General features: G+C 44.6%; 1 long non-coding RNA gene across 3 annotated transcripts; it reads right to left on the reverse strand.

Moving 5' to 3' along the window:
• Positions 1-25,361: 25,361 nt before the first annotated feature.
• On the reverse strand, positions 25,362-105,195 carry LOC144327311 (uncharacterized). 3 transcript variants are annotated; one of them, XR_013392378.1, is made up of 4 exons: positions 105,106-105,195; positions 83,941-84,049; positions 80,669-80,717; positions 77,412-78,436 (listed from the first exon to the last, which is right to left on the reverse strand). It is a non-coding gene; the product is annotated as an uncharacterized LOC144327311 (long non-coding RNA). The 3 variants fall into 3 exon arrangements; XR_013392382.1 differs by lacking the exons at positions 77,412-78,436; positions 80,669-80,717 and adding an exon at positions 25,362-26,719; XR_013392386.1 differs by lacking the exons at positions 77,412-78,436; positions 80,669-80,717 and adding an exon at positions 34,596-34,777.
• Between the last annotated feature and the right edge of the window lie 38,984 nt (positions 105,196-144,179).

Consider the following 144,179-nt stretch of genomic DNA (forward strand, 5'->3'; position numbering starts at 1 on the left):
TCCCGTAGGTACGAATGCGTGCAAAGGTCCCACATTCAATTACTGGCATCTTCCCACATGAGAAGACTCCTGTCCGAAGCCCCGAAGGGCTGCTACAGATCAATGGACACAGCTGAGCAAGATAGACTAATGGCAGCTTGTTCTGTTGCTCCATCAGAAATCTTCAGAAGTCTTTTTATCATCTAGTCCAGCATTCTGATCTCACAGTGGCCAGCCAGAAGCCTGTGGGAAACCAGCAAACATCACAACAGTACTCTCCCCTGCTGTGGTTTCCAGCAACTGGTATTCAGAAGAATGTATTATCTCTGATTGTGGAAGTTCCGCCCAAATGGCCAGTTGGGGAGATATTGCAGACCTACTTTGTCCTGTGAACTGGAGGTTCCCTACCAATGTTTTCAGAAGAACATATCATTTATCCCAATGCAATGTTTGCAAAACCTTTTGCTCCACAATGAGAAGCAAAAGCCAATGAAAGGGAAAGAAATGGAGTCAAAGAGCAAAGGGAGCTTGTGCCAGGTGAGAAAAGACAAGAGGAAACCAGCAGGAGGGTTTTGCTTCCATATTACATGCTCATCACACCTTTGACTTGAGTATTACTGAACTGAACTTACCACAGGCAACCATAGCAATAGGTTGTGCATACAGTTAGCCTAATATAAGCACGGAGTGTACTTTGAGGCTTCTTTAATGAAGGCAATTTGTCGAATGTGCAAAACATTATTAAAATGGTTTTGAGTTCAGATATTCATTTATTTTTTTAAAAAAATGTTCCATAAAGAAAAGAGGAGCAAGAGAAGGAAAGACATTATATCAATTAACAGACTTGGTTCAAAAGGCCAGAGGCTGGGGGAAAGGGAGAAATTTGCAAAATCATTTTTTGACATGGCGGTGACGTACCGAGGCCACCACAAACTGACATTGCCAAGCATAGCAGCCTGCCATCACGGCTCAACACATTCTTCTTCAATCCAGATTTCAAAACATTTTCCAGGATGTGATGAACAGTGATCATGGGGAACACATTGTTGGGCATTCATCACACTGAGAAATGAAAACTTTGCCATACGCACACACAAAAATGCCACATGGTAATTGTCATCGTCGTTGGCATGGACCCAAGTGGTCCCAGAGGCTAGGGATCAGAAGCCTCATGGTTGGGCATTGACTGTGGTCCTCCAGAATTCTCTATCTCAGCATTGGGTCTCTGCATCTGCAGATCACACCCCTTAACAGCACTGCTCCAGGCTGTCTCTGACTTCCCTTACCTGCCTAGAATGTGTCACTGAACTGCCATAATGCCTCTTGGGGTGCATTCCAACATGGGGAATATTGTGCTATCTTTCCTGATTACAATGCTAGTGCTTCTGACTCATTTTCTAATGTTCCTCTCACACTCCAGTACCTGTTGTGTTGTTGATCGAATATATCAGCACGTCATGCATGCCCTCCAACATGTCCAGGGCCCGAACCAGGATGTGTGTGTTTCGGGCTGAGCTCCTGGGCGAGTCGCTTGACCCGTGTGCCACTGTAACCCCTGAAAAAGTTGTTGTTTTGGGGGTGAGATCATGGCGCCCAAAATGGCTGCCATGCTCTCACGTGAAAAAACAGGATGTCACAGTTTTCCCGGGACAGTTGAGGGACATGTGTCACATCGCCCCCTGGGCTGGTTGTAAGTAAGAAGGCAGGCAGGCACAGCCTGGCTGAGAGTAGACAGAATCTTTTGGGACAGTATCCCATTTGTCCTAATGGACCAGCCCCTGTTGATTTCAATCTACCTCCTTCCAACTAAACAGTTGCACGTGTGTTTAAAAATTGAAGCTTTTGGTAAAAGGACAAGAGCGGCCTTCAAGGACTCATAAACACATATTTTGCAAGGAGCTACTTACCTGGTCATAACTTTATTTTTTTCTTCAAAAAAATTAATCCCCAAGATTTTCTTGGAGGAAATCTAATTCTGGATAAGGCCTAGTCACTTACCAGATGAAGCTGATTTTGACTAAACGATTATCTTATGTATGATATAAGACCCTTCTAGTCTGCATTTGAGCAAGTTCATAAGCTTTCAATTATATCCCCGGGTGAATAATATAAATCTTTCTCCTGAGCAAGTTCAGTGAAGAATGTATTTTTTAAAAAAAGGATTTTGCAAACAAGGAAACTCATCACTTCAAGATTACCCTATGTCATTAGAAATATCAACTGTTTTCATTCATTATTAAGCCGAATGTACGAACAATTTGTAACAAAGAGAGAAGAAAGTAGACGGAGAGAGAAGCTGGGGATGATTTGTTTATATTAGAAGAATCTGTCTCTTGTGCTTTCCTTTATGCATGGAAAGAATGAAAATTATTTTCACCATTTATATGCAATTATGCAGGCAGTGGTCTTTCCTCTCTCTTAAGCACTAAAATAGTGTTAATGATTTCTAAATGCTATATTAGGCCTACACTATTATCAGCCCAATGGTAATTTGAAGTGGTGGGGGAACACCCCAAACCTGCATTATGCAAAATATATCAAGTGTTTTAAAATAAATCTTCTCTGTAACATACCACAGGGAATGCTGAATCCCAGGTGGGTTAATAACATGTGAATGTGCAAGAGTTTGAGTGAACAATTATTAGAATGGAGCGCTTGGATTTTAAGGATACAAGCTGTGGACAGTGTTATGAGCTCAAAAAGCAAATGGAAAACAAAGTCCTCTGGAGCTATTGTACTGTACTCTACTGTGCTGCTGCAAATCGTGTCTTTCTGCAAACTAACTTTTCCAGACAGTGAATATATTGCAGGTTTACAACAGTGCAATGGGTGTGGGACACATATATGCAAATGTTTGGAAACAGACACTGGGAACAGCAAATGGCGGCTGCTGCTGGGAAGGTGCTGTGCTGGATGAACTGAACCCATCGTAATTCGCAAGTCGCTCGATGAATTGCAAATTCAACAATATACGTAAACTCAGAGGAAAGTTTTCTATTGTTGCAAGGTTTCAAAGTGTCTTTGAATTTTTGCACATGTGCACCACAAAAGCACATCATGAGAAGGTAGTGTGTGTTCTTTTCGGCCCGTGAACCAAAAACAGAGTGGTGTGTCTGTGTGTGTGTGTGTGAGAGAGAGAGCACTGGTGATGTTCCTTGAGGAATGAAGATTCTCTTTAGCCATTATCACTCACATGTCTCCAGTCATTGAGGGGGGGGCACTAAAGAAGTGACTACTGACTCTGCCCCTCTGTGACATTCCTCATAACCCATCTTGCAGCCTCCTATGTGTTCAAGAGGCATTTCTGCAACAGGGAGACAGCTTTACTCATCCAGGCTTGCTGCATAATGTGCAGCCATGCTAAATAGCACAGGAAGCCAAGATGAGCACTGTTGGCTTCCACTGAAGATTTTCAGGCATCCCACAGAGAGGACTGTAAAGACAGGTTGTGTCAGGAATGCAGTGGAGGCAGAGGGGCCAATGATTATGCCCTCCCCTCAAGCGATTGGAATCACATATGTCCTTATTTTCCAGGGACAGCCCTGGCTTTGCAGAAGCCACCCCAGTTTCCAATTTGATCACAGAATGTCCCACTTTTCCTCACGACGTCCCTATTTTCACCGGAGAAATGTTGGAGAGCATGGAGTTATGCAACCCCTGAGCCAAGGAGATAAGTAATGATGCAACCTTTACAAGACAACTGAAGGCAGCCCTGTGTATGGATGTTTTTTTTAAAAAACAGTTCAACTTTTATTATGTTTTTATATATTTTGGAAGTTGCCCAGAGTGGCTGGGGCAACCCAGTCCTATGGGAGGGATATAAAATCATCATCATCATGGAATAGGATGTCCCTATTTTCAGTGGAGAAATATTGGAAAGTATGTTATCACCTGACAGGGAATGAATAGATATGGTTTTGTTGTGAAGAAAAGTGCAATATTCTCCCAGCATGACTAGGGTAACAAGGAAACAACTGCAGGAATTCTAAGGTAGATTCAAGACAGACAAGAAGTACTTTTTCACAGAGAACAAACTAAGAAATTCACTGCTAGAATTTGTGTTTATGGCCACCAACGAGGGCTGCTTTAAAATGGGTTGAGAAAAATTCATGGAGATAAGGCAATCAACTAGTTGTGACGACTGCAATACTACTTCCAGGATCAGAGTCAGTGTGCCTCTGAATATCAGTCAATGGGGAACAACGTGAGGAAGGAGCTAATGCATTTTTGGCCTGCTTGGCGGCTTCCGATGGGCATCTGGCTGGAGACTTTTGGGTCTTCTTAGGTTGTTGTTGTTGTTATTGTTTAGTCGTTTAGTCGTGTCTGACTCTTCGTGACCCCATGGACCAGAGCATGCCAGGCACTCCTGTCTTCCACTGCCTCCCACAGTTTGGTCAGACTCATGTTTGTAGCTTCGAGAACACTGTCCAACCATCTCGTCCTCTGTCGTCCCCTTCTCCTTGTGCCCTCCATCTTTCCCAACATCAGGGTCTTTTCCATGGAGTCTTCTCTTCTCATGAGGTGGCCAAAGCATTGGAGCCTCAGCTTCAGGATCTGTCCTTCCAGTGAGCACTCAGGGCTGATTTCCTTAAGAATGGACTTCTTAGGTTAAGGGTCCCTTAAGTAGAAGCACGGCATGTCAACAAAGTGATTCAAGGTTTCAACTTCCAGTTTGTGGCCTGAGAGCAGAATGTGGAAGATGCTCATATCCAACTGGACACTTTCAGGATCTTGCCATAAACTATAACGGCAAATATATTTTGACAAGGAAGGAGGAAGGAAGAGCCTTTGATGAACGGAGGTAAATTAATATGCTCGCAGCTCCCTTTTGCACTGTGGTACCAGCCTCGCAAAGAAAAGAGCAAGTGAGTTGAACGAGGCCCTGTTAAATTCCCCCACTAATCTGATGAGAAGAGGGAGAGACAGACAGCGAGAGTTCACTTGGCTAATTTTCTAGCCAGAAGCTACAACAATGTTTCTATTAGGAGATATGAAAAGAGACAAAGAGATATAATAACTATAGATTGGCATTGCTGGCCAGAAGACGAGCTCACTCTGCTTCAGGGTGGGAGGCCAAGCTCCTAAGGGGGAATTTTGTGTTTTAATACATTCTTTTTTGGGCTATTTCTATCTGCACATTAGATTAACACTGAATGAAAATAAAGGTTTTTTAAAAAAAGAAAGAAAGAAAACCATGGAAAATTGTCTGTTCAGTTAGCTTGCATAAAAGTGAGACAAAAATGCATTGACCTTGCATTGTCCTCCCCTCTGAGGATGTGTGAAATTCAAAATCATATTATTCGGCTCACAGAGACAGGTTTCTTCCTTTTCCCCTTTTCATCTATTGTTTATTTTGCATCTATTCTAAGGGGAATATGAGCATCTGATGATCTGGGATACAAAACTCTTGGACCTTTTACATTTTTTATAATATTTCGCATGTACTCCTTAAACCAGTTGTTCTCTGCCTCTGCATTGAGTGGGCACACTAGGAAAGGATTCACTCAGACAATTAAAGACTCCCATGAAGTTGGAGGACTTTGTAGGTCAGCCTTCCCCAAACTGCTTCCCTTCAGATGTTGTTATACTACCGCTGCCATCAGCCCCATCCAGCATGGCCATTGTTTGGGGACAGTGAGAGTTGTACTCCAAAACGAATTGAGGACAGCAGGTTGGGGAAGCCTGTGGTAAACAATTACCAACAAAGAATACAGCTGAATAAGACCATTAGTCCTTCTGCTACAGTGTGGCCATCTAGGCACTTCCAGGAAGCCCACAAGAAGTTGGTAGACCTTCTCCAGCAACCAGTATTTGCCTAGGAGCTATTGACAGACCTTTCCTTCCATTACAGTGGTACCTCGGGTTAAGTACTTAATTCGTTCCAGAGGTCCGTTCTTAACCTGAAACTGTTCTTAACCTGAAGCACCACTTTAGCTAATGGGACCTCCTACTGCCGCCGCGTCACCGCTGCACGATTTCTGTTCTCATCCTGAAGCAAAGTTCTAAACCTGAAGCACTATTTCTGGGTTAGCAGAGTCTGTAACCTGAAGCGTATGTAACCCGAGGTACCACTGTAATAATGATGATGATGATGATGATGAAGATGATGATGATGTCTAATATGGCTATTGTGCTTAAGTGATTTTTTTCACAGAGAGGGCAGCTCCTTGTCATGGGCACAGGGGATCCTATGCTGTAAGCCGCCTTGAGTATTGTTTTTTTAACTGTGGAAAGGTGGCATACAAATAAAAAATGATGATGATGATGATGATCCTAGGTACGCCTCTGACAGGGAGGAGCTGAGCCTTCCCGGGATCTATGGGATCCTGAGATGGTCCCAGTCCCTGCATCATTGCTAGACTGGTGCAGAGATTGTCATGCCCCTCCTGTGTGTGACTGGGCTGCGGATGAGTCCTTGGCACTACCACTTCTTAAAACCCTCTGGTCAGTGCCTGGGTTTTGAATTGTCCTCCAATGCTGCAATCCCAAAACACTTTCTAGAGATTAACCCCCCATTGAATACAATGGACCTTACTTCTACGTAAACTTGCATAGGATTATGTGCTTGTATTCTGGAAGAGATTTTTTTACACCCACCCACAGTCTTAGCTGGGTTCACTGAGAGTTGGAAAGACCAGATGCTAGGGGCCACTAGGGGCGCATCGGAAGATGGCTGACAATAACATCTCTCCGACCCACAGGGGGTAATTAGGAGGCTGTGATGGGAGTAAATAGCCCCCCTACCCCCCAGGATTATGGGGGGGGGGCTGCCCGTGCCTGCTGTGCCCTATACCACCCCCGAATTTGAGGGGATGGGGGCACTAGGCAAAATGCCCCCCTGTGGATCTTGGTGCTCCTGGACGCCGTCCCTGATCCACGCCGCTAGCTGCAAGAACTTCAAAAGGAAGAAGCGAATGCACATATTTCAAGGAAGGAGGGGGAGTAAAGACTGCTAACTGAAGAGTTCTCTGATATGCAAGACGAGTCGGAAGAATAAGAATCAATCATGAGAAGACAGCTAAGACTCGGTATGGCAAAGGGACTGATGGGGGAGGGGAAAAAACCTTTCTTTCTTTCCTCTATGTGATAAAACAAGAACCCCCCCCCCCTCACAAGTCAGAAATGCCGCTTTAATGACTTAAGCTGTGGATTTACGTCTGTGTGGAGATAATCTTTCTAACCAAAGCATGTTTTAAGAAGAGCGTGGAAAGTTTAAGAGCTCTGGAATGACGCAGTTAAAAATATCGTCGCCATATTGGTAAGCTCTGTCGGAGGACTTGAGTCTGGGAGGAGGAAAAGAGCTGTTTTTATACTGTGGGTGAGACTCTTCAGTGGGACTCAAAAACGACAGATCCTGAGATTAATGATGGAAAGAGCGATGTTATTTATGAAAGTGATGATATATGGAAACCATCACGATATGAGGATTGGTCGAACGGAAAAATCCACACAGGATATAATTGGTGTTTATCTGCTTAAGGAGATTATCAGAAGAGATCATAAAGAAAAAGAAAAATGTACAAATAAAATGAGATGTGGAAACAGCAAGATAAGACTGGATAGAATTATGAACTTTATTTGGACTGATTTGGATATGAACGCAGTAGCAAGAAGATGATCGGAATCCCCATTCGAAACTTGAAATATGGGTCCCGTCAACAAAAATTTAAAATTCGGCTTTGTAATTCGGAATTTATGTGATGTGATTTGATTTGATTTGATTGGTCGGTTAATAAAAAATATTTTTTTAAAAAGGAAAGACCAGATGCTGAAAAATCAAGAATATTTCTTGGGGAGAATTAAGTATTCCTTATCACTGCCAATTAGGGACGCGGGTGGCGCTGTGGGTAAAAGCCTCAGCGCCTAGGGCTTGCCGATCAAAAGGTTGGCGGTTCGAATCCCCGGGGCGGGGTGCGCTCCCGTCGTTCGGTCCCAGCGCCTGCCAACCTAGCAGTTCGAAAGCACCCCTGGGTGCAAGTAGATAAATAGGGACCGCTTACTGGCGGGAAGGTAAACGGCGTTTCCGTGTGCTGCGCTGGCTCGCCAGATGCAGCTTTGTCACGCTGGCCACGTGACCCGGAAGTGTCTCCGGACAGCGCTGGCCCCTGGCCTCTTAAGTGAGATGGGCGCACAACCCCAGAGTCTGGCAAGACTGGCCCGTACGGGCAGGGGTACCTTTACCTTTTATCACTGCCAATTATTACCTGCATGTGACCCGCATCCCACCCCACATCCTGCATTACTGTGTCACAAAGGAAGCCTGGGCTTGAGAACCCCAAGTTTCCCTTATATCTTCTCCTTCTGTCCTTAAAATATGTTTTCCCCCCCTTCCCTCACGCCCCACCTGCCACAAATATTTCCCTTCCATTAATTCACTCGGAGCAGGGATCAAACATGGCTTGAGTGTCTGATTGGACTCAACACTCGAATTCCTCACAAAGCACAAGTTGTGTGGAGGACAGCATTGTCACATTTCACAACCATGTTAACTTCAATATCATGTCTTCTCCCCCCCTCACCACAATTTCTCTCTCTCTCTCTCTCTCTCTCTCTCTCTCTCTCTCTCTCTCTCCACACTGAAAGAGAGACTTATTTCCCATCCTGCCTCTCCAGAGCACTTGCCTCGATCAAAACAACAGTGCCTGAAGCAACTCCTTTCATAACCTTGGTTTATCAGGACAGCTATGCTGGCACTCATACATGAGGGAACACATTTTGAGGAAAGGGCATGCAACTGGAATGAACTAGGCAGAACTGGAAGCCGTTCAGGAAAAAACTTGTTTTCTGGAGGTAGCCACACTTGATTCCAAGACAAAAGTTGCCCTCTTCGCTCAAGGAAATGTCTCACCTTTTGTGAGACCATCGGTGCAAATCCATGGCTGTTTCTACAAGTCCAAATGAGTGTTTCAGAGGCCCTAGGTTCTGTATTTTGGCTTGGATTCCAGCTTTGTGTGCCACACCAAGAAAGTACTGTGTTTCTTTTGGCTTTGGCTGTTTCCACAGTTATGAAAATTAGATCATTATACCTACCTGAGAGGAAGGAAACGAGGCCAAATACTCAATGTTGCACTCTTGTTAGTGTCAGAATCGCAGAGCAATTTCACACATTGTGTGTGGAGGGTGGGATAGGATGAAACACAATTAAATGATGCTTCGTGCTTTCGCCAGGCCAGTGTAACATTAGACAAGGAAATCACATGGTGGAGAAAGCTTATTCCCCATACAAAATCCCCTTCAAACCTTATGCAAGCTATGCAGAAATTAAAAGCTGCACTCTCCTGTCTTTAGACTCACAGAGTTGGGAGCTCAAAGATGCTATAGTTTAGCCCCCTAAGCAATGTAGAAAATGCTAAAGCATCACAGATAACATGGACATCCCAGCATCCCATCTCTAACAAAAGAGAGTCTTCCCTTCTGCCATTGTCAATATCAAACAACTCATACTATGTTCCTGATGTTTAGCTGAAATCCCCTTTCTTGCAATTTGACCATTGGGTCAGGCCCTACTCTCTGGAATATCAGAAGAGACAGTTTCTCTGTCATCTACATTGCAGCTGATCAAGTATTTGAAGATGAATATCATATCACCTTTTGATAATCCCTTCGCCAGCATATCCAACTTCTTCATGGGACTTGTTAGAAGAAGAGTTTGGATTTGATATCCCGCCTTTCACTCCCTTTAAGGAGTCTCAAAGCGGCTAACATTCTCCTTTCCCTTCCTCCCCCACAACAAACACTCTGTGAGGTGAGTGGGGCTGAGAGACTTCAAAGAAGTGTGACTGGCCCAAGGTCACCCAGCAGCTGCAAGTGGAGGAGCGGAGACGCGAACCTGGTTCACCAGATTACGAGACTACTGCTCTCAACCACTACACCACACTGGCTCTCTTGTTATCTAAGTCCCTCAGCATCTTCCAAAATAGAGTGGTACCATTCCTTCTCATGATGTGGACATTACTTCTGTTGATGCAGCCTAGAATTGCTCTGTTTTTGAGTTTTCATTTTGTAAATTGCCCTGTAATAATAATTGCATTAGCCTGTTCAGACATTGCATTGCACTGCTGTCTCATGCTTAGCTTGTGGTCTACAAAGACCCTTAGATCCTTTTCATACAGTACAGCTTTCAAGTTAGGTGTCACCCCATGCATCTGCATCTGACTTTGCCTACCAAATGGAAAACTTTGCCAAAATCTCTTCTGAAATTTGTTCAGTTAGTTTTGACCCAGTTCTGCATTCTGTCAAGATCACCTTGAATCCTGTTCCTTGTCTTCTAAAGTACCCCACCCAGTTTGGTGTCATCGGCAAATGTGATGAGCATCCCCTCTGCTCCTTTTGTCCAAATCATTTACAAAGATGTGGAACAACAATGGGCCCAGGAGAGACCCCTGCAGCTCTCCACTTGTCACTGCTCTCCATGCTGATGTGGAGCCATTAATGAACACTCTTTAGGTATGGCTCATTAACCAACTGCAGATCCAAATATCAGGTGCATCGTCTTGCCCACAAGTTTACCACCTTGTCAACAAGATAATTGTGTGGGACTGTCTCAGCGCTCCAGCTTGCGCCATGTAGTGCCATGTGGTGATGATGGGAAGGGAGATCTAGCCAAAACAGGACTGTCCCCCTCTGTTTGCCCATGCTTCTCATCAGACTCTTGCCGCCGCCAGGGGAATGAGTTGTTTACTTCCAACTGCTTTCCACTAACAAGCCTAAAACTTACTTTGTGTCTCATTGAGAACCTGCAATACAGCCAGCGGCAGAGTCTGCCTGCCTCATCCCACTTAGCTGCCCTACAGCTGGGCAGGAGGCAGTGGGTAGACTGTTTGGGGAGAGGGGAGAGACGTGTGGCTTGGGCACGCTGCAGGCCCTGCGGTGAGTGCCGCCTGGCATTTTGTCACCCCCCCAGTGGTGACACCCGGGGCAACCCTCTCCCACCACACCCCCCTTCCTCCGCCACTGAATACAACACAGAACTTGACACTTGGACACTGGTGGCATATGAAAAGATACCACAAAAGTTTTAAGAAACAAGATTAAAAGTTTACAAAAAGGATAAAACAGTAGTTCTTAGTGGGGGGTGAAATGTTTTCATGTAAGAATGGCTACAGAGAGAGAGAGAGAGAGAGAGAGAGAGAGAGAGAGAGAGAGAGCGAGCGCATAAGGACACAATAAGAACAAGCTGGATCAGGCCTATGGCAGATCTAGTCTAGCATCCTGTTCTCACTTTGACCAACCACAGATGCCTGTGGAAAACCTTCAAGCAAGACCTGAGTCCAAGGGCACTTTCTCCTGCTGCCATTTCCAGCAACTGGTGATCATAACAGCACATCTACTGCCTCACCTGCAGATGTAAAGGAGAAATAGAGTTGTGGGTCATTAGCACATTGCTGACAAAGTAATCAAGAACTCTGGATGACCCCATGCAGTGGTTTCAGGTAGATGTTAAACAGTGTGGGGGATAAAATCAGACCCTGAGGAACCCCACTTTGAAAACTCAATAGGTGCCCTCTGGAAACAACTGTCCAAGGAGGAACAACCACAAACCACCAGAAGGATATCATGGTTGCTGGTATCAAGAGCTGCTGAGACTGAGGTTGAGGTGAATTGACAGGGACACATTTCCCTTGTCTTTCTCCTGACAGAAGTCATCATACAGGGTGACCAAAGCAGTTTCTGTGCCAAAACTAGGCCTAAACCCCAGCTGAAATGGATCTAGAAAATCAGGTTCCTCCAAGAGTGATTGCATAACACTCACAGAGAGAAACTGATTTGAGCTTGGAACATACGAAGCTGAGTCAGACCATTGGTCCATCTAGGGCCACATTCAGACCATACCGGTGCAGTACTCAGATGCCACTTTTAAAAGTCATGGCTTTGCCCCGAGAATTGTGGGAGCTGTAGTTTGTTAAGGGTGCTGAGAGTTTTCAGGAGCCCCCCTATTCCCCTCCCAGAGTCCATTCCTCTTCCAAGGGAACTCTGGGAATTGTAACTCTGTGAAGGGACTAGGGGTCTCCTAACAACCCTCAGCACCTTTAACAAACTACAGCTCCCATGATTGTTTGGGGGAGGCAATGGTAAGGTTACCAGATTTTTTTCAATAAATCCGGGGACGCTTTTCAACTTCCTACTAAATAGATGGATTTTGTCAGGGGACTGATTTGTAAATCTGGGGACTGTCCCCGGGAAACAGGGACGTCTGGTAACCTTAGGCTATGGTATCCTCATGTTTTAAATGTGTGTCCTGGATGTGCTCTAGCTCAGCACTGTCTGTTATTCTACTTCTGACAGTTGTGGGGGATATAGTCCTTCTTTTCAGTTTCTTGTGGACTGCATTTGGCATCCCTTTCTCCCACCTTCCTTTGGGGTAGGAAGTCTGCAGAGCTCAGCTAGCATAGGCATGACATTTCCACCCGTTTATCCCAACAGAATCGCTGGTCCTCTGTGCTCTATTAAAATAACACCAATTAAATGTTCAAAACTGCTTGGGCATGAATGTTACTCTGGGTCACTTGAAGAGGCATGTCGTCGCGTCCGGCTTACTGTCAGCCACGAGAGCAGGAGAAGTGAAGAGTTGCAAGTTACAACAGAAGCAAAAACGAAGTCCCTTTCCTTTCTTCCTCTTCTCCCCTCTCCACTTTTAACTTTCTGCTTTATTTTACTCCCCCCCCCTTCTTGAAATGCAAACGCATTTGCTTGAGCTTTTGAGATCTTTTTGGCTGGAAACGGGGACAGGGAAAAGGAAACTTACCTCTTTAATTGCTAGCCTATTGTTGGTAGAATTTATAAATTGTGATATTGTTACCTCAGGGCTTGCTGACAGACTGCATCGGTACTCTTCAGTCTGGCTCTAATCCCAGCCTCGATTCCACCCCCCTCCAAAAAAAAACTCCTTTTGAATTCTGGAATGCAGACCAGTGGGGTGGGGTGAGGGTTTTCATTCAATAAGCTAACTTGTCTGAACCCAGATTACTGTACTGTGTATAACTACTGAAAAAAGAAAGAATTGACATCAATCTCCATCTGCTTTCAAGCGACATTATAAAATATCATAAAGTGGGGGTGGGGGGTGGAGGAAGGTTCCTCCACAGAAGCAAAGGCCGGTCTGTGGTTATAATTTTCCTCCAAAAAACCCCCAAAAATTCCTGAGCTGAAGCTGTGATGGACTTGCTCGAACGTCGAGAAAGGATCTTCGAAAACACTGTCTTTTTGGATGGATAAGCCTTTGCGGACTATGGGCAAACACATTAGCCACCTTATGGGGGAAAGTATTTGTTCTGTCTGGACACTTACAAATAAGAGCCCAAATCATACAAATCAAGTTGCTTCAGGTCACAGTGGAGACATTGGCATTTTCCACAAGGGATGGTGGGAGTTGTAGTATAACCTCCATAAGAGCATGAAAAGAGCCTGCTAGATCATGGGTAGGCAAAGTAAGGCCTGGGGGCCGGATCCAGTCCAATCGCCTTCTAAATCCAGCCAGCAGACGGTCTGGGAATCAGCATGTTTTTACATGAGTAGAATGTGTGCTTTTATTTAAAATGCATCTCTGGGTTATTTGTGGGGCATAGGAATTCATTCATTCATTCATTCCCCACCCCCCCAAATATAGTCCGGCCCACCACATGGTCTGAGGGACGGTGGACCGGCCCCCTGCTGAAAAAGTTTGCTGGCTCCTGTGCTAGATCATCCATTCCTGCATCCTCTTCCCACAGTGGCCAACCAGATGCTTACAGCCCACAAGTGAAACATGGGGGGCAGCAGCACTCTCCCCATTTGTGATTCCCAGTATTCCCAGGCATGCTGCCTCCAACAACAGAGGAGGAACATAACCATTGATATTCTTGCCCTCCATGAATTTGTCCAATCCTCTTTTAAAGCCATCCAAGTTCATGGCCACCCCTGTCTCTTGTGGGAGCAAGTTCCATAGGGTCACTAACTTTATTCTGTCTGTCCTAAATTACCCAACTTTCAGCTTCAGTGGATGTCCCTGATCTCAAGTAGGAAAAAAGATCCTGTATTGTCTTCCTCAAGTTTCAAGAATGTTGGGAGAAAGGAGGAGATGACCACTGGTCTTCTCATCTTGGATGCAGAAGCCACCACTAACTGCTATTGCATTCTGGCCCTTGAAGATAAACTTTTCCCCCATTAGGTTTTTTGGAGGCCTGTTGGATGGTGGTGTGCAGGATCATTCCCCTTCAAGTGTTCTTCCAGCTATCAGCCCCTCCCCCTGTAAATGGCAAAGTGACAGCTCATGACCACAAACTTGACATGAGCCAACAGTGTGACGCGGCAGCTAAAAAAGCCAATGCAATTCTGGGCTGCATCTAGATCAAGGGAAGTAATAGTGCCACTGTATTCTGCTCTGGTCAGACCTCACCTGGAGTACTGTGTCCAGTTCTGGGCACCACAGTTCAAGAAGGACCCTGACAAACTGGAACGTGTCCAGAGGAGGGCAACCAAAATGGTCAAAGGCCTGGAAACGATGCCTTATGAGGAACGGCTAAGGGAGCTGGGCATGTTTAGCCTGGAGAAGAGGAGGTTAAGGGGTGATATGATAGCCATGTTCAAATATATAAAAGGATGTCATATAGAGGAGGGAGAAAGGTTGTTTTCTGCTGCTCCAGAGAAGCGGACACGGAGCAATGGATCCAAACTACAAGAAAGAAGATTCCACCTAAACATTAGGAAGAACTTCCTGACCGTAAGAGCTGTTCGACAGTGGAATTTGCTGCCAAGGAGTGTGGTGGAGTCTCCTTATTTGGAGGTCTTTAAGCAGAGGCTTGACAACCATATGTCAGGAGTGCTCTGATGGTGTTTCCTGCTTGGCAGGGGGTTGGACTCGATGGCCCTTGTGGTCTATTCCAACTCTATGATTCTATGATTCTATGAAAAGAGTTCCCCGGTGCATGTGCAGAGGGCATTTCCTCATTACTGATAAAAATTTAGGTGTGTCCCCCATATCCATAATTGGAAGGTAGAATTCCTAAGCCAGAAGAGATTGGTAACCAAAAGGACTGCAACTCCTTTATTTATAAATTAAGTGCTGGAGTCCGTCAGAGATGCCCAACTTGGCCTAAAGTGCCCTGATAATTTATGATATAAATTATTGAACGTGTGTGTGTTTTATTTAAAGCAGATTAAAATGAACAATTGCAGCAACATTGAAAATCAGTAGAAAACACTAGTGGAATAATGCAGAGTAAATTAACTCTGTGATGTAAATGAATGTACTCATTTAAACAGAGCAGATCTTGATCAAATAGAACAGATCTGCACAAGTCAGTCCCCAAGAGAAAAAAGAGAGTCCCCAGCTATGTAATAAATAGGGGCTTCAGAAGCTGTTTGTACCTAGTGTGTGGTTTCCCGTTTGCTTTCATGGTGGCACGTATTCTGAACTGCAGCTCACGGAAAGTTGGGTGACTCGAAATTCCCTAGGCTGTCGTGAAACTGAAAAGTACCCATATCCCTATAATGCAGTTATCTGGTAGAATTGTACCAACCTCCCACTAAGAAAATTAGCTCTTTAATCATTTGAATCCAAGTAAAGAACTGCTATATCCTAAAGGCATGGAAGTTCTGCACTTCTGAAAGCGCAGAATATTTTCACAAACACAGTTAGAGGCATGGGGCTGTCAGGGAGAACTCTCCTCGTTAATTTTCTGTAATTAAAGAACAATCCAGGTAGGAGCCTAAGCTGTGTTTGTGCAATGCTGTTCTCTAGGTATCAAAGGGATCTGCCTTCCGCTCCTCTCATTGTAAGGCATAAAAATTGCGAGTTCAAAAAGAAAGGGCCAACGTGGGAGGCAGCATTTACGAGCTATAAGTTCAACCGGATTGGCGGACAGTACCAGTGCTACGGGTTGCCTTCATTGGTAAGAGAGATCACCATGTCCCACTGGTCAGCTACTGCCTGCCTTAAGCCAGGCAGCCCCATGTCAATATCCACAGCAGTGACCAGAGGTGGAACAACTACTGGGAGGTGCGCAGAGGGGCATAAAACCACCATGTTGAATCTGCAGCAGCAGAACTGGACACCTTCATCTGCCCCAACTACAACACACAGGTTATTCACAAAATAACCCTCTCTAACCAGGATTCCTGACTGCGCAAAGAGTCATGGGTGCTCAGCGGTAGGCATGCATAGAGAGGCCTCTTTAAAAACTTCTGCAAAGTGAATGGAGGTTTGGAGGGAGGGTTGGGCAGGCAGGTACTATCCCATTCCCTGAATATACAGTATAACAACAACAACAACAACAATTTATTATCTATACCCCGCCCATCTGGCTGGGTCCCCCCAGCCACTCTGGGCGGCTTCCAACAAAGCACTAAAATACAATAACCTATTAAACATTAAACAGGGCTGCCTTTAGATGTCTTCTAAAAGATTGGTAGTTATTTTTCCCTTTGACAACTGGTGGCAGGGCGTTCCACAGGGCAGGCACCACTACCAAGAAGGCCCTCTGCCTGGTTCCCTGTAAATTGGCTTCTCGCAACGACGGAACCACAAGAAGGCCCTCGGCGCTGGACCTCAGTGTCCGGGCAGAACGATGGAGGTAGAAGAAGAAGAAGAAGAAGAAGAGTTTGGATGTGATATCCTGCTTTATCACTACCCAAAGGAGTGTCAAAGCAGCTAACATTCTCCATTCCCTTCCTCCCCCACAAAAAAAAAACTCTGTGAGGTGAGAGGGGCTGAGAGACTTCAGAGAAGTGTGACTAGCCCAAGGTCACCCAGAAGCTGCATGTGGAGGAGCAGGGAATCAAACCTGGTTCACCAGATTACGAGTCTACAGCTCTTAACCACTACACCACACTGGCTCTCCAAGGTTCTATTGCATTCCCTGAACACATGAATGGGAGGCTTTGGGGAGGAATTCAGCATAGCATTATGGCAATCATTCCAACACCACCAGCTTTTCAGCTCACCAGACAGAACAATTCCCCCCTCTCCTCTCCCCGCATGCTGTTTTGGGAGTCCTCCTACCCTCCCCTATCCAATCGTGGGAAGCATGCAAGGGGAGGAAAGGAGTGGAAGCTAGCAGAGCCAGTGTGGTGTAGTGGTTAAGAGCGGTAGTCTGCTAATCTGGGGAACCGGGTTCGCGTCTCCACTCCTCCACTTGCAGCTGCTGGGTGACCTTGGGCCAGTCACGCTTCCTTGAAGTCTCTCAGCCCCACTCACCTCACAGAGTGTTTGTTGTGGGGGAGGAAGGGAAAGGAGAATGTTAGCCGCTTTGAGACTCCTTAAAGGGAGTGAAAGGCGGGATATCAAATCCAAACTCTTCTTCTTCTTCTTCTGATGCTCTAGCAGGAATCCTTGCACAGACTTCCACTAGTAGGACTAATTAGTTGAGTCTTGCCCTTTGTCATTTTACTACTTGGACATTATAGGGGAGAAACAGACAACAGAGCTGCAACAAAACTGGACAGAGACCCTGAGCGTCTAAGTGGCCTCTGCCTGTGGCTGAAGTTCTTCTCCATGTGCTGCCTTCTTCTGAACTTAGGTGGGTGACTCATGGAGAACACAGGAATCTTTTCTGCGGTGGCACCTAAGGGAAGGCTCATAGCTCAGGGTTAACATGCAGCAATTTGCATGCAGAAGATACTAGGTTCAATTCTAGGCACCTCCCAGAAGGCCAGGAAAAACTCCTGTCTGAGATCCAGCCATTGTTGGTCAGTGGAGCTAGATAGAACATTGCAATACAAAGCAACTTCCATATCTGCTCACTCTTCCCATGAATATGCTTGCCTAGTGCCTGTTTTGTTACCTTTTGAGTGATCTCTATTCCATTCATTCAGGTTTTTAATTTTAATCAATGGGATTTGAACCGGAGACATCTTAGTTTGTAACTTATGCTCTTCTTAGCAACTGCTCTGTGTGAGGAACAAGGGAAAGCAATGTCCTGAAATCTTCATGGTGCTACGCTGATAGTCGTCCAAGTTCAAACAAATGACAGTGTCTCCCCGCACAATGATTGATGGGGCATTTGGGGGGTGAGCTTCTCCGAGTTGCAGTGTATGCTTGGATTTCCCTCCAACAACCTGAGTCAAATGTCTCCCTCATTCCTAGTTAGAATCTGCTGACCGAGGCCATAAATTAGACATGCAAAAATGAGCTGTAAAAGGGAAGAGGCTTGCAAGTCCTTAAGTGACCCCCCAAACTCCCCTAAATGCCTCCCAGATGATTCCACAGTCAAATCATCTCCACATCATCCCTCTTCCAATAGCACCCCAATTACAAGTACGATTCCAAAGGGAGTCTTCATTGTCCTGATTGAGTGGTATGAAATCCATAAAATGGCAATTGTCTTCTTTTGATGGGTCCCTCACAAGTTGATGTGGTGATGGATGTCATCACAGGCTACTACTTTTAGCAGTTTGCTCCCCAACTTAAGATTGCACTTCCTTGGAGTAATGCTCAAGGACTTAAACTTTATGTCTGCGTTGCACCTACGAGCTGGACTAATAACTCCTTAATATGGTCTCTTTTATTTCATCTGTAATGAGTCACTCATTTCCCATGCTTCAAATGTCTCTGTCCATCAGAAGCAGTCTCATTATTCTGGGTCCTGTCCCTGGTAAATCATGCTCTTTTTTTTTTTTTTGTATTTTTGGAAAATATTTTTGGGGTGGTGTAGAGGGTGCTGGGAGCTATAGATGAGACTCTTCAACACCTAATTATAACTGTTCAATGATAAGTGAAGTCAGTTGCGCTGTGAGCATTAAAACCACCTATTAAACATTCCTATGTTTTATAATGATGTTTTAAAAATGTAAGCTACCTTGAATCCCAACTTGGGGGAAAGTGGGATATAAATACAGTGGTACCTCTAGTTGCGGACTCCATCCATTTCAGGGTGCCATTCGCACCCTGAAAAGTCCACAACTAGAGCGCCTCTTCCGTGCATGTGCACAGTGCGATCGAGCGCTTCTGCGCATGCACAAAGCGCACAAATCGCTTTTGCGCATTCATGAAGCATGCAGATCACTTCTGCGCATGTGCGCGTGGTGAACCCGGGAGTAAACACTTCTGGGTTTGCGGCATTCATAAGCTGAAAGTCTGTAACAAGAGCGGAACGCAACTAGAGGTACCACTGTATACTTAATTTTTGTTTTTAAAAAAGTTTCTTTTAATAAAGGAGATTGTTAGATCGGTTTACTAACACTTTTTTTTTTTTTTTTTTGCTTTAGAAGGCAGAATAGACCAAATGAGTGCAGATTGCAGTAAGCACAGAATAACCCTCCATGTGCAATAGTGTACACCTTCCAAGTGTCCCTCTTTTCTGGGGACAGTCCCGGATTTACAGAATTTGTCCCAGTTTCTGATCTGATCCTGGAATGTCCCACTTTTCCTTAGGACGTCCCTATTTTCATCAGAGAAATGTTGGAGGGTATGGAGTTATGTGACCCCTGAGCCAAGGAGATAAGTAACTATACAACCTTTAGAAGACATCTAAACTTGCAGCTCTATGCATAGGCTTCCATGACTGAACATTCCAAGTATAAGGCTATAAAGGAAGAATTCTAACCCAGCACCTGAGGCGAACCTCAAAATAGTGCCCTCTCCCTGCCAGTGAAGAAGTGAGGAGTGAAGATCTACACCAGAAACAAGGGGAGACCAAAGATCTACACTGGGATCTTCTGCCCCTGTAGATCAGAAGCCACCTTACCTTGACTCATGGGTGATGAGCTGGCCATGCAACATGGCTCTCAATAGCCTCCCACATTGGGGTGAATACAAAGAGTAATTCTTTTTGCCAAAAGGCCATGCCTTAATGCCTTCAGAAGCTGAAAAGAATCCACACATGTTATTCCTGTACTTAATTTCCTGACCGAATTCACTCTCCCTTTCCTATGGGTCCCTCCACCACCATGCCCAAACTATGCTGTTGTTATTATGGTGATTATTTCATCATCATCATTTTCTTCTTCCAAAATCAGAACCCATTTTGGTGGGGGGGGGGAGAGAAAATCAAAATCTGGGTTTAGTTAAACTTCCTCCACTGCTTCTGGCACTTGTCCTAAAAAAATAATAATAATAATAAAGAATTGAATACGGGGTGGAAATGCTAATTAGCCCCTGTCACAATTCCTGCTGCTGATGAAAGAATTCGCCGTATGCAAATCAGGCTGCAGCTACCCTGAGCGTGTCAGGCCTTGCCTCCCCTGATAGAAATTGACAATTCCCGGGTTAAAAGGTAAAAGATGATCTCTCCCCTTTCTTTTTCACAACACTGTTTTCTTTCCGCTCGGACCAGCCTAAGGTTCGCGTCTTAATAAAAGAAATGAGAGAGGCAGGCGGATTCTTCTCTATTAATCACACACACTTTGCTCTGCAGCCTAGTCCCTACACTGAGGCTAAAATGGGGATTAGTGGCTTTCAGACATACATACAACTTGTACTGGGCGAGTGTCTTTTCAAATGCATTTTAAAGGGGAAAAGAGGAAGGGCTGTTTATTCAAAACAATTGTGCCAGCTGCTGTAAAATATATGAAAAGGAACAATGAATGGTTGATTCAGATATTGTGGGCTACTCTGAGCCTACGCATATGAGTGCAATGCATCTATATCTATATATCTGTATAATATTTATTAAATTTATATACCATCCGAGGATCACAGGGTGGTTTACAGTATAAAAACGCAAAAATACATAACATAATAACAACATAGCACTTGGGTAACAACAACAGCACAGCATAAATGTCCACAAAATTTATTTTCCTCCCCTTCCCCCTTTTATTTAATTTTAAACCAAACCATCCTTACTAACCGTCGTTTCTAGCTTTATCCTCCACAAATGCGTTTAACCCACTAGTAAAGCTGCCACTTCATCCCGTGGCATCAAATTCACAATTTAACTACCTGCTATTTAAAGAAGTAGGGACATGGGTGGCGCTGTGGGTTAAACCACAGAGCCTAGGACTTGCTGATCAGAAGGTCGGCGGTTCAAATCCCTGTAACGGGGTGAGTTCCTGTTGCTCAGTCCCTGCTCCTGCCAACCTAGCAGTTCGAAAGCACGTCAAAGTGCAAGTAGATAAATAGGTACCACTCCAGCGGGAAGGTAAACAGCATTTCGGTGTGCTGCTCTGGTTTCCCAGAAGCGGCTCAGGCATGCTGGCCACATGACCCGGAAGCTGTATGCTGGCTCCCTCGGCCAATAAAGCGAGATGAGTGCCGCAACCCCAGAGTCGGCCACGACTAGACCTAATGGTCAGGGGTCCCTTTACCTTTATGTAAAGAAGTACTTTCTTTGGTCTGTCCCAAATCTTCCAATATTCACTTTCACTGGAAGGGTTAGAAAAGGATGGAGGAGGAACCTGCCAGGTCATGAAAAAAGTGTCCTAGCCTGTGCTGTGATTTTGTTTTTTCCTCAACTGAGAGAGAACTAGCAGCAAATTACCGTAAGAGATGCCAACTTGAATAGACTATTGTGTGGGAGAGGACAGGTAAGTCCTGCCCCACATAATTGATCACAAGATGCGCTGCAAGCACACCATTTGAATGGCAATGTACATCAACTTTGGGCGCCCAGTCTCCTCAAATATTTTATTGGGGTGGGGACAAAGGGACTAGGAGTTGGATTCCATGATCACCAGTGAACTTAGCAGAATCAGGGCTGAAGGGCTGAGCAAGAAGGCACTCGGGGACAGAGGAGAACTGTAGCAGCTGGAGATGGTTTTTGGAGTTCCTTGCTGGCTAGGAGCCAGTGTGGTGTAGTGGTTCAGAGCGGTGGACTCGTAATCTGGGGAACCGGGTTCGCTTCCCCACTTTTCCACATGCAGCTGCTGGCCTTGGGCCAGTCACACTTCTTTGAAGTCTCTCAGCCCCACTCACCTCACAGAGTGTTTGTTGTGGGGAGGAAGGGAAAGGAGAATGTTAGCCACTTTGAGACTCCTTCAGGTAGTGATAAAGCAGGATATCAAATCCAAACTCTTCTTCTAGGACAAGCACAGGCCAAAGTTTGATGAGGCAGCTGGAAAAGTTATAATTTTCAGGATCATCCAATGGCCCTGGCACAGGTCACTGAGTTAATATTTACAACAGTGTCTGGGCCATTGGGTTGCCTTGTTAGTTATTGTATGGCACAGAACAGCTATTGACTCCTATGGAGGAACCAACACCAAAACAAGTTGTAAGCAAGGGAGCAAAGCTCATTTGGTTTGTGAGTGTGGGTGTCTGGTGGGATGCACAGTTGGAAAATCTTTTTTTAACCCCCCCCCTCCAAAAAACAACAACACCTGGCCAATCCAGCATGGCCAATAATGAAGGGAGTTGGAGTCCTACAACATCTGGAGCATGTATGGTCAACATGGGATCCTCCAGATGTTTTTACACTCCCCACCATCCCTGATGATTGACCCTACTGACTGATAGGCATTGCAGTGCAGAAGTTCTGGAGGGTCATCACATTGGCTCCCCGGATTAGAGCCACCTGGAAGAGCTCCTGCTCTGTGCAGATAAATCATGTGGCCTATCTATTCCCATTTCTGGTTGACTCCCCCCCCCCCCCCCGTCTGCATTCTTGCTCCCCCTTCTGGATTAGTTCACAATTTAAGACTAATCTGAAGAGTCAAAAGTGCGTATGGAAAATATGTTATAATAATTACTGCACACAAGCTATAAGAGGCACAAAGTGTTCATAAAAGATCAAGATAGATGAATTTTCTTAATAAGTGGCTAAAACAGCCTCAGAATTTCCGGAGCTATTTTGCTGCTCAAGGGTTTCCAATGCAACGCTCTGATGATAGAAGAACCACTTCTATCAAATATTAAGCTACTGTAAATTTACTATAATTGAATAATTTGCCTCTTAGCTTTGGTTCACTAAAACTGTAGCAAGGTTCTCATCACTAAGTGATCGTTCTGCAGTCTGTTTCAATATATGTCATGTCAGACAAGGCTCATATATAGTACCATTTAAGATTTAGTAATTCCAAAGCCAAGGGACCTTGTAAAAGATCTGGATGATTGACCATAAAGTATGCACGTATTTAGTCATATTAAATTACGATTAGAGCTGTGAGCTTCAGATTTAAATACAAAATTGATAAATCTTTCCTACTTTAGAAAAGTACAATCTCATGCAACTCAGACTCATGCAAAATGAGAAGGGATTCATAGGAAAAAAGAGTGAGCAAACGCCATACAATTTCTGTAGATTTTATAGATTTGTTTGGCTAGGTTTGCTCCCACTCTGGGAAGGCTCTGAAATGCAGAGCTTTAGAATGGGATACTTTACACAATGAACTTGATCAAGCCTAGCCATATAGCATCCAGGATAACACACGGTGAGATGAAATATTTGAGCCAGTATATATTCCTTGATTTGACCCAACAGCTAAAAAGAGAGCCCATGGCAGCAGGTATCGCATCTAAGAGTGATCTCTATGCATATTAAGCCCCTCTATAAGCCCCTCCCTGTCCCATCAAGGAATTGCTAGAAAGTAAGGATTGCTAGAATTACCGTATAACTCGATGAGGGGTAAACTACGTTGCCCAGGACTATTTTTTTTTTTGGGGGGGGGGGGGGGAGATAGGCTTTGAATGGGCTTTAAAAGTAGAGTCAGTACGCAACCATAGAACAGTAGAATCGCAGAGGACCAACAGAAGCTTGAACATTCATGCACTTCTGCCACATGCACAAATTCGCATGTGACACTGTCATGTCCCAGTACTGGCATGAGGAGGAGTGGTTCAGATGATAAACCAGGCACTCCACTTGTTGGGGAGCCTTCATCACCCTTTCTGCACTGCTTCCATTTGAACTATCCTTGGGAGTCTGAAGACGTTCCCCTGACCCACCAGCATGGAGTACCATGTGACTACAGAACAGGTAATAGGTCCTCTAAAATACTGAAAACAGAAGTTCCAGATAGATGGAATCGTGGGAAGGTCAAGCCCTGCCAGTCTTTTTAAGGGTTCAGTGGGCTAAACATCTGCTGAGACAACATATTCCAAAACTCAGTAAACGGAGCCCACTGAGAGCGTCCCAGGACTTTGGAAAGCTCTTGAATGACAGGTGTAGCCATGGCCAATGCACAATGCATGCAACCCACCATTTTTTTCTTAGGAAAGAGCCTCATACCAATTGTCTGCATGCATGGCCTTACTGGAAATTATACTGCAGATGTGTAGGAAGAATGCAAGCAACTGTTTTTACTATTCACATTTAAGAGGACAAAAGGGAAATCCAGCATCACATTACAACTGGCTTCTTAAAACAGAAAGGGCAAAGCACAAATGAGGAAGGCTAATTTTGAGTATTTTCTAACATTAGAGGAAACATCCAACTCATCATATTCTACCTACCTTCTAAAAGCCACCATAATACCTTCAGATGTGTTTCTCCATTGACCCAGCTAATTGGAATTGAATATTAACTTTCAATGTTGCCTGTAAACCACTTTGAGCATCTTCTTTTGGTTAGAAATGTAGGTATGAATCCAGCTTGGCTCTGCATCTCTGGTGGACATCTCAATACTAGCATAGCTTGGGGTCCAACCCAAAGCAAGACACGAGTACCTACAAAGGCTCTTCCACAGCCTTTACCAACGTGGTACCTTCCATATGTCGTTGGACTACAACCCTCATTATTCCTGACCATTGGCCATGCTGGTTGGGGCTGATGGACACTTGAGTACAAAACCTTTGAGGGGAACCATTTTGGGGAAGGCTGATTGACTGCATCGTTGAAGGCAGATTCCAATGAGTCTCCAATTGGTTCCAATGAAAAATCCACCAAGACTGGAACCACAGATTCACTGCTGAATTGCAGTAATTCCATCAGACTGTGGAAGGGAGAGACCCAGGAAAGTGCTGCTGACAGGCTGGCTGCTCTTTCTGAACTGTGCAATCTCTAACTTTTAAGAACTGGTGCATGAGATTGCTTTTCTCCTCCTCGCCATCTCTTTTCCCTTTTGTGTTGTATCTTAGGTTGTAAACCTGTCTTAAATTTCTTCTTTAAGTTCTCTGGTATCTTTTCTGATGGAAGAGCTGATGAGAGTGGGAATCCAGCCTGTTTTCTGACCCCAACATTAAACAAACAAACAAACAAACCCACCTCCATCATGCCTCTGAATACCAGTTGCTAGGAAATGGCTGTTGCCATGTCCTGTTTGGGGGGGCCACCTGGCCCTTCCTATGTTCTTACCACAGCTATTGCTGGCATTAACAACCTCCAACCATCCCTTGTTTTCAATTTCTTCCCCCTTTCTTTCTGCTGCTCTGTAGCATAAACAGTGTTTTCCAAGAAAATAAAATCATAATGCTACCCTCTTAGAAGCCTGAGTGCAGCCAAGGGTGTTAGAGCACTTTTTGATTACATCAAAATTGCCTAAGACAAGACTGACTGCTTCATTGAGTTAATGCAGCTGTGGGATCTGAAAGACACTGATGGAAATAACATTGGCGCTTTCAAGACTGTTCTTTAAGACGAATGTAATGCCAACCTTGGCTGTGTTTAAAGATGAAAAATAGGCCCATGAAGGGTGAGAAATGGCAGTAAATGGCAAGCATGATTTTAATGGGAAGGCATCAAAAGAGTTTATTTTCCATAGCAAAAGAAAACTTGATAACCATTTAGCCCTACTGAACTCAATGCAGAAAATGCTAATAACTGTCTAATGAAAAGGCAGCTGGTACCTGGGATTTCAACATAAACATACAAATGAGCTGTTGCCAGAAAGCTTGCCACCTGGCACATGTCCAGTGTAACCTGTTATTACCGAACACAAAGTCTTCTAAAGGTTTCTGAAAACAACCAAGCCCCTGTCAGAAATTACCCTCCAAGGATGCATGGAGTGGGAGTGGGGGGCTCCGCCCCATGCCCTTATCTCCATTGTCTTTGCCCCAGACCCTTCACAAATGGACAGAAGGTCTGAAGGGGGGGACCTCTTGAACAGGCAAAAATTTGAAAGATGGAGAACTTTGACACACCCGGAAATGCCCACGACCACCACCATAGAGCAGTGATTAGTTCTCTGCTCAAAGTCTGTTCTTCATGTGAGTATCATAGAGAAGACTATTCCATCTGAAGCAGTATGTCCTTCTTCATTACTCTCCCTTGATAGCCTAGGCCAGGGCTGGATTTAGGTTTGATGAGGCCTTAAGCTACTGAAGGTAATGGGGCCCTTTATATGTGATATTTTAGGGAGCAGTCTAGCAGGTGGGGCCCATTACTTACATCATCGGAGCCTACACAACACAAAACACTGTTACTGTTGCTGTTCATATATCATCCATATATCTCTGATGGTGCCTACTATATGGAATGCCCCCCCCCCCCCCCGGAGATCAGGTGGGCACCAGCTGCTGAATTCTTCTGCTGGCAGCTATATACTTCTTCACTCAAGCTGACTGTCAAGATCAGCTTGTGACATTTCTGGCTACTGTAATTGCAACTGAAGTCTTACTATTGTTCTACAGAGAGCCCTTCCAGACGACCTGTTCATTGAGCATTCATCCCAATTTGATCGCACAAAGCTTACTCACAGATTAGACAATGGTCTTCATTGAGCATTTGTCCTGATTTGTTTGTGGGGAGGTTATACAACCAGAACCATTCATCCTGAAATCATCCTGATTTGATTCTGTGGTTGATAAATGTCGTCCGATGAATCACCGATTCATCAATTTAAGAAGGTTGTTGACAAGCTGGAACGTGTGCAGAGGAGGGCATCCAAGATGATCAAGGGTCTGGAAATTAAGCCTTATGAGGAGTGCTTGAAGGAGCTGGGTATGTTTAGCCTGGAAAAGAGGAGAATGAGAGGAGATATGATAGCCATCTTCAAATATCTCAAGGGCTGTCACATGGAGGAGGGAGCATGCTTGTTTTCCCCTTCTCTGGATGGTAGGATTCAAACCAATGAATGGCTTCAAGTTGCAAGAAAGGTGATTCCGACTAAACATTTGGAAAAACTTTCTGACAGCAAGAGCTGTTCAGCAGTGGAACAGACTCCCATGAGAGGTGGTGGACTCTCCTTCCTTGGGGGTTTCTAAGCAGATGTTGGAAGGCCATCTGTCATGGATGCTTTAGCCGAGATCCCTGCATTGCAGGTGGTTGGACTAGAATCTAGTCTGGACTAGATGACCCTTGAGGTTCTTTCCAACTCTCAAATTCTATGATTCTATGATCCCACACTTTTCAGAGTGTTTACCCATCACTTTCCTAACCACAAAGGTTTTTTTTAAGTTGATTTCTCACACTAGAGCAGACATGTACAACAGGTTGGCTGTGATCGACAGGTAGGTGTCCCCCCCCCCATAAAAAAGCTCAATTACTCTGTTCACTTCTTCCCCCAAAAAGCTGGTTTCTCCCTCCCTAAAAGAAGCTCAACATCTTTGGCAATGACAACGGGTAGATCACTGCCAGTTTTATTTTATTGGGAGTAAATCTCAGTCTCTAGAGAGTTGGACATGCCTGCACTAAAGTAACTGAGTACTTAATCCACTTTAATATCAGCAATTTAAATTTCTGGTATAAACTTCATGTCAATAGGCAAGGAGTTCAAATGTACACATTGCTAGAAGTCAATTTACACATGCACATATTTCAGTGCACTGTATTAATTTGCTTAAAAATGCACAACAACAACAACAACAACAATTTTATTATTTCGTTGTCCCCGAGAGGGGGCAATGACAATAAAGATGATATTATTATTATTATTATTATTATTATTATTATTATTATTATTATTATTATTATTATTATTATTATTCATACCCCCTGGGTTTCCCCAGCCACTCTGGGTGGCTTCCAGCACATATAAAAACATAATAAAACATCAAACATTAAAAACATACTGAAATAAATTATCTATTCCTAGTTTGGGACAAATAGTAAACATTCTACAGTAAATCTTTGGAGATCAAGCTTGGCTATTGCCATTCCAGAAGCAACAATAATCCAACCCTAATCACTTGAAGGATCTTCCAATATTCTCATTATCTACAGGCTTGGAGAAGAAAAATAATTTCCACTCATCATCTATTTATATATTGATCATAATAATGACTGCAATCAACAATTAGAGTTGGTGCTAAATGTCACTGACATTACACATTTCCCCTCCCCCTTTAAAAGACATCACAATCACAGAAGTGTTATGCATGCAATATTTTGCTTTGACATTTTAATATTTTGCTTTGACATCCAGTAACATTTTTGGCCAACAAAGTCAAACAGAGATATGGAAATTCCTTTACAACTATTTGCAAAACTATCAATCTTAGAATGCAGTTTTTGAATCCTCAGATAAAACGCTCATGAAATATTTTCTTAAGCGGAATATAAAGCTTGATGTGATGATGGTATCTATTTTTCCTCTCTACCTTTAGTATGGAATTCCCTGATCACCAATTATAGAATATGATACAAATCTAGCATGTGCAAGATATGCAGCTGGAATAAATAAACTGGGAGGTGGGGTGGTAGATCCTATTATCAATCTATCTGCCAGGGAGAGTGCACATATTGAAACTGTAAATGAACAAAGCAGTGGTCTGCAAACAACCAATAAAGTCCAATAGAGCAAGAGCAAGAACCCTAACAGGGGAGCTGACTTGGGCCCCAGGTTATGGGTGCCCAGCCCATGCGACAGCATGATGTCATGTTGTGACGTGATGTCATGACGTTGTTGGGATGCTGCTGGGGAGACGGGGGCAACTGGCAGGCCCCCAGCTGGCTCCAGCCCACCGGCCAGCAGCCGGGCAAACTCTGGTTCTCGGAACAGCATCAAAACTGCATCTCAAGCCTCAGAGATCTTTAGATACTGACCACGCAAGAAAGCAGAGATAAGAACTCTTTGCAACAGACGTAGTGGACAGAGGCATATGTAAGCATTTTTATAAGCATTTATTCAGCATCAGGACAAAGGAAAAACATGTCTGCTTCCCTTCGTGTCCAAGCAAAACAGCATAGGCAAAAGCTATATACAACGGAAGTTCCCAGCAGGCTGTGCTGGAAGTAAACAGACATGTGACATACAACAACGCCACATGCCTGTTCTAAAGGTGGAACGGAACTATATCCTAACAGACGTCATAGAATCTGACTTCCAGTGCCACCAGAAGTCAAGTTCTGAGGTCTCGCAAGGCCTCAGACAGCATCTCCACAGAGAGCCCTGTGGTGTGGGTGCTGAGCACACACAACAATATTGTTTTGGGGTGCTCGGGCACCCAGAGCCCCCTATAGTTGGCGCCCCTGAACCCAAAAATTAGCAAAGAAAATTTAGAAAGACAGGGAGCGGGGATACTTCCCTTGTCACCCAAAGGATTTTCAAGGGTCTGCCAGTTGGGCATCTCTGGGGAGAATTCTCTAGGCATGTTCCTTCAGTGAAGGAAGTCCTCTCCATAGTGGCAACCTACTTAGATTCAGATGTCAAGGACAGTGGGAGGAGGGCACCAGTTCAACATATAAGTACTGGTTTACGAAGCTCTAAGTGGTTTCAGACCCAAAAGATTGCCTCCCCTGATATTAACCATCTTGAGACTTAAAATCAGCCCAGACAGGGGGCTGTTGATGGTACTGCAACTAAGTTCTGGCACTGATCTGCGACAGGACTTTCTTGGTAGTAGTTCCTCCCTGGAGAGTTATGTCTGTCTCCATCAAAATTACTAAGTAACCAATTCCCCCTAGTATAATACACTTTGTATGTTATTCTCACTAATATATGGGTGGGTTTTTTGTTTTTGTTTTTATTTATTTATGGTTTTCAATTTTATACATTTCACTGATTTTACAGTCATTTTAAGATTTCAAAACTTGGCTTCCTTCCCCCTCTTTCTGTGGTTCCTTAAATTTATTTTTAATATTTTCTGCATATCCAAATTAACTTAATTTGCTCATTTATGCATCTACTTTAAATATATACTCTTATAAAACTGCAGGTTATTACAATAATCCTGCCAATGTTCTTAGTTGTTTACAGTTTATTTGTAAATATTCAATAAACCATTTTCATTCTTTTATAAAAAGATTGTTATCTTGATTTCTGGTATGTTTTGCCATTTTTGCATATTCCCTAAGTTTTTGTATCCATTTTTCCTTTGCTGGGACTTCTCCCCCCCCCCCCCATTTTTGGACTAGTAACATTCTCGCTGCTGTAGTCGCATACATGAATAAATTACTATACAGCTTGGGTAGTTCTGTCCCTTTAATTCCCAAAAAGAATTCCCTATTTTAAAAATCCATATAGAGAATATATGGATTTTTTTGCGGGGGGGGGGGGTACACATTATTTAGCTGGAGAACAGCATTGCAAAATTCAAATAAGGGCAAATTTTGAACGATGTTTCATTTCTCATATAGTTTCGGAAGGTGTGAATTTGATGGGTTCCCCTTCAAATGTGAACCAAATCAAAGTTCTCTCCCACCTCCAGTCTAAACGGACCTTATAGTTATACAACACAGATGTGTGTAGGCTCTGTTGAGACCATTATCTGAATGTATGGAAGTGGGCACTATCCTGTTTCCATCTCCCTTGCACACATTCACCCAAGACATATACTCCAGGAATATCACTGTGCCAAGATCTCTTCTTTAATTTCTCCAAGAAAATATTCACTGTTCATTTCCACAACTCAACATGGAGAACCTTGCTCACTTGCTTCACGCTATTTTTTCAAACACCAGTGGCTTCTAAAGCATTTCTTTTTAAAGCAGAATTCAAAACTTCAGGAAATCATGCTCTGTCACCCTGCAACTCCTTAGAAAGTGTCCTCAGAAAAAAAGAAAGGAAAAGAAAAGAAAAGATGTGAGCATGAACAGAGGGCTAATTCTCAACTCCCATTAGCCTCTACAGTTTCTTACCAAAAAGGGTTAATTGCCTATTTAATAAAGCCTTGGGAGGACACCATTCTTCTGTGTCAAATACTATTTTCATCCTGCTCAGGCTCATTATAATGACACACAACTGGACAAATGGGGAAAAACACCCATGGCACAATTTCTGCCAATGAATATTTCAGTAGGTGCCTCTTGGCTAAAAGTCTAGATAAAAGCCTTGCTCCAGGCAAATTAAGAATGGGAGAAAATACTTCTAAGTGCCTAAAGCTTATGAGAAAAGAAGTGGCATAGACCCCTCAACATGATCTCTTCAACTGAAAAACCAAGAGATCACAGCAAAAGGCAATTACATTGGCTCATCCCTTGTGTTTCGAGCCTGTATTCTGCTGACATATACATCAGAGCGTTCCAACTACCAACTGTGCTCAGATGCATACATTCGAGTTGCTTGTTATTTGTTGCAAACATCATCACTACTTCTCTCTCTTTTCTTTTCCCTTCTTTTCTGGAGTATAGTTAGGGTGCTTTACTAAACTCAAAATGACTGGTACCCTTTCAAAAGTGGTGACTAACTTCTGACCCCTTGGTCAAAAGCGGTGACAAACTTCTAACACCCATTCTCCCTGACAATTAGACATGTTGTGAGGGGCTAAGACTTGAAACTCAACAACATCTGGAATATCACAGGTGAGCTACCCCTGTCTTAAAGATAAATTGATGTTCGTGCATGGCTGCAGCTTCTTCACATTTAGTTGGCTTGAAATTATGATGAAATGACCACATGAAGAGGAAAGTGATTATTTTTTTAAAAAAAGTGGTCTTCAACTTGTGGAACAAGCAGAGAATTTGGGGTGGGTGCTGCTACAGTGTAATACTTTGGACTCCACTCCCATGACCCCCGACCACTAGAGTCAACAACATCTGGAGGACCACTGGTTCCCCATCTCTTGGTTTTACTGCTAGACACCCCATAACAATATGAACAGTTTACTGAGAGCCGAGATATCATTAAGACACACATTTGTCTGCTCTCATTCTGCACCAAAGCTGCTGTATAGTGATGTCCTGTCACAGGTTTAGAAAGCCATATATATATATGACCTACATTGGCTCCCAGTACGTTTCCAAGCACAATTCAAAGTGTTGGTGCTGACCTTTGAAGCCCTAAATGGCCTCAGACCAGTATACCTGAAGGAGCATCTCCATCCCCATTGTTCAGCCTGGACACTGAGGTCCAGCTCTGAGGTCCTTCTGGCGGTCCCCTCGCTGCGAGAAGTGAGGTTACAGGGAACCAGGCAGAGGGCCTTCTCAGTGGTGGTGCCCTCCCTGTGGAACACCCTCCCATCAGATGTCAAGGAAATAAACAACTACCTGACTTTTAGAAGACATCTGAAGGCAGCCCTGTTTAGGGAAGTTTTAAATGATGTTTTATCGTGTTTTTAATATTCTGTTGGGAGCTGCCCAGAGTGGCTGGGAAAACCAAGCCAGATTGGTGGTGTATGTATAATTAAATAAGCAAATAAATAAATAAATAAATAAATAAATAAATAAATAAATAAATAAATAAATATTACAATGACATTTTAGAAGAAACACTGTGGGTATTATCACAGAAGTTTATTCTGCAGTCTAGCTGTGCTGGCTAAATATGGCTTATAGCGCCATGTGTGGAGTAGTGGTTAGAGAGTTTGATTCACACCCGGGAGACCAGGGTTTGAATTCTCACTGGGCCACGAAGCTCACTGGAATATCCTTGGGTCAGGAACTGCCTCTCAGACTTACCTACTTCACAGGGTTGTCATTGAGGGGATTAAATGAGGCAGTGGAGAACCATATATGGCACTTAGAGCTCCTTAGGAGAAAACGTAGAATATAAATGCAATTAAATATAAATATGGGTTGGTAGCTAACAGCACAATGACTACTCAGAAGTAAGTCCTATGGAATTCATTGGGGCTTACTCCCAGATAAGTGGAGTTAGGAATGCGGCCTAACTCAAATAATGGTTTCACAATCTTCTGAAAACTTGAATTAAAGAAGCCTTTCAGTGATGGATGCGGAATTCACAGATGACTTCCGTGCTATCTGTAAATCTTTATAGTTATGTATCTTCATATTTATTGCTTTGAAAGCTGGTTCACTTTGTGTATGATTAAAAAAAGGAACCTATTCATTTCTATTCATCACCCAGAGTCAAAAGCCTTAAATAAGCAATACTTCTCAAAATCCACAGTGTTTTACAATACAAGCCTACTAATGTCTACTCAGAAGTAAGTCCCACTGGTTTCAATGAGGCTTACCTCCAGCTAAGATAGTGTAGGATTGAAGCCTTGGTTTCTGAAGAGGAAGCTAAATTAGCCATTTGTGCTTTGATGGTTAAGTTCACCTATGGAGGAAATTTAATTTTTATGGGAGCTAATAAAAATGATTACATTTAGATGGACTTTTAATGTAACATTGCTCTCAGAGCCAAAATACTTTAAAGTATTTTATTTTTAACACAAGTTGGGATTGCTAATGAATAGTTCACCATGAAACTACCTTTGGGAAGCTTCAATAGATTAGCTGTCCTTGCATTTTATGTTATTTTCATTTTTTTAGGCCATGGTTAAAACCCATTTTAAACAGAGAATTTATTAATAATGAAAAATTAAAAGTATATCCACAGTCTCCAGATATATGAGCAATAGTAAAAACAGTCATAGATTTGAAAGAATAGTAAGGATGGTGCAGCTCGGACTCTTTATATATTATTGGTGAACATACTTGTTTGACTTGGTAAAGTTGTGCCATGATGACCCTAGTGTATTTAATTACATTTCTGTGGTCTGTTTTAATACTCAAGATTCAGAGAGAGAGAGAGAGAGAGAGAGAGATGTGCATGTGCATATGTATGGATAAGATGTACTCCTCCTGCACATAAAAATCTATTTGCAAGCAGTTTGTATTCAGTTGTATCTTCCAGCTGACAGCTGGCCTTCAAAGGGGCTTAGCTTCAATATGTCACCTGATGCCTTAAAGATGTCAGGTGATTGACAGTTGAGTGACCCCACCTACTGGTCAAAATTAGCCCAAAGGGTGGGTAGGGGAAGGAAGTATTTGGACAGCCAATCAGATCAAGTTCCCCATTCTTGCCTTATGGAGAAGGCTCTGGAGAAATATCTAGCTGTACATCTGGTAGCTCAGAGATGAGGAACAAGTGGACTCAATCTCCCAGCCATCATGGCAAGTGGGCAGGGATGATGGGATGATGGGAGCTAGAGTCTGACAACATTTGGAGGGCCACTGGTTCCCCATTGCTGTAATTGCCAATGGAAAAGCCTTTTCCCCAGGCTATGGGGAAATGGATGTGACCACCTGATGGTGTTAGGAGCTAATGCAGTTCTTCAGAGAATGAGTGGAGAAATCCAAAAAGCAACACTTACAGTGCCATATCAAACACCTGATCTGGCACGGAGGTGGGTGCACATGGAGGGGTTGGCAACAAACATGGGAAACCATAAGGATAGAGCTTGAGACTCTTCATCTCAGGGTTGTGGGTTTGAGTCCCACATTGGGCAAAAGGTTCCTATATTGCAGGTGGTTGGACCAGATGGTTCTCGTGGTCTCTTTCAACTCTACAATTCAATGATTCTATAAATAGGGCAAATGAGTGAGACCTGCATTCTAAATAAATTGAGCCTTCTTCAGAAAATCAGTGAGCTTTTGGGTATTCCCTGGGTCATAGGTGAGTCATCAAACTGAATAGCTAAATAGTGTAAAGGTATACTCCAAATAGTGTAACGGTATACTCCAAATCTAGTGGCAGTATACCTTTACACACCTACTGTTCGGGGTGAATCAATCAAGCAGCGGAAGGGGCTTGCTTCATGACTTGCTTGTAAGATTCAAAGAGGCCAATACAGGAAAGAGAATGGGGATTTAGCTTGATCTTCGTTAGTCTAATCCAGCAGACATTTCATGTGCTTATAGTGGCCCGGAATGTTCAACAAGCATCTTGTTTTTGCTGCTTGGAACTATAAACAACAACAACATGGCAGAGTATTGTCAGAGATCAGCACACCACAGTGCATGGTTTCTGGGTGACACTCAGCTTGATGGCTCACAAGTTGTTCAAGCTTGACCGAAGCCCATTTAATCACACTCTTTACTTTGTTCACACTCTCTGAAAACCTGGCAAAAAACAAAGGACCCTGCTTCTGAGCCCAGTGCACACATACATAAACAAATGCAGTATATGTCATCTGGAACAATATAAACTTTTGAAGTTCAGCCCCTAATTACCTGATTGTATTTCATGCACTGCTGTGAACATCTAATCTCTTAACGATTAAATGAAGCTTCCCTTACAAACGCAACAGCTATGACTTCCGGAGGCGGCGCGAAACGGCAATGGCGGTCCTCTTCAGCTGCTGAAGAGGGGCTCCGCGGAAAAGGGTCGTGCGCTACGGCACAGCGACGACCCATTTAGAAAATCCACGGGTAGAGTGAGCCCGTGGCCGTGGGATTCGGCGGGTACCAGGAGCTACCTCGGAAACGTAGAAGGGACCCCGTAAGGGGCTCCGGAACGTGGAGGGGGTAGCGGTGCTGTGAATCCATCGCTCTTTCCGCGGAAGTGAAGCCGCGCGGCTGCTGCTGATGAGCGCTGACCTTTCTTCTTTGAACATTTGATTGGAAACAACATACTCGTGAGTAAGAGATTTGAGACTTTATTTGAACAGTAAAATTGTGAATTTCGGCTGAAAGCGGGAGACGCTAAAAAGGAAGTCAGTCTTCCGTCCCTGTTTAAAGTGCTGAGCAAAGTCTTTTTAAAACGGAAGCATGGAAAGGAGTTAAAAAGAACCTGGAATTTACCCTGCGAATTCGGACTGTCAAAAGTTAAAGACAAATTAAGACTGTACTATAAGTGGACAGAGTTTGGGTTATCCCTCTTTCCCTTTTGTGGATTATAAATGTTAAGAGACCCAGCTCTCGGGCTGGCTGGATACAAAGTAACATCAGACTGTGGTGACTGTGTATAGGGATACAAAGTTTCAGTGGGCTATTCTGCAAGTTACAAGAAAGGAACTGTTGCAAGCACCTTTGCAAGGATTTTCTATACTCTGCAGTTTAAAGGGAATTTAGAGGGTTCCCCCCCTCTGTTTTGGATTTACCCTACTTGGGAACTTAAAGGAAAATTTCCATCTTTCCTCTCTAACTTCTGGGGTGCTCCCCCTGCTGGATTGTAGAACTATAAGTCTCTGAGAACTGCTGGTTGTTTTGGAATTTATTTCTTTTTTTGTGTCTGGTTGTTTACTTTTTGGATTGCCTTTCCCATGGGATTTACAATTTGACCTTGAAACATAGACAGCTGTGGAATGAGTGGTGCAGGAAAAACAAGGGCTGGCAAAAAAGCAAAACAAGCTGAACTATTGCAATCAACTTTGCCTGTGCAGCATCGTAGGTCATCAGTCCCAATTGTGACGGGTCTGCAAGAAGGACAATCTAAACAGCCAGTTTTGGAAGATATGGCTGCAGGAGGGCTAGACCCTATCTCTAAAGAAATATTGGACCAACTGGCAGCTTTAAATAAAAAAGCTGATGAACAAGCGGCTAAATTTGATCAGGTGACAGCTACAATTAATAAATTGACAGACCAAGTTGCTCAAAACACACAGGCGATAGGAAATATTGAAAAGACTTCAACAGAGAGTCGAAAATTAGCCGAGGAAGCAAGTGCAAAAGCAGACCTAAATACAAAAAGGATAGAGGAACTAAGAGGAGAAGTAAGACCACTGAGTAGACAAGTTACTGAACAGCAGGCCTACCTGTCTATGGCGGAACTGAAAAGCAAAGAAAGCAATCTTAGGCTTAGAAATATCCCAGAATCAGAAAAGGAAGATTTGATCAGCTTCTTGACTGCAGAAATATCCAAGTTCTGGGGTTTGGCAGAAGAGAAGGACTTTAAAATTGTCACCGCCTTTAGACTGGGAAGAGTGGCCAAAAAGGATAAACCAAGAGATTGCTTGGTCATATTGAGATCTAAGCAAGAAAAAGACAATATACTCGGCCTACATTTCAAAAATTCATTGGTGATACAGGGAAAGACAGCAGAAATCTTCAGAGACATACCAAAACAGCTGTTGGACTTAAGAACTACATATAAAGATCTGGCAAGATTACTCAGAAACAACACAATTCCTTACAGGTGGGAATTCCCCCAAGGCCTATCTTTCAACTGGAAAGAGAAGAAGGTAAGAATCAGAACAGCGGAGGAGCAAGAAAAGTTCCTGAACGATCACGGGGAGGACCTTCGGAAAGGAACAGCAGGTACCTGGCCACCCCCCTTGCCTGGTCAAAAAGATCCACCTCCAGGAATAGACGACAAGGGAGACAACCCTATTGGCTGACAAACTGATCCAGGATGTCTCTGCAGCTCTTCAGTTGGAACATTCATGGTGCAAATTCCCCTGAAAAAAGGAAAAGGATTTTTCATATATTGAGGAAAGAACAACTAGACGTCATTTGTCTTCAAGAAACTCATGTGACTAGGCTCCACAGAAGAGTATTAATTAACAAGAGACTAGGCCAAGAATTTATTTCATCAGACAAAGTCAAGAAAAGAGGAGTAGTGATATATGCTAAGGAGAGCCTAGCACCAAAATTTGTGTTTAAAGATGAACAAGGAAGAATTCTGGCGATTGAAATACAAACACAAGGAGAAAAATTCCTGATAGTAGGAATCTACGCACCGAATGAGGGGAAATCAGAATTTTACAAGAAGCTGCATGAGACAATGCTGGACCATGTTGACTATAATAACATCATTCTGATGGGAGATATGAATGGGGTTGTCTCCACACATATGGACAAGTCACAAAACCAAAACTTGACCAAAGATGGCAGACTACCAAAGACTTTTTTTGAACTTACAGACAATATGGACTTGATTGACATTTGGAGGGTAAAGAACCCTCTAGGTAAAGAGGGAACATTCTTTTCTGAGGCCCACCTATCTTGGACACGAATCGACCAAATCTGGATATCTAGAGGACTGGCACCTAAGACTAAAAAAATTGAAATCTGCCCCAAAACTTGCTCCGACCATAACGCCTTGAAAATGGATTTGAGACTCACACCAGCTGGATCCTTCAGATGGAGAATGAATGACTCTTTGTTTAGAGATCAGGAGATTGTAAAGAAGGCCCAAAAAACGATGAAAGACTTCTTTGAAATAAATTTGAACACTTCGGTGGAAAAGAAAACAATCTGGGACGCAAGTAAAGCTGTTATGAGAGGTTTTCTGATACAACAGAACACTATTAGGAAAAAACTCTGGAATGGTAAAAAGGACAAGATTTTGGAAAAGATAAAGGACGGAGAGAGAAGGTTGAGACTTAACCCAAAATCAAAAGAAGTTTTAAGAGAAATAAAATTCCATCAAGCACAATATGCGAAACTGATAAATCAAGAAGTTGAATGGAAAATTAAACAGATGAGACAAAGATCATTTGAATCGGCAAATAAATGTGGGAAGCTGCTTTCATGGCAGCTGAAAAGGAGACAAAAATTGAACTTTGTTACCAATCTAGAGGTTGAAGGAGAATGTATTCAGAAACCAGAGGAAATTAGAAAGTGTTTCCAGAAATATTTTAAAAAATTGTATACCCAAGGACCCCAAGTGGAGACTGAGATAAATAAATTTTTAAAAAGCTACGGCCTGGAAAAATTAACACAAGATAAACAAACAGCCCTGAACTATAAAATAACACAACAGGAAATTGAAAATTCCATTCAGAACATGCAATTAGGCAAATCCCCGGGCCCAGATGGACTTACCTCCAAGTATTATAAGACATTGAAAGAATATTTGATTCAACCACTGATGGAGGTATGCAACCAAATTATGGAGGGGAAGGGGGCACCAGAATCGTGGAAAGAGGCATTCATTACTTTGATACCAAAATTGGAATCCGAAAAGACTCAACTTAAGAACTATCGTCCTATCTCACTCCTAAATGTGGATTACAAGATTTTTGCTGATATTTTGGCAAATAGATTGAAAAAAGTTTTAAATGAAGTAATTCATAAAGACCAAGCAGGCTTCCTCCCCGGCAGACATTTGTCTGATAACACTAGGAACATTGTGGATGTCTTGGAACTACTACAGACAAACTTGAATACGAAAGCAGTTTTGATATTCATAGATGCGGAGAAGGCCTTTGACAACATATCTTGGAAATTTATGAAGAAAAATTTGGAAGGGATGGGAGTGGGAAGGGCGTTTCAAAATGGTATTGAAGCAATTTATTCAGAACAAAAAGCTAAATTGATAGTAAATAATGTGGTGACAGAGGAGTTTAAAATTGAAAAAGGAACACGACAGGGGTGCCCCCTATCACCCTTGCTATTTATTTCTGTCCTGGAGGTGTTGCTGAACTTGATTAGGAAGGACCAGCGGGTGGAAGGAATACAGGTCGGAGGAAAACAATATAAACTGAAGGCCTTTGCAGATGATTTGGTTTTGACATTACAGGAGCCAGAACCCAGTACAAAAAGAGCTTTAGAACTAATCTCTGAGTTTGGTCGGGTGGCGGGATTCAAGCTAAATAAACAAAAAACTAAGGTTTTGGTGAAAAACTTGACACCTTTAGAAATAGAGGGGTTTCAGAAGGAAACGGAGCTAAATGTGGTTAAAAAAGTGAAATACCTGGGGGTTAATTTGACTGGGAAAAATTTGAACTTGTTTAAAGATAATTATGAAAAATGTTGGTCTGAAATTAAAAAGGACTTAGAAATCTGGTCAAGATTGAAACTTTCCTTGTTGGGAAGAATTGCAGCAGTTAAGATGAATGTATTGCCAAGAATGCTGTTTTTGTTTCAGGCCCTGCAGATCGTGGACAGGGTGGAGTGTTTTGGAAAGTGGCAGAGGGACATTATGAAGTTTGTCTGGCAGGGCAAAAAGCCCCGAATAAAATTTAAAATATTAACAGATGCAAAGGAAAGAGGGGGATTTGCCCTGCCGGACTTAAGGTTGTATTATGAAGCTGCATCCCTCTGCTGGATGAAAGATTGGTTTTTGTTAGAAAACACTGATGTCCTAGATCTGGAAGGGTTCAACAATGCTTTTGGATGGCATGCATATCTGTGGTACGACAAGGTAAAGTCTCATAAGTTATTTAAAAACCATATTGTCAGGAAATCTTTGTTTATTGTCTGGACTAAATACAAGGACTTACTCGAAAACAAAACTCCGAGGTGGCTGTCACCAATAGAGGCTAAGGCCACAAAAATACTTAATATGGGGGGTGGCTGGGCAAAATATTGTGAAATAATAGAAAAAGTAGGGGACACTTGGAGGTTGCAGAGCTTTGAAACATTGAAAGGAAAGGTGCGAGACTGGTTTCATTATGCCCAAATTTTAGAGATTTTTAAAAAGGACAAAAAAATTGGTTTCCAGGAGGAAAAATCAAAATTAGAGTCAGAACTACTTGAACCTAAGACGAAAGTGCTTTCAAGAATGTATAACTTGTTGCTTAAATGGAATACTCAAGATGAGACAGTTAAATCAGCCATGATAAAATGGGCACAAGATATTGGACACAACATTATGTTTGAAGACTGGGAAAGGTTATGGACCACCGGTATGAAATTTACGGCATGTAGTGCCTTAAAAGAAAATATTATGAAAATGATGTACAGGTGGTACATGACCCCAGTCAAACTTGCAAAGATATATCATTTGTCTGATAATAAATGTTGGAGATGTAAGGAGGCTGAAGGAACATTCTTTCACCTCTGGTGGACATGCCCGAAGGTGAAGGCTTTTTGGGAAATGATTTATAACGAGTTGAAAAAGGTATTTAAGTATACCTTTCATAAGAAACCAGAAGCCTTCCTCCTGGGCATTGTGGGCCAGAGAGTGCTAAAGAAAGATAGAACTTTCTTTCTATATGCAACTACAGCAGCAAGAATCCTTATAGCCAAATACTGGAAAGCACAGGAGTTACCCACACTGGAAGAATGGCACACGCAACTGATGGACTACATGGAACTGGCTGAAATGACCGGCAGAATCCGAGACCAGGGAGAAGAAGCAGTGGAAGAGGACTGGAAAAAATTTAAGGACTATTTACAAAAACATTTTAAGTTATATGAATGTTGAGAATTTGCTAAGTTTTGAGAAAAACAAGCTTCAGTATTGAGATTCGGAAATGATTGAAACTAAGTTATGTTTGAGAAAAGTTTAACTTTTATAGTAAATAAGTAGATGAAAATACAAATACACATGAAACAAGGTTTTAATTTGCTGTTGATTTTTATTGTAAAGAAAGCAGGGATGGAGGATGTGGGGAAGTCCAGTTGATGTTGAAAAAGGATCTGAAAAAGTGAATCTTTTTCTTTTTTGTTTTTTTACTTTGTAAAAAAAAAAAAAAAAGCTCTTGTTGTGTTATTGACGATGTATTAATGTTGTACTTTGACCCTGGAAAACAAAGCAATAAAAAATATTTAAAAAAAAAAAAAAAACAAACGCAACAGCTATATTTATTTTTGAGACATTATGGCTGTTGTGTTTAGCCTTTGCCAGGCTCCCTAGTACAATTAAGTTGCTAGAGATATTGCCTGTCATTTCCTACACAGCACATTAGTCGCCAATGGTTTCCCAACCACATTAAATGCTAGTATTATTAACACCCTTGACGTTGTGCTTGCAGCTCCCCTGACTATCTAAGGCCTCCTTTGAAACTGGACTGCCTACACTGCCCATTTCCATCAGCACTGCAATGTTCCTTGTATGGTATGTCTGGCAGCAAAGCACTTGAAACTGACTTCTACAATAGTCAGTTTCAAGTACTGCTGTATGAGGAGCTGCCTTTGAAGACTATCTGGTAGCTTCTTCTGGCACAAAATCCAGTAGCTTGACTCTTCATTGGAATGATGGAGCATTTCTTCCCAGGGTTAAAACCAGGGCTGAGTGAAATCCCTCTCTTTCTCCCTCTGCCCATTTCACAAGCCCATTTGAAGGCACCATTGTTTCTCAACCCTCTCATTGCCCAAATGGGGAACCTGTGGCCTTCTAGATGTTGTTGGACTGTTAGCATCTCTCTGTCTCAAAAGGCAATGGAGTGTGCCTCTGGGGGTGAAGTTAAACCACTGCATTAGCAGCACCCAAGTCATAACCATGGGCAGTGTGTATGGAGGTCCTGGGCTGCCCAGATAACAAGACTCCCTCTTGGCCTTGCTGATGTGGCCCTAAGGAAAACAGACCAATACATCTGGCACCAGCTTGGCTGCAGGCCCTATCTAACCATCTTAGGGACAACACTCCAGGGTTTACTCCTTGGCCTCTTCTTCTTCTGAAGATATCCACAAAGCAGTGGAGTTTTCAGATCAGAGTTTTCCTTCTCGTATATGGGCTATCTTCCCAGGTTGACAAGCACCTAATTCATCAAGGGTTCAAGACCAATCAACTACCCTCACCTGCATTAGCCTGCCAGCTGAATCCATTTGTGTGGCCGCTGTCACATGCTGACATCTTCTAGGAGCTACAGTGAGATCTGAGTGCAGGGTGAGGGCCAAAGGTGGACATACTACCCCAGAAGGAGCACGGTGTGTCCCCCACCAGGGGTACTACCCCCCAAGACATTCCATAATCCAGGTCCATTGACCATGTTACATGGTGCTGATGGAAAATGATGTATGACAACATCTGGAGGGCCACCGTTTCCCACCCTTGCTGTAAAAAGTTCTGCTGGCAGATGCCCTGCTGGTCCCACCCTCCACCCCTCCATAAGAAGGTCTGTAGAGAAGAGTCAATGACCACATTCATATCAACATTTAAAGCACTATGATGCCATTTTGTATGGCCACGACCTCCCCCATAAGAATTCTGGGGGCTGCGGTTTGTTAAAGATGCTGAGAGTTGTCAAGGCATCTTCCACTCCCAGAATTAGTTCCCAGAGTTTCTTGGGAAGAGGGGTTGATTGTTAAACCACTCTGCAATTGTAGCTCTGTGAATGAAATAGGGATCTCCTAGCAACTCTCAGCACAAACTACAGCTCCCAGAATTCTTTGGGGGGTGGGGAGGCCAGGACCGTATAAAGGGGCATCATAGTGGTTTCAATGTATGGTGTGAATGTGGCCAAAGTTAGACTCCCTGCATGCAATGGGACTCTGGTTCCCCAGGATTCTAAATCGCATGGGAAGCAGCTCATGTCCCCACTGCAGAACTTCCACCTGAAGAATGGTGGGTGGGGCTTAAGGAGATGTAATGGCAGCACAGGTGTGACCCCCAAGCTGAGCCCCAATCTACCCCGATGGAATTCTAATTGCATGAAAGAGCAACTGAATAGGGCTATACAAACCAACGGTCCCCTTACTTTGGCAACTAATATCAATGGTGAACGGGAGACTTTCAGCAAACAGGGTCTTCTCTCATTCCAGTACTGTGAGAGAAGTTTCAGCACAGTCTCTGCTAGACTGAAATCCAGAACACTGGAAGGGTGCTTTTTTGTTTTGTTTTTTGTTAACACTCTTTCATGATGAGGCGATATTAGCAAAAGCATTGCACAGTGTTAGTTATGTTACATAGCCGGACAAATTTCCTTTATTAGATAATTTAATTATTCCCCAAACATTATTTAATTATCAGGTATATGGACATTTTGTATTCCTTTTAAAAAAAAAGATATTGAAAATTAATTGAAAAAAAGAAAGCTTTTAAAGAAAGATAATTAAACAAATTTGCTAGGAAACAAGGGCATGTGCTGTTTCATTTTATGTGTAAATTATACGTGAGCCCAAAGGGGATGCAGTCTTATTATACAGTTTACTCTCCCATTAGCATTTCAATGGAAAAGAGATTTCCTCCCGATTCTTGGTGCAAAATACTGAAAAACTAAGTGGCCCTTGACAGAAATGCATATAGAAAAAGGAAGTGAGAAAGAGAACAATGCATTTCTTTTAGTGACATTCAGAGAAATCTCCTTTGGAAATCTGAGGCCACAAGTGCAACCTTGCAGTACAAGTTGTTGTATTTATTGTGCAGTTTTGTGTATGATTATTTGGAAGGAGGCCACACTGTCTCCAACAGGGTGTACTCCCTAGTACAGCCAACCTGGTGCCCTCCAGATATTGTTGGACTACAACTCCCATGAGCAGCATGGCTGGAACTCATGGAGGTTGTGGTCCAAAATGTCAGGAGGATCCCAAATTAGCAAAGGCTGCCCTACTAAGTGTTTAGGGTTGCAGCTTTAACCATCCTGCCAACCACTCACCTGAGGATCCTTCATTAGTTGGCCATGAGGGAGACAGACCAGGTCACGCTGCACACCCAAGAGTTGGGTAATACCTTATCCAGTGCCGAAACAGAAGATGGCAGCTTCCTGGGAGGCATAGTTCTCCTGCTTTGCCAATGGCCCTCAATGGCCCCCTATTCTTCCTTAATGAAAGGTTAGCAGATTTTTTCCCCAATGAATCCAGGGACACTTTTCAACTTCAATGGATTTTGTATGTGGACTGATTTGTAAATCCGGGGACTATCCCCAGGAAAGGTCTGGTAACCTTATCTTAATGGCCCTAGCTTTGTTGTTTAGTTGTGTCCAACTCTTCGTGATCCCATGGACCAGAGCACGCCAGGCACTTCTGTCTTCCACTGCCTCCTGCAGTTTGGTCAGACACATGCTGGTAGCTTCGAGAACACTGCCCAACCATCACGTCCTCTGTCATCCCCTTCTCCTTGTGCCCTCCATCTTTCCCAACATCAGGGTCTTTTCCAGGGAGTCTTCTCTTCTCATAAGGTGGCCAAAGTATTGGAGCCTCAGCTTCAGGATCTGTCCTTCCAGTGAGCACTCAGGGCTGATTTCCTTCAGAATGGATAGGTTTGATCTTCTTGCAGTCCATGGGACTCTCAAGAGTCTCCTCCAGCACCATAATTCAAAAGCATCAATTCTTCGGCGATCAGCCTTCTTTATGGTCCAGCTCTCACTTCCATACATCACTACTGGGAAAGGCCCTAGCTTATCCAGGTCATTTTTGCATAAGCTAGCCCAGGAATTCCTCTGCAGCTTATATTTCCCCCTTCACATCCCAAATAATCAAAATCCTAGCATTTATTAATTTCGAGGGTTTAGGGGACACCCCCCCACACACACAGTCTGTAGCAATACCAGTCAGGTTCAATCCCAGACATCTCCACAGAGAACTGGGAATGTTCTGTGTCTGAAACCCTCAAGAGATGCTGCCAGCCAGTGTAGACAGTATTGAGCCAGGTGGACCAATGGTATAAGGCCATGGAAATAAAAAAATAAATAAACAAACATGATGAGAAACGGAAGTGATCAACAGTTCTTGGATATGTTGACGATCTTTGCTCTTTCTATGCTGCAGAACCAAGGTGGTGTCGTGTAAAGTATGCAGAGCGGAAAGTTATATTTTTGAGCCACTCTGAAACCTTTGAATCTTTTCAAGGCTCCAAATTATCCTAATATGATTTACGGTTTACATGGCGCTTTGCAGGGATACCCTGGTATGCTTGAGTTTGCCATTTGAAGTACTTATGTAATAACATAAACTGCACTGAAATGGGGTAATATATCATAATGTTCTGGGGTGGTGGTGGTGGGGAGAGGAAGCAGCAATAACAAGGTGATGATAATAATGATGCTGAAGCCCCCCCCCCCCTGTGTTTATTACAGAGATTGGCAAGGGGAAGTAGAACTGATGCGAGAGACTCAGGCTCAACAGGGCCTACTGCAAACGTGCAAATCCTCTTTCTCAATTGAAAAGAAAGACCACATATTTTCCAAGCAAGCAGGCAACACCTTTGTGTTTATATTACTGCCTCGTAGATTTGTGGAAATGTACGCTTGAATGAAGCACCGAGAATAGCGTCAAGCACATCTAGCCCATAACCTCTGAAGCTCTAGGGCAGGTGTGGGGACCTGTAGCCATCCAGATGTGGCCAAAGTACAGCTCCCATCAGCCCTGGAAAGCAAGTGGCCGGTGATAATGGGAGTTGTAGTTCAGCAACTCCCATGCAGTTCCCATGCCTCTTCTAGGGACCTGTGACAGGTTGGTTGGGCAGGAAACCTGTAACAAAAACAGCCAGCTGGATGTTGTCATCCTATGTGGACTTTCTCCTCTTCTTTGCTTCTGTGGCCAGTGATCTCATAGCAGCAGCATCATAATTGTTTTGTACCCTGCCCTTCTGACTGGGTTGCCCCAGCCACTCTGGGAGGCTTCCAACAGGGTATATAAAAACTTCTTCAGAATTTCTGAAGCAGAAGCAGAAGCAGAAGCAGAAGCAGAAGCAGAAGAAGAAGAAGAATAAGAAGAGGAGGAGGAGGAGGAGGAGGAGGAGGAGGAGGAATTTGGATTTGATATCCCGCTTTATCACTACCCTAAGGAGTCTCAAAGCGGCTACCAATCTCCTTTCCCTTCCTCCCCCACAACAAACACTCTGTGAGGTGAGTGAGGCTGAGAGACTTCAGAGAAGTGTGACTAGCCCAAGGTCACCCAGCAGCTGCATGTGGAGGAGTGGGGAAGTGAACCTGGTTCCCCAGACTCTGAACCCTACACCACACTGGCTCTCATTTCAGATGTTTTCGAGCCCATGATCACATGAAAGCAGTGGGTGGGATTCTAATGCTGTGCTGAGGTGATCCATCTGCGCCTTAACAGGACCTGCGGCTTCTTCTAGCCCAACAACTTAGTTGAATCCATCCCATTGTGACCGCCTTATCCCTTTAATTAAAGTTAAGCTTTATAATTTTATTCTTTTACATTGGATCCAGAGTTAGCCATGCTCAGAGCCAACCCACTGAAATCAATAACACTTAAGTGTGTTGTGATTACCATTGATTTCAATGGTTTGACACTAGGCATGACTCAGTCATCTGGGAAGGGTCATAGCTCAATGATGGAGCTTTTGCTTCTACATGCAGAAGATCCCAGCTTCAATCTCTGGTACTCCAGGAGGGGCTGGGAATGTCCCCTGCCACTGCCTGTCAATGTACTGAGCTTGATGGACTAATGGTCTGACTTGGCAAACGACTGATTGCTATGTTCCTCAGTCTGGAACTAGCCCCCAGTTGACAATTTCATAAATAGTGTGATCCACTGAGAGCCAAGCTATATTTGACACTAACAGTGTTCCTGGAAATTCAACGAATTCTAGGGTTGGAAGGGACCTCGACAGCCATCTTGTCCAACCCCCTGCAATTCAGGAAGCACCGCTAAAGAATCCTTGGCAGATAGCTTAAAACCTCTGCTTAAAAACCTCCAAGGAAGGAGAGTCCACCACCTTCTGAAGGAGTCTGTTCCCCTGTCAAACAACCGTTACCATCAGAAGGTTCTTCTCAACATTTTGTCATAATTTCCTTCTAATTCAAAGTCATTAGTTCATGTCCTCCCTTCTGGAGCAGAAGAAAACAAGTCTTCTCAATCTTACATGGTACAGATCTTCAGATATTTGAAGATGGCTAGCATATCACCGGAATGGCTATTGCCTGTTGCATGTATCTGTATTTTTCTGCTTTCAATGTCCGGACACATGGCCCCCAAATCAGGAATGTAGGGGGGGTACTGTTAATCCTTTCTTCCTGCGCTGCAACAAAAGAGGTTTAAAGACTGTCTCAAGGCAAATCTTTAAAAATGTAGTATAAACACTGACAACTGGGAAACACTGGCCTGTGAGCGCTCCAGTTGGAGAACAGCCTTTACCAAAGGTGTCACTCAAACTCAGGGCGCAAGGGAGAAATGTGCTAAGAGGAAGGCACGCTTGGCAAATCCACACTGTGATCAACTCCTGCCTGGAAACAAATGTCCCCACTGTGGAAGGATGTGTGGATCCAGAACTGGCCTCCACAGTCACTTACGGACTCATTGTTAAAACTGTGTTTATGGAAGACAATCTTACTCGGCTACGAGTGATCGCCAAAGAAAGAAGAAGACAACTGTTAATCCTTCCTTCCTGCGCTGCAGTTCTCACAAAAGTCCTCACCCCCCCCCCCAACCCCATGCAGACAGCCAAATATAAAAATTGTTGGGAACATAGTGTAGAGGAAAGGGTTACAGCGCCAATTCTGATTTGGGGCTGATAGCAGCAGATGTTATTTTACTTTTTTAAAAAAGAAAAGATACAACTTCACATTGTTTAGGTTAGGAGCAAACTTTGTTGAACTCAACAGGATTTACTTCTGAGTAGGCATGTACTGAATTACCCTGCCAATGTCAACTGTAGTTTGGCCCTAAATAACTTCCCCCCAAAGACCAACATTTTGGAGACACTGAATCCCAGACTTTTCATAAATCAGTTTTGAATGAAGAGAAAATATCCTGATTTTCAACTTGACCTACCAAATGCGAATTTGATCTCTAAGTCCAGCTTAATTGGAGTTCATTCTCTCTGTAGCTCTCTAATGGAATACATTTTGGTTTCATCTTATAGATTTCCCCCCTTTTTGTCAGGAAGCAAAGTTTTTTTATTTGATGCCCTTTGAAAGGAGCATTAATTGTGACAGCTTAGCCGTTTGAGCATTGGGACAGGCTAAAGGTTGATTTAAGGAAATATAATTAGAGAATCTTCAGAAAGTAAGTCAGGCGCAGGAGAGATACTTGCAGGTAGAAAGCATCTTCGGAAATATTAGGTGCTCTGCTAAAAACCAGAGATTGACAGAGCAAGATCTGATGAGGGCAAGATTTAGCAGAGGTACTGGCGTCTTTTATTTTTGCAATGTTAGTTATATCAAAGTTGAATCTCCACACTGCCAAAAAAAGAGAGCAAATGCATCACTAAAAATGGAGGCTGAAAGAGGACACCAATTTGCATATGCTAATTTTTGTGAATAGATGCCAATTTAGAAATAATTATCATAATTTAAAGGGGGGGGGGGAGAGAACCTAATACATCTCACCACACTGGGGAAGAATGTCCTGATTGAGCTTCTTAAAAGCCGGCTTTCTCCAGAGAATCCTGGGAACTGTGGTTTGTTAAGGATGCTTGGAATTTTATCTCTTTTAGGAGTAAACCACAGTTCCCAGTATGCCCTTAAAGTGCATGGTGTGACAGGTCCTACTTATTTATGCACCAGTGCTTTCATTCCATGTCAGTGCTTGGCTGTCCCTGCATGTCCACTTCACAGCTGCTGACCCTCCAGGGGTCTCTATTTTGCAGGTACAGTCCCGGATTTACAGAAGCTATTCCCATTTCTGATTTGACCCTGGATTGTCCTGCTTTACCTTAGGACATCCCTATTTTCATAGGAGAAGTGTTGGAGGGTATGGAGTTATGCAACCCCCAAGCCAAGGCAATAAAAAACTATACCACACCTGAAGGCAGCTCTGTATGTTGTTGTTGTTTAGTCGTTTAGTTGTGTCCGACTCTTCGTGACCCCATGGACCAGAGCACGCCAGGCACTCCTCTCTTCCACTGCCTCCTGCAGTTTGGTCAAACTCATGCTGGTAGCTTCAGGACCACTGTCCAACCATCTTGTCCTCTGCCGTCCCCTTCTCCTTGTGCCCTCCATCTTTCCCAACATCAGGGTCTTCTCCAGGGAGTCTTCTCTTCTCATGAGGTGGCCAAAGTATTGGAGTCTCAGCTTCAGGATCTGTCCTTCCAGTGAGCACTCAGGACTGATTTCCTTCAGAAAGAATAGGTTTGATCTTCTTGCAGTCCATGGGACTCTCAAGAGTCTTCTCCAGCACCATAATTCAAAAGCATCAATTCTTCGGCGATCAGCCTTCTTTATGGTCCAGCTCTCACTTCCATACATCACTACTGGGAAAACCATAGCTTTAACTATAAGGACCTTTGTTGGCAAGGTGATGTTTCTGCTTTTTAAGATGCAGTCTAGGTTTGTCTGTATAGGGAAGCTCTGTATAGGGAAGCTTTTTAATTTTATTGTTTTATTATGGTTTTATATATGTTGGAAGCCACCCTGAGTGGCTAGGGCAACCCAGTCAGATGGGTGGAATATAAATAATAAAAGGATGATGTCAGAGCTGCTCCCCGATCCCAGCTCACAGAGGATCACGCTAGTCAGCGTTCGCTTTATAAAAGTCTTTATTGAGTTACAGTTTCCATTTCCAAGCTGCTGCGTGCAACTCTACGTCTTATGGCTAGACCGGCGAAGCTCCGTCTGAATCTCCGCCCCTCGTACACCAACTTAATATCCTCGCCTTACTCCACCTTTTCCGCCTGACCGTCCTTCTCTGGGTCCCTCTGCTCCCCGTGGTCTCCTCCCTCCGGGACTCCTCTGACGCTGACCCCCCGGACCCTCCTGTCTCCTTGCGTCGGGCTTTAGGACCTGGCTCCCTTTCCGGGCTGCTTACTGCGCCACCTTCCTGTGCATTTGAACTTGGCGCGCGCGCCCAGCCTTCCACTTTCCGCTTGACCGTTTCTTCGCTCCCCGATGGGGGCGTGGTCACTCCTGACTCATGCCCTCCTCCCTGCTGCGAGCTGCCAGGGCTCGATCCCTGACGTCCTTCCTCTCCACTGCGCTCTGGTGGGGACGCTGGCCCCGATTTCCAACTGCTGCCCTCTGAACCCCCGCTGGTCCCTTCCTCCTGGGGTGTCCCCCTAGGCCCCCCCTTTGCTCTGGCCACTGGCGCCCCTTTCTGTGAATCTTCCGATTCACTGGAAAGACTCGGAGATCTCGGGTCGTCGTCATCACTCATCCTTTCTTCGGACTCCTCCCCCTCGCTCTCTGTTTCCTCCCTTGCCCTCGCCTCTGCTCCTGAACCCCTGACAGATGATGATGATGATTGTGGAATAGGACATCCCTATTTTCATCGGAGAAATGTTGGAGGGCATGCAGCTGGCGGAGCCAGAGAAACCAGCATGGGGCACACAACCTCTGTGGCTGGCAATGCATTCAGGCTGCCAGGAAAGGTACCAACTTCCTCAATATACTTGCACTTCAAATGGGAAGAATTCATATTCATGCAATTCATTTCAAGATTTTACAAGCAAGCAAAGTCCACCCGGCTGAGCATATTCTCATTCACTCTCCCTCCCTCCCTCCCTTTTGTGCCTCCTCCCCTCCCTCTCGCTTTTTTCCCAAGCAGGGATGAAAAGCGCAACTTTGTACCTTTGTGATTATTAGCAACGAGGAGTTCATCCTTATTAGTCCTAGAGGCAAAGGGTTAATGAGTTAAGTGCGCCAATTCAATTAAGCCACCTCTTTCCTTTAGTGAACATAAATTTTAACCTGATCACTTCAACATCTCTTTTAAATACATTACCTTTGGCACTATTTAGTAATAGAATAAATTGGATCTTGAGGAGGGGGGGGATGTGAAATGAATGCCTTCTCGGGGCTTAAGCACTTGTGTACTTCATTTGCCCCCTAGTAAAATAAACAACAGGAGAGTTGAGGGGAAGAAATATAATTCTGGAGTCACTTGGCTAGAGTTCACAATTTTCTCTGCAACTGCCTCCATGGATTCATTTCAGTCCCAGGCTGCATACATGCAATACAGTTAAGGCACATGGACATCTCATCCAGCTCTTAGAGAATCACAGGATTTTAGCTCTGTAAATTATTTGGGGGCAAAATGTGTTTTAAATGGGTGGCTGTGCGTGCAGCCCCTGTAAGGCTGCAGACTCTTACTCAGGGAAAAAATATGAAAGACCAACAGTTTGTCTGTTTATTTTGGGATGAGAAAGTTCTGCAGTTTTATTTAATGTTGAGCTGGCCATGCCCCTCCCCAAATCCAACACTTCTTTGGTGGTGAATTAGGGGAGGCACTTATATTTTATTTATTTTGCAGGATTTTTATTGCAGTTAATATAAAAGGAAGCTTGTTTACATAAGCTAATATAAAATATTCATTAAAAACAGACATTGAAAATAGTAAACTATATACACATATACAGCTGGGCAGGGTTGTCTAAACAAAACAAAAAAAAAAAGCTTTCAACGGGTGCCAGAAACAGTGCAATGAAGGTGTCTGCTGCCTAATATTAATAGAGAGTTAAAAATTATTCTGCTTTCTCAGATGACTCACTTGAAGAAGAACCTCAAAATTCTACTCAGGGTGGGAACACTGTGGTCCTTCACTACAACTCCCATAATCCCTGGCCACTGGCCATGCTGACTGGGGCTGATGGGAGTTGGAGTCTAACAACATTGGGAATTCCTCAGCTTCTCCTCAGCCCTGCTTTAACACGAAACCTTAGGCAACCATCTTGTCACATTTTTTAACGTCACTGGAAAATGCTGACAATCAACTGAAAGTCTCTTTGTTCTCCTCATGATCTCTAGGTGTTTCACCTAGCAAGGAAGCCCCACATTTTCTTCAAATTTTTACTTGGATTGAACCATTATTGTGTGCCCTAGTTCTGTTGGACTGAAGGCTACTATTAACTTTAAATGTAGTTACAAAATGGAGGGGATGTCGGTTGAAAAGCCTCCCTTCAAAACAACGAGGGCACCTAGAAATACATTTGTGGGACGGAGGCACAGAATGTGAGAATTATTATTTTTCATTAATAACACTGCAATATGGGCCGCATTATTACAATATCAAATCATACCAAATCATAATTAATTTCAATTATACATTTCCAAAATTAATAAAAATTATTAAAAAAGAAAGGATGTGAGAACTAAATTCTGATTAGCGGGATGGGGGGAGCTCTGTCTCCTATATTATTACACTTTTACCAATCAAAACATTTCTATATTTCATATCAATGCTATGTTATTAACCACATTCCTTCATCCTGAAATGCGAAACACTGATTTCAACAGAATTTCCCCCCAAGAAAGTATAGGATTGCAGCATAATTAAAATTTTAACTCAATATTCTTTCCCCCCTCAATTGTTATTGCAAAGCCACTCCTATTAGCTTTGGTGTGAAAATTCTCTTAATTCCCTCTAAAATGAAAGGAGTCCTGTACTGAAACGGTGCCCATCAAACAGCAGTGCCCCTGTGTGTTTACAACTTAAACTTCCTTCTAAAGAATGGCAGAATTACTAACAATGACAGGCTGAGGTGCTGTGGTGTCATGGGATGTTCATAAATATCACGACTTCTGGAGGAGAAGGATTGGTCATGGAATATTAAAGATCAGTGTGGCTGCTTCAGGAGAAGTGACTATTAGTAGTTTGGCTATGTGAAAAAAGTTTGTGCTGGAGTCATCTAAAAACCAGAGTTTATATTATGTGGGTGTGCAACATCCATTCTGCTCCCCACAACTAGATGTGAACAATCAAGACATGTCTAAATCTTCTGGCTAAATGAAAGAATTCTCCCGAGCTGAGCCCATACAGATTTTCATTTTTAATGTGTTAAAGTAAAAATGTGGCATTATTTATTTAGGGCTTTAATATTCAATTGTGCTGAGTAAATCCTACAACAAAACTATTTATACTTTGAGTCTGGCATGTTAGAAAGACAGTCATCTGTGGCCAGTGTCAGTAAGTGTGTTAATAGGGTGTTTGACAGCTCCTCTGGAAGATTTTCAGGGCAGCTGCATGATTGGTTCATGAAGCATTTCATCGGATATTATGAGTGACAAGGAACCTGGAAGTGGTGCAGGGAAAGTACTTCCAATCTATAAAGACAGCTCACGTTTCTCCTCTCCCCAACACAAGACCCCTATGCAGTCAAGCAGGGCTGCGTACACAGGCTTAGTTTGATGTCACATTTTGTTCCCCTGCAATGCAGGCCAATTTCAGATGCCGCTCCTGATCTCTAAAACAATCTGACAACCACTGTCGCTGGCTTGGATGCTTTTGTAACATGTCACAGGCTATCTCGTGGAGAAGGGGGGGCACCGATAATGAGTCCAGTTGCCCCCTTTCTCCAGCTCCTGGCCCGTCCTATCGCCTTTCTGGACCCCTCTCTCTCTTTCCTCCTGCCAGCTGTGCTTCTTCACTTGTAAAGGCAGAAGGCAGAATTCCGCAGACGAACCCAGCCTCGAGCTTCATTATGTCTTTGTCCGCACAAAGGAAATGATCGGGAACATTTAATACATTATGAAAAAGCACAAACAGCGCAGCAGGGCCTTCCTCTGCCCCCTGAGGGTCAGTAATGACTTCAAAGAGCTACTCAGATGCCTTTATGCGGGAAAGAGGTATGCGCATACCTGGACGGAGATGAATTGCTGTGGGATTAGCTTACCCTCAAATAATACACAGTGCTGAAACCACCAGAGGAGACCTGGTAATACGCAGTGTCCAGAGGGCACCACAGCGGAGGACTTGGTGAAAGAGCTGCGCATTCCATGCTCCAGCCACTTAATGAGCAGGAAAGGGACCCAGCCTCTGAAGTGAGCAACTTGGATTTTCTCTCCCCACTGAATGCCCAGCGTCTTCCGTTTAGCACTGGGTGCGGATTTCAAAACAAAATATCTGGTTGCGGGGAGCGTGGGGAGAGGTGTTTTCATTGGGCTGCTTTCCAATTTGGGGGTGTATGGAATCCCTGCCCTACCCATTGGGCTGGGTCTGCCAGCTGCCATTTTATACATCCTGCAGTTCCCAGAGGGGTGGGGTACTGGGGGGGGCACTTAACAGGGCAGCTCATACCTGCCTGCCAGAGAAATCTATATGCAGGGGCCGACCCGTTTAGGATAGGATACTTTGACCTGTATAAAAGTAGATAAGAGTGTGAAGGAATCAGCGCTGTCTTTAGCATATGTGCCGCCGGGGTGCAAAGATGTGCCCCCAATTTTGCGTGAATGGCACTGTTGTGAATGGCAAGTGTCGTTGTTGAGTCTGACAAGTGCCGCCATTGTGAATGAGAGGCACCACTACTGGCACGGCGCATCTTTGGTAAATGAGCGCACAAAGTCGAAAGTCCTTTAGTGAAACAGTAGGTATACATTTCGGTAATACCTAGGTACAGTGGTACTTTGGGTTAAATACTTAATTCATTCTGGATGTCCGTTCTTAACCTGAAACTGTTCTTAACCTGAAGCAGCAATTTAGCTAATGGGGCCTCCTGCTGCCTCCGCGCCGCCGGAGCAAGATTTCTGTTCTCATCCTGAAGCAAAGTTCTTAACCCGAGGTACTATTTCTGGGTTAGTGGAGTCTGTAACCTGAAGCGTATGTAACCTGAAGCGTATGTAACCCGAGGTACCACTGTATATATGCATTTTGTTCTTCTAGCTTGATCAAAATTATTTATTATTTCATAACAGGTACAGTGGTGCCTCGCAAGACGCAATTAATTCGTTCTGCGAGTTTTTTCGTCTTGCGAATTTTTTGTCTTGCGAAGCACCGCTGTACAGCAACATGAGTTGCTATGAGTTAACACCGCGAACTTGCAAGACGTTTTCATCTTGCGAAGCAAGCCCATAGGGAAATTCGTCTTGCGAAGCAACTCAAAAAACCAAAAACCCTTTCGTCAAGCGAGTTTTTCGTCTTGCGAGGCATTCGTCTTGAGAGGTACCACTGTATATAGTTAAGAGCTTAGGAGGCTTCTGCGGTGAGTGCCTGGCACCCCCTAGAATTTGGCACCCGGGTGCCCCACACCCCTCACACCCTGGGTAAAGACGACCCTGGAAGGAATCAGAACATAGGCAAGCCACAATTATTTTTGTCTCTGCCTCTACTCTCTCACCTAGAAGATGGAGAAGATAAACTGGTCTACCATACACAGTTGTACAGATTGCTGATAGGGAAGCACATTTAAAGTTCAGGATAGGTGCTATGCAAATGCTAAATATTCTTAAGGTATAAAATCATAGAGTTAGAAAGGACCATGATGTCCAAGCCCCTGCAACTCGGGAATCTTTTGTCCAATGTGAGTCTCAGACCCTGAGATTAAGAGTCTCATGCTCTACCAACTGAGCCAAGTTATATTATTGCCATAACCAGCTGGTTGCTGGTTATAAAATCTGACTCCTCTGGAAATGTTTATCATATCTGATTCTGGTTTATATCTTTTAATGAACTGATATCAATTGATGTGTTTTAATGATTGATGGTCTGTTCTCAACCAGTCTCTTTATGGTGCAGTCGTGGACCTGAACAATTGAATATTCTTTTAGAATGCTTTCATGTCCATAGTATCAAAATGAGTTCTTTATCTGGATCGTCATATTAGGAATTAGCATTAGGCTGCTATTGTAATTATCCATTTATTACGGTTGTGTTGTGAGCTGCTTCTTTCAGTGGGGTGCGGGTTGGAAAAGTGGCACACAAATTGAAATAATAATTAACGGGAATAAATAAGTCTGGGCTAGGAGGGCACTGGAGAGAAACAACTTTTTGCTGTCAGTCCAAACTGGGAGCGGGGGCGTTTGTGCTGAAAACGCAGTGCAAAAGGCAAGGTGATACAGAATAAAAGGTAGTCTGAAACACCAGCAACTTTTCAGGGGAGAAAATGCATGTTTTCACCTGGAAAACTCTCCCCCTTTCCAGGGGGAACAGTCACCTCAGCCACCTTCGCTATCACGGTGGCATTTCAGAGCATTTTCTGAGAACAGAAATGCAGTAAATACTGAGGGTAGTCAAGTCTCTCCCCCCCCCCCTTCATTGTGCATTAACGACATTACTTTCAATACAAATAAGCACAGCAAGGAAATAAGCTCTGAAATATAACCTTCCTTTGTATGGTAAAGGTCAGCTCTCAGGGCACACATTATCTATTTTATTTAAGCGGATGTAATCTACAGCTTCTGATGGTATTTATTTGCCTTTTCCCTCTCTCTTCCTCTCTCTTCCTCTCTTTCTCTCTTTGTCACCTTTACTGAGGGACTTTAGTAACCTCCTTTTCCTCATCCTCCTAGTCCAGAAGAAAAATACTGGAAAGTGGCAAATGTCTGCTGAAACATTCTGTAGGAACTCCTCAGTGCTTTACAGCAGGAATACAAGTTCCAAGTAATCTTTAAGACACTTTCATGGTTGCCACCCACAGGAGATGTAACAACACCCCTTTCCCCCATGCCATGCCGACCATTTTAATCTTAGTCATGTTGGCTGAATTAGATATCTATGGGGGCACCAAAATCTTTTAAGTGCTTAAGGCATGTAAAGGTCTTAATCTGGCCCTGTCCTCTACAATATTTAAAACATGCTGGTGATGTTCAGCAGAAGGTGGCTCATAAAGAATAAGAAATTCACAAGCTCAAATAAATACAACAACAACAACAACAACCTGGTTGCCTTCTGGAAGGCAGCAAGAAGCCAAATGAAACTAGATCTGGGTGGTGCATCAATGTGCCATGTGCTCCATCTCCATGGGCAGTAATGCTTTTGAACACCAGTTGCTGAAAACTTCGGAAGGGGAGAATGCTCTTGTGCTCGGGTCCTGCTTGCAGGTTTCGCAGAGGCATTCGGCTGTCCACAGCAACAACAGGATGCTCAGTTAGATGGACCATTGGCCTGGTCCACCAGGATCTTTTTATGGTCTTCCTTATAATTGGTAACTGCAGTTGTAGAGCACATGCTTTGCTTGTATGAGGTTCTAGGTCCAATTCCTACTTCTTCTAGTTGAAAGGACTTGAATGTCAGGGTCATGTGTTTGAGCCCCACGCTGGGCAAAAAGGATTCCTGCAATGCAGGGGTATGGACTAGATGGCCCCCACAGTTCCTTCCAACTCTATGGTCCAATTTTTTTGGAGGCATGGGAGTGCTTGTCATATGACTACTTCTCGCACTGCTCAAAAAAAGACCAGACATCCATGACAAGAATACAGTGGAACCTCGTGTTACGTACTGCCCTCCTTACGAATGCTTCGGATTACGAGCTCCGCTAAGTAGATGCCGCTTTTGGCTAACTTTGCCCTGGGATGCGAGCGGAAGTCGTGCGCCAGCGGCGAGGCAGCAGCAGTAGACACGCGAAAGCGTGCCTCATGTTAAGAATGGTTTCGGGTTACAAATGGACCTCCGGAATGAATTAAGTTTGTAGCCGGAGTTACCACTGTAATCAAAAGTGTCTAGACTGATGTAGAAAGTGAAGTACCCCCCACAACATGGACTTCCACCACTGTTACAATAAGCTGGAAAGAGTTATGTTGACACTATTCCTGTGCCACTATAAGTAACATCTAAAGGAGCATTTCAGGCAGATCTTGTTGGACTCCAACTTCCATCGACCCCGGGCAGCACAGCCAATAGTCAGGGATGATGGGAGTTGTAATCATCCAACAAAACATCTGGAGACAGCTTTCCCGTTCCTGCTTTAAATGGAGTGTATGAGACGCAGTATGATCATTTTTCATGTTACCCTGCCATTTTTTGATGCTGGAATGGCAATTGACTGGCTCACCATTCCATTGAACAGGTGGTTCAGCAATCCATTCCTTAGGCATCCAGGCCCCTTAAAGCAAGACTAGGCCAACACATGGTCTGCAGTCTCCATCCACAATGACTGGCTCATGGTGAGTTGCCCTGTGGTGGCTGTAGGAAAGGCCTTGACGTCTTGGATGCAGCGTGTGGTCCATCTGTTACTCTTAGTCCTAGCATAGATGGAAGAAGCAGTAACTGTTCCATTGATTCCATATTGGATTTCCTTACCCTCTCTGCCCACCCTCCTATAAGGCCCAGCTCCAGGAATCCATGGGCCTTGAGGAAAAGACCTTCAAAATTTCAGCCTCTGTTGCCAGTGGGGTCCAAGATTTGGAACGGCATCAGAGATTCAGGGCACGCTGATAATTTACTTTTGTTCTTGCATTTGGCTTTGTGAGCTGCTGTGTCGTTCACATTCATCCTGACAGAAGGAGCTGTGTCAGGGCCCATGCAGAAAGATGCCTGTGGGCCCCTTCGCAGTGCCAGGTCCCTGGGCAGCTGCCCAGATTGCTTGGGTGGAGTTGCCAAAGCTGCCTTCTATGTTGCTTTGCTTATTTCTTCGACTTTTCCAGGGTAGGTACCAATGACAGAGAGACATGGCAATGCTTACCTGTCCATCTTTCTTCTCCCTACGTTGACACTGTCTGATTTCCTCCCTCAGTATCACATATTATGCATGGGAACACAAGAAGAGATCTCTGATGAAGATGAAACAAAGCAAAGCCACACATGCTAGTTCTCTACTTCCACACGGAATGATCTCTGCTGTTGCATTTCCAGCACAAATTAGGTTAGGTCATCAAAAAATGTGGATCTATACAAAATTCTTCTCTATCCTTAAACTCTGCCCCTTTCATTACAAATGTGAAAAAGGAGATTATTTCCCTCAAGAAAAATAAAAGAGTGAGAAGGAGTTGATCCTCTTTCAGTCTCGTATGTTTTATTTTCAAGGCTTCATAACTAGTATGGTTTCTTTAAAGAGTTCAGCGCTTACACATATGTGAGCCAGATTTCTGTTACAGATGGGTAGCCGTGTTGGTCTGCCATAGTCAAAACAAAAAAAATTCCTTCCAGTAGCACCTTAAAGACCAACTAAGTTAGTTCTTGGTATGAGCTTTCGTGTGCATGCACACTTCTTCAGATACACACGAAAGCTCATACCAAGAACTAACTTAGTTGGTCTTTAAGGTGCTACTGGAAGGAATTTTTTTTGTCCAGATTTCTGTGGTACTAATTAGATGCTTACTGTTTTGCTCTGTGTCAAATGATGGTCAAGGCATGAAATGTTACTCGTTTGAGTAACATTACTCACCTGAGACGGTTTCCTTCCAGCAAGAGATTAGCCAGAGGGATAAATTGTTTTAGTCTCAATGAAATTAGCTCCTGGTTTTTGCATCTTTATTAATAAGAAACAGACATCTACTATTTAGAGGCAGATCTTTTCCCTGTTTCCTTTCCTTTCCATTTTTTTTATGGCTAAGGAAATACCTATGCAATTTTCACTTCAGAAATCTCTTGACTGAAACAACGACTGCTTCCTTAGCATCCTTTTGGGGTGGAAGGGAACCAACTGGCCAACCAACTGAGGATTTATGAGAGTCCCCCTGCCTCCAATTTCAAGACTTAATTACACTCTTAGCATTTCTTCTGACTTTTGGCCTTTCTCCACTGCCTCAGTTCTCCATCTTGGTATGAAATCCATCTTCCTTTCAGTCACCGTTCCAAACTGTAGAGAAATAATGTGTTTAGGGGGTGTGCGGGTGGTGGAAGCTTTCTTACAGAGCAGGTGTAGGGAACCTTTGGCCCTCCAGTTATCAATGAACTACAACTCCCACAATCCCTGACTTACTGGGGTTGAGGGGAGTTAGAATTCAGCAACTTCTACAGAGTCTGCTATAGAGCCAAACCACATGTGGCTGAATGACAAAATACTCTTTTGGTTCCTTTTCGTCTGGAAATAGGGGTGGCCCTCAGGAATGCAGAAGTTGGGCATCCCTGGTTTAGAATGTGACTTTCCATGTTGGTTCCAGAGAACATGAGTAACTCAACGGAGAATGGGAAACACATTTCTCTTGCAAGGAGCATTCAAACTTCACTGCGTTCTTTCAGAAGAAAAAGGTTTCATAAAGTTGGGAATGAGTTCAACAAAAGCAATTGTGAGAACAAGATGCTGGGCTACAGTGCCTTTTGGCTTGATAAAGACGGCTGATCACCGAAGAATTGATGCTTTTGAATTATGGTGCTGGAGGAGACTCTTGAGAGTCCCATGGACTGCAAGAAGATCAAACCTCTCCATTCTTAAGGAAATCAGCCCTGAGTGCTCACTGGAAGGACAGATCGTGAAGCTGAGGCTCCAATACTTTGGCCACTTCATGAGAAGAGAAGACTCCCTGAAAAAGACCCTGATGTTGAGAAAGATTGAGGGCACAAGGAGAAGGGGACAACAGAGGACGAGATGGTTGGACAGTGTTCCCGAAGCTACAAACATGAGTTTGACCAAGCTGCGGGAGGCAGTAGAAGACAGGAGTGCCTGGCATGCTCTGGTCCATGGGGTCACGAAGAGTCGGACACGACTAAACGACTAAACAACAACAACAACACCAAGGCTTTTCTTACATTTAGCTACTTTATTTTGTCCCATTAGTGCCCTTGGTTTCCTTGCCTCTAGATGCCTCTAGGAATATTTCATTAGCTTAGGTCAATTCATGTTGCCCATGTTTTTCAGATTATGTATACAGGTTATGTAAAGTGTGTCTATGTTCAATTAATGGATTGGAGGAAGAATACATATGGTCTGGGGGGAAAAGGAGAAGAGAATTTTCTAATGTCCCAAGTGGGCAGTGTTTTACTTGCTCTTTCAGAGTTAACTGGCAGTATGGGGCTAACTCTGTTCAGAATAAACGGGCAATGTAAAATATACATGATCAGTTAGTTTCTCTCTGCAGCAATTTCTTTGATGTTTGCCAGAGTGTCTATTTATAAAATTTGTGCTCAGAGGCGGGATTGCATGTGATCCTTCATTTCCTCCCAGCATTTCAAGTATTTCATTTCCTTGTTAAATTTTCTTTAAAATTAGGAAAAGTACAAGAAGGAAAACTCAACCCCTTGGGGGTCCCAGTAACAAACATGCTTTGTGCTTGTCTCTTTCTTGCTGCAGGTTGATGATACAGCTACGGTTTCTGTTCGGAACAGCGATGTGAAGACTTCATAACAAGGGAGATGCAAGGTTACACTGCATGTCAGCTTTCCAGGTCAAAACAGCTGCAGCAAGAACAACAAAATGAGCCTCTTTAATTTTATTTGTAGCCCCACAAATCTGCAACCTGTCCTGTAGGGCGCTATTGTTTGCTGACACAAAGGATGGGAGGCAGATCAACACTCAATCTGCTGGTCTAAGGAAGCAGAAAAGTATTGGGGTGGCGTGACAAGGCCCTGCTTACCTTTCAATATCTACCAGCACTAGGGCTTTAAATATCTACCAGCGCTATGGGGGCTACATCATACTGCTTTAAAGAGGACAACCCTCTATTCTGAAAGGATAACAGAGGACAGTGTTCTGAAGGTGTACACTATTTAAAGGGGGTAAAAGATAAAGAACTCTACAAAAAAAAGGAGTACAGGGACCTTGAAGTTGCTCACCTATAGGTCACCTGCTCACAATATTCTCTTCTAGGGTAGCATGCACTATCTATGTCCTTAAATTATAGGAATTATTTCTCCATTGGCATCTATGAATATAAATCACCATTTGTGAATTCTGTGCCTATCAGTGCCCTCTGTTGTCCTCTTTCTGGGGTAATGCATTTTTCCCCCTACAGTGAGTGCAAAATTGCCCCCCCCCCCAACTAGCACGTTGAAGTCAACTTGGAAGCTAAAGAATGGAGCCTTGCATATTATTTCTCAAACTTTCCAGAAGTAAAGGTAGCCCATAACTGCTCAAAAAAGATCACAAAGCTGGTCACTGGGACACAGGCTTGCAATTGCTCCAATCAGCTAAGCCCAAGGAACACCCCCCCCCCAAGAGTGATCTAAGCCTACTTCCTCACTCAGGCAGCAAATATTGAAACGTATCCATCAAAAATGGACAAGCAGGTGGTTGTAATTTTGGTTTCTTTCAGGATTATTTGAATGCTTTGCACTAAGAGGAACATTCAAGTTTGTGCTGAAATTTGCTTCAGGCAAATCTGGCAACTAACCAGGGATGGGTTGTATCCCTTCTGTCCCCTCAAATTCCCCCAAACCCTCACACTGTTTCTGATTCCTATCAAAACTCATTTGGCCTACTTTGAAAATTCCCAAATGTTTTGTCCATGAAGAGGCTACCAAATTTTGTTGCAATTTTGGTTTACACACTTGCCTGGAAATACAGGAAACAAGCTGGTCTTATTGAAACTATATAACCAAGATGCTTTGCCTGTGGAAGAATCTCTGTAGTAACTTTGAAATTCAGTTCAGGCAAAGCTTGGTGGCCACATAAGCCAGAGAGATGGAACCTATCCCCATCTAGATCAGTGTTTCCCAAACTTGGGTCTCTAGCTGTTTTCAGACTACAATTCCCACCATCCCTCCTCACCACTGGTCTTGCTAGCTAGGAATGATGGGAGTTGTAGTCCAAAAACCAGCTGGAGACCCAAGTTTGGGAAACACTGCTCTAGATGTTGCTAGACTTCAACTCCCATCATCCCTGAGGTTGGCTGGCCAAGGCTGATGGAAGCTCCAGGTCAAAAGTTCCCCAACACTGTTGCAGGCACTGATGGGTGCAGAGTTACCACTTGGCAGCACGAATATCCTGAGACACATGAATATCCTGAGCACATGAATATCCTGAGACTTTTGCAAGAACATTCCCACCGCACAAACATTTCCCCTTCAGATTCTTAATATGTTTCACATGAGAAACAAACCCCATTTTTTAAATTGAATTTAGGGAAAACTCCAGTGACAATCCTAACATGCTCTATATTAAATGTGCATGGTTTGAAAACCAAGTAAACAAGGAGAAAAGAAGAAGATGACAATGCAGTTAGAATTCAAAGGACATTTAATTTGGAGCCGCTTGTGCTGTACTGTCATGTTCTAAGAAGTTTCACATTGACATTAACACACAGGTCACTCAAAAACCCTACTGATTTTAAGCACTCTCTTCTTGAAACTAACTCCGAGAGGGCAAGCTCTGCAGAAAGGAGATAAAAGAAAGAAAGGAAGGATCTGGTAAGGTGTGTGAGCAGGGATTCCGGAGGAAAGCTAAAAAAAAAAAATTACAATCCCCTGCATTCCTTTCAGTGTCTCCGGGAAAGTTCGGATAGCAGGAGCGAGAAAGGGAATAAGGAGGATTAACAACAATATCACTGTAGCAAGGCACACACTCAAGAATACTTAAAGCTTGGATCTATCGTTCTGCTGGGAAATTACATATTAGAGTTGGTACTGATAATGCCCTCTCCTGGCGATGCTATTGCAGCTCCTAAGTCTAGGTGTCAGTTATTCCAGAGACCTGCATACATACAAGGCAGGCAGGATAAAATGTACTGTAGTCACAGGCAGCGATCGGTGCAAAATGTCACACAGCTCCCTCTCCTCCCCCACCTCGCTGTAGGTAAATTATTTTAATAAGGTAAGAGTTACCACAGCACAATGTGTGTGTGTGTGTGTGTGTGCGCGCGTGTGTGTGTGTGTTTTACCCCCTAAATAATGTTCTCTGTGTCATCTGTATATTTATGATAGCTCAAAGACATGGGTGTGTGGATCTAATTAAAAATGTGAAAGGGTTTAGCAGCCTGCTGCTTCCCTTTGAGTCTCCTGTTGCCAACTCTTGGCAGCTCTGCTGTCAGCGAGCCAAATGTTTAGTCTTCAGCTGAACTACTGCCAGGGTGTCGCACGGCATTCTGGGACGGTAGAGCCTGGAGGTACTATGTTAAAACTATCTCACAGAAGGAGGATGTGTTGTGTGTAGGGCTCCGCATTCAAATTGGCCACCGGTAAGTTGTGGTGGGGGAAGCAGTGGAGGCAACCCACTCCTGCCTGGTGAGCCTTAGGACCTTGCCAATGACAGAAAAGCCCCAGACTTCTCCCTTAGTGCAATACTTGGTGCAAGCCTAAACCAGCGACAAAAGTGCAGTAAACTTCCTCTGCAATTAAGGGCTGATGGAGAGAAGTAGTGTTTGTGTCATGGGGAAATAGTTCTGCTCCTGTTTGTAAAACAGCTTGCAGCTCTCCACTTTGGGAGAGAAGGGCTGTGGATTAAATTGAGGAAAACAAACCGAAAGGTCCATACATGAAAAATTATTGTTGCTTAGGGCAGAGTATAATTTGGCGTTGTGTTCAACATGGATTTTTTTTCAGCTGTGTGTGTATGTGTGAACATGCCAATTACAGTTTCTTGGGTCCCCCCCCCCATCTGAAGTTCAGTTCCACATCAGCTTGTGATTTTTTAATTATTTTTATAAGTCCTCATGAAAATTCACCAAAATGTTCTAGTGGGCATCCTTTTTCTATTCGCGGAAGCACCCTGTGCGATTCAGAACCCTTCTTTTCCAGGACTCTTAATTGTGCAGGGAGCCTCCATGGGTTGCAGAAATTGAGGCTAAATGGGTAGGGCTGTCACATTGTAGGCACACGCTGCTCTTTCTATATTGGCCCTTCACAGCAGTAATGACTTTGGTACTGGCCCAAGAAATCTTGCTGCCCGAATTGTCCTTATCGCCGGTTTAAATGCTTCAGATACCAATCCTTCACCTCATCTATTCCTCATGCCCCCAAACCCCATGCAAACTGTAACCAGTTGCTCTTGTGCTCAGATTGTGCTTGTAGCCTTCGCACAAGTATCTGGCTGGTCATAGTGAGAACAGGATGCTGGACTAGGTGGACCATTGGCCGGATCCAGCAGGCTCTCCTTATGGTTTTACTCAGCAGCATGGCAGGGTGGGCCTTTCATTGTCATCATCATCATCATCTATTGAAATTATATATCGCCCTATACCCGGAGGTCTCAGGGCGGTTCACAGAACAAAATCATAATATAAAACCACAAAATATATAATCAAAATAAAAACAACAACCCAATAACCCCCCCAACCCCCACATTTTAAAAGGGCACAGGATGGAAATCAAATCAAACCAAGGCCTGGTTAAAAAGGAAAGTCTTTGCCTGGTGCCTAAAGGTGTATAATGAAGGCACCAGGCGAACTTCCCTGGGGAGAGCATTCCACAGACGGGGAGCCACTGCAGAGAAAGCCTATTCTTGTGTTGCCACCCTCTGGACCTTTCAAGGAGGAGGCACATGAAGAAGGGCCTCAGAAGATGTTCTCAGGGTCCGGGTAGGTTCACATGGAAAGAGGCAGTCCTTGAGGTGTTGCAGTCCTGAGCCATTTAAGGCTTTATAGGTCAAAACCAGCACTGGGCCCGGAAACTATTTGGTAGCCAGTGCAGTCAGACCAGGATTGGTGTAATATGCTTAAACCGTCTTGCTCTGGTGAGCAACCTGGCCGCTGAATTCTGCACTAGCTGACTGCTCCTTCAGGGGAAGTGTAACAGCATCAAGACCATCTGGTCTAGGGAAACAATCACCAAGAGTGCCCCAGTCTTATATGAACTGAGTTTCAGTTTGTTGGCTCTCATCCAGTCCATAACTGAGGCAAGACACTGGTCCAGCACTTCCACTGCCTCACCTGCAGATGTAAAGGATAAATAGAGTTGAGTGTCATCAGCATACTGCTGACAACAAACCTCCAGATAACCCCACCCAGCGGTGGGGATAGGGGATAGGATTGAGCCCTGCGGAATCCCAAGCTGAAGGTTCCATGGGGTTGAAAAGCATCCCCCTAGCAACACCCTCTGCCAGCAACCATCCATGTAGGACTGGAACTACAGCAAAGTGGTGCTACCCAATCCTAGTTCGCTCCAGAAGGATACCATGGTCAGTGGTATCGAAAGCTGCTGAGAGGTCGAGAAGAATTAACAGGGACATGTTTCCCTTGTCTCTCTCTCAACAGAGGTCATCATGCAGTTTCTGTGCCAAAACTGGGCCTAAACCCCAACTGAAATGGATCCAGAAAATCAGTTTCTTCCAAAAGCACATGGATCTGGTCTGTGACCACTCACTACAGAACCTTGCTCAGGAAAGGGAGATTAGCCACTGGCCAGTAGTTTGGTTTTCCAAACCCACTCTCTAAAGCAGGAGTAGGGAACCGGTAGCACTAGACTATAATTCCCATCAGCCCCATCTAGCATGGCATTGTTGCCCAAAACCATCTGAAATGCCTCTGGTGCTCTATCCCTGTTTCAAAGTGCCACCAAATGGTACAGGAGAGTGTCCCTCATCATTAAGAACATCATAGTTTATTACCTGAAGAGTACGTAGGTTTCTGCGAGGCGGGTCACAGTGATAACAAGCAAGAGACTTTATTGACCTGATTGTGAACAGAACAGGACTGTCAAACAGGGGCAAAACAACTGCTTATATGCATTTCTGAAGGCCTGGGCCACTCCCACTCTCAACGTGATTGGCCCCAAGCTACGAATTGTAACCCAGAGCTTAAGAGCCTATGCTAGTAGCCCAAACCCTGACAGTACTATGTGATTGGACATCGTGTATCGAATCAAAACACATGGCTCTGAATCCTAGTCCAGATTCTAGCTCAGGCGAACACAGACCACTGCATGCATAACATAACCAATACAAAACAAAAAAAATTCCTTCCAGTAGCACCTTAAAGACCAACTAAGTTAAGTTAAGTTAAAGACCAACTAAGTTCGGACTTAGTTGGTCTTTAAGGTGCTACTGGAAGGAATTTTTTTTGTTTTGACTATGGCAGACCAACACGGCTACCCATCTGTAACTATAACCAATACAGGGAGACATGTCAAACATCCTGTGCTATTTCTGCTGGTACCGCTACTTAAGCAGAAAGTGACATATGTGCTTGGGACCTTTATTCACAAAAGCAGATATATAATAGTTACGAGGGTGGGATTCTTATTATTTCTTCAAATGGTTAATTTGCTGCTAGAAGCAACCGTGCGCCATTTTCCCTTCAAAGTGCTGACTGGCTTGTTATTGCATGTGGTGCCGAGGTGTTGCAAAAGAAAAGAAGAGAAACGGGGCTAGAGAAAAGAAAAGAGAGCCTTCCTCCTTTCTGTGAAATTGGCTTAATTGAGCAACATCTGTGCAGCAAGCCTGCCCCTTTCCATCCCACCCCCAACTCACCCTGGCCTGCAATAACTTTTCAGAAAGCCATTTCTTTATTTGGGAAGTGTGTCCATAGCTGAGAATGTGCCATTTTCATTTCAGAAACCAGGCACTGTGGATATTTATTGCACCCTTAATCCAATAGGGTCCTGTAACACATGTCGAACACATTCCAGAAACATTCACGATCGCAGTGGATGTTATTCGGAAACATGCATTTTCTCAGCAACAAAATTTTGGTATTTTACCACCGGGGGTGGGGTTGGGGTTGGGGATGCGACAAACCTGGAATGAGACAGAAGCACTCTCTCCGAGGAAAGAAATCTATGCAACAAATAAGTAATGGCTATGCATTTTGTGCAAGATTGACAGCCTCTGTCCAGAAATACAGATAATAGGATGCTCACAAAAGACTCATCATTGTAAGGTATCATGGGCTCAAGGGCTGTCACATGGAAGTTAGAGCAAGCTTATTTTCTCCTACTCTGGGAGGTAGGATCCATACCAATGGCTTCAAGTTACAGGAAAGGACAAAACACCAGGAAGGACAAAACACCAGGAAGGACTTTCTGACAGTAAGAGATGCTGGACGATGGAACAGACTCCTTTGGAGTTAGAGATTCTCTTTCCTTTTAAACAGAGTGTGCTGGTTCCGTGGGTTTCCGTGAGGCATGGTCTGAGTCCAGTCCAAGGTCGAGGGTGCAGTATTGAGGCCGTCTGTCAAAGCTGAAGCTGGGTCCAAGGCAGGGAGTCGGGTGGGGTCAGAAGATCCAGCAGGACAGGGTGAAGGCCGGAACTGGCTACCAACAACGTTGCTCCTGCAACTTGGGACTGGGGCTGGCTGACTTTTATCTGCCCCGAGGCATAGGGCAGCCCCAGTCCACAGGTGACTCACCTCTCCTGGCCTGGAGGCGAGCACTCCTCCTGCAGGAACTTAGTTTCCTCCGTCTCTCTGCCCTGAGCCTTTGCAGCTCAGGAGAGGCTGAAGGGTTACCAGACCCAAAGGCAACCTCAGCCTCTCCTGATGGGGCTGAGAGTGGAGCACCTGCAGGCAATGGGTCCTCCATCACCTCAGGAGCCAGAGCAGACTCAGCTGGTTCCTGCACCTGAGGATCCAGCACAGGTGAGGACCCTTCAGGCTTAAGCCCCAGCCCTGACTCAGCTGGTTCTGGAGGCGGGGAATCCTGTGCAGGCTGGGATTCCTCAGGTTCAGCCTCCGAGTCCGAATCCCAGACCGTCACACAGAGTTTGAATGGCCATTTGTCATGGATGCTTTAGTTGATATTCCTGCATTGCAGAGGGTTGGACTAGATGACCCTCAGGGTCCCTTCCAACCATGCAACTCGATGATTGTATGATTCTCTGAGCTGGTTTCTTTGGGAAAACTGGAGTGTACAGTGGTACCTTGAGTTACAAACGCCTCTGGTTACAAACGCTTCAGGTTACAAACTCCACTAACCTGGAAGAGTTACCTCGAGTTGAGAACTTTGCCCCAGGATGAGAATGGAAATCGTGTGCCGGCGGCGCAGCGGCAGCAAGAGGCCCCATTAGCGAAAGCACACCTCTAGTTAAGAGCAGTTTCAGGTTAGGAACAGACCTCTGGAACGAACTAAGTTCATAACTAGAGGTACCACTGTATATGCTTATAATATCTGACAATTTTTATGTGCATTATAATGCATATAATACGTGAGAATTGTTTGTATTTTTAGCATAACTGGTAAAATGTAACACACTTCTTGTCGAGATCAAGGAGCAAAGTGGTACTTGGTGGCAGGGAATCTGCATGAATAAGCTCCGCATTGTGCTTTTTCAGAAAAATCCATTCCAAGTCAGTCCTCAACACTACTTGGGGGGCTGTTTTTAAAAAGTTGTGCAGCGGGTCCTTGCTTTAATGTTAGTATTTGCAATTTTAATGGAGAACTGTCATATATATTACTACTGCTTTGGATAGAAAGCCCCCTTGCTGAATTTCTTTGCATATTAGGTGAGGTAAAGTAAAGGTAAAGGTACCCCTGCCCGTACGGGCCAGTCTTGACAGACTCTAGGGTTGTGCGCCCATCTCACTCAAGAGGCCGGGGGCCAGCGCTATCCGGAGACACTTCCGGGTCACGTGGCCAGCGTGACATCGCTGCTCTGGTGAGCCAGAGCTGCACACGGAAACGCCGTTTACCTTCCCGCTAGTAAGCGGTCCCTATTTATCTCCTTGCACCCGGGAGTGCTTTCGAACTGCTAGGTTGGCAGGCGCTGGGACCGAACAACGGGAGCGCACCCCGTCGCGGGGATTTGAACCGCCGACCTTTCGATCGGCAAGCCCTAGGCACTGAGGCTTTTACCCACAGCGCCACCCGCGTCCCATTAGGTGAGGTACACATTATTAAAATAAATAAAAAATAAATAAGATAGGGTCTGTGCCTGAGAGAGTCCTTATATTTATTTGCAAGGAGCCTGGTATAAGCAGAATCCCACTGTCAGTGGTGAAGAGGAAGGCTTGCTGTGGCCAATAATATTGCCATCCTCAGCAATATTTTTTCTTGCCATCCTCAGCCATTTTTTCTTTCTCCATAGGAGCAAATGTGTTGAAAATAAAATGGTAGATCACTGGGTATGGGAGTAAACCCAGTGAGAACTGGAAGAAAAGGAGGAAAACCTCTAGATGTACCACACGCAATCCCCCCTACTCTAGGCCCAACACATTTTGGAATAAATATTTCTACAGGAACGACAAAGACATAAATAATATGCAACTATGATGCAGACATGGGGCGCGGGTGGCGCTGTGGGTAAAAACCTCAGCGCCTAGGGCTTGCCGATCAAAAGGTCGGCGGTTCGAATCCCCGTGACGGGGTGCGCTCCCGTTGCTCGGTCCCAGCGCCTGCCAACCTAGCAGTTCGAAAGCACCCCCGGGTGCAAGTAGATAAATAGGGACCGCTTACTAGCGGGAAGGTAAACAGCGTTTCCGTGTGCGGCTCTGGCTCGCCAGAGCAGCGATGTCACGCTGGCCACGTGACCCGGAAGTGTCTGCGGACAGCGCTGGCCCCCGGCCTCTTGAGTGAGATGGGCGCACAACCCTAGAGTCTGTCAAGACTGGCCCGTACGGGCAGGGGAACCTTTACCTTTTTATGATGCAGACATAAAAACTGGGTGAAACTTTACACACTCACACAACTTCAACAAAAACAGTGCTTCATAGTTACTCAATTAGAAACCTCAGAGGACAGGAAGGAAGGAGGAGTCAAATTAGAATAATTAATCTGGACAGCTAGATTGAACTGGAGTCCATTGGCTTCAAGCCATCAATGCCCATAAAATAAATTTCTATAGTAATCTCTTCACCGGGTGGCCTTTTGCTCTGCATCATGGATTCTTCTTCATTGCCGTGTGTTTGTGCTTTACGCTAATCCGACAATTCAGACATTAGACCAGTCTTTCTCAACCTTGGGTCCTCAGGTGTTCTTGAACTACAAATCCCATCACCCTTGACCATTGGCCATGCTGGCTAGGAACGATGGGAGCTGTAGCCCATCTCAAAGTTGAGAAAGGCTGGATTAGACCTTCTAGTTATCAGCACAAAATCATAGTGATCATGAACTGTCAATTATACAATAGGACACTGGGCTACCTTGCCTCACCCAAGCAATATTCACTTTGTTGCTCCAAGTCTTATTAGCAAGATTGGGATACTTCTTGAGTGTTGGCTACTGTCCTTTAACCGGTCACGTATTTGTAGAATAAGCATGGCACTTCTGCTAGCAAGTCAGGCATAAGGCAAATCCACTTGGGGAATCCACTTGACACTCGGTGGAAGGTTAGCTCTCCCGGGGCCTGGGTGAATTTCCCATTGCTCGTAGTACGACTCTGCAAAACTGCTAGATCCAAAGCAGCTGAGACAATAACTGAACACACCGATTAACTATAGTCAAACATCCCCTGTGCACTGAAGGTGTTATAAGTGAGCTGCATCCATTGGTCTTCAGATGCATTCCTGACACGGCGATAGCCTTTGTGCTGCAGTTGAAGTGGCCCCATCCGCCACTGCGTTAAAGAAAAAAGAAAGAACGGCTGATGGGAGGAGAGGAAGTATAAGCAGTGGAACCTGCTATCGCTTCTAATTTCTGGAAGGGTATTGAAAGGAACAGAGCTCTGGTGCGGGTGCATCACACACCTGAACTTTGCCTCTTTGATCTTTCCTCCGGGGTCCTTTTTGTTTCCCCCAGCCTGCTGCGGTGGAGAGGTAGGCCTCAGAAGCCTTCTGGCATCTAGCCCAGGCTTTGTGGGCCACTGGAGAGATGCATAGCTAGGTGCAGCAGTGCCCTGCGGCAGGTGTTAAAATGTTGTTCCTGGTTCCTTGGTGGTAATCACTGCAAAACAACCTTGTCTGCTCTCGTCGTATCAACAAGCAGCTTTCGCCCGGCTTGTTGCTAAGAGACGGGACGGTTGCTTACAAGTTGTTTGGTGCCTCTGACTTCCATAATTTATAATTTGTTATCTCAGCATCAAAATTGGTGTTCCGTCCCCCCCCCCCCTTTGCTTAAATTTAATTTTATTTTGCCACAGACCTGATAATTGTTAAAAGGTTGTGCCTCGGACAGCCTTGCTGTTGCTCTTATTATACCCTTGCTTTTGTAAGGTTCGGAGGGTTGGTGGAGAAGGGACGGCAGGGAGAAGAATAAGAAAATGCTATTATAAACTGCAGATGAATATCATTTTTGCCCATTAACTTTTTGCATTATATGACTGGCTGGGTCAATGGATTCCCTCAAGATTTCCTCCCTATTGAAAAACATGCTTCTGTCCAACCAAGAAGGAAATGAATTGAAATGATTTCAATTTAAACAAGAAACAAGCCGTCTCTCGCAGCTCTACACTTCAGCACCTAATGGCTGAACTCATCAATCCTACTCCTGCGAAGTTCAGCACTATAGGCATTTAACCAGTGCCAGAAATTACCCATGTGCATTAATCTAGTTCTTGTGACTACACAAAGCTTACCTCGCTAAAGTGTTTTATACTTAACACTAGTTAAATCAGCCCTGCGAGGGGGGCGCCGGGCGGCGGGGGTAACGCCGGAGTGGAAATGAGAATAATTTGTAGAGTTGTTAAGTTGCAAAATAATTCTGTCACAGTTCACTGGTTAAAGGGGAGGGGGGGACTGACAAACTTATTACTATGGTCCCTGGTGGAAATTAAGAATACCAACCTGGAGTAAGGATTTAGTTGGCTGCTTAACAACATATTTATACACAAAGCGAGCCGGGCTGCATTGAGGGACATAGATTTGAATATTACAATGTCACCACCAGTGTGGCTTTAGTACTCTGCCACGGATGGAGCAATCCTGTCTGCTGTGCTAGGTTTGGATTTGGGTGTGTGGAGTCCCTGCTGTCTAGCAATGTCTGGCACTGCTAGCCTCTGCCAGTGAGGAAGAGCCAAAAGGGATCTGCGCCCAGCTGTGGCGGAGGCGACTGCCATTGTAAACTTCAGCAACAAGGCATTTCAGGATGGGGGGAGAGGGGAGCTGGGCTGGCAGAGAATCCAGTGCATCCTGGCATAGGCCACATTCGGACCGTACATTTAGAGCACTGTGATGCCACTGCAAAGAATCCTGGGAACTGTAGTTTGTTAAGGGTGCTGAGAGTTTTTGGGAGACCCCTGTTCCCCTGAGAGAAATACAATTCCCAGAATGGTTCAACAACCAATCCCTCTTCACAGGGAACAGGAGCCTCCTAACACCTCTCAGCTCCTTTAACAAGCTACAGCTCCCAGAATTCTTGGGGGGGGGGGGGACTATGGCCGCTTAAAGTAGTATCATAGTGCTTTGAATTTATTGTGTGAATGTGGCCTTAGTCCTCTTGCTGCCGCACAATGAAGGAAAGAAAGTCACGTTAACCACAATATCTACATCTATTTCATAAATAAATAAATCTCTAGCATTGGAAATGTCCTCTATGGACAGCTGTTGGATTCCTAAAAACTGCTTTGATTTCACCCAAACACAATTTTTTTGATTAAAGCAGCCTCACTGGTTCCCTATTTGAGTGCTGTGTTATTTGGTTCTACAGAGCACAGATTAACCATTCCCAGCATGAAGCAGCGGAAGGGAGAAACTGGTCCAATTGGGGAGCAATTTCATCTGTATGTGCAAACAAAACAAAGCAAAGTAATTACTCCAGAAATTGCCACAGGAATAGAATCAGATGGGTTTGCTTTGGGATGAAGAGAATTTAAATATGCAATGGGGCATTGCGCCCCCTCCCCACTTTGGTGGTGTAGGAGAGAGAGAGAGAGAGAGAGAGAGAGAGAGAGAGAGAGAGAGAGAGAGATCACTAAGGTTCAGATCAGTTTGGGAATGGCTAGGAAGAACCAGGGAAAGCTGGCTTATGCACTAGTAGTGAGTCCATTCTTTGAATATGATGCTGTCCTCACACAAGACGGAGGTATCAGCAGACTCAGGGGAACCTTAATGCTTGCATACATAAGTAAAAGGTAAAGGTAAAGGACCCCTGGATGGCTATGTCCAGTCAAAGGCGACTATGGGGTTGCGGTGCTCATCTCGCTTCAGGCCAAGGGAGCTGGCATTTGTCCACAGACAGCTTTCTGGGACATGTGGTCAGCATGACTAAACCACTTCTGGTGTAACAGAACACTGTGACGGAAACCAGAGCACATGGAAACGGCGTTTACCTTCCTGCTGCAACGGGACCTATTTATCTACTTGCACTGGTGTGCTTTCAAACGGCTAGGGTGGCAGGAGCTGAGACAGAGCAATGGGAGCTCACTCCGTCGTGGGGATTCGAACCACCGACCTTCTGATTGGCAAGCCCAAGAGGCTGAGTATTTTAGATCACAGCGCCACCCGCATCCCACATGATAGATAGGAGAAAACCCTAAGGAGAAAACATCTACCAATCAGTGGGAACTGAGCATGCCAAGTAGGCACAGAATGCTAGCTTCCTATTGGTCTGGAACACAACAAAGGGGAAAGGGGATGGAATGGTGTGTCCAGGAAAAGGGCATGGAATAAGAACACTGCATACTGCAACATTATGTTACTGGCCCCACTTTTTGCAAATGTACTAGTAAGGACCCGGCGGGATCCATGTGAAAGTGATTACAGCAGGGAAGAGGAGTGAAATAATTTGCTGGGATGGAACTTCACTGTCATCTTGCACTGTGGACTATATATCAGCATGTGTCCATAAACCTTACTGTATTATTTAGCGCTAAAGGGAGCTACTGGGTGACAGTGATGTTTCAGTGGGTTTGAAACTGCCTTATCAGCCCAACTAGTGAGATATTCTCTACTACTAGGTCATTGCACTGGGCTTGAGATTCTCTAGTCAGCAGCTCTGCAGGGCCACAGTCAGAGTCGAGCCTTTCTCAGGTCTGATATCTGGGATCCATTTTCATGGAAAGAGGACCTGGGGCCTTCTAGATGCAAAAAGTGTGCTTTGAAGTGCACAAAATTTCAACCAAAGTGCTCCAGGGGTTGGAACAACTCCCTTTGGAGGAAAGATTTCAAAACTTGAGGCATTTTAGTACAGGGAGGTGAGGCAAGTAACGGAGGACATGACAAAGGCATGTGAAATTATGCACGATGTTTACTAGGGTTGAGAAGAAACTATTTATTTCCACAATTTATATACTGCTTAATCACACATGTGTTGGTGGGGGAGGGGGAGGCATATGGTCGACTAACAATGAGTTTAAGTGAATTAAAAATGAATTTAAACCATAAAACCAGAGTCAAGTTAAAAACCTGCTTCCATTTTTTAAAAAGAAAGTATTCATGAAGCGCTGGAAGGTCAACAGGAAGCGGGGCCCCATCTGACCTCAGCCAGAAGGGAGTTTCACAAAATTGGGTGCACAATACTGAATGCACTGAATATTGAATCAAGATTTACTGGCAGATTACCTGGGTGAGCTTGAGTAGATCTGTAAGGGTTTATGATTCCCAGGTGTCTAACAAAGTCAATCTCATCCTCCCAAATTAGGTTGCTGCGATGAAGAAAACTAACCAGGAGTAGACTTTTGTGTGAAATCCCAGTGAGATCAGTTTGGGGGCTCATCCAGCCTTCCTTCTGTGCCATGTTTCTAGGCACAGGTCCAGGCTTTAAAGCTCTGTGTCTGAGAGTTTTGTTGTTGTTGGGGGTTTTTTGTCCCAGGGCTTTCACTGGAGAAACCCTAAGTTTTACCTCTGAATGGGATCAAACAGCAATAAGGTTTTCTGCAGATTGACATTTGCTCTGATTCCTACGATGCCTGACAGTCTTGACAGACGGCACAAGGTAAGCCTTTCCTCTTTTTGATCATTTTCATTTTTCAGTTTAACAACAATAACAATCAATTACGTTTACATACATACTTGTATTGACTTCCCTCCTCTCCTTCCTAGGTTTCTTGTAAAAACTGCATCTCCCCCTTAACTCCTTTTGTTTGTTACTCTCTACAGTTCTTCCAAAATCACCTTTTAACTGCTTGATCTTAAATTAATCCTGCTGATGTATTTAATTGTGTGCAATAATTTTTAGATAGTCCACATATCTCCCCCATTCTTTGTCAAACCTTCTTTCTTCTTGATTTCTTAATCTTCCTATAAGTTTTGCCATTTCTTCATAGTCCATTAACTTTGCTTGCCATTCTTCCTTCGTTGGGACAGTGTCCTCTTTCCATCTCTGAGGCAAACCTATCCTGACCCAGTCTGATGTCACAAGTGCCTTGCCAGGATACTCCAAGTCAGCCTTTCTCAGCTTCATGTCCTCCAGAGGTTTTGGCCAATGGTCAGGGACCGCAGGGCTTGTATTCCAGCAACAGCTTGTGAGCACCACTTAGAGCCCTTAACTTTCCCATCCTACCATACCCTCAAAAAAACCCCAAAAATTAAAAACTAGTCCTTGCTTCAAATAGGCTACCTATTGTGTATTTTATGTACTGATTTTATTGTGCACCAATAAGTTATGACATCCTGAAGTTTTCTACAAAAAATAATATTAAACAATAATATAATTGTAGGACAGACAGCATCTTAAAAAGTAGAGACATCACTTTGCCAACAAAGGTCCGTATAGGTAAAGCTATGGTTTTCCCAGTAGTGATGTATGGAAGTGAGAGCTGGACCATAAAGAAGGCTGATCGCTGAAGAATTGATGCTTTTGAATTATGGTGCTGGAGGAGACTCTTGAGAGTCACATGGACTGAAAGAAGATCAAACCTATCCGTTCTGAAGGAAATCAGCCCTGAGTGCTCACTGGGAGGACAGGTCCTGAAGCTGAGGCTCCAATACTTTGGCCACCTCATGAGAAGAGAAGACTCCCTGGAAAAGACCCTGATGTTGGGAAAGATGGAGGGCACAAGGAGAAGGAGACGACAGAGGACGAGATGGTTGGATAGTGTTCTCGAAGCTATGAACATGAGTTTGACCAAACTGCAGGAGGCAGTGGAGGACAGGAGTGCCTGGCATGCTCTGGTCCATGGGGTCACGAAGAGTCGGACACGACTAAACAACAACAACAACAACAATAAGTGTAGGAAATTATGCATTGAGCAGACCTGGGAAAGTTTTGCTCGTTCTCTCATAACACTAAAAACTCATGGGCATCTAATGAAGCAGAATGCCGAAAGATTCAGGACAGAGAAAAGAAAGTACTTATTCGTACAGCACAGAGATGAATTTTGCAGCTCCTTTCTACAGGAGGTGGTGACAGGCACTAAAGTGGATGGCTGTAAAAGAGGATTAGACAAATTCGTGGAGGTAAAGGTAAGGTAAATGTAAATGACCCCTGGATGGTTAAGTCCAGTCAAAGGTGACTATGGGGTTGCAGCGCTCATCTCGCTTCCAGCTCGATGGAGCTGGCATTTGTCCAAAGACAGATTTCTAGGCCATGTGGCCAGCATGACTAAACCGCTTCTGGTGCAATGGAACACTGTGACAGAAACCAGAGCGCATGGAAACACCATTTACCTTCCTGCTACAGCAGTACCTATTTATCTACTTGCACTGGCATGCTTTCAAACTGCTAGGTTGGCAGGAGTTGGGACAGAGCAAGGGGAGCTTGTGGGGACTCAAACTGCTGACCTTCTGATCGGCAAGCCCCAGAGGCTCAGTGGTTTAGACCATAGCGCCACCCACGTCGTGATGGTAAAGGCTATGAATGGCTGCTAACTATGATGGAGGAGGAGGAGGAGTTTGGATTTGATATTCCGCTCTATCACTACCCGAAGAAGTCTCAAAGTGGCTAACATTCTCCTTTCCCTTCCTCCCCCACAACAAACACTCTGTGAGGTGAGTGGGGCTGAGAGACTTCAGAGAAGTGTGACTAGCCCAAGGTCACCCAGCAGCTGCATGTGGAGGAGTGGGGATGCGAACCCGGTTCCCCAGATTATGAGACTACCGCTCTTAACCACTACACCACACTGGCTCTCTATGCTCTGCCTTCACAGTTAGAGGCAGTATGCTTCTGAATACCAGTTGCTAGAACCCACAGGAAAGGAGAGTGTTGTTGCCCTCAGGTCCTGTTTGCAGGCTTCCTTTAGGGTTCTGGAGGGTCACTGTGAGAACAGGATGCTGGACTAGATGGGACACTGACCTGATCCATCAGGCTGTGTGCCCACAGTGTAGTCAGACAAGAGGAGGGAGAAGAAGGAAGGGAGGAAAAAAGAGAGAAAGAAGGGAGGTGTGTGTTTTTTTTAACAGAAGTGGACTACCTCTAACATGCCAGATGTTGATGAACACTGATTTTCATCAGCCCCATCAGGGATGATGAGAGTGATAGTTCCACAGCTTCTGGATGACACTAGGTTTATCACTCAGGTGCAGAAAAACAACAACAAAACCAAATTTGAGGAGCTGAACCTTCTGTTTTAATTGGGACTGAGAACTGAGGGGTTAAGCCAAAATCTGCATGGAATTCAATACATTCTCACTGGACACATTTCACTTAAAAAAAATAAATAGATCACCTTGTCGTTAGCTTTAAGTAATTGTGCCCAATTATTTCCACATCTCTTTGCTGGCCTTCTAGAATTCCAGACCCTTCGGAATCTATACTCTCTCATTCTCCTCTCCGTGTGTGTGTGCGCGCACACGCACGCACGCACACATACTCTTTGGTTGAGCCAGAAGGGGAAAAGGAATCAGAGGTGAGTTCCCATTACTAATTTAGCTGAAGCCCACCTGTGAAAACATGAGAAAGGTATCCAGGGGGCTGTCTTCGGTTGTGCACTCAGGTGCGTCCACAGTCTAATCAGCCGCTTCGTCTCTGGGCCTCTGCCAAAAAACTGATGAGTTATTCTACCATGCAAAATCAATGTCTGCTCAGCAGGCCAAATCTTAGGCTGGCGGGGGTTGGGGGTGGGAGGAAGACGGTAGCAAAAGCTGGTGGGCCATTATCCGTATATATCGTTCCAGAATTCAAATTTGATTGTTGTTGTTTTTAACTTCTTTTTCTTTTACAAGTATGCCCTCTTCTCTGAACTGCGGTCGCATTCGATGTGTTCCGAAGGAGAGAAAACACTTAGCGTTCGCGAAGGGCCAGGCAAGTTTTGAGAAAGGTTTGGAATGCTTCTCTTTCATGACCGATTTAAACCTCAGCACAGACAAGGGAGGAATGTGGCACAGGAAAGAAGAAAAAACATCCCCTGCAACTTGTAAATATAGGACCAACAATTGTTTCAAAAGTTCTAACATGCTCTCCTTTCTTCGGCTGCAAACATTATTTTCCAGACTATAATTATAATCAATCTTTCTCCTTCTCTTTTCCTACTAGTTAACTGGGATTAAGATGCCAGATCAAACTGCTGCGTATTAGCAATGTGCAGAGACAACAAGATTTGCCTTCTTATCCGTATCTGTAGCATCTGGAAGCAACCTGATCTGTTTTGAACACACTTGGGCGACATCTTCACTATACAGTCATACCTCGGAAGTAGAACACCTTGCGAGTCGAACGTTTCGGCTCCTGAATGCCGCAAACCCAGAAAGTGAGTGTTTGCGAACGTTCTTTGGAATCCGAACGTCAGACGTGGCTTACGCGGCTTCTGATTGGCTGCAGGAGCTTCTTGCAGCCAATTGAAAGCCGTGCCTTGGTTTCTGAACTTCCAGAATGGATTCCATTCGACCTCTGAGGTACGACTGTACCTTTAAAGCAGTGTAATACCACTTTAAACAGTCATGGCTTCCGCAAAGAGTCCTGGGGGCTGTATTTTCTTAAAGGGTGCTGAGAGCTGTTAGGAGACCCCTGTTCAGAGCTGCAAATTGCCACAGTTCCCTGGGAAGAGGGATTGATGGTTAAACCACTCTAGGAACCAAGGAAAGCAAGGCAGACACAGCTCCTTCCAATGACCAGGAGAGAGCGGTGGGGTCAAGGACAATGGCACAACTCCAGCCATGGAAGGAGCAATGGGTTTGGTGCCAACAATCTACCCTACCTCGCCAGCATTGGTGCTCTCTATCCTTCACCCCACCTTTTTTTACATAAAATTTTCAGAGTCTAAGACATGGTCATGGGACTAAATCAAAAGTGCTCATGGCAATGATGGTGTAAATCCCTTTCTGTTTTGCACCAGTATGATAGGGAGGCCATTGGGTTTTTTGCGTGTGTTCTTGGGTTTGGTGCCCTCTAATGCCCATCTCAGATCCTATCTGCTTACCAAGGTGCAAGGCAACACTATGCAGGCATTGACCAAAATCAAGACTCTATTATACCAACCACTCAATATTCTCAATGGAGAGGGTACGTTAAGTAATATGTTTGAATGTTGAATGTGTAAATTTTTGTCTTGAGTCAATGGATAAAACAATTGCCATTAGATGTGCTGCTGTATAAGTGTTTAATGGTTCTTGTATTTATATTTGTATTTGTATTTGTAAGAAGAAGAAGAAGTTCTCTATGTCTAAGTCTGCATTCACATGGCTGATGATCCCATTCCCCCAATGTTTCCCTGTTAATTTCACTTTATATTTGAGTTTTGCACAATTTGAAAGCCATTTCTGGAAAACTAATGGAATATAGCACGTGTTTAGTGCTTATTCCCATGTTACGTGATTCCAGAAAATATCTGTTTACAGCCCCATATACCTGTAAAAGTGACGGAATTTGGGGTGGTATACTGCTTTCTTACTGTTTTCATGAGTGAACTGAAGCAGTGATGATTCCCAACAACTTCAGTGTTGTGTCAAACCACGGCCACTTGTGCAAATGAAATTTAGCGTGCCATGCTGGTATACCCGGAAAAAAAGCCACAATCCCATAATGCAACAGGTGTCACAGTGTGAAAGGAACATTAGGAAATGAGACAGAAGTGGCAGCACTACAATCTGGAAAACCAACCCAATATTACCCACTTCTGAATGCACCTCGAAAGTGGTATGTGTAATGGTGAATTTGGAGTGTGTAAAACAGGAAAAGAGGAATGGATAAGCAGAAAAGAACTACCGGGTACATAACCATTAAAACAACAACACTACAACCCACATTCACAAATATTTGGGGACTCTTACTTGTTTAATATATTCCTAAGTTTTCTATCCGTTCCAAACCACATTATGTCTACAAAGGCAAGTAGGAAGAAAGGAGCGCAATGCATTAAAGTGTGATGGCGAATATGGACTAATAGGATAGCTACAGATGCCTCACTATTTCCCCTAATAGTTTCTAAAACTCTTTTGCCACCGGAGCACGGCGTAATTGCTAATCCATATGCATCACTGCTACGTTTACGTCTAAACAGAAGGTAAAATGCATCTACCTTCCACGGCGTATCCTTTTGAATGTCTTAAGCCTGCAAGAAATGCACATGAATAGTAATGTCTTCCCTCAGGATGGTTTTGAACCGGCACTCTTGAGAGGAAACTTACAGCGGAGGAAGCCTGACGTGCCACCCAAGTCTCTTTTAATTAGCGCACACATGTGTCCCCTCTCCATATCCCCTGTCCCGCTTCAAAGGTATGGTTAAAATGTCTGCCATTTCATTTTAGCATCAGCCCGCGCTCCGTGCTGATGTTCGTCAGGCTAAACTCAAAACACCATTTTCTTTCTCTCTCTTCCCCCCGCCCCTCCGCTTTTTATGCTGTTCCCACATGCAGAGTGGCGCTTTTTGTTGGCTGCCGAAGAACTAAGTGTTTTTTGGCAGTGTGTTGGTCCTGGACCGAAGCCACGCAAGCAACTCTTCCAGAGTCAGAAAGGCCCAGAGGATTAGAGATCAATGGATTTAGTTATCTGGTGAAGTCCCCCTGCCTCTCTGGTGCCATTAATAGGATTTTGCTATTGTGAAAGGCACCTGAACCTTCCCCCTTTGCATGCTAATCTGAGCAAACTGGGGCTTAATGCTGGATTGCTTATTGTCAGCAAGATTATTATTTAATTTCTTACTCTTACTGTATCTCTGGAAAACTTTATTTTACACAGTAGTCCGAGGGATTGAAAATCTCTTGTGCGGCGGGATGGAGAGGCAAGCTTTGTAAACCCGCAAATTCTTTCCCTCCTTGGATTAACATCTGAGCCAGAGAAGAATTGCTGACACTTAATCCCCAAATGCAGTTAGATCAACATGTTGCTTATATGGCTAAAACTGGGGTGGGGAGATAAAAGCCCACACCTAGTGAAGGGACTGTTGCATTTACTAGCTCCTATATTTTTAATGGAACTAAATTACTTCATTAGGATGCATGGGCATGTGTAGAAAGAAGGTGCAAGTGAAAATCTGAGGGTAGGAAGAACCGCCCCCCTTGGCAGAGGTTCAATAGGAGGCGGGTTCTCTCCTTCTAACCTTGGGTATTGCCCTTGAAAACTGAATCAAACCATCCCCAACTCAGTGCAGAAGCATCACCCCAGAGAAAGGAGCTCCAAATTCAGGGTGTGTTCACATTACGGCATAGTGAAGTTGTTGTTTTTCTGGGGTGTTTCACAGCTCTCTTTCTCTCTCTCCCCTCTTCCACCAGCTGTTCCCACCAGCTAAGCTTCAATTGATCAGGGAGTGTTGACGGAGAGGGGACATATTTTCTATGGAAAGGTGTTCACACCTTGGCTAGAGACAAATTAGGAAGGGTGTAAGGACTTGGATTAAAAACCCAGCACTGGAAATACAATGAGTGCAAACACAGCCTAAGTGCAGATGGGAAGATGTTTCTGAACCTTTGGACTGGCTCAGAAAAGTTATCCAACTTGTGATGATTTCCCCCCTCCAGATTAACCTGACACGAGCTTTCGAGTGCCTCATCATATCCATCCTTTACATATTGTTTCCCCTGGTTTTCCCAGTAGTGATGTATGGAAGTGAGAGCTGGACCATAAAGAAGGCTGATTGCCGAAGAATTGATGCTATTGAATTATGGTGCTGGATGAGGTTCTTGAGAGTCCCATGGACTGCAAGAAGATCAAACCTATCCATTCTGAAGGAAATCAGCCTTGAGTGCTCACTGGAAGGACAGATCCTGAAGCTGAGTCTCCAATACTTTGGCCACCTCATGAGAAGAGAAGACTCCCTGGAAAAGACCCTGATGTTGGGAAAGATGGAGGGCACAAGGAGAAGAGGACGACAGAGGATGAGATGGTTGGACAGTGTTCTCGAAGCTACAAACGTGAGTTTGACCAAACTGCAGGAGGCAGTGGAAGACAGGAGTGCCTGGCGTGCTCTGGTCCATGGGGTCATGAAGAGTCGGACACGACTAAACAACAACAAAATTCTTAAACAAAACAGTATTGTAGCCCTTTGTCTTTCGCAAATAAAAAAAGAAAAGGAAAACTGAGCCTCATGTTCAATATATACAGTGCTTTCATGTGTCTCCTTGAAACACTGTGGCAAGGCAGGGCAAGCCAAGATGCCAAGTTCATTCAACTCTATTATTCCCTACTTGCCAGAGGTTCTCAAATCTTTTCTGTCAATGAGAAACAGTATCTTCAAAGTCCCATTAATACAGCTCCATCAAACGAATTACCAATATATCCCTGCAAAGCTGCAGCCACAATCCCATTCAGAAGCGAATTCATTGCATTCAATGGAGCCTGTTCCCAAGTAAGTGTGCTATAAGGCAGTGTTTCCCAACCTTGGGCCTCCAGCTGTTTTTAAACTACAATTCCCATCATCCCTGACCACTGGTCTTGCTAGCTAGGGATGATGGGAGTTGTAGTCCAAAAACAGCTGGAAACACTGCTATAAGGTGCTTAAATTTGTGGTTCTTGTAATACAGTCAGACTGGTGTGATGACAACACATTTATTTATTTATTTAGAAATTTCTGTTTTGTGTTGTAGAATTTGCAGCCATACAATGGCAGCACCAGGAAAAAGAACAATTGGTGGAGTACAGAAGGGGCAAATTATATTTCTAGATGGGCAAGAAAGACAAATAAGAGCACATGTTAATGACAGCAGTTCAGAAATGGGGGGCAAGCTCCTTGCATGGACACTTGCCCTCTTGGGTGCCCCCTATGCAGCCATAGCAAAGTTGTCTCTGGGGACGCAAACTAGAAAAGGGCATTTGGGGAAGGCAAGCACACAGAGAGGCAGCTGTTGGACCTCCCCTGTTCTCACTGCTTCTACCCTCTAGATCACATCACTTTTCAGACGTTTGGCAGAAAGCCTTGTTAGTTTGTCCTTAAATGAAACCACAGCATTCTTTTGGGGAAAGCCTTTCTGGTTATGAAACAAGCATCAAAAACAAACAATTGAATAACTTTAGTTTCTGCAGACTTGCAAATTTGGGTTTCCCAAATGCACTTGGTGGAGTGGGGCAGGGGGGGGGGAATCTATCAGTTGCCAAAGCGAAAGATTACCTAGAATGTTCCTTTTATTGCTGGTCTTCTTCTTAAAGTATGGCAGAGAGGAGATGGTCAACCTTCCGGCTTCCTGTCTTGCTCCTGTTGCGTTTCTCAAGAAGTGAAACTGTGTAGAAAGAAAAAAGAAAAGGAAGGAAGGAAGGAGGGAGGGAAGAAAGACTCCTGCGCTTGGTCTTATCTATTACGTGTTAATTGAAAACATCTGCAGGTACCCTTTGTTTGTTTTATTCTCAACCTATGTAAGCATAAACCCTCTATTCCATATGGCAAGCATGATTAAATGGTTTAGTTTAGCATTCACTGGCTTCACCCCCGCACCCTCAAAACAGCACTCGTTCTCCATGTCACTGCATACTTAATCCAGCCACTGCTAAGCAAAGAGATCTAAGCGAAGTGGTTCTAAGGAACAACGCCAAATGGTGAGCCAGAGTAGGGCAGAGCACAGGAATATGCTACTGCTCTAGCGAGGGAGATGGTAAGAAAGGTGTAGCTAGTGCTGAGCCCACGTTCCTGAGACTTTCTCCTTCTCATGACAGCTCTGAGTAGGTTGGTGAGGTCATCTTCTATCCAATTGAAGGGCAACAGGTGAGGGACTCATAGGACATGTTTGTTCTACATTGCTGGCCACTGAAGAAGAATGAGGCTGTGAATAAGGACTAGATCCACTCACTGAATATTTGAGTTTGGATGCACTAATTGAGGCATGTATAAAATGCACAAGGTACATCATTCAGACTATGTTGGATGCATGATCATGTCTGGTGGGGATGGGTAATCAGACCTGGATGGGTTGGGTAGTCTACATAGCAGACTGCATTATTATTATGATTATTATTAGTAGTAGTAGTACACCACCCAGCTGTCCTGGATGCATCAGGGCCTGAGATCCTATGGGAGACTTCAGATGGTACATGAAGTCCTCTTTGCTTTCCCCACTTGCTTTTGAGAGACAATGTGAGGAAGAGAGGCCCGAAGGGATTCATTTGCAGCCCAAATTTCCAAATCCATTTCAGACCTCGACTGCATACACACTATGCATGTAAAACACATTTCTCCCTCCACCCAAGAAAATCCTGGGAACTATAGGGTCTGGCAGTGGTAGTAGTAGTAGTAGTAGCAGTAGTAAAATTTTATTTGTATCCCGCCCTCAGAGCAGCTAACAGAGCTCAGAGCGGCTAAACAACCAGTTAAAATAGCACAGTGTACATAAAATCACACAGTCAATTAATTAAAATACATTCTAAAATCAATTCAGAATCAAATCAATGGCAACCATTGGGTTAGAGTTCTATGAGGATTTCAGAAGGAGAGAGGGGGGGTCAGACTGTGCCTTGGCCAAAGGCCCAGCAGAACAGCTCCGTCTTGCATGCCCTGCGGAAAGATATCAAGTCCCGCGGGGCCCTTGTCTCTTGTGACAGAGCATTCCACCAGATTGGGGCCACATCCAAAAAAGCCCTGGCTCTGGTCGAGGCCAGCCTAACCTCCCTGTGGCCCGGGATCTCCAAGATGTTTTTATTTGAAGACCATAAGGTCCTCCGTGGGACATACCAGGAGAGGCAGTCCTGTAGGTACGAGGGTCCTAGGCCATATAGGGCTTTAAAGGTTAAAACCAGCACCTTAAACCTGATCCTGTACTCCACCGGGAGCCAGTGTAGCTGGTATAGTACCAGGTGAATGAGATCCCGCGGTGAGGACCATGTAAGGAGTCTCGCCACAGCATTCTGCACCCGCTGGAGTTTCTGGGCCAGTCTCAAGGGCAGCCCCATGTGGAGTGAGTTACAATAATCAAGCCTGGAGGTGATCATCGCATAGATCACAGTGGCTAGGTCAGGATGAGAAAGGTAAGGGACCAACTGCTTAGCTTGGCGGAGATGAAAAAATGCTGCCTTAGTTATAGCTGCAGTAAACTACAAATCCCATGATTTATTTTTTTTAAAGTGGAAATGTGCTTCAAATGTATGGTGTGTACACAGCCCTGGACAAAGGTGGGACATTAGAGGTGGACCATCTTTCCTCGAGAGAGGACCACATTTCCTCATGGGAAATGAGGAAATGGAGGTTGTCCACTTGCTAGCAGTGGATAGGGCAAGAGTCGGAAATAGGCAAGGAGCAGAGCCAAGGATGAGTGGTTCTACCCCTTCCCTCTCTCTTTCCACCACTACCCCTTGTCTCTTCCACAACCCCATTCCTGCCGCTTCTCCCCTCCTTGCCATCCCCATGAAACTAGACTCTAGGCCCACAAGTTGCGTCCCCTAACCCTCAGCGGCATGGAGCGTGATCCGTATGGGCTGTGATCCAAAAGCAATTGCGTGTGGGGTCCAGAAACCCTGTACGCTACTCCCTCATTGCTTAGCCCTGTGTGAAGGAAGGAGGTGCTGGTGGGGGGAATATAATCCCTAATGAGATCCATTTCTAAGAATAGATCAAATGTGACACAGCTGCGACTGATTAAATGTGAAGGGCTTCTTCAATGCGCTAATAAATTACAGCAACTTTCCGGGCATGTTTTTCTTTCTTTTACTCTCTCCCCCGTTCTATCTGCGGCGCTTAATTCGGGATATCTGTCAACAGCTCCCTCACGCCAGGCGGCAAATACGGAAACCTTCTCCCCTGTACCTGCTTCTTCCCATCCTCGGTCTGCCTCGCTGCTAGCATTATCTCCAGGCCTGTGTTTGTTAAGTTAATGCAGTTGTACCTGGGTCCTTCCCCTCATTTCAAAGCATGTCTTCCTTCGCTATTCCTTCTAGTAGCACTCCCCAATGGGTTGCTCGTATCAGTCCACAGTGACTGATTTACACACTATATAGACTCGGGAAGCATAAAGATGCATCATGCATAGCTGTGCCTTGGCAAGGAACAGGGACATGCACAAATTAATTCCCATGATATTTATGAGGGACTTCCACATGGAGGGACTGATATATATATATATATATATATATATATATATATATATATATATATATATATATCCTTAGCAGAGTCAGACTCTATTGGCAGAAAGTACCAGCATAGATGAAAATCTACAAAAGCGTGTGAGGAGTTCGAAAACTCAGGCTGCGATCCATATGCCAAGTCCTTGATCTGATCCTCTGCTCTGAAGGTGCCAGGCCAATCTGTGGCCATGCGTGACTCAGCCAGACCTCCCACAGCTGAGCCTTTTTCTTTTCTTTTCTGGAAGGTTCTGCCTATGGATTCCTTGGTCTAGCCTTCACTTTCTCCGCCTGGTTCCTATTAACTCTGTGGCTTTTCCGGCTTTCAAGGCAATCCTCTGACTGAAAATTACCGCTGTCCAAGATGGCCTGACTTGCCAGTGGTGCTGGGTGGAAACATGAAAAGAAAGGGAAAAGAAAAAGAGATACTTTTTCCAAGCCACTTCTTTCTGAGGGCACGAGAGATGGTTTCACTTTGCTTTTTCATAAAACGTACATTTGTGAAGCTGAAACAGTATCCGAATACCCCCTTCGCCAGTCCTCTCCCGGTTAATTGTGAGGGTTTGGAGGGAAAAAGACGAAGGCTTGTATTCAACACGACATGAGTGGCCTTTCAAAAGCACACCAGGACTTGTCCTTCCTCTCCTTTCCCCACATCCTTCTAAAATCTGCTGCGATGGACCCTCCAAAGCCTCAGGAGCAGATTTTGATGCAATGTGAGGATGGGGGGCTGCAGAGGAGAGGAGGGGTGAGTTCCAGTACACAAGTGGAAGTCTATTGCGCAAATAGAAAGGCAGTGCTGGATACAACACTAATTTGCCACGTGATGATGGATCGGTGCTATTTTTCTAGAAAAAGAGGTGCTGGAACTCACCATGAATGCCTCCCTTGTTCTCTTATAATGGAGATGGTGCCCACCTGAGAGGTGCCAGAACTCAGTTCTGGTGAGTTCTGTCTACCTGTCTTTCACCCTAAGGTAACTGGGTGGGACACAACAATTTAAAATACAATATTCAAAACAGTTTAAAACTTGCACTTAAAAATTGCAATGCCAAAAATAAAGAACCCAAGGAGTTTCAGTAAGGTGTGTGTGCTAATTATATCATATTTAAAGACTCTCTCTGTGTGTGTGTCTGTCTTTGCCCCACATTCCCCAACCACCCCACATTCAGTCTCTTAGGCCAGAGGTTTTCAACCATTTTGAGTCCTCAGCTCCTTTGAGCAACTACATTCTTTCTGCGGCAACCCTGTGGGGCTGAGGAGCCCAGTTATGTCACCCCCCTGCAGAGCTGGCAGCCCCTCATCCCTTTTCATACACACTATCCCTTGTGAAGTGTTCCCTCAGCCTCCTCTCTTCTCCCCTCTCCTTGGGACTCCTCTGGGCAGCCACAAGTGCCGCCCCTTGTCTCTGAGCTGCCCCCTCTGCCCCAAAGAGAATTGACTTCTCACACTGCCCCACAGGGGCCTAGGAAGCACCCCCTGGCCTGCCCCAGAGGCACCATTCACCTGCAGAGCTTGTAGCCAGGGCTTCAACAAACAGCCGTGCAAGCGTTTGGGATGCTGAGATGTGAGAGGGCATCAGAGGAGGGAGGGAAGGAAAGAGGCGCACAGGCCAGTGTTGCCCGCGGCATCCCTGACCATTATTCAAGGCACCCCAGGGTGCCACAGCACCCTGGTTGAAAACCACTGTCTTAGGTTATGTACACACTGAGGGGAAGAAATGCACTTCAAAGGTGTAGGGCGTGTGCAGCCACACGTGGCTAATGCCATCTGTACATAACGCCAAACACCACACAGGAGCCGAAGTAAAGGGTAGTGTGTACACAGCCAAAATCTTTTCCAGATTGTCTACAACTCTACGTGAAACAGGGAGAGTCAGGGTGGGGATGGGGAAGAGGGAGACGTGTCTTCTGAATCAGCTCGGAAAAATTCGGACTGTTCTGAACTTGTGTCCACTGCCAGCTTCCCATGTGTGGGAGGCACATTTTAGTACCCGCAGATCGTCGTCACCACCAACTTCAATCACGTTGCGTTAGCAAAGTAACCCTGAGGAAGATTACCTCAGAATTAAGATGCCCTCTCCAGCCTCCAAAAGCCACACCCGTCACTCACTCCCTGACTGGTTTCACAACACTTTGGGCAGCCGCTTCAGTGAAAAAAAGCTAAACGTATTTATTTTATCTAGGACAAAGCTGCAACTTGCCAGATGCCAACACTCAGCTTATCCTTTGGGAAAGGCAGCCCCTTAAGGAAATACACGAGGCCGCTGTTTTCCTGTCAACAAGCAAGTGATGTACACTCCCTGTTTTGTGATATATTATGTACTCGGTGTATAGAGGCATAAGTCCACTGTCCCCAGAAGTAAACGAATGTCTCTCAGGCCACATTTAAAGGACTCTTGTACCGCTTCAGCAATCATGGCTACCCCGCCGCACAAAGAATCATGGGAACTGTAGTTTGTTAAGGATGCTGAGAGTTGTTAGGAAACCCCTATTCTCCTCACAGAGCCGTGATTCCCAGAGTTCCTTGGGAAGGTTGGATTGATTGTTAATATATTCTGGGAATTGGATGGGGGGTATCTAGTCAGGAATGCCATAGCTGAATCCTGCACTGCACATCTTACAATGAAGAAAGGTGGGAAATAAATGACATCCAAGTTCCCTTCCATTTCCAGAATTCTATGGTTATCATGTTTCCTGCCTCTGAACCTGAAGTTTCCACGTAATCACTGGTGAGACTTTGGTAGACCTGTCCCCCATTAATTTGTCAGAAGCTTTTTAAAATGCCTTTTTGATAGTGGCAATAATCCCATGCTGTGAACCAGCAGGGTGTAGTGGTGAGATGTTGGACTAGGACCTGGGAGACCTGGGTTCAAAACCCTGCTCAGTCATGAAGCTCACTGGGTGACCTTGGGCCAGTCACAGTCTCTCAGCCTAAGGTACCTTACATGGTTGTTGTGTGGAGGAAATGGGGAGGGGGGGAACAATACACCTCTGAAGCTGAAATTTCCTTGTAGCCGTGATCAATAATAGCTTCCCTGTGGAAGGAGTTACCTCAAGATTTCCCTCACAGGGCTATGATTTCCAGAGAACAGGGATTGTTAATTGGTGTGAAACAGCACCCAAAGGGCCAAAGCTTCCTTCTGCCTGGCTCTAGGGAGAACATCCAGCATGGCAGAAAGATTCACACTGCTGATGGTTTGCGATCCAGAGAACCCACTTTGCCCTGACATGGTGACATAGCATGTGCACCCAGCACCTTCCATCCTCACAAGGGTCTCTCAACCTTTGGGTGTGTTCACTCATTCACCTGAACACTTGAAGGCTCAAAGGGTGGGCAGGCATGCACCCCATCCTAATCTGGTTCCGGAGTGTTTATACAGTGGTGCCTTGGTTCTCGAACTCAATCCATTCTGGAAGTCCATTCGACTTCCAAAACGTTCGAAACCAGGACGCGGCTTCTGATTGGCTGACTTGGCCCCGGAAACAATGCCAACAGCCGAAATGGACATTCGGCTTCCGAATTCGGGTTTGCGGTGTTCGGGAGCTGATTTGTTTGTCAACTAAGCCATTCGGGAACCAAAGTACCACTAAAAAACAGCAACACCCTGGTTGCAGCAGGGCACCAAAACACTTTAATCTAACCTAAATTTCTGGCATACACTTGAATCCTTCCTGCATAAGAGTGAGCACCCATTTTCTTGTTAACATAACATGGGCAGTAGTGTCAAAGAATGGTGACAATTTTGCCAAGCCTGTTCTTTAAACACGAACACTCTCTGTGTGTATGCTTAAAAAAACACAAAAAACTGAAAAGAAGATCAGCAAGTGAGGTTTTTATCTCAGTGCCATGTCCAAAGGCCAGCTGAGTGCCATTTATTCATATCATTGTGGGGAGTGATGAACAGTCATGTGACAGAAGATGTAGCAAGAGAAGCCTTTCCTTATGCTAAACACCTCCAGGGGAAAGCCAAATAATTAGGAAATGGTGCCATAGAGACTGGTCTCAGTAATGTAGATGAAGATATCCTAATGAAAAGTCTGAGATGACTAATTCTGAAGTATCAAATGCATTCATGGAAACTCTCTGACTTGCCAACGTTTCGCAAGCGGGGGGTGGGGTGGGGTGGAGAAAGAAACACATTTTTTGCTCAGTTTTTATAGGGCAAATTGATAACTGGATACCTTTCTTTCTTGACTAAAGTACAAAGTTTATCACACAAAACAAAGCTTTGAAATGCTAGAATGATGTTGTTGTTGATGATAATCAGTGCTTTTTTAAAAAAGAAAAAAATGTGTCAGTACTCACTATGAAGTTGTTACAGTAAGTGGCACACTTTTAACATTTGAAAAAAAGAGGTCCTGGTACTGGGTACCTTTAAGTACCCCCAGAAAAAAAGCACTGATGATAATTCATCACAATAGTAACAAAGAGACGGTGTAGAAGGAGTGGGGAACCAGGTGTTGCTGAACTGCAACTCCCAACATCCCTGGCCATTCACATGGCATTGGGTCAGGGCTAGTTATCCCATAAAACTTCTGATCTGAAGCCTGATACACCATCCCAGCACACCTACTGGGGAATGTTATGGGAGTTGAAAAGCATACGAGGCCCAACACACCATGCAACTGGAATCCCACCAGTGACCTGAGTTGAGTGGAGCTGGACCCTGTCCACCCTGACCTGGGCCAGGAGCTGTTGCACCTCCTGAAGACCCTTTAAGAGGGTCCCCATTATGTTTAGATCCCACCCAATGTCATTTGTTTCCAAGCTGTGACAAATAGCTCTGTAGGAGACCCCCTCACAGTCACTGGCTAACCGCTGAGAAAAAGGCAAAAACTTCCCACTCAAAGGCCAGGTGTGGTCAAGAGTAAAATTCCTTCCCAGCCCTGTAAACCAGTGGCCACCAGCTCCATCAGTGGAAGACTCTAAAATGAAGTGAGAGCTGGGAAATCTAGCCATGAGGCAAGAGGGACCGAGTCTGGGCCTGGGCCTTCTCACTCCTCCCCAGAATCTCACCGGGCCATGCAACGGAAGGAAGCCCCACAAGATCCCAGGGAAAATGGATCCCTCCCATGGTCATGGCAGTGACCACCCTGCAAGCTGGCTCCAAATCGGAGCCCCCTCTGGGCCAAAGTTTCTCCAAGAGAATCCGTGTGCATTTTAGAACTGTGGCAATTCAAGATTCTAACATTAATGAGTACTAAATTCCCCCTACTTCAGATTACTGTCCTCTAAAAAGCAGAGACATCACCTTGCCAACAAAGGCCCATATAGTTAAAGCTATGGTTTTCCCAGTAGTGATGTATGGAAGTGAGAGCTGGACCATAAAGAAGGCTGATCGCCGAAGAATTGATGCTTTTGAATTATGGTGCTGGAGGAGACTCTTGAGAGTCCCATGGACTGCAAGAAGATCAAACCTATCCATTCTGAAGGAAGCCCTGAGTGCTCACTGGAAGGACAGATCCTGAAGCTGAGGCTCCAATACTTTGGCCACCTCATGAGAAGAGAAGACTCCCTGGAAAAGACCCTGATGTTGGGTAAGATTGAGGGCACAAGGAGAAGGGGACGACAGAGGACGAGATGATTGGACAGTGTTCTTGAAGCTACAAACATGAGTCTGACCAAACTGCGGGAGGCAGTGGAAGACAGGAGTGCCTGGCGTTTTCTGGTCCATGGGGTCACAAAGAGTCGAACATGACTAAATGACTAAACAACAACAACAACAATTCTCCCTACTTCAGATTACTGTCCTCTAACCCAGGGACAGTGGCAAGAATAGTGATGGGATGTGGCTGGCACATTCATCTCTGTGACCCCCCCCCTCCTCGTATTTTTCACCTGTCTCTCACTTCCCTGTAAAGTGCTTTGAACATTCAGATGAGCAACACAAACATTCCCCAAATTTCTGTTAAACTATCATGCAGGTAAGAAACAAAATCTAGCATAGAGTGTAGCAGACAGAGGCTGGGATGACTGCCAGGGGCTCCCTCTGCAGGAAAGTGCAAGGACTGCAAATCAAGTGCAAGAAGGATGCGCCAAGTCTGGAAGAACAAATCTGGTCCTGGCCTTTTCTCTTCAGGAGGCGATGGCCTCATTCAGTGATAGATTGACAGGGAGCAGGAAGAAAGCAAGGCACTAGAGTTGGTGAAAGGACAAGAACTTTCCATCCCTCAGCATCAACCACCCTCCGTGAAAATGGATAGGCTTTTAGATAATAAGAATAATGACACCGCAAATCTGTTGGGTAAGATTTGGAAAGTGTTTTTTTCTTCTTTTTTAAAGAAAGTTCTTTTGAACACATGTAAACGTGATGTGTGTCGGCAACTGTTTAACTCGCCTCTTTATTAACTTCTACAAATTATATTATGAAATCAGACATCTGTGGCTTCTTAAGAACGTCAAATCAATGCATTGCTTCAAAACAGATAATTGCAGGGAACTGCTCTGCTTCTCGGCTTCTATAGTTTTGATTGTTCCATTTTCAGCCTGAAAATGATCAGACGCTTCAGTTGTTTTAGCAGGTCATTTACATAATACAGGTAGTTTAGGAAACATCACCTGCAGCCCCAAATGGAGTGTTAAGATTCCTGCACTCTGTCGAAAAGGGGAGGTGGGGGGGGGGGAGAGAGAGGCAGCAAGTCTGTTGAGTCAATGCAAGAAGAAGAAGAGGACACAGACAAGTGTATTGCTTTCATTCCCTGCCCTTTGATCACAAGGACCTACATTTTAATCCATCCCAGGCAAAGTCATGGAAAGTGTGTTTGATCTGATAGCTGTATCAGCGCTGCTTTAATACTTTTCTCGCCGAGAACCAGGATTGAAGCATCTAGATTTAAAATGTCCTTCTTGTGCCAAGAGAGATTGAATTTGCCAGATTAGGATTTATGAGTACCGGTAACATGTAGCAGGGGTCATCTGATATGGTCACTCCTATATTGTTCCTATGAGAGAGCATCACAGCGGCTTGGAAGCAGGGAGATGGTAGATAGAGCGGGTGCCTCCATATCACTCACACAATTAGGATTTTATTATGAGAATGCTTCTATTAGCATCGTGTTAGGGCCAACGTCCTCATACAAAGTCAACCAGCCTATTACGAGCTCTTCCATCATGCATGATCCCTCGCACATCCGCCCATGAACTCCGCGGAACAATATATGGCCAGACAGATTTTACCTTGAGCGTCTGTCCTCTCCTTAATACTTAGGCATGCGGAGTTTATTCTTTCATTGAGAGGAACGGAAGCGGCATGCAAACAAGGTCGACAAAACAGTCCGTTTGTTAAACATGGAAATGCGCAAGGAGAAGGAGTCAATTTAAGACTCCTCTGTGGAGGGAGGACTAGGCCGAGACAGGTTCCTTTGGCACACAGAAACAGTCTTAGCTCTTTCCTTAGACTTTTTTTCTCACAACTTCAGATATTCTTAAACTCGATCCACGAAAGGGGCATGGGCATAGCCCCCAACACACCAAAGCCAAAATTCAGGATGCCATCTTCCCGGGTGCCACCTTCCCATTTTGTATCACGAAAGCATGGTGGCCATTTACGTTTCTGAGCACAATTCATAGTGTTGGTGCTGACCTTTAAAGCCCTAAATGGCCTCGGCCCAGTATACCTGAAGGAGCATCTCCACCTCCATCATTCAGCCAGGAGACCGAGGTCCAGCGCCAAGGGCCTTCTGGCGGTTCCTTCACTGCAAGAAGTGAGGATACAGGGAACCAGACAGAGGGCCTTCTTGGTGGTGGCGCTCTCCCATCAGATGTCAGGGAGATAAACAACTATCTGACTTTTAGAAGACATCTGAAGGCAGCCCTGTTTAGGGAAGTTTTTAATGTCTGATGTTTTATCGCATTTTTAACATTCTGTTGGGAGCCACCCAGAGTGGCTGGGGAAACCAAGCCAGATGGGCAGCGTATATTTAAATAAATTATTATTATTATTATTATTATTATTATTATTATTATTATTATTAGGGTTGTTGTGATCCTGTGTGATTCTCCTTCTGCAGAAAAAAGGTGGGAATAGGGGGCACTGTATGACAATGGTTCCAGTCATACCTTCCTGAGAGCAAGCATTGGTCCCCTGGCAGCTACATTATAGGGGGTCGCAGGGGACCATCTTCTCTCTGGTGCTATTGAATACCTACAAGAAGCCATTAGGAGTTTCGGGGTGAGGTGCCATTGCCTGGATGGTGAAATGGATGGAGAAAAACAAGCTGAGCTTGAACCTTGGCAAGACAGAGGCATTATGGCGCTACTTGCCCAGCCTGGATGGCGTTGACCTCTCCCTGAAGGAGCAGGTTTGTGGTGTGGAAGTAGTTCCACATCTAGCTCTGTCCCTGCAGGCTCAAGTAGCCTCAGTGGCTAGAACTGCCTTTTACCAACTGCAGCTAGTTTGACAGGTACAGCCTTTCCTGGACCAGGGAAGCCTTGTCACAGTAGCTCTTGCATTGATTCCTTCAAGACAGGACTCTTGCAAAGTGGGTTCCCTTGCACATGTTCTGGAAGCTGCAGTTAGTGCAGAACGCCGCAGCACGATTGACGGCAGGAGCGAGGCCTTGCCTGCATGTAACACCTGCGCTCAGAGATCCACACTGGTTGCCGATTTGCTATTGGGCTAAGTTCAAGGTGTTACTAAGGGCATATAAAGCCCTTAAGAATTTGGAACCAGTTTACCGACAAGATCACCTTACCCCCACTTGACCGCTTCAATTGGTGGAACTGACACCGCTACAGGCATCACATAATAGCCATTTGCATTTGTAAGAACTTGGTTGTTTAGTGTGGCAGCACCTGCACTTTGGAACTCCCTGCCTATTGATATCAGGCAAGGCTCCTTCACTGCACTCTTTTCAGCGCCTGCTAAAAATATTCCTGTTTAGACAAGCCTCCCAAATGCTTAGAAAGCTGTGGTGATTTTAATATGTTTTATAGTATTTTAGCTTCGATATGTTTTAAAGTATGGCTGTGAATTTTTCTCAATTTTCTTGCTTTATCTTTTGGTAAACCACTTTGAGGTTTTTTTGGTTGTTTTTTTTTAAAGCAATCAAGTAGTGTATCAATTTTATGAAAAAAAAAGAATAAGAAAAATAAACGTGCACTGAATATGCATTAAATGTATAACGTGTGCATCCCTCTGTGGTTATGATGAAACACAGAAAATAACCACCACCAATGTTCTTAATATGTACTGCACTTTGGCAATGTAATATTTACTAAATGAAGGAGTAGCCTTTTAATCTGGCTGGGGATTTTCTGAAACACACAAACACACTGTGAAAATTCTCCCCCACCGTACTCAATACCAAAATGTAAAATTGCATCCTATTCCTGTTTTTTGAACCAACTTACTTATTCTTTACACTCATAACTATTGACTATAAGCAGTTACAGGAGCCTATGTACTAGGTATGCATGTTAAAGGCACAAATCCTTTTGCTCCCAAAAAGGGATTCTTTTGAGTGATGTTGCCTAATTAATTGTGAGATGCTTAAAAAAATATAACCATAACAGATGCTCTTAGCATACAACATGTTCTTTTGCATTTTGATCTTTAATATATTGAACAACAGGCTTTAAACCTGTTTGCAAGTCATCCCCCTGCCACCCTGAAATATTTTCCTCCACACACTGAACTCTGAAATTAGGAGTGCTTGCATTCCTCCTCCATATGCATTCACAATTTGCCATTATTTCATATTTATCTGCCTCTTTTCTATCAACAACTGCAGCACAAGGCTACATATGTCTGCTCAGAAGTAAGTCCCATTGAGTTCAATGAGATTTAGGGCTGATCCATGCTCCTGTTTGTGATTTCTAGGCATGGATCCAATAAGTTCTTCCATCATCAAGCCGCTTTTCCCGGGAAAACCTGCTGTTTACCACTGAATCAGAACAAACGCCATTCAGGTTTTCTGCAGGTTGATGTTTGTCCTGATTCAGCAGTAAACCACAGTTTTCCCCTGGGGAAAGCGGTGGGACAAAACAAAAAACTAGAAATCCCAAGACAAATGGATGAAATCAAGGGAAGTGTGCACGAACCCTTAATCTCAAAAGGGCATTGGCCTGCAACCTTACAGCACAGTCCTGTGCAAGTCTACTCAGATGTCAGCTTCACTGAGTTCGCTGGGATTTGCTCCCATGTGAGTGCATATAGGACTGCAATCAACGGTGAGCAGCCCTGCCTCTAATCTGGGTAGTTTCGCTCAGCCAAAAGCCCCCGCAAATGGCTGCCTGCAATCGCTGTGCCGTTCCAGTCTCCAATTACCATTGTGACACACGTTTGCAAAAGACACACACAGCACTACTAGCTCTGACCGGCACCACCTTAGGCTGGCCAGGACTTGATTTTAATTGTGGGAAATTCCCTTTGGAATGATACTCAGAATTCAAAGCTCCTGGAGAATGGGAGGCACCAAGGAGCCTCCATACAGCTTCCTGCTATAAAGTAACATTCATAACCCAGGCTCTTAAAATTATTATTATCTTATATAATCCAGCTGCTAGGAGAAACAACAAACACGATAAAGCAGTATTTGTGCTGTGGGTTAATCCACAGAGCCTAGGACTTGACGATCAGAAGGTCGGTGGTTTGAATCCCCGCAATAGGGTGAGTTCCCATTGCTCGGTCCCTGCTCCTGCCAACCTAGCAGTTCGAAAGCACGTCAAAGTAAGTAGATAAATAGGTACTGCTCCGGCAGGAAGGTAAACGGCGTTTCCGTGCGCTGCTCTGGTTCGCCAGAAGCGGCTTAGTCATGCTGGCCACATGACCCCGAAGCTGTACGCCAGCTCCCTCAGCCAATGGAGCGAGATGAGCGCTGCAACTCCAGAGTCGGTCACAACTAGACCTAATGGTCAGGGGTCCCTTTACCTTTACCTTTTTACCAACTGGACAAGATCCAGATTCTATAACCACCTCAAAATGTGGTAATGGCCAGAAACTTAGATGGATTTAAAGGAGAATTAGACAGATCCACGGAGGAGGATTTATCTATTAGTCATGAAGGCTCCATGAAATCTCCAGATTCAGAGAAAGTATGAATAACACATGTTGGGGGTCCGCACTCAGGTCATTGGACCATACAGATCAGGGTCATGGACTGGCTGGATGAGGAAGAGTGGGGGAAGCCACTCGCCTAAGAGCCCCCCTCCCCAGGGAGGACACAGAAGACGGCAACTTAGCCCCCAGATTGTGGATTTGAGACACTGAGGAGCAATCTGGGGAAGAGACAAGCTGGGAGATGCTACATCCTTGTGCAAATTAATTGAAACAAAGCATGTTTTCTATCTTGCTCGTAAGCCTGTTCTCAAAACAAACACGAAAAGTCAGTTGATCATTATGGTGTCAGAAGCCTGCAGCCAATAGAAGGAATGATGCGTTCACCACAATATATTGTGGTTCTACGAAAGAGTTATTCCAGAGCTGGAAAAGAGGTATCCTGACGGTACTGGATTATTGCAGCAGGACCTAGCCCCCCGTCACACATCGAAAGTGATGAAGAAATTCATGACAGAGCAGCAAATACAGGTACTTGATTGGCCATGGAATTCCCCGGACGTAAATCCCATTGAGAATTTGTGGACTAAATGCAAAAGTCGTCTCCATTCTGTAGACTATACGACTATGGAGAAGCTCATTCAGGCACTGATTCAAGTGTGGTACAGGGATCTGAAAATCAACAGTGACTGTTTGAAACTAGTAGACTCCATGCCAAGCTGTGCTCAAATGCTGCTTAAAAACAGCGGAGGTCATATCCATTACTAATGTACGTAGATGTGTTTTGTACATGTATATGTGAGTTTTGTACAACAAACTACATTGTTTGTTTCAATTAATTTGCACAAGGGTGTAGAAGCAGAGGGGTTGAGCGATCAAGGGGGGGGTCAGGCGAAGGAGGCCCTTCCAGGACAGGGTTCGAGATTGAGAGCCACAGTGTGAGAGCAGACCCAGACAGGGAGGAGTCAGAGATTGCCCTTGCTACACGGCAGCAGGAGAGTCCCAGTCTTGCTGGCTCCTCCTCCTCTGACACCCTGCTTGAGGAGAGTCCTGCACGTTGCTGAGCAATGGACCAGACTGGTCCAGAGGAGGAGCCCACCCTCTTGATGCAGCATTTGTCTGCTTGGGAGGGATTCAGAGGGAGACGCTAGAGGAAGAAGGGCAGGGCCAGTGGTCAGTTTCAGCAATGCCTCGAGCTGATTGAGTCGAGTCTGAGTAACTCTGCTGAGTTGTTATTTTCTGTTAATAAAATGCTGGTTGCATTCCGTGTCTCCTGTGCTTTCCTGCCCTATGGATGACCTGGGCTCATCCGACAGCTCCTTGACATCAGCACTGTTTGCAATGACTGGTTATGGCTCTCTAGAGGTTCAGACAGGCGGTCTCTTCCAGCCCAACCTGGAAAAGCAGGGGATTGAACCTGGGACCTTTTGTATGCAAAGCAGCTACCCTACCACTGAGCTATGGCCTTTCCAGTAGGCTCTTCTTATGTTCTTAAATGTTTCTACATTGTGAACTCTGACTCTAAAAGCCACATCGGACACAGGGTTGGTTCTCCTCTTCTGCACTCCTAGCAGCTTGTCCCAACCTAGAAACAGAAGCTAAGATATTTCATTACTCTTATTTTGACTCCTTTGGTTTCTCTTGGATTTCCTCAGATAGTTGGCCTGAGGAGCAACCCTGAAACTCGCTTTGGGTTTTCACTTTAGGTGAAATTACAGAGGCAACACAAGTTGCCATGGACTGCTGTGACGGATGGAATTCAGTCCAGAAATGTGTGGTTTCATCCATGAGAAAGAGGGTCCCCACAACCGGTAATGTAACTGGACAGCTCCATACCTTGTCCTGTTTCCTGCAATTAATGATGGTGGGAAACAGGACAGTGCAGCTCTGTGGGTCTCCCGTGTTATACGAGACCCCCCATTCCGCCTTGCCAAGGCATCAGGATAAATCTCTTCACTTCACTTCTCCCTTCATTGGATATGAAATTTGAAGGGAATTTGGAGGCTCTTTCTCAGCTAAAACATCTGTATGGATTTTGAAGACACAAAAAATGTTGCTACCATCAGCAAAATTATGAACATGGGTGAGTGAGGAGGAGGAGGGAAGGCCTCACTGAATTATTTCCAAGTGAAACGCTGGAAGTCTGTAGAATGAAAACGACATTTTGATGAACATCTCATGGTAGGTGTGTGTGCAAGCCATTCCTATCTCCACCCCACCACAAATGGATGATAAAACAATGCAGGAAAGTGTTGGTGCTGACCTTTAAAGCCCTGAACAGCCTCAGCCTTGTATACCCAAAGGAGCATCTCCACCCCCAGCGTCTAGCCCAGACACTGAGGTGCAGCTCCAAGGGCCTTCTGTCAGTTCCCTCACTGTGAGAAGTGAGGTTATAGGAAACCAGGCAGAGGTAGTGAAGCTCTTCTTTGTGTGCCTCCTCCATGAGAGGTCCACAGGGTGGCCACACTAGAATGGGCCTTCTCTGCAGTGGCTCCCCATTTGTGAAATGCTCTCCCCAGGGAAGTTCTCCTGGTGCCTTCATTATACACCTTTAGGTGCCAGGCAAAAATGTTCCTCTTTAACCAGGCCTTTGGTTGATTGACATCCAATGCCCTTTTAAAATGTGTTGGGGGAAGGAGGGTTATTAGGTTATTTTTGTTTTTGTTTTGATTACGTATTTTGTATTTTTATATTGTGATTTTATCCTGTGAACCGTCCTGAGGCCTGCGGGTATAGGGCAGTATATTATTACTACTACTACTACTACTACCACTACTACTAATAGTGAAGCTCACCCCTGTGAAACTCCCTCCCATCAGATGTCAAACAGATAGACAACTATTTGATTTTTAGAAGACACCTGAAGGCAGCTCTGTACAGGGAAGTTTTTAATGTTTGAGGTTTTAGTGTATATGCTGGAAGCCACCCAGAGTGGCTGGGGCAACTCAGTCAGATGGGCGGGGTACAAATAATAAAATTATTATTTCTATTATTATTAAAGCAGCAGTGGGGGACCTCTGGCCATCCAGATCTTGGGTGACAACTCCCACTTTCTCTCACCACTGACCATGTTGGCTGGAGGTGATAGGAGGCAGTATCCAACAACATCTGCTCCCTCATCCCTGCATTAGAGGAAGCATGTCCCAATCAACTGGTTTGCTGGAGGGATGGAGCTCTGTTGAACTTGCATGGGTCTGTACTTGCCATTGGCTAGAACAAAAATAAAATAGACGGCAAAGCAGAAGAACTTCCTGTTGATTCTCATTCAAGTAATACTGCCTGGAAGGCAAAGGGAGGTCACAGCTGCCCATCCCACAGAAGTGAATGGGGAATGTTTTATGAACAAGAGCCTTCTTGTTGCATAATGGTGCACACTGAACTCTGGACTGGGGAGTAGGATTATTATGCTTGACCACCACAGTAGCTGGTAGAATCTATGAGAGAAACACAGATACTACACAACACATGGGCTCTGCTTTTGAGCTCCCTGTCCCACTTCATTGAGAGCCATTGTGGTTTCCCATGCAAATAAGCCTTTTTCGAAATGTGATCATTGCCAATTTATCCCACAGAGTGTAATAGTGATGGAGAATTAATACCGATACAATGAAGCTCATTCTTCCTGCAGTTCACACACACACACACACACACACACACACACACAAGTGTGTGTGTGTAGTGTTGTGGTTTGGTTCTGCTAGAGTGGTGTGTTTCTCAGTTCTTAATGTGATCATATTCCAAGTGGCCGTATTAAAATCATATGCAAAGCTCCGAACAAGAACACATTGGGGAAAGAGAGACAAAGGAATGTGTACGTATGTATATATGAATATTTAAGCACAGACTGTACCTGCATATAAAGCATGTACCAAGAAATGAAGATGGTGATATCTTGGTATAAACTGAATACACATGTATACAGGGGGCCTGTGTAGTGTACTTGGTGTGCCGTGAGGCAGTTTGGTTCAGAAATAAAGACATTTATTCACCCTCACTTTGAGAAAATGCATAAATATGCAGTCATTTTCTTGGCCACGACTACTGCATGCTTGACAGTTATGGTCACCTCATACCAGACCTCACCTAGACCTGGGGCAAAGACAAATCCAGTTTGATTGATTGGGACATTGTGTATTCATCATTAGTCCAGGCTCTGGCAGACAAGACCTGGCAGGTATCTTCTTGTATGCAGACGGCTTTCCTGGTGTGGTCTTGGCTTTTCTGGCAGCTAAGCTGTGAAATTTTATACACTTCTGCGGTGGGGATTAAGGCTATCAAGCCTCCAAGATTCCTCATCTCTCCGACAGCATATGGCAAGTCAACCCTGCTGTAATGTCTCCCTCCTCCCCCTCTCCTCCTCCCCCCCAAAAGGAACGAAAAAGGAATGCAAGAGAAGCCTTGACGCTGGGCCTCTCTTGTCACTGGGTGGGCCTTGGGTCTATCAATCAATGTTTCCTTTGAGACAAGGAGCAGCTGGAATAAGCCATGAGTGTAACACAAAAGTTCTCAAGGACCCCCCAACCCATACTGGGTTTTCAGCTTCTCTCCGGGGATCGAGGTAAAATGACAAGAAGACCTAAAGGAGAGATGCAGAGAGACAGAAACTGAACCGTATGTTTGTCGATTAATGTGAATTGTACCTAGAAGGCATGAGCTGTTAATTCCTGTTCGGGCATTCAGGACCTACAGCTGCCCATGTTTTCTCCCTAGCCAACGCATGACCAGCTTCAGGCTGAAGGTGGCTGCCTTCTACATTCATAGGACGCAGGTGGCGCTGTGGTCTACACCACTGAGCCTCTTGGGCTTGCTGATCAGAAGGTTGGCGGTTCAAATCCCTGCAACGGGGTGAGCTCCTATTGCTCTGTCCCAGCTCCTGCCAACCTAGCAGCTCGAAAGCACACCAGTGCAAGTAGATAAATAGGTACCACTGTGGTGGGAAGGTAAATGGTGTTTCCGTGTGCTCTGGTTTTCGTCACGGTGTTCCATTGTGCCAGAAGCAGTTTAGTCATGCTGGCCACATGACCTGGAAAGCTGTCTGTGACAAACACCAGCTCCCTCAGCCTGAAAGCAAGATGAGTGCCACAGCCCTATAGTCACCTTTGACTGGACTTAACCGTCCAGGGGTCCTTTACCGTCCATAGGGTTTTAAAACTGGGGATGGGAATCCTGATCAATAAGGCCGTGCAGCCTGGCCATAGAAAACAAGCACACCCACACCCTGGCTGCAGGGTTTTTTAAATTTTATTTTTGTTTTTGCTTTTTTAAAAAGTAAACCAAAAGTGGTTTCTGCCACACACAATCCAGAGCAGAGCTGGAGCGGTACAAAGTGGTAACTTTGATGCACATAAACAAGCTTAATTCTCCTGTTAGCTTAGCACTTTTGTCATGAATGCAGTTGTTTCTTCAAACCGGGTGTGTACTGAGCATGTGCCAAATGCTGCAAAGATAAAGTCTTCTCAATTCATATGCGTAACGAGCCAATTGTGTTGCATGAGATCCAATGCATATGTTACCAGAAAGGTGCAGCTACTTCTTCCCCATGGCTGGATCCACTCCGCCTTGTTCTGGTCATATCTGAATGGCAGAGATATGTTGGATACCTGCTTACTGAGTCAGAGCATCGGTCCATTTAGATCGTTCTTATCTACGCCGGCCGGCAGTGGCTCTCCAGGGTCTCAGACCTACCCAGAGATGCTCAGGACTAAACCTGGGATCTTTTTTTGCACTCAAAGCCTGCGCTCCACCACTTTGCCCTTCTCTTAATTCTTGCCCCGTGAGCCAATTGCACAAGTGCTACAGTGGCAGATGATCCTGGTGGGGCGCCCACACATGATTTCACTCACGAAGAAGCAGAAACATCATTCCTTGCATGTAGAAATGCAGCCTCGGTTGTGCACAGTCAGGTTGAGATTTAAACCATATAATCATGTGGTACAGCTCTGGTAGGCCTGCACCCTGCAGGAAGGTTATTTGAATATTGTCCCCTAAGAAAATTAATGACCTGAGCACAGAAAAATGGCATATAAACAGGGAAGGAGTCTAACTTAGCCCTGACATGCTACTTTCTGTGTGCAGGGAGGTGGTGTGTGTGTGTGTGTGTGTGTGTGTGTGTGTGTGTGTGTGTGTCTGCATGATGAAGCATGCAGCCAGCAACCTGCCTTCTGTATAGGTGGAATCCAAAAAGAGCAGCCTGGAACAGGAATCTGAATTTAGTACAGAATGCTGCAGCACAATTGCAGATAGGAGACAGACCCTGTCTGTACATAACACCTCTGCTCAGAGACCTTGTACTGGCTGCCAGTTTGCTACCAGGCCAAGTTTAGCATGATTAGCTTCTAAAGCTCTAACCAGCTTGGGACCAGCTTACTTGTGAGGTCTCCTTACCCCACCGGGCGACTTTGATCTGCCAAACTGGCACCGCTAGAGGTGTTGTATAATACTCTCTCCATCTTTTAGTGTGGCAGCACCTGCATTTTGGAGCTCCCTGGCTATTGCCATCAGGGATGTACTCTTTTCAGTGCCTGCTAGAAACATTTTTTTGTTTAGGCAAGCCCATTCAGAAATGTAGAATGTTGACATGTCTTTTAATCTGGGTTTTTTTAAAAAAAATCTTATTGCCAGATTTTATGAGTTTTGAATAAGTAGTTGTTTTTAACTTGGTTTAATTTTATATCTTTATTTTTTTTGGTAAACTGCTATGAGGTTTTATTTCAATCAAGCAGCATATAAATCTTGCAAAAGGAATGAATGAATGGATCCATCCATCCATCCATCCATCCATCTGGCCTCCTTGATTTGTGCATATAGAATCATAGAATTGTAGACTTGGAAGGGACCCTGAGGATCATCCAGTCCACCCCCCTGCAGTGCAGGAATATGCAGCTGTCCCATATGGGAATCGAACCTGCAACCTTGGTACTATGCATTATAGACCCATGAATCTTTAGGGCCTGCTTTGAAACTCGTGTGTTGTGCTTCGAAGCCCACACATGTTGTAAGACTGACATCACTCACTCACTCAGTCTCACATACACATACATGCTGTACTAGGATTGTGGAGGGACCTCTTACTCCTTAGTGACTTTGTGGGAGCTTGAGATTTAGCTCGGCAGACAGTCCTTATGACACATATTGCGCAACACCACTTTATTCTGCTCCCTCCCATGGGAGTTTCTTGACCTTATGAAAGATCGTAATATATCCCGCCCCCCTCGAAAAGAGAATCCCTACCTGTTGTGAGTAAAAGGGCTTTCCATTGATTCCAGATGCCCAGCAATCTCACTGTTGGAGATGACAAGCCAGATCTACTAGGGAGAAGGCTATTTTTACAGTAGTAAAAAGTAGCAAGTTATTTTTAGGAAGCCACAGCACACACCAAATATTTGCTTGAACGATTTATATCCTTCTCTTGAGGCTCCCCAAAGGGGAGCAGTGCGTGAACAAAGGAAGTGAAATGCTTTTCTTAAACAAAAACAAACAAACCATAAACTAAACTAAACCTCTTGTTTTTATAGTATCAATTAGAAAAGAACAAAAAGGGGGAAAGAAACAAAGAGAAACAATAAAACTTATTATGAAACCATTTTCCCTGGCAAGGAAACTTCTTCAGGTGTTACGTTTTTAGGTGTATGTCCAAGTTTAATTAAAGAGCACTCCTGAATGTGCCATGAGGGGGTGGGACATAAACAGTGTGCAGTACACAGATGTACAAATTGTCAGGGGTGCGTGCAGGAGCCAGGCCCTGTGACCAGGACTGGGGCCTTCCTAAGTTTGTTCTGAAGAGGCAAGGCGTGGCCGCACAGGTGAGGCCAATTGGTAACTCACTGCACCTGGTGGCAAGAGCCGGGAAGGGATATAAGGTCAGCATTTCCCTTCAGCTCTTTGCCACAGCAACACGTTCCCTGCCTTGCTGCGTTTGGCTCCTTGACTCCTTGCTTCTTGATCCTCGGACCCTTGACTTCGTGACTCCTTGCTCCCTGACCCTTGGCTTCTTGACTCCCAGCTCTCTGACCCTCGGACTCTTGGCTTTCTGACTCCTGGCTTCTGGACTCCCGTTCCTGCTCCCATCCCACCGTCTTGCCCCCGGTCCCAACGTCCCCAGCCAGGACTTCGGTTGCCCGTGAACCAGACCGTGACGAGAATCATAGAAATGTAGAGCCAGAAGGGACTCCAAGCATCATCTAGTCCGACCCCCTGCAATGAAGGAATGACAGCTAAAGCATCCATGACAGGTGGCCATCCAACCTCTGCTTAAAAACCTCCAAGGAAGGAGAGACCATCACTTTCCACAGTAGTCCACTCCACTGTTGAACAGCCCTTACTGTCAGAAAGTTCTTCCTAATGTAGACTCAGATTCTCCTTTCTTGTCACTTGAATCCATTGGTTTGAATCCTACCCTCCGGAGCAGGAGAAAACAAGCTTGCTCCATCTTCCATGTGACAGCCCTTCAGATATTTGAAGATAGCTATCATGAATCAGACATACAGGATTTATTGCAACTCCTGTTGAGTGTATTGTCAGTGGCAAATTTGATTCCATTTGCCGGGGAATGTGTGAAATGGCGTAAAGAATTCAAGAGAGGGTTTCGTTTTGCTCTTCCTTCCCGGTGCCAGCATGCTGCTGCTCTGATATATAACAGAAGGGCTTGTGTAGGCAGCCTTTGTTCAAAGTTTACTCATTTGCAATTTTTCATGAAATGTTTCTGTAATGATCCCCTGACCATTGTTTCAGAGAGGTTTACATTCATCATTACAATGAGAGCATCTGAGCAAGTGATGTGTCAAAAATTATCCTGCATTTCTTTTCTTTCTTTCTTTTTAAAAACATTCTCCAATTCTCTCTTAAAAAAAGAATTAATGAATACGGGGGATGCATTCAAAAATTAGAAAAGGCAAATGGTGATTCAGTGAAATTCTCATGGGTGAGGTGCAGCCTTTTTGTTGCATTTAACTTTGCTTCTCAGGTGCCTTAGGGGTCTTTGTGAGTGTCCTTTCTCTCACTCTCTTAACCATCTCACCAGGGCTCTGCACTCTGCAGCCTCCCTGGGTGCCCATCCTTCAACCAAAGTCTATAGGAACTCATCTTGAAGTAGTTCCTTCCATGGGGCTGTCATAGATCAAGAAGCTTAGATAGCCAAAGCGACACACACCACTCAACAAAATTCTAAAGAAATCCTACAGCGCCCTGAGAATGAGGCAAAAAACCCAAAACAACCCATGGAAGCCTCTTTCACAGGAAAATAAAACTTTCCAGAAATTGGAGGGCAGATTTTGGCGCTGCACCAATCCAAGCATCCACCAACCCAAATGTTACAGAACTGCTCGTTAGTTATTTGCACAAGGAGTAGCTTAATTGATTGATTTTACCATTTCCCTGTTTATTTACTATTACATTCATATTCCACCTTTACTCCAAGTAGCTCAAGGTGGTGTGTGTTGCTCTTCCCCTCCCCATTTCATCCTCACAACATCCCTGTGAGGTAAGTTAGGCTGAGAGACTGTGACTGGCCCAAGGTCATCCGTGAGCTTCATGGCTGAGCAAGGATTTGAACCCGGGTCTCCCGGGACCTAGCCCAACCTCTAACCCAGTGTTTCCCAACCTTGGGCCTCCAGCTGTTTTTGAACTACAATTCCCATCATCCCTGACCACTGGTCTTGCTATCTAGGGATGATGGGAGTTGTAGTCCAAAAACAGCTGGAGGCCCAAGGTTGGGAAACACTGCTCTAACCACTACACCCTACTGGTTCTCAATGTGGGATTATGACCACGATCAGAGTTGGCTTTTTGAAAGGCTTCTTCTGACAAAGTCATGGAGGATAGGTCTACAAAAGACTTTCCAATGATGACTACAAGGGACCTTCAGTTTCAGAAGCAGGAAACAAGACAAATCCCACAGTAGTTTATCAATCAATTCCCCTTCCCAGGGAACTATGGAAACTGCAGTAGATTAGGGGTCTCCTAACAACCATCTGCACCCTTAACAAACTACAGTTCCCAAGATACTTTGGGGAAAGCCAAACTATTTAAAGTGGTTTGATTCTGCTTTCAATGTGGTCTTTCTTTTGTCCTGTCACTTTCCCCAGGAAAACCCACTGTCTACCTCTGAATCGGAATGAACACCAATCAGTAGAAAACCCGATTGACATTTGTTCCGATTCAGTAGTAAACGGCGGATTTTCCTGATGAAAATGGAAGGGTGAAAAGAAAAACCTCTTGGACCAATGTCCAGAAAACACAGTGCAAATGGAAGTCTGGGTGAATCCTTAGTCAGTTTCAAATGGGGCAAAATAATGGAGACGGTCTCTGCAACATACTAAGCCCAAGCAGATAAGCCTTTTTGTGGGAACAGATTTGGTCTCCTTAGACAGAGATGAAGCATGTGGAATTTCTACGCGGATCACACATACAATCTTTAGGCTTATGCACAACATTGAAACTCAGCCTTTCCAAGCAGCTAAAAAACAAAATCCAAACAGTTGGACTGTCCTCATGTTTACCAATAGATAGCATCTGATCTGATTTTTGCTTCGTGGCAACTCCTCTGCTGTTGTTTTTAACATTATATTTTGAGCTTGGTAAGTAAAAGCTGCCACTGAGGTCCTCAAAGTACCTTCAAAGTGACAAAACTGAGGACTAACCAGGTTCAGCCACAGAGAGCTGAAATCAGGGAAACCTTGGCAAATTGGGTCCTCCCTTAAAGAGGGCACGTATTGCGGTGAGATCTGGAAACCCAACACCCTGTGTTGTGGGTGGGTGGGATTGGTCAGCCACAACACCTGATTGGTAGGTCCCTCGTAGCTGGGGGCAAACTGGCTAATGGGATGCAGTCCAAACGGTTCGAGGGACCTATTTATACCCATGAACGTGACCCAGAGCTTCCTCTTTCGGCACGTGTATTCAGAACACCCATCTCTCCCTATTTTTAGGGTTTTGTGCTTGACATTGCTATGCTGTCATGTGTCGTTTGTCATTGGGACAGGGGCACGGCAGGAATTTTCCCCACTTGGCTGATTGGCTGTTGCCATTTGGGTTTCGCCTTCCACGTATAGCAAATCGTCACAACTTGTAAGGTTGCGGATAGGCTCTGGTTCAGGTGACAGGGATGGGAGAATGCTCTCGCCATCCCTATGTGAAGGGTATTCCGTTAAAGGAATCCAGGGACTCGATGGTTTGGTCAACCCCTGAGAGGGGGTTGTGCCCGTGCCTGAGTCCAGGGGGACATTAGGGTGGCAGAGATAGCCTGTTCCCGGCTTTCCGCTTATCCAGGTGTTCACCCTTGGCTGACCTATGCTGGAACCCTGGGTCAGCGCTACCTGCATGGCAGGGAGCTAGTCAAACCAGAGCTTATGCAACCAGTCACTTTCTGTAATCAATAAAGTTGTGGCCTAAATTCTGCCAAAAACCAAAATTTGAGTCAAGTGTGAATTTATTTAGGGGGGGGGGAGGTTTCTGGGTCTGAACAAAGTTAGATGAGTTTAAAGTAGAAGTAGACAAATTCAGGACAGGGGTACTGATGACCACTAGCCATGATGACAATGCTCTGCACTCACTGTCTCAGGTAGCAATGCTTCTGCATACCAGTTGCTGAAAACTGCAGGAGGGGAGAGGGCTCCTGTGCTCAAATCCTGCTTGCGGGTTTCCCACAAGCATCTGGTTGGCCATGGTGAGGACAGGATGCTAGACCAGATGGACCACTGCCTTAACGCAGAGGGCCCTCTTTATGTCCCTATGTTCTCCAAAACCTGCTGGAGCCACAGAGAATGCAGTGAGTAGAGCCAGGAGGGTGAAAAAACACGGTAGAGAACTAGAAGGACTCTCAAATCTGGAGAAATTATTTGGATCAGATTAAGGATGCACAGGTGGTGCTGTGGTCTAAACCACAGAGCCTAGGGCTTGCCGATCAGAAGGTTGGCAGTTCGAATCCCCGCGATGGGGTGAGCTCCCATTGCTCGGTCCCTGCTCCTGCCAACCTAGCAGTTCAAAAGCACGTCAAAGTGCAAGTAGATAAATAGGTACCACTCCGGCAGGAAGATAAACGGCATTTCCGTGCGCTGCTCTGGTTCGCCAGAAGCGGTTCAGTCATGCTGGCCACATGACCTGGAAGCTGTCTGCAGACAAATGCAAGCTCCCTCGGCCATTAAAGCGAGATGAGCACCGCAACCCCAGAGTCGTCCGGGACTGGACTTAACGGTCAGGGGTCCCTTTACCCTTTACCTTAAGGATTTGAGAGAGAGAGAGAGGAAGAAGCATAATTTTGTTTTATCAAAATCCTTTCAGATTTGCTTAGAATTTCTTCATGACCCCCCTGCCCTTGAGTAGGCTCTTCCAAATTTCCCTTGGATTTCTCTTTATAGAAATAAATTCAGCAGGCAACTTAGAAAAACACCCCTGAGAGAATTTGCCGAAATCCCTTTAAACATCCTGCAAAAGGCAGAGGAGAGAACCACCACTCAGTGCTAGAATGCATTGCTTGGCCTACAGAAGGTCCCAGATTCAAGCCCTTGTCTCTCCAGGTTGCAAGACCTCCACTTGAGACCACAGAGAGCTTCTGCCATTCAGAGTGGACAGCACTAACCTGGATGGCCAAAACCGCCCATCTGGTACAAGACAAACTGCCTAGTTATACTTGCTTTCATCCCCAATGTGTCAAGCAATTGTCTTGAGTCTAGCCTAGTGAAAAGAAAAACTAACAGTACACATGTTCATGAAATTACAAGCAATATCTCTATGCTGTACAGTATCTGAAAAGACACCCACACTAATTAGAGTTGAGAGCTGTCTGTCAGGCAGGCAATACCATAGCTGACTTTGAGAGAGAGAGAGAGAGAGAGAGAGAGAGAGAGAGAGAGAGAAGAAATGTGTTTGATTAGCTTTACAAATGGAAAAACACAGCGAGATCTGCATGAAGCCAGACCCTGATACTTTCTTCCTTGCCCTACCATCATTTATTAATTTGATGTTTTAGCTCCAGTGGGAAATAGACACTAAAACATGTACCCTGCTAATGTCAGAAGCTAAGTGCAAAGAAGGGGAGGAGGAAATAACCCAACCTTTGCAAGTATCTGACTTTTCTCTCTCTCTCTCTCTATAAGCAACAAGGAAAGCAGAAGCAAATTCTATCATTGCACTGACCTTAACGATAAAAATGCCAGTATATTAGTGAGCTGCTTGCTTATAATAAATAGCCGAGAACCCTGCTCTAAACAGATAAAGAGGTAATGGTTAGGACTGTCTCTAGAAAGCCATATGTTATACAAACATCATCATAAAATAAGGTTGGAGGCTTTATTTTAATCATGTATAACAGCGAGACATATGCACTCTTCAGTCTTCCTTTATCAAGACTTCACTCCTTTGTTGCCTGCACTTTCCCCCAGATGACAGAACAGCAACCAAATTGCAAAGCCCCGCATTAAGGCATAGCATAGCACTGCTTTGTTTCTGAATTATTTATTATTATTATTATTATTATTATTATTATTATTATTATTATTATTATTATACCCTGCCCAACTAACTGACTGGGTTGCCCCAGCCACCCTGGGTGGCTTTCAACAAATATAAAAGCATAATGAAACATCAAACATTATAAAAAAAAAACTTGCCTACACAGTGCTGCCTTCAGATGTCTTCTAAAGACATGGCTAAATGATGGCTGGAATCCAAAAAAGAGCTGTTTGGAGCACCTCACAAGAACTTGCATGCACCCAAAGGGAATTTTGGGGGAGGCTTTGCAAATATTGACAAGAGGTGGTGGACTCTCCTTCCTTGGAGGTTTCAAGCAGAGGTTGGATGGACATCTGTCATGGATGCATTCCAGCAGCTTGGACTAGACCAGTGTTTCCCAACCTTGGGCCTCCAGCTGTTTTTGGACTACAACTCCCATCATCCCTAGCTAGCAAGACCAGTGGTCAGGGATGATGGGAATTGTAGTTCAAAAACAGCTGGAGGCCCAAGGTTGGGAAACACTGGACTAGACGACCCTTGGGGTTCTTTTCAACTCTATAATTCTATTATTCTTTCACTTTTTAAAAAAATTCCAAAACCGAAAAAGAATAACAAACATCAAATTCAAAATCCATTGTTGTTGTTTAGTCGTTTAGTCGTGTCCGACTCTTCATGACCCCATGGACCAGAGCATGCCAGGCACTTCTGTCTTCCACTGCCTCCTGCAGTTTGGTCAAACTCATGCTGGTAGCTTCAAGAACACTGTCCAACCATCTCGTCCTCTGTCGTCCCCTTCTCCTTGTACCCTCCATCTTTCCTAACATCAGGGTCTTTTCCAGGGAGTCTTCTCTTCTCATGAGGTGGCCAAAGTATTGGAGCCTCAGCTTCAGGATCTGTCCTTCCAGTGAGCACTCAGGGCTGATTTCCTTAAGAATGGATAGGTTTGATCTTCTTGCAGTCCACGGGACTCTCAAGAGTCTCCTCCAGCACCATAATTCAAAAGCATCAATTCTTCGGCGATCAGCCTTCTTTATGGTCCAGCTCTCACTTCCATCTAAATTAAAATATACCTAATTGCTATAAACTTCCCTTTGCTGTATATAAATGCAACACAATTAGAAATATTATATTAGAATTTTTTATAAATACCCCCCACTCCCCTTCACCCATGTGTGATCTCAATATTTGTTTTTTACTTCTTCCAACTTGTTGTGTTGTTGTAATTTAATAATTAGTCAAATTATTCTTTTATTATTTCCTTGCTTACCTCTGCATGTTTTACACATCATTATTAATATTCCATTTCTGGAACCATATGATTCTATGATATCCTTTTGGTTTGGTGGTGTAGGGCAAAGGTAAAGGACCCCTGGATGGTTAAGTCCAGTCAAAGTCGACTATGGGGTTGCGGCGCTCATCTCCCTTTCAGGCCAAGGGAGCTGGCATTTTGTCCACAGACAGTTTTCCAGGTCATGTGGCCAGCATGACTAAACTGCTACTGGTGCACGGAGGACCGTGACGAGTGCCAGAGTGCACGGAAACACCGTTTACCTTCCCACCTCAGTGGCACCTATTTATCTACTTGCACTGGCGTGCTTTCAAACTGCTAGGTTGGCAGGAGCAGGGAGCTCACCCCGTCGTGGGGATTCGAACCGCCGACCTTCTGATCAGCAAGCCCAAGAGGCTCAGTGCTTTAGACCACAGCATGTTGGACAAAGCAGCCCAACTCCCTGATCTGCCGCACAGGAGAAGGCATGTATAGGTGTCCCTCTGTCCAAGAAGGCTTGGCTGTGCTGCTCTCCAGGGAGGACTTCATCAGGGAACTCCAGACTGCAACTGCCTAAACTGTGTGTGGGCAGAAGCTACCAGTGACAGCCTACCTGCCAGAGATAACCAGCATATACCAAATCTCACAGGCCTTCATTAAGAAGAGAAGAAGAAGAAGAAGAGTTTGGATTTGATATCCCACTTTATAACTACCCAAAGGAGTCTCAAAGTGGCTAACATTCTCCTTTCCCTTCCTCCCCCACAACAAACACTCTGTGAGGTGAGTGAGGCTGAGAGACTTCAGAGAAGTGTGACTGGCCCAAGGTCACCCAGCAGCCGCATGTGGAGGAGTGGAGACGTGAACCTGGTTCCCCAGATTACGAGTCTACCACTCTTAACCACTACACTACACTGGCTCTCCATTAAGGCACAGTGCCAATTGGTTTTCACATTAGAATAATGGATGGGAACCATTATGTCTCATTTTGGGAGTTGGGAGAGGGTGGGAATGGGGGCAGAGCTGGGACAGCCAATAGTTCTAAACCAGACTAGTCACAGATGGAGGATCCAACTTGAGCCTCTGTGGTGCACCAGCCCGGAGGCGGTGTTAGAAAAAATGCATGGTTTCCAGGTGCCCTCTATGTTGCACCTGATTTGTGCAATCAGCAGGGCATTTGCTGTTTTAGTGGTTTTTTATTGCTCCCTACAGAATTTTGAGGGAGACAATGTGTGTCTAGATTAGCTCAGCAAAATGACAACTAAGTAAAATATAACCTGACTTGCTATTGCACCGTTTTCTAAGCTGTGTTTGCAGGAACCAGAGAGAGGGTCTTTTCTGTGGCAGCCCCACACAAGTGGAATATTCTCCCTAGATAGCTTTGCATCCCCGCTGCTGCCCCTAATTGATTTCTTCTTTACTTCTGTGTAAAAACTTTCCTGTTTAGGCAGAGGGGTTTCTGGCCTGAAAGATTATTAGCTTTTATTCTGACATGCTGTTCTTGCTACAGTTTTGCATTGTTTTATTCATAATGTACCTGCTCTTCTGTAATGCTTTAACCCTGCTTGTTTGTTTATTGGTTTTTATTGCTGCTGTTTGTAATTGTTCAATGGCTTCATTGACATTTCTGTATATATTATTGATGATGGCTGCCTTGGGCATGATTCATGGAAAGGCATGATTAGAAATATTTTAAATCAACAAACAAACTAGAAAGATGCATCGCTGGTAGCGGACGCAGAGGAACTTTGAAAAGACAAGGGTGGGGGAGACTCCCCACCAACATCCTGGTGGAACAGAACTATCTAGTCCAGTGTTTTTCAACCTTTTTTGGGCAAAGGCACACTTGTTTCATGAAAAAAATCACGCGGCACACCACCATTAGAAAATGTTAAACAATTTAACTCTGTGCCTATATTGACTATATATAAAGTAATTCTCTTGAATAGGAATCAAATAAACACAAAGAAAGTATTTTATAATTACTTTATTATGAAATAGTAAGTAAACAGAAATATGAAAAATTATAAAATACTTTATTTTTAAATCTTTTGAATTTTCCAATTTTTCCCACGGCACACCAGGCAACATCTCGCGGCACACTAGTGTGCCGCGGAACAGTGGTTGAAAAACACTGATCTAGTCCAGCCTTGGGTTTCCATTTTCCAGTCTGATGCCTCTCAAAAGACCAAAAAAGTAGGACACGCAGGCAGCAGCCCTCTCCGATTGCTATTCTCCCAGTAATTGGTATTCAAGGGCATGCGGTGCACAGTTAAACTTGGGAACTCACTCCCAGAGAGGGTGGGGATGGCCTCCAACTTGGCTGGCTTTAAAAAGGATTAGACAAATTGATAAAGCTATCGGTGGCTTCTAGCCATGATGACTATGCTCCACGGTCGAAGGCAGTCATGTTTATGAATACCAGCTGCTGGGAACCATGGGACTGGTGGGCAGAACGCTCTTGTGCTCAGGTCCTGCTTGAGGAATTTCCTGCAGACATCTGGTTCACCGCTGTGAGAACAGGGCCTTTTCTGCAGTGGCTCCCTGTTTGCGGAATGCTCACTCCCAGGAGGCTCACCTGGCTCCTTCGTTGCATATCTTTAGGTGCCAGGCCAGGCAAAACATTCCTCTTCTCCCAGGTCTTTGGTTAATTAAACCATCTATAGCCTTTTAAACTGTGTGTTTGGGCTGGGGATTATTGTATTTGTTTGCTATGCATGTTGTGTTCTTATATCGTAAACTGCCCTGTTTCCAATATAAACAGGGTGAAGGGTGGTAGAGAAAGTTAATTAATTAATTAATTAATTAATTAATTAATAGCAGGATGCTGGACTAGATGGGTCATTGGCCTGATCCAGTAGGCTCTTCTTATGTTCTTATATAGCCATTATGACTAATAGCCAGCCTTATTCTCCATGAATGGTATGGCTTGCAAGACATGGTAAGCCAAACCATGGTTTACTGGGACTGTGAAAATGTGTTGGCTCCCAGAGAAGAAATCAGTTCAGAGGGATGGGATTCTTCAAAATCAAAACAGGGACCGAGACTATGGTTCTTAAATGAAGAGGTTTTTTTTTTAGAGTACTTTCCTTGCTGACAGCTACAGGACAGACAGATGAGCACTCTTTTTTCCAGAATCTTTTTTGAAAGTCCTGGGGTCCAGCATTCTGGAACCCTGGGCTACATTCACAACATTTAAAGCACTATTATACCACTTTTTATGCAATCATGGCTTCTCCCTAAGAATTTTGGGAGCTGTAGTTTATTAAGGGTGCTGAGAGTTCCCCTCACAGAGCTACAATTCCCACAGTTCCCTGTGAAGAGGGTTTGATTGTGAAACCCAGCGCTTTTTTCTTAAAGAATGTTTAGGGGTACTCTCATTTTCCTACTCATATTGAAATACTGCCCCACAATGAGGCCAAACTTAGATTCACAAAAGGTTTAGGGGTGTGCGTACCCCTGCGTAACCCCCCCCAAAAAGTACTGGTTAAACCATTCTGGGAATGAGAAGCATGAAGATTTGGTATTCCTGAATTTGTGGCCTGGTTCAGACTCAAGGTAAACTATGAAGCCTCCTGACTCTGACCAATATCCAAAGCACCAAATTGGGATCCTAAATGAATCTTTTGTCCGGTACTTACTATGCCCAAAGTTATCAAAGAATGCAAAAATGCCCACTTTCCCCACCAAACGAGGTGTCTACATAAGTTTACCTAGCAACTGCAGTCTTCCCACAACCAGCACAGCCACATCTCTGAGGGTAAAACTGTTTTAGCTTTCTATTCCCTCTCAGGGATTCATGGGAACTGTAGTTCCAGAAGATGCCTAGGCATCTCTGAAAAATCTCAGCACCACCCTTGATAAAGCCAATATATATTTGTAGCATGAACACAGAGGCTTGCTTAAGGAAATGGGGCTAAAATGATGACCTGTGTCTCCTAACATCAGGAATCTCAGAAACAGACCACTGATCTGTCTGATATGGTTCTCACATTATATGTCCCCCTAGATTATCTGAAAAAAATTGGGGTTAAATACATCCTGTGTGAAATTGGACCTAAGTAGGAAAGAAATTGCTTTCAGCTGTTTCATTGTGTATGAATGGGGATTTTTTTTCCCCTCCCTCTCTCGCAGTAACTCAATGTCACCTAATGAAACTGATAAGCATAGGACTGACACAAAAAAATACTTATATGTACAGCGAATTATTAACCTACTGTATTCATACAGTATTTATAAGATATAGTGAAAGCTAATCACTTAGGTGGTTCCTGGATTAATGAATTGTTAGTTGCTTTTAGTCACAATAACAAAATACAATGTCCGTGTTTTAGATGCAGTGTACTTGTGTTAACCCTATGCCCCCTGTCGGTTTACTGCAGACATCAGTTAGAAGACAAAATATTTGACTAGATCAGGGCTCACTAACCTGTGGCTCTCTGAGATTGTTGGACTACAACAGGCATAGGCAAACTCGGCTCTCCAGACATTTTGGGACTACATATGGGGTTTGGAACTTAACAGGTTAAGTTATTCCCATGATGCCTCAACATTCTGACGTCAGCTTTCGAAGCTGGGAGGAGTTTGGGAGGAGTTTGCTGTTCTTCTCTGTGCTGTGAGAGGGAAAGGAAGCAGTTTTTGTCATGGCTGCAGGTAGTCCTGGATTTTCGGGAGAATTGTTGGAATAAACAACTGTAAATAGACAAACCTGTACTGTGTGTGTTTGTCAAAGGACGTGATAGCTTTCCCGCTGTGTTAACTCTGCTACGGCGTGACTGGAGCGGCAGAAGGAGCAGAGGTGCTCAGAGGAAGTGTGCCGGACATAAACAGCTAATTGGGGATCGTAAATCAATTAGCGGGGTCACGCAAAATCAATCAACTTTGACACTACAACTCCCATCATCCTGAGCTAACAGGACCAGTGGTCAGGGGTGATGGGAATTGTAGTCTCAAAACATCTGGAGGGCTGAGTTTGCCTATGCCTAGACTACAATTCCCATCTTCCTAAGGCTGATGGGAGATGGACTTCAAGAACACCACAGGTTAGGCATCCCTGGGCCAGATGGTCTGAAGTAGCAGAGCATTTCTGTTCTCCCACCCACTGTTGGAGGAAGAGGAGTGCGGGGGGAATGCACTGTCCCTGGCAATGTGATCCCGGCAGGGTGCCATCGCGGCTGCCCACTCCCCCCCCCCCCACGCTGGGTGCCCTGCCCCCAGGACACGCCCCCTGGCCCACCCCCGCCTGCTCTCCGCCCCCCGGTGCCAGAGCATGAAGCTTCGCCACTGCTCCCGCCCTGTCAAACAAAAGTTATCTTGGATGTATTGATAAGTATTTGAGATTGTGACACTGAAGCTCCTTCTTATCTGACCTGAACTCTGTTATACTACAAAGACTTTCCCTTAAACATTAATATATAGATTTTAGAAATGGAAAAAACAACAACCCTAGATATTACATTCTGCTGCCAAGCCACATTTAAAAAGTATTCCCTATCCATCTTAGTCCAGCTCTATTTATGCCCTTGCAAATTTAGCAAGTGGCACCCTTAGCCCAGTGCATTACAAGCAGGATGTTTGACCCTGAAAATACAAAGACATTAAAGGTAAAGGTACCCCTGCCCATACGGGCCAGTCTTGACAGACTCTAGGGTTGTGCGCTCATCTCACTCTATAGGCCGGGAGCCAGCGCTGTCTGCAGACACTTCCGGGTCACGTGGCCAGCGTGACAAAGCTGTTCTGGCGAGCCAGTGCAGCACACAGAACGCCGTTTACTTTCCCGCTAGTAAGCGGTCCCTATTTATCTACTTGCACCCGGGGGTGCTTTTGAACTGCTAGGTTGGCAGGCACTGGGACCAAGCGACGGGAGCGCACCCCGCTGTGGGGATTCGAACCGCCGACCTTTCAATCGGCAAGTCCTAGGCGCTAAGGCTTTTACCCACAGTGCCACCCACGTCCCTACAAAGACATTAAGATGTGTTTATTCCATAAGTTTGTTGAAAGTGTGACCCCTCTTCCTTCTCTGTACGAAGTCTGGAATGCCTGCCATATAGCCAAACCAATGCTATTGTGTAACACTATATACAGTGGTACCTCAGGTTACGTACGCTTCAGGATACATACGCTTCAGGTTACAGACTCTGCTAACCCAGAAATATTACCTCGGGTTATGAACTTTGCTTCAGGATAAGAACAGAAATTGTGCTCCGGCGGTGTGGCGGCAGCAGGAGGCCCCATTAGCTAAAGTGGTGCTTCAGGTTAAGAACAATTTCAGGTTAAGAACGGACCTCCGGAACGAATTAAGTTCTTAACCCGAGGTACCACTGTATATTAAAGATATATTTACACAGCCCTGAATCGTGCTGTATTACACACAAGGAGTGCAGCTGTACCAGTTTTCTCACTTTTGCCAAACTTTGCTCAGAGAGCGAGAGAGCAAGAGAGAGAGAGATAGAGACAGTCTTAGTTCTTCCGCACATTTCCCCCTTGGCCTCTGCGCTGAGCCTGCCAGCAAAGCTGACAATAGAGTCCAATTGTGGTGGACATCTGAAGCTGGCCAGCAGTTTAATTGGTGCTTAATAGATCTGGACTTGGAAGTCTGGGAACTTTGTGGTCTTGTAGCTCTCCCTCCCTCTTTAGCCCTGCCATTTCAGTGGGTTGTTTCATCAGGGGAAGCAATTATATAAGCCGATAGCAGCTTTCTCTCTCTCCACCCCCCCGCTTCTCTAAACCACTGGCAGGAAGCCAGCATCATGCTGCAGAGGTGCAGGGTGTGCAGCAAGTGGTTGCGCCGAGTGACGCTCCGTAATGATATGATGTGGCTGTGTGATTAAGAACTGGCTTCCTGCCGAACCATTTCTGCCTGGGAAACAACAGCCGCTGCACTTTGGCTCCTCGCTGCTCAACACCGGCACGTCATGGAAGGTGCTGCTTCCTGGAGTCCTGTGATCACAAGAGGTGAAGGCTTTGCTAGGGGAGGGGGAAGAACTCCTGAAGTCCTTGTCCCCCTAGCTCACACTTTGGCGCTTTTCTCTCTCTCTACCATCTCCGGCCAAATCCCATCAAAGCCAGGCATCCGAAAGACTTTGCCTTGAGAAAGCAAGCGAGCTTGGCTTTAAGCCATGTGGCACCAATTATAGCTTGCAGCCATGCAGCCATTTATTTTATAGCTCCACTGAAGACAGAATGATACCAAGTGATACCTTCTCCACCCCTACCCCCCTTCTCCTCTCCAGATTGTGCAGATCAGGTGCGGCAAAACTCATCGTGACACATGGCGCCCAGCTTCTGCAGACACATCGCTGTGCATTTATTTTACATCGACCGTCCACTCCAGGATATTCAGATCAGCAAACATGGCCTCTTTGAACGGGACATAAATGTTTAGATTGGGTGGAAGAATGGACTACTGTTCACTCTCTGCACCTCCAGAGCTGAGCAACAGAGCTTTAGATGTACGTAGAAGGTCACTGGTTCAATATCTGGCCTCTCCGGGTAGGGCTGTGGGGAAACCCGAGAGAGCTGCTGCCACAGGCAGTACTGAACCAGATGGACAAATGGTAGAAAACAAGGCAACTTCTTGTGTTCCTGTGAGAACCTGACTCCAGGTTTGAGCGGCTTCTTGGCAGAGTTCATGCGGCCCTCCACTGGTGGGTCTCCTCGTACATCAGTGGGTTCCAGGGGCATTTCTGGGTGGCAGTGGGGCAGCAACAGGCCAAAGCAGCAGTGCTGTGATCAGTGCCAGGCTGCTGGGCTTGAGCCACCATTTTCATTTATGTGCAATAGTGATGCAATGCATTCTGGGAAATTTAAACGCAGCTTAGATCCACCTGCTCAGTACAGGGGACCAGGCTGGTCTTCTGTGCAATGGTGTGGTCCCCATGCCAAACAGCTAGATATGAGAAATCATTTACAATTACCACAATGCCCAAGGCATTGTATCCCTCTGCAGCGACACTGCCCTGTTCTTCTGCAGTAGTAAAGCCCTCAGGAACAATCTGTTTCCCCTGAAGCAGGTGTGCAAGGCAAGGGTGGCCTCCTTCCTAGGGTGAAGGCTGCAACAGAATCTGTGAGGTGCATTTTGAATCAGAACCGGAACAAGAAATCTGCAAGTGGGGCCAGATTTCCAAATGCAGTGGTATCTGGGGTTAGAGACGCTTCAGGTTACAGACACTTCAGGTTACAGACTCCGCTAACCCAGAAATAGTACCTCAGGTTAAGAACTTTGCTTCAGGATGAGAACAGAAATTGTGCGGTGGCAGCACGGTGGCAGCGGGAGGCCCCATTAGCTAAAGTGGTACCTCAGGTTAAGAACAGTTTCAGGTTAAGAACGGACCTGCAGAGTGAATTAAGTTCTTAACCCGAGGTACCACTGTACACACAAGCACACACCCCAGCGAGAAACCAGCTGCATCAATTGTCTGGGTTGGTTTTTGTTTTGTTTTGTTTTTGTGTGTTTTTTACAGCCACCTCTTGTAGGCATTTTCTTCACACACAAGAAAGCTTTTCGTGTGTTACTTCTGAAGATATAACTACATGGCTGTAGCTAACCATGCACTTCTTAGTGCAGTGCATGATTAAACGATGGAAGTTGCTCCCGCAAGAGGCAGTGATGGCCGCCAACTCACATGGCTTTAGAAGAGGATGGGATAAATTCATGAAGGAGAAGGCTAGCAAAGGCCACTAGCCATCATAGCTAGGTTCTGCCACCACAGTTGGATGCAGTAATGCTTCTGAATACCAATTGCTGGAAACCGCAGGAGGACAGAGTGTTCTTGGGCTTGCATCCTGCCTGCACATTTCCCAGAGACATCTGGTTGGCCAGTGTGAGAGCAGGATGCTAGACTAGACGGGCCAATGGCCTGGTTATGTTGTTAACCCACTTCTAAATTCTGGCAAAAGGTTAAAGGAAGTCCTGTTTGGGAGTTGCCTGGCATCTTTCCATGCCCATTCTTCTTCCCACCTCACTTCCAAGGCACGATGCCTTGTGGCTCCAAAGCACATTTGCATCTTCTCTCCAACCCTCTCCACACACACACACACACACACACACACACACACTCATTTCACACCCCTCTTTTCATTTCTCACACAAACACGCCTGATATCTTGCTGCTCTTGCAGAAAGACACAGTGGGTGAGTGAGTTTCTGTGGCGGCACGGTAGCCACCAAATAACCACCTCCCTGTGGTCAATTCATAGGTTGGTTTCGTAAGATATGAAAAATCTGCAGTTGCATCATTCTCGAGTCATTAGGTGGGGTGAATGCACTGGTAGAGGAAGGAACAGCATGATTGGGGGGGGGGGATTCCCCATATGACTGAAGCTTCCATATATTACCTAAGAAGAATGTGGGGCATTTTGCTTATGTACTTATGATCTGGCTTTTTCTAAAGTGCTTTTCTGCACTGCTCCCCTTTAATTATTATGCATTATTTTTTATTGATGCTTTTAGGAATTTGGGCATGTTGCACAATTGAAAAGCGGTATGAAACAGATAGATGGGTTTTGGAGGGTGAGAAGTGAATATCTTGTGCTCTGGTAGAAGGCAACATCCCTGGGTGCAAAGACTTCTCTCTCATCAAACCCTTGTGTATTTAGCACAAAGGTCTGAAGAGGGTTTCTAAGTGAAATGGCACCATAACTGGGAACGCTGATTGGACGTGTGAAGGTTGAAAGAGAAACCTGCATGCCCCATAGGTGAGAGTTGTGTGCATGCACCTGCCCCATCTACAGATAAAGTGAAGTGAGTTTTTTGGTGAAGTACGGCTGATGAATGGTGTTCAATGATGCTATCAGGGCAGTGGTTGGTGGGGATGTGGTTATGTAAGAGCAGGTAGCATTCAGTACTTTGGTTCAGGAATTCCTCTACACAAACACAAAAAAACTAGCCTGCTGGGTCATCAGGTCAAGGGCCCATCAACTCTATCATCCTGTTTTCACAGTGGTTAACCAGATGCCTCCAAGGCAAACCCTTAAGAAGGACAAGAGTATTCTCTCCCCTCTCCCTTGGTTTCCAGAAGCTGGTATTGAGAAACATTACTTCCTCTGACTGTGGAGACACAGTCATTGCTAAGCTTTATCTTCCTTCCAAATATCTTCAATGTCCTTCCACTGGTGAGATCCCCTGTAAATATATGGAATGCTTCCTTGTTTGGTGTTTTGAGTTTCTTCCATTGCCAGTGACAAAAAGGAAATGGAAACCACCCAAACCCAATAGCTAAGCTATGACAGAAAAGCGAAGCAAGGTAGGCTAGACGGTAGAGGAGGCTACGTCTTGGAGCTCTGGGAGATGTTTCGTTTGCCTCGAGCTTACTTCTTACAATTCTCATCTGTCTGCTCACAAGGCTGCTTACCACAGGTATGTGACAGTAAACGAGCCAAAGAGCACTTCGTCTCTTAGAACAACAACCAGCACCACCTACTGGCAACCGCTTGCAGCCAGGGCTGTATGAATTCTGCACTTGTTCGAGAACAGAAAAGAGCAGAAATGTGGAACAGAATTCAGCTTCCCAAGGGAGGAAGGGCCTTAGCCCAGTGGCGCAGCACATAAATGCAGAAGATCCCAGGTTCACTCCTTGATATGTAGGGTCAGGTAGCAAGTGATGGGAAGAATCTCTGGTGGCCATCCTGGGAGCCACCAGAGCAGACAATTCGAGGTGTACTTACACTCTGACTGGTATAATGAAGTTTCTGGCATTATACCAAAACCCACAAAACCAGCAATCATAAAAGACTGAATGAAGCCAGGATAAATACACCATACCAGCACCCCACCTCTTCCTTTTCCCTCTTGCAACTTTCTGTTCATTTGGTCTGTCCCATTAGGCCGAATCTGCTCCACTGCTCTGAGGAAGAAAGCAATACTAATTGTTAGCTACTGTTACTGGGATTGCACCATGTGCCTGACCTCCAGCTGACTGACTCATGGCAAGATAAAGAGGTGGGACGGGGCACAGTGATGGCGAGGTTGGCGCACTGCTGGTGGAGCCAGTCTGGCACGCCTGCTGGTGTATTTGCACCAGTGCCTTGAATCTCCCCCTCCCATTTCTGACACAGTGCAGCAACTCAACTGGGCGGAGGTCCGGTGAACATCATAGCCCCACGACACCGTCAGCAAAATATGTACATTGGAATGGGCTGGATCAATGTTGTTTCAGTGCTAGCAAGACTGACACGATATGGCATTGGCTGCTCAGCTTAGGCTTAGCAACAGCAAGGAGAGAGTGTAGCGACAAGGCCATGGATCTCTGGGTGTTGGCAGCCAGTCCCACCCTGGTGCTGATGCTACAGTGATACCAGAGCAGCCATGGTGTATTAGATGACTTCCAGGAAATGCTCCTTCCCACTCCACAATGGTGCACATTACCAGCAACGATAACAGCTCCTCCTTCCAGATTTACCTCGTAATCACAGAATTATCAGTTGCCCTCAGATGCCCATGATATATACATTTGTATATACACTGCATTTTTGCCACCTCTCCTTACAAATCAGAGGGTTCTGTGTTTTCAGTTAAGCCCTTGTTTCTCTGTCCAGGACTTTGTAAAACAGGCACAGGCATTCAGCCCAGTGTTTGTGCAGGAGGGTCGATTTTTAATCCGCATATACAGGTAAGGAAGCTTCTCAGCAACAGGCCACCTAGGGATGTTGTGGGAGCTACTTTCCGAGAGATTATTTTCAAGAAATACGCAGAACGAATTCACTGGGGATGCTAAAAGATACTGGGTAAGTAGCTTTATGGCAGAGGGTTGAATTGATGACTTGTTAGCTCCCTTCGCCTGCCTCTGTTCTCTTTGTCTGCCTCTATTCTCTTTGTCTCTCCACCCCCTCTGTGTGCAGACCAAGGAGCTCTTGTGGCAGGAAGGGGGTTTATGGCCATGCTTCCTAAAATCGTAAAATAACAGGGCCCACATTCAAAGTCCCTGTGTGATCAATGAAATCTTTCCCAGATGTGCCCAGGCGACATGCGCTTTCAATATATGTCCAGGTAGGTTGGAAACACAATGCACCCACTGCTCACATCATAAGCTTTGTAACCAATCCCTGTGACGCCAGCGGGCATGCATAAACTCCCAGTATGTGCAGAATAGGAACAGAATCACTTGGGGAATATCAGAGGCAGAAACCCCACCAAGCAACTGCGTCGTCTGCCCACCGCCTGTAATATGCACAAAACAACTCTCAATCAATAGTATATAACACTATCTTTTTTAAGATATTGGACCCTTGGAGAGCAGATTTATATGGACAAATATGAATCCCAGTCCACAACATAGACTAAGTTAGGTATCAGGGGGCAACTGCGGGATGTGATGGTACACAGCCTTCCGTACTGGGTCCTATTATTCATGCGCGCCTTCGAGAATTATTGGACTAGTACATATTGATTTTATTTTTATTTTTACTTAGGAACTTTTTTTCTTTTTTCTTTTGCAGTCAGTAGGACACTCTGAGAAAAATTCCAAAGTATCAGTAAAAAAGCAAAGCCTAGCCTAGCTTTTTCATGAGACTGTAAGTTTGTTTAAAGCTTTGTGTTGGGGGGTGGTGGCGAGTGCCCTTGTTCAGCTAGTGTCGAATCAGCGAATGACACAGTGAGCAAATGTAGGTAATGGTCTCCCGACCCACAAGTTCATTTTGAATGCTGGAATAGGGCTCATTTTTCAAATATTGTGCATGTTTGTGGGTGCAGGGAAGGGGGAGGGGGGAGAGAGAGAATACAAATTCTGGCGTGATTATGGGACATTCAGAACAAACAACAAATATTAAAACCTATTCTGTCCAACCAGGTAAATCAAGGCTACCTAATGATGCAAAACCTGGCAGTGGTTGCCGATGATGCCAAATCAGGGGTGAGAAACCTGTCAGGAGCTCGTCCTACACTCAAGTAGGACCCTGGTAGAGAAACATGCCCGACTGGCATGTTCTCTCCCTCCTGGTCATTCGTTTGGGAGCTTCACAAGCTTCCTTCTGCCCGAACATCACAGCGACTGATGCCAACAGGCACCGGCACACTTAGGGATTTGCAGAGTCTTCGCAGTTTGCGTAACACACCTCAACAACTCAGCATTTTGGCTAATCTACTTTATCTGCATATAAACACACACGGAGCACTGCAAGATGGCTCCCTCTTTCTCTAGCATCAGACAGCAAAGAGAAAAAGAACAAAGGACAATAGTCCCACTACACAGAAAACAGTAACACAAACATCCTGTCTCCATCACTTCCCACTTTGTGGAGTCAAAACATACACCGTCATGTGATAGACAACAATCCCATGACTGCAACCATGGAGCAGGAATTCTAACAAAACCTGCTGTCCTCCCAGTGTTGTTGGACTGTTAATTCCCATCATCCCTGACCACTGGCCATCAGGCTGTGGCTGATGAGAGTTGGAGTCCGATAACACCTGTAGGGCCATAGGTCCCCACACCTGCACTAAATCATAGGGTGATATGAATGGGAAGAAACACACTGCAGTGAGACTCAAGCTTGCACACTCCTTACTCCTGTCTCTTCCTCCTGCACAGTTGGGAGGAGTTTGGAAGCTTCAGCATCTGAATAACCACAGTGTGCTGAGCTGTCTGAACCCAGAATTGTGGATAATCTTAAACAAGGGGCACTTTAGACAAGCCAGCTTTGTAAACCACTGTTTGAAGTTGTCTGGTTGGCCAAATGAAGCTGATCACAGTTTGTCCATACAACACAACAAACCATGGTTAAGTAAAAGTGGAAGCAGCTGTTCAGGAGTTGGAGGAGAGGGGAGCGTGTGAATCCAAATTTTGCTGCTGTTCATTCCTGCTTACTCATGCTGTGCCAATCCAGATAACACAATGTGTGAATGCTGTCCATGTTTCTTTCCCTAAGATATTTCCGATTTCCCATCTATTTCTGGCACCACACACACTGTACACTTATCTGCAAAATCTGATGCAAGGCCTGAATTGCTGCATAATTGGATGGGGGTATTGTTTTGGGGTGTTCTGTTTGGGAGGATTATTGCTCTTATTATTATTATTTTGATTTCTGTGGAAATTGTTTGATTTGGTTGAGTATTTTTCATGTTTTATTTATTGTTTATTACTACTTTTGTTGTGATTATGTATTTATTTATTTTCTTCATGTTGTAAGGTGCCTTGAGCATGGTTTGAACTATGGAAAGGCGGCAATCAAATAAACTTATGTATACATGTATGCATAATTATCTGCAGTATTGTTATGCGCAGTTGGCTGAATTGTACATCATGTTCCCTATCTGAATGCCCACCAGGCGTATCTCACAGCAGTACCATGCAGATCTGAATGCTAGTTGTACACCACTTTCATATAATGCCCACCCTGCAAAACCCATCATCTGTCTTTCATTGCAGTGCACATCCAATTACCTGCTTTTCTTCCTACAGAGCCAAAGATAATTTTCTACCTCTTTGCACCACACATCCTTACCAAAATAATGGGCCATTTGTGCATCAGAAGTGGGAAAGTATATCACATAATATTACACCACCCTACAGCTAGCCACTTTAGGTGGAATTATATAGGTGTGGAATTTGGCATATCTTCAAAGGAACCAGAGTCCCACAAGTGTGGGGCAACCACTGAAGCTGTTATGTTTTACACACCCTCAATATTGCAACACATTTCACAGACAACATTGTTATGGATGCACCCTAATTTGATCTCAAAGATAACCATGAAACACAAAGCCAGAGACATCCCCTTAGGTATTCCAGACCCAGTTAGATATAGGTCCACTCCCAGTGCCAACAAAATACTTTCCACCACCTTGTTATTTGCATCGTGGGTTTAGGGTGAGAAAACAATGGGTTGGGTGGAGAATGGAGTTTGCACAGTCTAACAAATCCACTTAAAGTTCTTAATAATCCCGAATGATTTACATTGAAACATTATTCACATAGGCCAACACTGCTGATAAGATATATTTAATAGCAGTCATCTCACTGAAACCACTAATCAGTAGAACAGTACAAACCATGATCAACAGTAGCTATATTAGAACCCAAATCAATAAGATAAAATATCATCAATGCATTTTAAAAGTTTCAGCAAATAAAAAAGGCCCTTACCTGGCACTGAAAAGATCAGCAGCAGTACTGAGAGAGCTCGTCTACTGATGGAATTCCAGAGAAGGGGTGCCACCACTGGAAAGGCCCTGAGCTACCAACGAGAAATAAGAGGCCTGCTTCCAGGCACAGTGGTTTGCCACCGTGAGAAGAGGACGCTAGACTAGAAGGGCTTTTCGCCTGATCCAGCAAGGCTCTTATGCACACATGTAAAAAAATCCTCAGAATTGTTTCATATTATTCACTTGTGTTCATGTGAGTGTAATGTAATTCTAGCTTGTCAATCCTCCACACTCAAATGATAATGTAAGAAAAGCTCTTTCGAAGGCCCATCTCTGTTCAGTATCCTGCTTTCTGCAGGGACCAGCTAGATGCCTCCAGGAAGCCCACCAGCATGGCTTGAAGGCAGCAGGGTTCTCCTGCTGTGGTGGATATTCAGAGACATTCTGCCTCTGGACTTGGAGGGTTCATAAATCCATCATGGCAAGCGTCCATGGACTGATCGCTCCTCCCCAACGAATTTGTCGAATCCCCTTTTAAAGCCATCCAAACGATGCCATCAAAGGGGTGGAAGGACCAACTCCCTGCCCTATGGCTGGTTCCTCAATGCATCAGCCCTGACCTGCTAAAACCATCGCGTCTCCGCGTAGGCTGGCACCGTAACAAAGAGGCCAGCAAAACAGATCACTTCACCAGGTGATTCAAGCACATTGGCAGATCAATGTTAGCCTGAGGCTCAGCGCCTGAACCCTGGAGTGCCAAGTATTCAGAGGGATTTGTGGGTGGGGGAATCCTAAACTGTGCTTTCCTTCCCTGAGAGAAAGCCTTTGGGAAAGTGGGGCAATGCTCCTTAAATGCAGGTGTTGGAAACAGGCACTCCTTAAGATGATCAGGCAGAAATTCCTTCCTTATTGGTTTCAGCATTGGAAGGACTGGTCTTTCTTTCTTTCTTTCTTTCTTTCTTTCTTTCTTTCTTTCTTTCGTTCTTTCATTCTTTCTCTCTCTCTCACACACACACACACACACACACACACACACACAAGGAGGGATCTATTGTGCCTCTTTGGCATTGTATCTTATGAAATGAAGGTATTAATCAAAATCAGATAAACAAAGCAAGGAGGAGAGAGGAGGAGGAGGCAAAGAGGCTCAACCCTACCCTTCTGCCTCAGTAATTATTGTCAGCGGCTTCTGGTCTGTTCACCCCTGTGCCAAGTTAGTAATGTATCCCCGTTTGGCCGATTCCAGATCTCCAGCAACACCTGTGGGAAAGGCTTTAATTAATCCTCTGTTACTGTTGTAATTGCACTATCCTAAGGGGAAAGTCCTACTAGCCAGGAATATTATTTTAAACATATACTGTAAACAACATTTGTCCTCGGGAGGGTTCTGTTAATACTATGGCTTTGACCCTTTCATTGCTGCGTGCTTAAAGGAGCTCGGTTTTCTAAATTACTGATAAAACAAAAGCAAAAAGGGGATCTCCCCCTTATCAATGGAAACATCTCTCAGCTGCCTCCATGTGAGCGGGTGGAACATCAGAACCAGCCCACTGAGCCCAGATGTATCCATGTTTATTTGGAACAAACCCCCCACTGATTCCAAAGCCATAGGGGTGAGGAAATGGATCCTGAGTGCTGGCCAGATCCTTATCTCATTCGCACACATACTGTGGCCAGCTTTGACAGGTGGGAGGGGCTGCTGAGCTGTCGGTTGCCTGCTGTCATGATGACATCCAGGGAGGCTGACATTAGGTGACCCCACTTTGTGCCAGCAATCAGCAGGTTGTTGGCCCTTGCAATGTGTCCTTTGCTTTTCAAGCACCAATGATCAGCTGATCATCAGTTCTTGCAAGCCTGGTGCCTGCCAACATCTGGCATGGTGAGCTTGGCTTGGCCAAAGCAGCTGGGTGGGCTGAATGGGGGAGCCTGGAGGTTCTCCACTGCTACCACAGAGCATGTCAGTCATTAAGTCAGTGAGCATTGGATTGAAGCTTGAGCTGCCTTGTGCTCATGGGCAACGTGACATTATTAAATGGCCACACACAAACGGGAAAGCCTGTGTGGATTTCAACCCTTTCCTTTCTTGTTGGACTGAGTTAAAAATAAGAGCATTGCTTCATTTATCTAATCGGCTCACTGGATCCTGAGAATCTCTAGAAGATTCAGATCCCACCACAGTAATCTAGATTCATGACTGAATAGGAGGAGCAGGGGCTTTCATCCGAATGAAAGACAGTGAATTGGGAAAGGCTGAGAAAATTTGGGAGGGTGGGAAGAGTGATATCATTTTAATATGTCTGTGGTGGACCACAAGTTGTGTAATGCAAAATTCAGCCAGAGGACCTGATATGCTTTAAATGTGCCTATTCCAAGTAAATTGCAAGCATCAACACGGACTATTCCATTCTTATTATCGTCAGTGCATTTATTTGCTTATATGTTCTCTGGATTCCAATATACTCTAGCTTACGCAGGCACACTTCTTTTCTTTTTTTTTAAAGTGAATTGTGTTTGCAGGTAAACACAATGAACCAGATCTACTTATCGGTCCACCTTGATTAAATTGTAGCTTGCAAATAAACTCTATAAATGTATACACACAGCATGACATCAACTCATTTTCTACAATGAGAGGATTTGAGGTTTTTAGAGACTAGGCTATGCTTTTTTACAAACTTAGAATGGTATCCAAAGATAGTCATACTTAGCACACTTGAGGAGCATTTGCAGGGGGGTATGGGGGAAAGAGAAAGGGAAGTCTTTTTACCCTAGCAAAACTTATTACACTTGCTTCTGCTCATGCAAAAAAGTTATGTGAATCTGGCCCTTTATATTTTGGCACAGTTTATAAATAATTTCAGGCCTGTTCTGAAGCAACAACTCCTTTACTGTTCCCAAAACTTACCTCCCAGAAGCAGGAAAGTGCATGCAGAAAGGGAAAGGTTGTCCTGAATCAGGTCTTCTTTAGGCTCTTAAGCCTCGCCAGCAGGAACTTTTCCGTTCAAAAATCCCTGGGAGTTACTGGCATTTGTGTGGATTTGGAATACCTGCCAAGCTCCTGGGATCTTTAGAATGGCAAGTTCTGTCAGGAGGGCTTTGGGGATCTAACAATGAAGCAGCCTTCTCTTTTGTCCACCTTGTTGCTGTTGCTGGAACATAGTTTTGGCCTCATGGTTTTCTCAATGACCTCACCTGTAGCACAACTGGTTAGGTTACAAAATTTAAAATTTTGACCTGATTCCTGATTTGACCTGATTAAAAAATGTGGACCTGTTTTTTTGTTTTTTTGTTTGTTTGTTTTGTTTTTTTAGGAGAACACGTTTCAAACGTTAGTATCTGAAATCCGTATGATTGCTTTCTATCCAAATAAACACTGAAAAATCTTTGGCTTTCAATCCACTGTAAGTGTACCCTGATTTTCTTGACTTGTTCAGGTGTAACTGATTTGTAAAAGGAAAGAGCTAGAAAACCATTGCTGAAACCAAAAAGTTGGGAGAAGATCAGGGCTTTGTTTCTCTTCTAGAAAAAGATATGAAGCTTTAAGAGAGGGAGGGGGTGAGGGAATGGCCAAATTGATCCCCTCTGTAGCTGCTGTTGCTCTGTCTGTGGTGAATTATCTCAAACTTCATAAGTGTAAGTAAAATGGGGATCCTTGAAGTCTGAGTCACTTTATTTCCACAGAATGTAACCATATTTCAATTTGCACTTGAATTAATGGGTGACTACAAAGCTTTGAAAGCCTTAAAGAGCATGTCTCACCTATTATAACACATTTTATTAATCAGCATCTTGCATTAAGAGAGAGCATCCAGCTAAGCATCGCTATCTTTACCAGAGGGAAAGGGTGCGGTGAGCGGTGGGGGAGAAGAAGGAACTTTGCATACAGTGATCACAGACCAAATTGGTTAAAGCAGACACATTTGGAAATTCGTCAGTGCAGCTTAGAAAATCTGCTTTCAGTTTGAACCATTTCTGATAGCTAAAATTAGGGCTAGATGTACTTTTCTTTATACGGAACAGTAATTCTTTTAAATCAAATATTTGTTTCCTCTGGTTTATTCCCCACCCCACCCCCACCCCAATGTCTAGCAACACCAGAGTAAAGAGATGGTGCAATCTATCCCAGAATCAACATGTTACCATCCTGGTCATTTGGTCATCCTGATGAACCATCTACACCAGGGGTGGGGAACTGTTCACAGTCAGTGTTTTGGTGCAAATGCAGAGCAGCCTTCTTCAAACTGGTTTCCTCCAGATGGTTTGGACCGTAACTCCCATCATCCCTTATCATTGGCCATGCTGAGTGCAGTTGGTGCAAGTTGTAGTCTAACAATCTGGAGAGCACCAGACTGGGGAAGTCTGGCTAAGATATTTTCATCTTTCTATGTAACCAGAAGCGTAACTGGACTCGGTATACTAAACATTGGCTCAAACTGGGCAAGTTTAGCCAGCATGGTGTGTTTTGGTCTACGACTCTGTATGATGACCTATGTCAGGAGAGAGTCAGGGTAAATGTGTCCTTGTTGATTCTCATTGACCTCTCAGGAGCTTTTGATATCATCAACCATGGTATCCTTCTGGAGTGGCTGTCCTAGGGGTGGGTGGCACCACTTTTTGGTGGTTCTGGTCCTACTTGGATTATTGTTTCCAGAGGGTGATGCTTGGGCAGTGCTTTTCAGCCCCATGAAGCTCCTTTACATCTGCAGGTGTGGCAGTGGACGTCCTGGGCTGTTGTTTTATGGGACTGTTGCTTTTTGACCAATGTGCTGGCATGCCATACCAGAGGTGCCAGTGGGTATGGTGTGGCACAACACATGCACATGTGCACTTCTGTTTCCCCATAATAGCAGCAAGAAAGAACTGTAATCTGGTATGCCACCTCAAGTTTCGCTGTTTTACTCCTGCAAATGTCTGGGTTAAGGGGGTTGCAAACAGATTTTCCCTATAATCAAAGAGCACATAAATCAGCAGTAAACATGCATTACATCCCATTACCTTTCTGGAAGTGTTGTTTTTTTTTTTACGCAATGCGAAAGCTCAAATATAAAGTGAAAATTAACTCTTGGGGAAATTTTCTCTTGGGGATAAACTGCCACGTTCAAACCCACTAAGGAGCAGCACAACCATGGGAGATGGGTGCAGGATCTCATGCCAAGAATATTTCATACCCTCCAACATTTCTCCAATGAAAATTGAGATGTCCTGTTCAGCAGCAATAATAAAATTTATACCCTGTCCATCTGACTGGATTGCCCCAGCCACTCTGGGTGGCTTCCAACATATATAAAAACATGATAAAACATTAAAAAAAAAAAAAACTTCCCTATGCATGGCTGCCTTCAGGTGTCTTCTAAAGGTTGTATAGTTACTTATCTCCTTGGTTCCTGAATCACATAACTCCATACCCTCCAGAATTTCTCAGATGAAAATAGAGACGTCCAAATTAAAAGTGGGACATTTCAGGATTAAATCAGAAACTGGGGTGGCTTCTGTAAATCTGGGACTGTTCCTGGAAAATAGGGATTCTTTAAGGGTCTCATATTTTAAGATCAGAAACAGAGGCTGTGTGTGCAGAGCCTTGTGGGGTGGCACAATGGACACCACAACTATGAGGTGGAGAAGTGCCAAATATTTGCATCACAGAGGACACCGCTGAATTTTTTGACCCCAAAGTCCACCACTGTCAGAAAAGAAGGCTGGAGTTTGAATGCTCATTTGAAGCCCTCCTTCTCATTGCATTTTGGGTCAGTGCCATTTTCTCTCAAATGGACTACACAATTTGTCTGTGATGGTGTGTTGAGGCCCACGTGTGAGCCCCAGGACAATTTCCCCTGTTGCTCCCCGCCTAGGTCTGGCTGCAGGAGAGAGAAATTGACTCACTCACACCACCCAGGGAGGCTATAGCTGAGCTGGGATGTGACCCCAGGGCAACCCAACTGTAGTTGGAGAACCAAACTCTTTAAAGGCAACCTTACTGAATCCCCCAATCCCCCCCCATCTTTCTGAACACAGAATATAAGGCGAACAAAAACAATTGAATTTAGTGGCAGTAGTTGTTTTACATTTTATTTTTTTCATTCGGGGAACCTTCAGATATAATCTATGTTCAGGGCTTCAAATTAAATTACATCCCTTAAGCTTTCCAGATACCCCATCAGAAGCATATCACTAGACAGTATAACTTTTCTGCAGCATCTTCAACTGAAGCAGAGAGAGAGAGAGAGAGAGAGGGAGGGAGGGAGGGAGAGAGGGAGAGGGAGAGAGAGTCTTGTCAACCATAGACTAGTAGTTGAAGCCTCTTCTGTCGGGCAAATGGACTTCATTAGATGAGCAGTCCATCAGCGCAAACCTTTTGGGATGACAAAAATTCCCACTGAATTCCCAATTTAGCTTTCCACCAACGTTGCCAACTCTCGCTCGCATGGTTTTGGCAGGCTTACTGACAAAATTTGTGTTGGTAGAGACAGAAAATTGAAACCCAAGTCCGGCCCCTGCCAATCCAACACACCCGCAAAACAGTTCGGCTTCCAACATCTGATCAGTGTTTTGAAGGGACAGCTAAAAGGCTACATGTGAAAGGGATTCATGCTGTTGTTTTCTGCCAAACTGCAGTCCACCCTGGAACGGGGAGGGCAATATCAGTTAGATATACTTTGCACATTTATTTTGGAATGGATTGTGTTAGTTGGGACAAAAAAAAAAAGGCAAATGCAACAATTCCCATTGATAAATGCCCTTGAGAAGTTTGAATGTCCTTGAAACTTCTGTGTTCAGAATCGGCAGACTGTGTGTGAGAGTGTGTTCTGTATGTATATTAAGCTTTTCACATAAGATGTTGGATCAGGTGATTAAACATCCTTAGGATCTCCCACCACCACCTTTAGGATTGCATCCTTAGGGCCCCTCCAGATATCTACCTTCTGGTGCATTCATGATTATTTTTGCTCATGATGGTATCTTCTAACCAAAACACTAGGAGCCCAACTCAGATGCACAGAAATATTTTCATTTGCAAACATTATTTTTGCCCGTGATGGTATCTTGGTGGTTAGTGATCAATGTTTATTCTTTTTAAGCAAAATGTTTCAGACAAAATGTAATGGACACAAACTTAGTGATGTCCACATTTTATTTATTTTTTTGTAGTGTAAAGTTTCTATCAGAAGAAGCTACATTTTTTTTTTTTTTTTTTGCTACCATGTTTAGGGAATGCACTGGTCTTTTTAAAACAAAAATTAAAAACAGGAAGGTATATTCCTCACAGGATTGCAAAAGAAGGAGGCCCTCCCAGACCCTCCAGTCTGCCCTGATGCCACCATGAGTACCCAGGTGGGCACAGCTGGATGAGACCAACTTCACCCTGCTCACCCATCCAGGTCTCAGTGGTACAGATCTGCCTCCTCATACACAGTCAGATCATGGATGCATGAGGTCTTACTCTGAGCCAACCTGGCATTCAGCAAAAGCAGCCACAGAACCATGGTGACTTTCTGATTTGAGGGGTAATAGCTCAAAGTAAAACCAATTAGTAAGCACACACTAGGTTGAGAGTTCGTTTCACAATGTATTCAGCAGTTTGCACCACAATAAGTACCTGAGAAGAACCTGGAAATCTACCTGAAGGAACGTCTCCACCCCCATCGTTCAGCCTGGACACTGAGGTCCAGCTCTGAGTGCCTTCTGGTGGTTCCCTCACTGCGAGAAGTGAAGCTAAAGAGAACCAGGCAGAGGGCCTTCTCGGTAGTGGCGCCCACCTTGTGGAACGCCCTCCCACCAGATGTCAAGGAAATAACTATCTGACTTTTAGAAGACATCTGAAGGCAGCCCTGTTTAGGGAAGTTTTTAATGTTTGATATTTTATCGCTTTATTATTAATAATAATAATATTCTGTTGGGAGCTGCCCAGAGTGGCTGGGGAAATCTAGCCAGACGGGCGTGGTATAAATAAATTATTATTATTATTATTATTATTGTTGTTGTTGTTGTTGTTATTGTTATTATTATTTGGAATGCATATAATGAATCAAAGTGGATCATTTTTCGTTAGGGCAGAAAACTTTCCCATTGACCGAAAAGGAAAAAGAAAAGCAGAAGAGATGAGATGAGATGGTAATATCTCTCTTAAGATGACAAGAGGGGTAGCTCAAGTAAAGCTAGGATTCCTCACCTCTCCACCTTTGAAGGCTCTGTTCTCAGGGCTCAGCCTCCCATTCTCCTTTGTCCTCCAGCCTTTAAACTCATGGCAGCTAGTTAACCAGTGAAAAGGGGCGGTAGGGAGAGACAGAGGGCATTAGAAGCTTGGAAGGTGAAAGCAGCAAAGAACAGTAAACAGAAGGAGAGACCAGTGTATCAAGTTTGCCCCTAAAATCTGTTTGCCTCCAGATGAGAGGTATGGCTTGCTTCACATTGTTTAGAGCTCAAGTGAACAGAGAGCTGCAGGTAACTCTTGCCATCTATCTGGTTGATAGATCACAGGGGCTCAGTTGACTCAGATGTTTGGTTTGCAGGGGGTGGGAGAAGGATTAATGTATTTTTCAATCTTCATAATATGTTGGAAGGTGTGCTGGAGTCTTACTGATCTGAGATAGTGTAAAAAATAAGTAAAAATCGCTTTCTTTTTAGCTATCCATAGGGGAGGGAGGGGGCACGAGGAAAAATAGGACACACATAAAATCTCAGGTTTTCGACTTTTTAAAGTACTTTCTATCTAAATGCAGATTTCTGGAAAACGTCCTAGAAAAATTTACACCCAGCATGCAAATCAGGACTGCATGGAGAATTTCCACTAGGAGCTCCCTTTAAGGCAGTGGGAGGAAGATGGAGGCAGGCATTAGGTTTTGATTTTCAGTTCTTAGAGAAATATCCAAATATCTCGGGTTACCCAGATCTCGGTTTTCTGCTTCCCTTCCCATATTAAAATGCTCTGTCGTTCAGCTCATGTATAAACAGGAGTTGTGGGACAGAAACTGGATTCAGTTCACATTTATAGGTGGATCTACCTAGCTCTCACTTTCCCAAACGATGTGCAGTGGTGGGAGGTGGGGGTTGTGGCCAGCCTTCAAAATTTGCACTTTTGTGAATTTTGCAATGCAGTTCTGCAGCCAAGCAATGTGTACAAAAATGCATATGCCATGGTAAAGTGTGCACAGAACATAGCATAAAAACATGCACTACAGAAGGGAAATTTTCTTTCCAAAATATATGTATATTGGGTGAAATGGCAAACAAAGAATTATACTTTATCTTACAAGGAATTCGCACTGAACTGCTGGCGAATTTGAATGAGAGCTTGCATTAAAAAATAATAATCACAAACTGATCTGAAAATGTGGAGAACTGGAGAGTTGGGAGAACAATGGAGAGAAACTGAAATTGACAGTTTCACCCGTCCCTAATAGACAGTGCTGCCTCCTTAAGAGATCCAAATTTGAAATCTCTCCGCCAAATTAAAATGGATGTTTTCCACAGCGTTTGCTGAATTGACAATAATCCTATTTTAATATTTTTTTTCTTAAATCCACAACATATTAAGGATGAAACTGCATTCTTAGCATAATTCATGAATGCGCTGTCAAAATTAACCACAGGGCTGCATGGATGACCCTAAATTGGCTAAAATCCACCTTAACTAGTCTGCCAAAATGGTCAACCACAAATATTTCCAGAAAACCAGCATGGCCATTGTTCCACTTAAGAGAGCTGATCTAAGCCCTTTCAGAAGTGTGGGTGTGGCTCCTTTTGTTCAAAGAACATGTGCTGCACAGGGTGCTCTGGCTGCAGTCCCAGGCTCTGACCCTGCCCAACTCTAAATACGTATATCACAACAAAATCTGCAATGTTCCAACATGGAGGCAGCTCTCCCTCTGATCAGGGACTCTTTGCTTGAGTATTGGCTCAAAACACGCAGTGTGCGGTCAGAGCTCACCCTTGTGAGGCTGTTCCTTACCCTAAAAGCATTCCATGGCTGGAACATTGGAACATAAGAAACTGCCTTATGCTGAATGAAACCATTGGTCCATCTGATTGGTATTGTCTACCTTGACCAGCAGTAGGGTTTCAGATTGGGCATGTGTCCCAGTCCTCCATAAATATGGCAGGGGCTGAACCTGACACCTTCTGCAAGCAAAGCAGCTGCTTCCCCACTGACCTACAGTCCCTCCTAGGGACGCGGGTGGAGCTGTGGCCTAAACCAATGAGCCTCTTGGAAAAGTTGGCGGTTCGAATCCCCACGATGGGGTGAGCTCCCATTGCTCTGTCCCAGCTCCTGCCAACCTAGCAGTTCCAAAGCATGCCAGTGGAAGTAGATAAATAGGTACCACTGTGGTGGGAAGGTAAATGGCGTTTCCGTGCGCTCTGGTTTCCGTCATGGTGTCCCGTTGTGCCAGAAGTGGTTTAGTCATGCTAGCTGCACGACCCGGAAAGCTGTCTGTGGACACACACCAGCTCCCTCGGCCTGAAAAGCGAGATCAGTGCTGCAACCCCATAGTCACCTTTGACTGGACTTAACCCTCCAGGGTTCTTTTATCTTTACCTTTACAGTCCTTCCTTCATTGCACAGAGGCCCTGTGCGCTAGTGAAAGGGGCTGCAATGGGGCGGTGAAGAGGATGAGTTACTACTGAGCCAGATATATCTCGTTCAAGCTAGCAGTGTTAGCAAAGGTAATCATTAGTTGATTCCGAGTGCCGATTTACCCAGCTCATAACGGCTGGCTAAATTCAGATTCAAATCAAATGTCATTTCCCCGAGAAGTTCTTTTCTATCTCAGAATGTAATGAAAGATCCCAAGCTTCTGCAATCTGCATTCAGCAGGCTAGGCACTCAAAGCTAGCTGCTGTTAGGTGCCTGCATAGAGGCTCTCCAATCTTAATTCTGCTTACATTTCAAGAATCCTTATTCCTTTTGAAACTCTTGCTCAGGAGAAAAAAGATACCTCTAAATTCTTCTGCCCCCAAATGGCATCAAAATCCTTCTGGTGCAGCCACCAAAACCCTTAAAACAAGAACACAGACATGTATGAACATAAATACATACCTAAGTCTCGGAAGTCGTATGGCAAGGTTTTCTTCCCCATGCAAAGAATCCTCTCTCTCTGTCACGACTGTCACCAAAGTTATATAATTGGAGGGAAACAATAAAATGACAGATTGCTTGTTCTAAATAATTGAATATACAGGACAGCAAACAGTGGGTTATGAAAAATATTCCTCAAAGGACATCAAACTTCAATAAGTTGTGCAAAACAAAGACACTGATCTCTCTCCTCCTGTCAGAGTGGAATGTTTTTAAAAGTCCAGTTATAATTTCCTGCATCAATTTTTAAACATTTTTTTTTTAAAAAGAGGAAGAACAGGCGATATAGCTGAATCTTTTGGTGTCAAGTAGAACAAAGGTACGCGCTACCTCTCCCCGCCTATGTGCCAGATGACACATATAGGCCTCTCCGCAGCTTTAGGATGAATTATTGTAATTAATTATGATTATTAAATATTTATCATCATTATTATTACTAGATAAAGGTCCATCACATTTGGCAGGCAGGGAAGAGGAGAAAAGGAGAGCTTCATCTTCTCACCCTTGTAAGTTTTAGGTTTTTTGTTCTCTTTCTCTCTCGGTTCTTCCAGATGACTTATTCACTGAGCATTCCTCCTGATTTGCTTACACAGAGGTTAGATGCTATCAAGCCTTTGTTGAGCATTTGTTCCGAGTTGTGTGTGGGGAGGTTAGACGACAATGAACATTCTTCCTGATTTGCTTATGGGGCGTTTGCACACCTTCCTGTTATTCATTCATTCATTCATTCATTCATTCATTCATTCATTATTCTCATTTTCCCATCACTTGTCTAACTAGAAAAGTCAGTTTCTTGTATAAGGCACATTTGTTGTGTTAGGGTGACACTTTTATGGTGGAAACCTACATTTCCGGGTATGCATGAGAAGTCCTCCGACAAAATACGGAAGGGGGAATTCAATGTAGCACTATGGCAATTGTTCCATTAGCACCAGCTTTTCAGCTTGCTGGACAGAATCATCCCCCTACTCCCCCGGACACTATTCTGGGGGTTCTTCTGCGGACCCACCAAACCAATTTGGGGGGCAGTGAGTGGAGGAGGGGGAAGCCCCATTGTGCTGGCTGAAGTCCTTCTGTGGGCTTTCAGCAGCAGGACTAGCAAGCTGATTCCCACGCTGGTTGTCTAAAGGTGCTCCCCCTCTCTCAAACCCACAACCCACTACTGCAGAAACTTCTCTTAAAACAGTATTCCTGATTCTAGGATTGGATCCCCATTTATGCTTTTAAAAAAGCCTACATAACAGGAAGTCTTATCTGGGAGTCTCATGTGGTGTAAATATTTTCACTGGGGCAAGCAGGCTGACCATTCAGATGCAGGTGGCGCTGTGGTCTAAACCACTCAGCCTCTTGGGCTTGCTGATCAGAAGGTTGGCGGTTTGAATCCCTGTGACGGGGTTGAGCTCCCGTTGCTCTGTCCCAGCTCCTGCCAGCCTAGCAGTTCCAAAGCACGCCAGCACAAGTAGATAAATAGGTACCGCTGCAGCGGGAAGGTAAACGGCATTTCTGTGTGCTCTGGTTCCGTCATAGTATTCCGTTGCTCCAGAAGCGGTTTAGTCGTGCTGGCCACGTGACCTGGAAAGCTGTCTGTGGACAAACGCTGGCTCCCTCAGCCTGAAAGTGAGATGAGCAACGCAACCCCATAGTCACATTTGACTGGACTTAACCATTCAGGGGTCCTTTGCCTTTACCATTCAGATCCTTCCATGGTGCTAAGAGTTTATGAAGACAAGGCAGGGTCAAGCATTGGGGCCAGAAAGCCCAAGCAGAACCTGATGCTATTTATGTATTTAATTCAACAATTGGCTTAACACTGTAGTCTCTAAGCAGTCAGGTGAGAACCAGATGCTGCAGTAGATGGGCCATTGACCTGATTCAACAGTCACCTCTTACGTTCTTAAAAGATGTAACAAGGATAAAAGTGAAAATTAACCGTGAAACCAGGAAACTTTTCTGTGCCAGCTGAAATAAAATGGTTGTTGCCAAGCACTCAAGCTCCAAAAAGGAGAGGACTTGTTAAGTGACCCCACTCCCCTCCCAGAACTGTCTTTCTGAACAACTCTCAGACCCTTAACAAACCACAGCTCCCAGAATTCTTTGGGGGGAGCCATGACTGTTGAAAGTGGGATCACAGTGCTTTACCTGAAGGAACCTCTCCACCCCCATTGCTCAGCCCAGACACTGAGGTCCAGCTCTGAGGGCCTTCTGGCGGTTCCCTCACTGCGAGAAGCAAAGTTACAGGGAACCAGGCAGAGTAGTGGCTCCCGCCCTGTGGAACGCGCTCCCACCAGATGTCAAAGAAATAAACAACTATCTGATTTTTAGAAGGCATCTGAAGGCAGCCCTGTTTTGGGAAGCTTTTAATATTTGATGAATTGTTGTTTTTTAATGTTTTGCTGGAAGCCACCCAGAGTGGCTGGGGAAACCCAGCCAGATGGGCAGGGTATTATTATTATTATTATTATTATTATATTATTATTATTACATGTGTGGTGTGATTGTGGCCGTTGTCTCTACCTTACACACCAGACAGTTCCTACCCTTAGAAGTTCATGTGGCAATAAGGAAGCAACATAATACAGATTGCCTCTGCACTGCCCTCACCCCCTGTCTTTACTAGGTAGTCAAATCAAATTTATTTATTTGCTTATATCTTTCTTTATAAGATTTATATCCCCCACTTCAATCTCAGCTTACAACATAATATAAAACAATATCGCACAGTAAAGGCAGGTTGCAAGTTCAGTGTCTGAGGTTCACCCCCTCATTCTCAGGGGCAGAAAATTTGGAGCTGTGTTCTGGTGATTTCTCTGTGGGGAAGAGATAATTCTAAGTAACTTTTAGGAGACAGAGGCTTACCTGAAGGACAGTGTGTGTGTGGGGGGGGGGGATGAGTTCTTCTGCTTTGTGTTTTCGCTTTTGTTTTGCCATTATTGCAAGCAACTAAAGCAGCCCCCACCCCATGCACAATAATATGCCATCGGCAGGATTACAGATGGGGGGGGGGGAGAGAGAGAAAATGCAAACCACCATCTTTTCAAATTCGCTCTTCTCCGAATTTTGCAACACAGTTCTCTAGCCGGTGTGTATACAAATGTATGTGCTAAGGTAAAGTTTGCCAAAACAACGCACACATTAGTGAAGATAATGTACAGAAATGAATTTCATTAGAAGTAACTGTTTTGCGAAGATGTGTATGTTATGGGGAAACACATGATGGCCAGGAACAAGACTTTGGGGTCGCAGTAGGTAGCTTGATAAAGATGTCAACCAGGCAAGATGCGGTGACAGCAAAAAAGGCAAATTCCATGCTAGGGAATTCCTACCTAGGAAAAGAATTGAAAACAAAAGTGCTAATATCATGCCATTATAGCAATCTGCATTTGGAATACATGGACCGAACTTGGTTATCTTCATCCATTTCAATGGGTTCAATGCTCTGAGTAAAACTTAGTTGAATGCCACCCTTTATATTTAGCATGCATGCTTTAACAAACAAACCTGCAAATAGCATGTGCTGGAGGCTCTGCTAATTATCTGATTCACAGCAGGTGGAGAGAGAGAGGTTAACCCTTTCCCTTCTTGCTGTGTTCATGATGAAAACTGGTCCTCTGGTGCAGGAACATAATCCATTGCTGTCAAATGATTATAAATGATGATGCATAAATAAACAATTTGGCAGACTACTTCCAGAATGAAACACAGCAGATCCATCCATGCCTACTGCTAACAATCCTGCCCTACCTGGATCTCACCAAGAAGTGATCAAAAAGATAGTTCCACTCTTTGTCCAAAATGATAATGTGATTCCAGAATCAAGATAAATCATCAACTTCTCTCTATGCAAATAATTCCAGGATGGTTTGGTCATATATCATACCAACTGTCTACAGGGCCGTCTTAAGCATATCCAATGCCATGGTGCAAATATCTCTGGCGCCCCCCCCCCCGTTTCCCAGAGTTGTCAACCTTTTTTTAGGGGGGGGGGCACTTCAGTCTGGCTTGTTTACATCTCATGGTCCGCTGCACATAAGTAAGCGGCGCCCGGATCACAACCCAGACAGCCTCCTGTGCCCTCCCACAAAGACTCCCTCTAAGCACCCGGTGTCCCTTACCTGCCCCCACCCAGGTAAGTCTGTGCAACAGGAGGGCCAGCAAGCAGATCAGGTGGCCCGCCGGCTGTCCCATCCTCACTCAGCACCAGGGTTGCACAGGGCGCTTCCTTGCTCCACTTGCAGACTCCGCAGAGAGGTGCGCAGGCACCAACGCAGCCAGAGAGGGGCAGGAGAGATACCCCCACCCCCAATTGCACCCGCCAAGCACCCAGGCAGCCCAGGAGGGGATGCAAAGGGGCTTCCCTGAGCCAGACGCAGCATACTCCGATGGGCAGCTGAGAGGCGAGGAGCAGGCTGCCCCAGAGCGGGGAAGGGAGCGTGCCCTGACTCTCCTTTCCGGACACTCAGCCTGTGGCGCCCTCCAAAATCTGGTGCCCTGGCGCCCCGCGCCACTGACGTCTATGGGTAAGATGCCCCTGACTGTCTGAATCATTCATAGATCACCAAATTTCTTTTAAGAAACAGTGACCACCCACCAGAGATTGTAACCTTGTTCACAAAGAGACCCCCATCTTTTTTTACTTCATTTCCATTCACTTTAATTAATTTGTGTCCCTTGGGAGTGTTTGACATGAACTCTCTGTAGGCTTCTGGACTTGTTGCAGACAGTCCTGCTATCTGCAACCTATTCATCTGGTGTGCCATAGTCTAACAGAGATCTCCAACTTATACTCAACACACCATCTCTCTATAAAAAATTCAGAATAATACAAAATTAAAGGGGGACAATATTCCAATTGAGCCATCTAGGAAGTGTAGCTTTTCTTTTCATGTAAGCGTGTAATGTGGACTAGTGACCCATCAGGCTTACTTATTCATCATCATGTATTTACCAAGCTATCATAGCAGGGTTGATTCCCCCCCCCCCCAAAAAAAAAGTTGTTTCCCACAGGTCACAATATCTTTATGTGCCATGGATGCATTTGTGTGGCACTGCGTAATACTGTGTTATGAAAAGTGCATCTTCAATGTGTACTGTTGCTATGCGCCCACATGGCACCCCACTTGGGGCATATGGTTAGAAGGACTGCATTCAGAAGGTAGGAATCGGACTAATTAGGCTGTGCCTTTAATAGGTATTGCATCTGAAAAATCTTTCATGGCATTTGCATATACATTTGGTTCAGCGGAGGAGCAAATGCATTTTTTCATACTCACGCGAGGAAATTTCATGAATCTGACCATGCGTTTGGGTAAGTTTCTTGGAAAAATTAGGTGTTAATTTTTAGAAACAATTATCATCCTGACCTTGATGATTAAGTATGATAATTAAAAGACGTTGTGAGTAATATGTTTTATATCATAAACATTCCTTTCTGATCTAGTCAC

The sequence above is a fragment of the Podarcis muralis genome, chromosome 1 (assembly GCF_964188315.1).
Source record: "Podarcis muralis chromosome 1, rPodMur119.hap1.1, whole genome shotgun sequence".
In the NCBI taxonomy this organism is placed as follows: Eukaryota; Metazoa; Chordata; class Lepidosauria; order Squamata; family Lacertidae; genus Podarcis; species Podarcis muralis.